This window comes from Cryptomeria japonica, chromosome 4, assembly GCF_030272615.1.
Source record: "Cryptomeria japonica chromosome 4, Sugi_1.0, whole genome shotgun sequence".
In the NCBI taxonomy this organism is placed as follows: Eukaryota; Viridiplantae; Streptophyta; class Pinopsida; order Cupressales; family Cupressaceae; genus Cryptomeria; species Cryptomeria japonica.
In genome coordinates this window covers 535,456,703-535,600,881 of record NC_081408.1, presented here as the reverse complement: position 1 = coordinate 535,600,881, position 144,179 = coordinate 535,456,703, and the positions used below count along the sequence as shown (strand labels likewise).

General features: G+C 37.7%; 1 protein-coding gene across 1 annotated transcript; it reads right to left on the bottom strand.

The window, feature by feature from the left end:
- Positions 1–28,621: 28,621 nt before the first annotated feature.
- On the bottom strand, positions 28,622–127,779 carry LOC131044120 (uncharacterized). The gene is made up of 7 exons (XM_057977374.2): positions 127,212–127,779; positions 88,877–89,050; positions 88,698–88,790; positions 88,502–88,570; positions 88,188–88,394; positions 87,955–88,080; positions 28,622–29,308 (listed from the first exon to the last, which is right to left on the bottom strand). Exons 1-7 carry the CDS (start codon positions 127,518–127,520, stop codon positions 29,111–29,113), a joined length of 1,176 nt encoding a protein of 391 aa, XP_057833357.1. The 5' UTR covers positions 127,521–127,779; the 3' UTR covers positions 28,622–29,110.
- Positions 127,780–144,179: the final 16,400 nt, after the last annotated feature.

Below are 144,179 nucleotides of genomic sequence, written 5' to 3'. Positions count from 1 at the left end.
TGTCTAATCCATTTTTATATTTCCTATTTCAAGATTCCAAACTTTCAAAGGTCATAACTTGTGAACCGGGTGTCCGATTAACAAACCATTTGAAGCGCTAAAAAGCTTGTGAAGTGCTCTATCACCTCCCCGCTATGTTGGTTACGCCCACTTTTCAAGGTATTTTTGAGCCTCTAAAGTCCTCAAAATTAAATTTAAACCTTTCATCGCACCCTTCAAAAATGAAAACTTTAATATCTTCAAAACTACTTATGATCTTGCGATGAAAATTTATTGGCATGCTTATCTAGCCAATCCGAAGCTTTGGGGAAAATTTTGCACCATTTTGTGCTCAAATGAAAACTTACCTTAAATAGTAACCTCATGTAAAAGCAAGTTTGAGACATGATTTTTCCAACAGTATCATTATCTACTGCAAAGACAAAATATATTGCAATAGCATCTTGTTGCAATCAGGTTATGTGGATAAAGAAAACTCTCAAAGATATCAAGGTGATGTATGATGAGGCAATTCCTATTATGTGTGACAATGCTAGTGCAATTAACATTTCAAAGAATCTAGTAATGCATTCAAAGACTAAACACATTTCTATCTGGTATCGTTTCTCAAGAGAGAAGGTTGCAAAGAAAGAAGTCAGATTGGAGTATGTGCCTACTAAGGATCAAATTGCAAACATCTTTACCAAGGCATTGGTGAAGGATATCTTTGTGTATCTCAAGTAGAAGTTAGGGGTCATTGCCCCTCCTTCAAACGAGATGCACAAAAGTTGTGCATCTATTTGGGAAAGTATCAAAGTTTATCTTTTTTCTCCTGCATTGATGTGGTGGTTGCTCTCAAGGTGAGTAATCAGTGTTGCGGTTATTAGAGTTTTACCCAAAAGGGGGAGAGAGTTCTACAGTCGAGGAGGAAGTTATTGTTTGCAATTTCCCTTTGTCCTTGATGTCAAAGTGGAAGAGAGATATTGTTGGGGGAGAGAGAGTTATAGTTAGTGTGGAAAGAATTTATTGTTGATTGGTGGTATAAGTGTTGCCATCAATGAAAAAGGGGAAGATTGTTGGAAACTTGACTTGTGTTACTTATGTCCTCATTGATGTCAACTTGTCTTGTGATGTCATTGATTTCTATCTATGGTGAGGATGTTGTAGATGGTCTGGAACTTAGTGTGCAGATGTTGTTTCTATGTTGTTTGGTAGCGTTGTTGAGTTAGTATGAGGTGTTTCTAGAAGGATGGTGTAATGGAAGTTTCAATATGCAGAAAACAGAATTTATATGCAGGAAAGAGTAAATAATGTTTTCCTCAATTTTTCGATGTTCATGGCCTACAGTTCTAGATATAATGTCTCTGTTTTATGGATGTTGGACTATCATGTTTTCAGGTTCTCAATTTCTCAAACGATTTAGTTGATTGTGGCAATTTGCTAATAGTTAGGTTGTATGTCAAGATTGGTCTATAGAATGCTTTGCATTACTCTACTATGTTGATTCAAGTGTTGCGGTTTGGAGGACATGTTTATATGGTTTGTGCAGTGTTCCAGTTTAGTTTTAGATGTTGGTTTGATCAGCAAATGAAGTTATGTTGTTATGTGTTTAGTGTCGTTAGCTATGTTAGCCTTTGGCTAACCCAAGTGGTGTATTTTATTTGGATCATATTTCTTAGTTCGAATATGTATTGGAGATTGAGTTAATATGTTGATATGGGTCTCATTGTGGCATGGGTAGATCCGCATTGAGCATTTTGCATTGGGTGATGTGTTTGGATCGACTAGTTAACTTGTTTCAGTGTTTATTCATGTATCACGATTGATGTCGACTTTGGTGGATTTTCTAGCATGTGTGATTTGTTGGAATTGACTTTAGAAGGTGTTGTGATATTTTTGGGTCCCCTTTATCTCCTGGAGTTTACCACATTATGTATTTTTCGTTCAGGTGGCCAACTTTATGAAACTCATTTTTACTCTGTTTGTGACCGATCTAGTTGACGGTTTCAATGCATAATCTTGTATAAATAGATGTGCAAAAGTTTGAGTTGATGTAATGGAATGTGTGTGCAATGTTTTGAATTGGATGTGAATGATATACAAGTAGCAGAAGTGCAAATTTTTGTTTATGATGAGTTTTGATTATCATATCTTCAGTGAGACAATATGTTGAGACAATGAATGAATTCAATGATGTTTGTCATGATAGTGTTTGCTTGACATAGTAGTTCAAGGACAGTTTCATGATCAAGAAATCTTGTTCATTACAATTCATTATTCTTTGTACCTGTTGAAAGACAATGAGTCTGTTGGCAACCTTTGCAGCTCTTTGTATCTTGCCTTGAGATTTTGCATCTAAGTTTTGCAAGTCCTTTGTACCTTTCCCTAAGGTTGTGCGCCTTAGCTTTGCAAGTCCAATCAGGTGCAGTGAGCTCCTTGGCCTTGATCCTAAGACATTGTAATCAATTGTTCATATTGTGAGTGTGATTCTCACTATGGTTTTTCCTTTCTTGGATTTTTCACGTAAATCTAGTGTTCTTATGTGTGTTGTGCTTTGTTCTTTCATATTTCATATTTGTAATGATAAGTTAATTGTGGTTTGAAGTTTAAAGGTTTAAAAGTGAAGTGTTTTAAGGTCTGGACTAATTCAGCCACCATCCCCTCTTAGTCATGTGGTATGTTCAACAATTGCCTCAACATACTACAAGGTTTCCTTAATATAACGCAAGGTTGCCCAAGAAGTTACAAGACCACACAAATATGAAATTTTCAGTGACAAGGCCGCCCAAACACAATGCGAGGCTACCGAATTGGAAACAAGATCATATATCCATAATCTTTAAACTCAAAAAAAAAATGACAATGTAAGATTTAGGGACATGGGTCCCACCAAATGTGCAAAAATGTGAATAATGAAAATTGAGAGATTGGAAAGTAGGACCGATCACAATAAAATCACTTAAAGCCTTATGATTCACTCAATCGCTCAATAAATTCATAAGATTAGTGAAAAATAAGATAATAAAATGATAATACATCATAAGACCTTACCATTGCTCTATTATTTTTAATATGCTTCAATATTTTGATATATTGGTTACTCAATTCATCGGCGTGATAGTATCATTCTTTGAATATGGTATTGATACAATCTTGATACTTGATTGATTGATGATACTTGATAATGTGTGTGTGAGAGTTATTGATGATAAATGAGTTGATTCCTAAATTTTACCTAATATCTATCAATGGTGAAGATTGATGAAAATAATTAATGGATGGGAATGATTGAGGGTATAAGAGAACTAAAATTTAGGAGTTAACTTGAGAGTTAACTCAGTGCATGGATTAGTCAAACAATTCTATGGATAAGTGAAGTGGATTTGGCTAATAAGTAGATTGAATGTAAGTGTGAGTGAAGTGAATTTGATTGATGAGTAGACTAAAAGTGAATGTGAGTGAATTGGTCTGTTAGAGGTGCACAAGGATTTATTAATAGAAAAATAATTGAATTATTTAATTCATGTGCATGATGGAAAAAAAATATATAAAAATTTTATTTGTTTATAGAAGAAATAAAACTAGAAAGAGCAATTAAATAAATTGTTTTAATTTATTTATTTGTGGAGGTTCAATATTAGGTAATTAAATAACTATAAATTTTAAATTAGTAAAACTAAAAGAAATTGATGAAATTAATTAAATAATTAAAAATCATTTCATTATTGTGGATGATGAGATATGAATTAATTAACTAAAATTTATTTAATTAATGTGGTTAATAGAACAAAGTAATGGATTAATTAGGAAATTAAAAATCGTCTAATTAAAGAAGATGAAAAAAGATAAATTGATTCTTGGTTTTGTATTGCATTTAGATATATAATTCTATTTTTTTATTTGAAAGTGGTCCCCTGCCCCTCTTCCTATGGTTGTCTTTTGGTCATCTTCTTCTCTCACTTTCTAATTTGTTCTTTAAATTCAATAAAAGTTCAGGCATTTAGCCTTATCAAAAAAAATTATGAATTTAATATTAATTAAATAACTTTAAGAATTATTCAATTAACATGTTAGATATTAGGTGATCAAATGGTGTCATGTATGTACTAGGTGAGGATTAAGACAAAAGTAAGACCTAGGTGATCAAATGGTGTCATGTATGTACTAGGTGAGGATTAAGACAAAAGTAAGACCTAGGTGATGATTACACAACTTAGGTGATATAGTTCAAATGAACATTTGTAGGTGTCTACACTAAGTTACTTGCATGCTATGTTAAGACAACAACTCCATAAAGCACACAAAGAAAAAAAAATTAAAAAATCTATGAGATAAATATTACTATGTTTGTTATGTTGTGTTACATCCCACCTTAGATGGTACTTGATACTTTACTTTATGATGACATTTAATTATTTGATTTTATATTATAGATTGATTATTCTATTGGTCAATAATTTATCATAGATGGTAAAATTAATATGGCATATTAATGCTAATTGAATTATTAATTACTAAAATATGATGAATTAAAAATCCAAGGGTTAATTAGTGGGATAATTACCTAGAATATGCTCAAGTCATTAATAGATTTAATTGTTTTAGTTTCAACTATTTTAAGATTGTTAACATTGTTTCAAAAATATATTTTAGAAACTGAAAAAAGTATTGTCACAACACTATGAGTAAGGATTGTTTCAAAAGTGATGAAGACGAAGACTCCCGCAGTCCCTGTAGTTCCCACCCAGGCATTTTCAAACTACCCTGCGTCTGCGATTGCTAATGGTGCTTCTGCTAGTGTGGGTAGCGATGGGGGCGACTCGGCGCCGTTGACAACTCCCACAGCCCCTGCAGTTCCCGCCCAGACGTTCTGCCTTGCGTCTGCGAATGCTAATGGCACTTCTGCTGGTGTGGGTAGCGGTGGCTCTGTTCCAGTTTTGGACTTGGACACCCTTGTTGCTGCTGCTAATGCTCAGGTCATTGGTGACTCTCCTTGTACTGATGGGGCTCTTGACGACCCTCCTGCGACTGCTAATGGTCTGCCCAGACCTCCTTTTGTTGGGAACCGTAGCTTTGTTCATGTGGCCAGATCTGCCCATCTTTCCAAGGGGGTTCGTCCTCTTCCTTGTGCCAAGACTTCTCCTGTTGTGGTTTGTGGCCAGGAGGTTGTGGAGAATATCGATTTCTACCAACATAGTGCTTTGGTCTGTAGATTTGCTGGGTTTTGGCCTTCCCTTCCTGACCTTTATCATTGGGTGAGTGTTTCTTGGAAGCCTTTAGTTGCTTATGGCATTGAGTTTTTCCCATGTGCTAAAGGTTTTTTCATTGCTTCTTTTACCTCTACTCTTGACCGTGATTTGGTGCTGGGAAAGTTGTGGTCTTGGGGGGATCACTCTCGCTCCATTAAGCCCTGGTCTCCTTCCTTCAACCCCCTTACTGAATCTCTTTCTATTCGTCCGGTTTGGGTTCGCCTCCCCAATCTCCCCCTCCATTTCTGGGAGTCTTCTTGCTTTGAGGCTATCGGTAACTCCATTGGCAATTTTCTGAAGGTTGACGATGCAACGACATCCATGGGTCACTCTACCTTTGCTCGCCTATTGATTGACATTGACACATCTCTATCCCTCCCGAGGGATGTGGTGCTTATGGTTGGGGATAAGCCTTGGGCTCAACTACTGGATTATGAGGGCCTCCCCTTTCACTGTCCACGATGCTTCTCAACGGGACACTTGGCTTCAGCCTGCTCTCTCTCCCGCCGCAAAGGCATTGCTACTTGGTGGAAGGATGCTACTGAAGATCACTTGACAATTAATGCTTCTGACTCTATCTCGGTTGAGTCCTCTCGAGATGAGGTGCCCCTCACTGCTGATGATGCCTTTACTGAGGCTACTACTGTGGTAGACTCTTCCATCCCCTTGGCTCCTACACCTGTTGCTCCTGATCCTCAGCTTCGCTCGTCCACTAGCAATTATGTCCTTCTTCAGCAACAGTTTGTTGTGTCTCTGCAGCATCAGGTTGCCAGTGTTTTGTTGCAGCAGTCTGATAGTGTATCTGCGGGGTCTCCCCCGCCTGATTTGTCTTTGAATATTCCTAATGATAGTGTCGCCTAGACGGTTGTGTGTCGCAAGCGGAACAAAAAATCTTCCCCCCTTCGTCAAGGTGTGGACCCTCCCCACTCTTGAGCTTGGTTGGTTTGTCGATGGTTTGATAGTGGGTTTGTTTGCCATGTCTAACCTTGTTTGTTTGGGGTTTTCACCCTTTCTTGGTTCCTCTTTTTCAGTTTTCCATTCAACTTTGTATTGGGTCAGCGCCCTTGTTATCACTGCTTTTTTAATCAAAAACACTATGAGTAAGGATCATTTTTATAAATTTTTAATTAGATATTTTTTAAAAAACTATATATACAAGTTTGTATTCAAAGAAAGAATATTTATTTATTTATTTATTTTATAAATATTCTATTTCCTTGAATTGATATTTTTAGAGAATTTACATATACATAAAGAATTATTTTAAAGCAAAAATGAAATTTTATTATTTAATTTACTTAGAGAAGAATTATTATGAAATTTGAATGGTAATTATTAGTAAAAGGGTATTGGGAACTTTAGTGTCACTACACAAATTATAGACTTTATCATTACAACTGGAGTATCCAAGCATTCAAGCAAGGATCAAGGGTTTTATCAAATGTTTTCTTTCAAGTTTTAAAACACCAGTGGTGAGGTGTTGCACCCATAAATGTAGTTTGAATTTATAAATGATAATAATTCTAAATTAAATTTTCTATAGGGCCAATACATTTACTTAATTAAATTGAAAGATTAAAGAAGCTATAAAACTCTGCGAATCTTAGGGAATCAGATGAAATCATAGATATGATGATTTGGAAACTTGAATTCATGTTTTGTGACTAATTAAATATTGCTAAACATGAAACCCTAGAACTAAAATTAATAGAAATATGAAAATCTAAATCTTGAATTGAGAAATTAAAACCGAGGTTAATGAAACCCATCAATTTGACAATAGAAAATGGTTATAAATTATTACTAAGATATTGTAGGATGTTGTGTCATCCCAATTGTGTCTTTTTGTACTTCCAATTTTTCAAATTGAATTAGAATCCATGCCTTTGTGCACCTAAAGCTTTGTAGTCATTCATGAAAAGGCTATATCAATTCAAATATATGGGTGTGGGTCATTCTTGCAACACTTGAGATCAACCCTGTAATTCTCAAGCTTAAACCATGTCAATTTTTGCAACAATGAGGATTGATTTTGGAAGTCTAATTTATAACCTTTATTTTTATTTATGTTGTAAAATAATCAGTGCTTCCACTTGTACAAACAACAAGAAAAATGCATAAAAATTAAAGGAAATGTTGTGATCTATCTTTTGTTACAATAAAAAAAAAATCAATATTATGCTCATTTTTTCTATAATGGTGTTTTATGGTTTTCTAGTCTATTTTTAGATTATTATGATTACACAATTGATGAACATGTTTTATAAAATTAACACAAAAAGCAATGAAACATACTAAGAAATTTAACTTCCAAGAGAGAAGATTTTGTGATTACATATATGTAGTTAGACCTATAGAGAAGAAATTCTATAGAGTTAAGTCAATGTGCATAATATCCCTGGGGTCTTCATCTTTATAGAAATTAAGATTTGGAATTAGGATTTGTCAAAGCTTGTGTATAGTTAATGATTATATCTCAATTGAGACAGACATGTTGAGAAATAGAACATGAACTAATAAAGTATTGCTTTCAAAGTGATAGTTTTACTACATTGATTAAAGAATAACTAAATAGACTATGTGACGTTCTCTATTATTTATTCAAATTGAATTGTTATATTATGTATTGTTGTAATGTTTTTGACATGCCAAATAAGAAACCTAATCATAAGCATTGATTGTGATTATTGTTTTGATAAATAATACACTTATAGTACATGTTATATTAACATATAAAATGGGATGACTTAGCTCTTAAAGAAAAAACAATAACATGTTCTTTTCAAGTTTGAGTGTGAAATTTTAATGACCAAGTAGAAGGGTCAAATGTTAAATGTTGAGAATTAAAATAGAAGCATGCAAACTACTTATTTAAACTACAATCAACCTAATGTCATCTACAGGTTTGGAGGTTGCCAAAATTGATCATTTAGAATTTACTAAAATAGCAACAAGACTATGCAAGCAGCAAGTGATCGAAACAAGGCATTTAATGAAATCTTTACTCGGTGAAAAAAGAGGGCTAGGACAAAGGATTTTTACCAAATTTGGAAATGATAATACAATATTTCTTCAAGTTATATGTCAGCAAGGAAAGAGCAGTTGATGTAAAACAACTCACTGAATTTTTCTCAAACTGAGTAAAGTTGCAGCAATACAAAACTCAAATTTCAACACAAAAACTTTTATATCAACACAATTGCTCAAAGAGGAAAGCTTCAAACTTTATTGAATTTGTTAGAGACAATTTACAAGTCTGTGATGGTTTAATTTATTAATCTTCAATTTGTCTTCATCTTCTTACATTGTCCATTTATTATTTGCAACTTTGTAGTTTTCTGTCTGATCTTTCCTTGCCCAACTTTGATAACTCTATCCCTTTATTCCCCTGGCATTGTATTTTCCTTTATCTTGCTTAGCTATGTTTCATACAGCAGCTCAAATTTGGTAAACTCTACAATAATCTTTCACCTCCACACTTTATTTTCATCCACTAGCTCTGTCACTTATTCACAAGCCAAACCATGGTCCTTAAACCTGTCTTATGCATCAAAAACCCTCTCTTCTTTCTGCCCTTATGCAGATTTTTTATCCATTCTATGCAGTTGTATCTATTCCTTTGCTACGCTTTTTCTTCTTTAACTTCTTTTACACTTCACCCAATAAACTGCAATTTGTTTCACACCAACTATAGTCCAGTTGATCAAAGTTTTCCCAAATCTCTCATTGCTCAATCTGTGATTTGATTCCATCATTTTTATTTTCCTTTTCTCTATCGATGCCTTTTCAAATTTGATGGAAGTGTAATCGAACCTTGAGGTCTTTTTTCTTCGCTCCTTCAATTTCTTTCATGTTGAATGGTTTCTTCCTAGAACACCGATAGGGTCTAGGTGATGCTTCATGTTGAATGGTTTCTTCCTAGAACACCGATAGGGTCTAGGTGATGCTTCAAATAAAATGAAGACTTCCATTTTGTCAATTCCCAAATCGTTATCTTACTTGAGATGCATTATATATTGGCTTAAATTATGGGACTGCTAAAGCCATTTACATCGTAGTAGTGCCGTTGCCAATGGCATACATTCGAGTTGTTTTGGAGTTGAATTTGAGAATTCAGCAGCGAGGAAGGTTTTGGCTGTGATTTGGTTCCATTCGGCCAAAAGACCAAATTTGCACCTCATTGCAAACCGTCGCCCAATTTGTCATCAAACTTATAATTTGATTGATCAAATGTTTCATATCCATTTCTTATTTTAAGATTAAAATAGTCATTTTGTCGAATCTGATGAAGCATGGCTAGTGCATGGAAACCAACAATCATTTCAACTTGTTTGTCGTGAGTTGGAGCCGATTGGTGAAAACGACACTCTGCAAATCTGATGGGGAGATGTTAAATAAAACCAAAGCAAACCAAAATTCAAGAAAACAAGCTAGAAATATTTTTGTTGTTGTCGATTACCAATTTGATCGAGTGCTCCTACACCAAACATGTCGAGTAAGTGAAATGTTTCATGACTTAGCAAACTCAGGAACATTTGGAGATACATGGGACGGTAATCCCATGTTTGTATTTTAACCAATTTTTCTCATTGTCCATGAGATCCTTTCCTCTTCTGCTGTTCTATTTCTCATCAGCTTCAACATACAAACTGTCTCCATTGGTGTTGTTCCATAACTCTGAACAATTTCTCATCACATGTCCACCTCTCTGACCACCACACTCTTTTGTGCTACTATTATATTTCCCTTTACTATGCTTCTGCAATAATTCTAAATCCAATATTTCCATTTTTTTTTTAAATCTGCTCTCAAAATGTTTTTGAATCCCTATGTTCAGTCTCTTCCTTTTTGGTTATATGTTGCTTTTCAGCACTACAACAAATAATGGAGCTAGATTTTTTATTTGTAACCATCTTTTTAGATGGTGTACAAATTCTTCCTACAATCATAGATGGCTTCCCTGTCAAATTGACAGGGCCTTTCCAACAACACATGACAAGCAATCATAAGCATTACATCACACAACACTTCATCCTTATAATAGCCAATTTGAAAATTAATCAAACACTACTCACTCGCAATCATCTCATGTTCCTTCTTGCACGACTTCTAGAATTATTTATTTGTTTCCTCATCAATTTCTCCTCGGCCTTCAATGCATATTGATATGCCTCTTCCACCAAGGTAATTTTCAACATGCTCATTTTGTCTTGAATATTAAATCGTAAGCCATTCACATACATTTTCCTTATCAATTTCATGTCTTCTTGATTGAATGGCCAACTTGTAGAATTCCTAAATGTAATCCTTTACACTCATGTCTTTCTATTTTATATTTTGCAATTTCTTGAATAACTCCATTTTGTAATCTTTAAGAATGAATTTGTTCTTCAACCTGGTCACCATTCGATTCCACCTCGTTATTTTGGGGTCTTCGCGTGTTACCCACTCCCTTTGCAATTCCTTCCACCATAATGCAGCATGCCCTTTCAATTTTGTTTGGGCTAACTTTATGCTCTACAGGTCTTGGATTTCCTCCATTTCAAAATACTCCTCCAACCCTCCTATCCAATCAATCAATTATTTTGGATTTAACATTCCAAAAAAAAATTGGTACATCCATTTTGTTGCTCTTCATGATTCTTGAAAGAGCCCTCAAAAATCTTTCTTCTCCAACATCCCCTAGTTGTTCATTTTTTCTTTCTTGCTCTTCCATCTCACTTTCTTCTTCACTCATGCGATCTTCAACATGAAAATTGTTTCTTCCCAACCTAGCAACTAAATTCCTCATTTCATTTCTCATCTTCATTCTAAATTGATCAAACATTTCTTCCAATTTGAGGTTTCTTCTCTTCGAAGGAATCTTGAAAATTTAAAGGTAATATTTCTCTAACAATGTGCTTGCACAAACCTGCAACAATCCTCTTGAACTCCTCACCCACAAGTCCTAGTGTCAACTGCCTCATGTTTGATGCTCTGTCCACACACTCAAGACAACCTACCCTGACCAAATGATGCAAAACAACTCATTGAATTTTTCTCAAACTAAGTAAAGTTGTGATAAAAAACTCAAATTTCAACGCAAAAACTTTTATACCAACACAATTGCGTAAAGAGGAAATGTTCAAACTTTATTGAATTTGCCAGGGACAATTTACAACTCTATGATAATTTCAATTTGTTAATCTTCAATTTGTCTTCATATTCTTCTGACACTGTCCATTTATTCTTTTCATCTTTGTAGTTTTCTTTCAAATATTTATTTGCCCATCTTTGACAACTCTATCCCTTTATTTCCCTACATTATATTTTTCTTTACCATGCTTAGCTCCACTTCACACAACAATTCAGATTTGAAAAACTCTATTATAATCTTTCACCTCCATGCTTTATTTTCATCCACTAGCTTTGTCACTCATTCACGAGCCAAACCATGGTTCTTCAACCTGTCTTATGCATCCAAAACCCTCTCTTCTTTCTACCCTTAGCAAAAATTTCTTCGTTCCTTTCCTAAGCTTCTTCTTCTTCTTCTTCCACCATCAACCCTTTGAGGACAATAACACATTAATCTCAACAATTATCCTCCAAATCCTCTAACTAAATCAATTAATCAATGCTTAATTAATTCATTTGATTAATTAATCTTGATTTAAATCCACATCTTCAATCATTGTCCTAGCCATTAAATCCATCTACATGGATAGAAATTTAAACTTGTCATCACTTGTCAAATGTATTTACCTCTCTTATACTTGCACATGTGTGAGCATGAATTCCTACCTACCCTACTCATTTCTCACACGTGTAGTCACCCTTCCTCTTATACATGTCATAAAGTAACCACCCTACATCTTACACATTTAATGCTCACATGCATAAAGACACCTAACCTTACACCTCATGAAATACTTGTCAAATGACTACAACTTCAATCCAAGTCTCTATCATTCTTAAAATCTTGTCCCTCCATTAACCAATGCATCTTGACCCTTGGTTTCTCTCAAAAAAATTATAAATGAGGTCTCACATTCCATTTGATCATTCACCTTCATTATATCCCGATGCTGCCATTTTCTTATATATCACCATAATCTTAGTATCATGCTACTAATCTATTAAACAACCACATTCCGCCATCAACACATCACAAAAAACATCAAGTGGAGCTTTTGATGAACTTCACTTCTATTCAATTGAAAGAGAAAAGAAAAAACAAGGTAAAAGGTTCCATATATTGCCCTTGAATATTTATGCTCGTCCATGTATATTTTTATTTTCGGTACATCTCACAAATAACAATAAATAAAAACTATCAAAAAAAATGATTTTGAAAGTTAAACATAATAATGATGAATAAGATATTAGCTCCATTGATAAAAAGGTGGATTATGAGGAAACCACACAAAAGTTGGACCATCAAGAAGCTAAGCCTCACACTATATGAGAACTAGATATAGCTTTTGTCCAAAGAAACCTGAATGAGCCAAAAATAATAACAATTGTTCGATTGTCGTTTTTTTTTTACTTTTAAAAATTTGCCTAAAGGGTTGAGCTTAATTGGTTAAAACATTGGGTTTTCATTGTGGAGACAATGTTGTAACATAATCACACATCACCCCCATTGCAAATGGGGACCCCCTCTTTTTTGTTTTGCTTTTAGTTTAGGGTTTTGGTCTCCGATCTCTAAGTCTAAGAAATCAATCAAGTTTTGTGAAATTTGGAGGAGTCATCAGAGTCAAAAGGTGAAGGAATGATCGAAAGAACGCTTTGATGCTATAGATGGTCTTAGACAGATCGAAGGAGTAAAATCGCAATTTCTTGGGGTCAATTTTGACAACTTGTTTTTTTTAGGAATTTTGTTTTTTTTGTTTTTTCTAATTTTAGAAAGTTTTGTTTTTAGCATTTTGGAGCCAATCCAAGAACCTGCTTTTTCGGTCTGCTTTTTTCTAAAAATAGAAAGTTTCTTTTTGCTTTTTTTTGACGTTTTGGATGGTTTCGGATTCAGAAGATGTGTCAGGTCGGAAGAATTCATCCAGAACAAACCAAGTATGAAATAACTTTCAAATGCAAAGGATAATTTCCAGAACGTTGATTGAAGATCACAAGAAATTGACTAATTCTGGAACTTCGTTCGAGAAAAATTCCTTGGAAAAAATTCCTCGTTTCCTTGAAAAAAAAAATCCTTGTTTCCATAGAAGAATTCCAACTTTCCATGGAAAACTTCCTTAAGCAAAAGCAAAGCCCACCTAAGACAAGTGGAAAACTTCCTCATCCATGTTGAAGTCCGCCCAAGAAAGGGTAATAAAAGTGATTAAGTATAGGTGCTTGGAAGATGAAAGGTTGAAAATTTTGGTTTAAGTATAAAAAATTCCTAAGCCAACCTCAAGTATGCCCTACCTTATGATGAATCTTCCTTGCACACTTACAAAATCCGCCCATGCCATGGTCAAAAGTTCCTTGGCTAGCATCAAAGTCTGCCTAGGCAAAAATGTTAAAAAAAAAAATTCAAAAAAAAAGAGTAGAGTACAAAGAGAAATTCGCCCAACTCATGAAAGGAAAAAGTTTGAACTTGAAAAGGAAATAAAGCAAAAGGGTTTCTAGAAGGATGAAAAATAAGGAATTGAAAGAAGCTTTAAAACCAAAAAAGCAATAAAACAAGGAAGTTTCATTTGGAAGCATAATATGTTGGCAATTGACACTCATTGGATTCATTTTGTTGTCATTGATGGCAACAAGATCTGATGTAAGTCACAAACCGACACTAGGAGGTGTATACGGGCAGATACCGGCATTGGAAGCATTTAGGCCTACACAGGCACCGGCACCGGCATCAATACTTCAAAGAAGCCAACATCAAGGAAGATTTATTTAGTAAATCATTTTGTAATTATTGTCGAGGCCGACATTGAATATCTTTTGTAAATACATTGTAAGCCGACATAAGGCATATCATGTGTAATAGGTATATAAGTCAGTCTGTTAGGTCAATTTAATATGATGGTATTGTGATGGAATAGATGATAGACATATATAGGTATAGCAGAACTGTGAGATGTGAAATATACATATGGAGATCATTTTTGTATACGAACATTATATCATGCAATGATCTATAGATAGCTTGGAAAGCATTCTTGTAGGAGAAGTAATACCAGTAATAGTTCAAGTTTGTGAACCGATATAGAGCAGAACCAAAACCGAAACTCTATCTACCATAGCAGATGCATTCTTGAGTTCATTTTCAGTAATTTACTTTGGCAGAAAGCTTGTAGTCAGTGAAGCTCTTTGGTGATGAGCAGTATGCTCTAGGCAGTGTGCCTTCCTGCAAGTGCAGGCCCTTGTTTTATGTAATATTTTTTCATATGGCCAATGAACTGATATTGTGGGTCACAAATCCCACTGTGGTTTTTCCTCATTGAGGTTTTCCACGTATAAATTTTGTGTGTTATGGTGTTCATTTATGTGGATGGTTTATTTGATTCTTGTTATATGCTTATTTGTTTACCGGTACATACATGCATGGTTTAGAAAGTTAAAAACTATTCATTCCGGCAGAACACTGATTCACCGCCCTCCCCCCTCTCAGTGTTCTCAGGCCCCAACATAATAATGACTACATTCATTAATATTCAAAAAAACAAAAACAATGCAAGAAAAGAGTTCGAGTTTTCTATAAGTATAGGCCTAGGCAACTTCACTATTCACACGTTTTCCTTATCTTTGTGAAGTTTGAACTTCTATGAGCTTCTTTTCTAAGTTCTTATGTTTAGAAGTTGATTCAAGAAGGATTCAAGGCATTCAAACACCAATCATCAGCATTCTCTGAGTTTTTCCTCCATTTCTTACAAGTCTAAAGCACTTCTAAGGCAAAATTTTGAGATTTTGGCCTCCAAATTCTCTCCTTTCTTTCTAAATTATCATTATCAGACCAATGCTTGGTTGTTCTACACCTAATTTTCGAATTTCATCAGGGGGATATGGGTGTTTTTTGTGATTTTGATGCAAGGATGACCTAAATCAGACTTAGTTTTTACAAAGTTATGACTCCTAACCCTAAATTTGATTGCCCAATCTAATTCTCGTCTTATTAATTTCCCAAAATCAAGCTTTGTTCTACAAATTTTAGAATTTTCCGAGTCTAAATTTGGAATTCAAGAACACTTTTAAGGTTTGATTTCAAGTTCTGGGACCTTTTTCCAGATTTGATTAGACCTAGAAAATTTAATTTTCTGAGTCTAACTTTGATTTCTAGGATGTTTATGAGATCTGATTTTGAATTTCAAAACCTCCATTAGTCTGATTGCCATCTCTGAGTCTCAAATCAAACTAAATTTCAAGATTTTCATAGTTTACTAAGTCTGATTTCAAGTTACCAAAGCATTCCTAGGCCTAATTTTCAATTTAGAGTTCAAAATTAAACATAAATTTCATAATTCTCAGTCAATTTAGTACTACTATGGCATGTGCAAAGCCTAGCAGCAACAAGGAAGTTGTTGATGGAAGAGAGGAATGGTACTAATGTGGCAGCAAGTAATGAAGGGGCTCATGATGCAGCCTTGAAGGTAAGTGATGACTTGGGATGCCAAGAGGAATGGCATGGAGAAGAGGTTCAGATTGTGAAGTCTGATTTGGTCTGATTTTGAATTTCAAAACCTCCATTAGTCTGATTTCCATCTCTGGAGTCTCAAATCAAACTAAATTTCAAGTTACCAGAGCATTCCTCGCCTAATTTTCAATTTAGAGTTCAAAATTAAACATAAATTTCATAAATTCTCAGTCAATTTAGTTCTAATTTTTGTTTCTCAGACCATGATTCTGAGTCTGATTTTCAAAGTTTACTTAGAAAATTATAGTTATTCTTTCAAAATTTGTCAAGATAACATCAAGCTTTTTTTGTTTAACTTAGAAATTTTTCATATTTCCAAATACTTATGTCAACTCAAGGAAGAGACTTCTAGGAAGGTGTCGATGAAACAAAGAACCAATTGAAAAGATGATGGAAGAACAACATTCACGCTTCAAGCTGGAATCCAAGGACGAATGGGACAAAGAAGGACTCACAGTTCATTAAGATATTCAAGAAAAAATAAGTTATCCAAGGATGAAAGGCTCGACATAGACCTTCCAAGCCCAAGGCAAGGAATTTCAGAAGAGTTAATCATTTTGGAGTATGCTTCATCACATGATGCAATTGGAACAATATTGGGTATTGAGATATCACCTAAGGTATCAACACTTCTTCATGATGAGGAATCAAATCTGCAAGGCAAGCTAAGGTAGCATCTCAATCATCAATCAACCAATCAAGAGGTTTCACGTCAAACATGTCCATGTGCAACGAATCAGACTCAACAAGTGGCTCCTATTTTCTTATTGGTTATCCAGAGTCTTGTAATTTTCCCATTGGTCGAAAGGAGTTTTTTTGCAAGTAACCCTAATTAGGGTTTTATATGTTTATCTCGATCGTTGATCTTACATCAATTTGGATCGTTTCTTTGTAATTGGGTGCCCATATAAACCCTCCTCTCATTTGTAAAGAGATATTTTTGAGAAATTGTTGTAATAATACTTCTTAAATGCTAAGACATAACTCATTGTTCAATTGTTGGTGAATCTTATCTACTTTTACAAGTTAGCATGATTTATTGGCTCTCCAAAGAATAGATTTCATTTCAAGTTGTTAAATTGAATGAAGGATTTGATAGAATTGCTCAATGTGGAATAATGTGTTCATACTTTTGATAACTATATGATTTTCAGTTATTGTGCAAAATTAGCCTGAACCAGTAAAGAAAACTTTTGTAAAGGGTCGGTAGAAATCTATCCAGATGGGGAAAGATGGAAAGTAGGATAGAGAATTACTTGACCGGGTGGGCGAGAGATATTGTCGGGGTGTATTGGGCCTTGGGTGTCGGCATTATGGATGAATTGATTATGTGTTGCATTGATGTTTTGTCATTGATATCAACACTAGATGTTATGGTTGGTTACCGGCAAAAGATCTAATGTTACCGGCAGAAGGGACTATCTGTTGGACACTTTCGGCATGTTTGGATCAATGGAGTATGTTTGATTTTATGTGTTACATGTTCTTGGAGTATGTTTTGGTCAGTTGGTATTGACTTGGTGATCGATGCTATCATACACTCTTGTAAACCCTTACCGGCATGGGTTTAAGGTTTTACCGGCAGAGCTTTTATTGAGAATCTTGAACAGGATGCATAAGTGGTGTTGGTGCGGCTTCTAGATGGATTTCAAGATGTTGAAGATGTTATTCGATCATGCCTCAACTGATTGAAGGCATCGCTTTGGCGTGGTGGACCCAGATTAAGTTTGGTACCTATCTAGGTTATGGACCGGTATCATGTTAACGTGTTCTCTACACGTTACCGGGATGATTTATGAATTGGTTATTGTTGTTTTGGTCTTAAGACGACATGGCATATCATTGTAATATGGATGTATGTAATGATCTTATTGTAATATCTTTTAGGTGGCCAACCTAATTGGTTTAAGCCTTAGGGTTGGTATAAATTGATGTAAGATCTCATTGTAGATCATGGTATGGAATGGAAATGTAAAATCATTTGCGAAGGAGTTTTGGTCAATCATTGAAGATCGAATTAGGGTTAAAGAAGAGGTCAAAGGCCTTCGGTATTGAGCTTAACCGGAACTGTAATCAAGCATGGTAGATGCTATCTCTGGCAGTTCATTCATTTGGATTGTTGTCCAATTATCTCGAGGTGGTTATAACCTCTCTGTAGTCAGTGAGACTCTTTTGTAATGAGCAGTATGCTCTAGGCAGTGTGCCTTCCTGCATGTGCAGGCCCCTCATTGTATCACATATTTTCTGCATAAGTATCATCTGACTATGGGTAGGCTTCCCACCGTGGTTTTTCCCTTTCCGAGTTTTCCACGTACAAATCATGGTGTTATGTGGTATGGTTGCATTGTGTTGATTATCTGTTTTATTGTTAAGTTGTATTGTCTATCAGTATTTGTTTCTGCTATTCTGGTACTTAATGTTTATATGCTCCCGTTAAAGGTTATGAAGTGGTTTGATTGATATAATCTGTTAACAATTGATTCACCCCCCCACCCCCTCCTCTCAGTTGTTCACCGGTTATCCTAACAATTGGTATCAAAGCTTTGGTCCTCTTTTGCAGAAGCTTAACCACTTGAGGAAGATCCTATGGCAACTAACACTTCAAATCCACCAACAACTATTTTCAAAAGAGAAATCCCTAAGCTTGATGGAACAAATTATGGGATATAAAAAATCCGAATGGAGAGTCATCTTAGATGTCTTGGCAAGGATATTTGGGAGATCACTAAGAAAAGATATACACCTTATGATCCGGCATCTGGCAATCCTGCTCTTGCAGACCTGGACAAGAATATTGAAAATGATTGCAAAGCTAGAGAAGCCCTCTTGTGTGCACTTACTGATTAGCAAATCATGGGATTGACTGATAAATCATCGACAAAGGTTATGTGGGATAGATTGCAAACTCTGAATGAAGGTGACCCTACTATCAAAATTGCTAAACTTGATGATTACCGGGTAAGGTATGAAAACTTGAAGATGGATAACAATGAAAGAATTGCTACATTTATGGAAAGAGTAAATGAGATTGTCATGGGAATTCAATGTTGTGGAGGATCTCTGAGTGAAGATGAGATAATTTTCCAAGTCTTGAGAGCCCTTCCATCGGCTTACAAGATGAAGGCAACTGCAATTAATGAATTGAGAACAATGGCAAACATTTCAGTTAACAGAGACATTCTGATTGGGAAATTATCTGGTTTTGAGCTTGAAGAATTTGGACCTTTTGAAGTTGCAAAGTTTGAACCTGCTTTTCATGCATTATCATCATCTACCGGCAAAAATGATTGGAAAACACTATATGCAAAAGAATTGGAAGATATGAGGAAAGAGGATGAAGAATTTGAGCAACTTGAAGCCTTATTTGCTAGAAGAGTACCTAAAGGACAGACAGGAAGTAATTATGAAGGAAAAGCACCTTTTAAATGTTTTGCATGTAATAAGATTGGTCATTTTGCATCTAGATGTCCCAAAAGTAATGCAAGATTTGAAGAGAGAGTTAAGAAATCCTTTAAGCCTAATCAGAACAGATATAGATTCAAGAGAAACAAACAATGTTACATAGCGGATGAGAAAGGAGTAAGTGATGACTGTAAGGATGAACCAGCAACAGACTCTGCTAGTGGATCCGGCAATGGAAAGGAATGGGTGTTCTATGCTTTAAAGGAAGATGAACCGGAACCGGCTATCAAGAATGAAGAAAAGGCCCTAACAGCAAAAGTTGAAGATAAGGATGAATGGGTAATTGATAGTGGATGCTCGCATCATATGACTGGAGATAAAAGGAAATTTATATACCTACAACAATACAATGGTAGTCAAGTCAGACTTGGAGATGACAAAGCATGTATGATCAAAGGTAGAGGTACTATTTCTCTGGATGGTAAGCATAATATTGATAATGTCTATTATGTAGAAGGTTTAAAGCATAATCTTTTGAGTGTTGGTCAATTGGTGGACAAGAGATTCCAACTTCAATTCAAAGATAAAAAATGCAAAATCATTAACAAAACTGGTTTGGAGATTGCAACCGGTATTTAGACTGGAGGCAATATCTTTCACTTGAACACTGGTAATAAGACATGTTTGATTGCTCATATTGATGAGAGTTGGCTATGGCATAAGAGGTTGTGTCATGTTAATTTTGATTGTATTGTTAAGATCAGTTCAATTAAGGCAATTAGAGATATACCTAAGATTATGAAGCCTCATAATCCGGTATGTAAGGAATGTCAATTGAGAAAGCAAGTTAGAACTTCTTTTAAGAGCATACATGATAAATCTAATGATGTGCTTGATTTGATTCATACTAACTTATGTGGTCCAACAAGGACTAGAAGCTTTCAAGGTGATAGGTATTTCATGTTAATAATTGATGATTATTCTAGAATGATGTGGGTGACTTTTCTAAGGGAGAAGTCTGAAGCTTTTGAGAAATTCAAGATATTTAAAGCAAAAGTAGAAACAGAAACTAGATTGAAAATCAAATGTCTAAGATCAGATCAAGGCGGTGAGTTCACTTCTCATGAATTTAACAGTTATTGTGAGACAAATAAAATTAGGAGACAGTTATGATGGAAGCCAAATTGTCTCACATCTACTGGAGAGAAGTAGTGAGTACAACAGTCTACACATTCAACAGAGTTCACATCAAAGGTGAAACCAGTAAGACCCCTTATGAATTATGGTTTGTACATTACACCTATTGTTAAATATTTCAAAATTTCTGGAAGTAAATGTTATATCAAAAAGGATGATTCAATTGGGAAGTTTGATCCTGGATGTGACGAAGGAATATTTCTTGGATTCAAAGCAAAGCATATAGATGTTATAACAAAAAATTGCAGAAAATTGTGGAGAGCGCTAATGTGAAAGTGGATGAGCAATAAAGAAATCAATCTATATCATATGACAGGGAACCGGCAGTGGAAATGATCATAACTGAACCGCCAATGCCTCAACCGGTACAGGAAACTGAGACAGTTACACCAATACAATCAGAAAATTCAATTGTGATTGATGATCAGAACGGTGAACCTGAAGTTCAGAAGACACCAAGGTATGTAAGATTAAATCATTCTGAAGATCAAATCACTGGAGACAGGAACAAGGGAGTTATGACAAGAAGAAGACTGGCAAATGAAGAGGTATGTCTTATTTCTCAAATCGAATCAACGTCTATTATTGAAGCTTGTAAAGATAAACATTGGTTAAAAGCTATGGAAGATGAATTAGATCAGATAGAGAAAAATGACACTTGGACTTTAGTTCCTCGGCCTAAAAATAAGAATGTTATTGGAACTAAATGGGTTTTTAAAAATAAACTGAATGAGGATAGTCAAGTTATAAGAAACAAAGCTAGATTGGTTTGTAAAGGATATTCTCAAATGGAAGAAATTGATTATGGTGAGACATTTGCACCTGTAGCTAGAATTGAAGTTGTTAGACTATTTTTTGCCTATGCAGCTTATAAGAACTATAAGGTCTATCAAATGGATGTTAAATGTGCATTCTTGAATGGTGAACTTGGGGAAGAAGTATACATTGAACAGCCTGATGGATTTTCACTGATAGATGATAAAGATATGGTTTGCAGATTGAGGAAAGTTTTATATGGATTGAAACAAGCTCCTAGAGCTTGGTATGCAAGGTTGGATAAATATCTTTTGAAGCTTGGTTTTACTAAAGGCAGTGTTGATAGTAATTTATATTATAATATCACTGATGATGATATTCTGATTATTGAAGTATTTGTTGATGATATCATTTTTGGAGGAGAAGATAAATTGTGCATGGAATTCTCTAATAATATGAAGAATGAATTTGAAATGTCCATGATTGGTGAGATGAGATTTTTCTTAGGTTTGCAGATTACTCAAACTGACAAAGGCATTTTTATCTGTCAAACTAAGTATCTAAGAGAATTATTGAAGAAGTTTGGTATGGATAATTCGAAACCGGTAAGTACTCCTATGGTGACAAGTGAGAAATTATCTATCAAAGATACATCTGCACCAGTAAATTCAACAAGGTATAAGTCTATGATTGGTGGCTTGTTATATCTGACTCAGACTAAACCAGATATTATGAATGCAGTGAGTATTGTTTCAAGATATCAAAGTAATCCTAAAGAAAATCATGAATGTGCAGTAAAGAGGATATTTCGGTATTTGCAAGGAACAACAGAATATGGCTTATGGTATTCTAGAGATAATGACTTCACTTTATTACATATACTGATTCAGATTGGGCAGGAGATACTGATGACATGAAGAGCACTTCTGGTTGAGCTTTCTTTCTTGGAAAGAAACTGGTTTCATGGATCAGCAAAAAGCACTCATGCATTTCTTTATCTACTGCAGAAGCTGAGTATGTTGCAATAGCAATTAATTGCACTCAAGTCTTGTGGATGAAGCAAATGTTGAAGAATATCAAGGTAAATTGTAGTGAACTGGTAGTTATCTATTGTGATAACTCTGCAGCCATTGACATGTCTAAGAATCTAGTATTTCACTCTAGGACTAAGCACATGTCAATAAAGTATAACTTTCTAAATGACAAGGTGGAAGAAAAGGAAGTCAAATTGGTTTATGTGAACACTAAAGAGCAGATTGCAGATATATTCACTAAACCGTTGTCTAAGGAATCATTTGAGTATTTTGAAAGACAGGTTAGGAGTTTCCGCCCCTCCGGCAGAGACTTGATTGATGCAGTTTGACATCAATCTGGCATGCATTATCAGAGATACTATTCATTTCGGCACCGATGAGTGGTGCTACTACTCAGGGGGAGTAGACAACGTTGAGATTAAGAGGCTTATATCATTGCTTTGATATTTTTGTCAGATTTATGGCATTGATGTCAAAGGGGGAGTGATAGTGATGTGAAAAATAAATTCAGAACTTTACAAAGATATTATTCACAGGGGGGGAGTTATTGATATTCAAGAGATTGTTAGTTGTCTTCCACAGGGGGAGACTTGTTTGGCATTTCTTGGCACTTAGATGTTTTTCACATCTAGTGTTGCCATCAATGCCAAAGGGGGAGATTGTTGGCATTATGGATGAATTGATTATGTGTTGCATTGATGTCAACACTAGCTATTATGGTTGGTTACCGGCAAACAGGTTTTAGTTACCGACAAAAGATCTAGTGTTACCGGTATAAGGGACTATCTGTTGGACACTTTCGGCATGTTTGGATCAATGGAGTATGCTTGATTTTATGTGTTACATGTTCCTGGGGTATGTTTTGGTCAATTAGTATTGACTTGGTGATCAATGCTATCATACACTCTTGTAAACCCTTACCGGCATGGGTTTAAGGTTTTACCGGAAGAGCTTTTATTGAGAATCTTGGACAGGATGCATAAGTGGTGTTGATGCGACTTCTAGACGGGTTTCGGGATGCTAAAGATGTTCTTTGATTGTGTCTCAACTGATTGAAGACATCGCTTTGGCATGGTGGACCTAGATTAGGTCCGATACCTATCTAGGTTATGGACCGGTATTATGGTAACACGTTACCGGGATTATTTATGGATTAGTTATTGTTGTTTTGGTCTCAAGCCAACATGGCATATCATTGTAATATGGATGTATGTAATGATCTTATTGTAATATCTTTAAGGTGGTCGACCTAATTGGTTTAGGCCTTAAGGTTGGTATAAATTGATGTAAGATCTCATTGTAGATCATGGTATGGAATGGAAATGTAGTATCATATGCGAAGGAGTTTTGGTCGATCATTGAGGATCGAACTGGGGTTAAAGAAGAGGTCAAAGGCCTCCGGTATTTAGCTTAACCGGGACTGTAATCAAGCATGGTAGATACTATCTCTGGGAGTTCATTCTTTTGGATTGTTGTCCAATTATCTCAAGGTGGTTATAACTTCTCTGTAGTCAGTGAGACTCTTTTGTAATGAGCAGTACGCTCTAGGCAGTGTGTCTTCCTGCATGTGCACGCCCCTCGTTGTATCACATAATTTCTACAGAAATATCATCTAACTGTGGGTAGGCTTCCCACCGTGGTTTTTCCCTTTCCGAGTTGTCCACATACAAATCATGGTGTTATGTGGTATGGTTGCATTGTGTTGATTATCTATTTTATTGTTAAGTTGTATTGTCTACCGGTATCTGTTTCTGCTATTCCCGTACTTAATGTTTATATGCTCCGGTTAAAAGTTATCAAGTGGTTTAATTGATATAATCTGTTAACAATTGATTCACCCCCTCCCCCCCCTCCTCAGTTGTTCACCGGTTATCCTAACATCAGGAACCATCAATGTAGAGATGAATTATATACGTAACATGACCAAATTGGTTATGTTACGTAAGTGATCATTTGATCAAAAGCCATCGAGCAAACGCGACTCCCAAAGGTCACCCCTAGGGATAGTTCAATGGCGGCCTCCCCTACCAGCTATCATTTGTCGATGGGGCCCAACTCCGAAGGACGGCCCTGGTTATATAGGGGGCCCGCTCCAAGGGAGAGAGCAATTGGATAGAGTTCTCGCCCTTGGGGAGGGGGACCGGCAACCGAAGGAGAGTCGTGAAGGTGAGGGTTGATGGCAAACCGAGGGTTGGGTAGGGGTGCTCCACCTTGTTAGGGGCCCAGGTATTGTAAAAACAGGTTGGTACCCCAACCAAAATAGTGTTGAATAGAGTGAGCAAAGCTCACTGTAGGTCAATCAGTAGCAATTAAGGGTGGATGGAGGCAGTGGGATGGTAGTTAAGGATGGGGGTGGAATGGTCCATGGAAGGTTGGTCTCCTCAATGGGCAGTCAATGGGATGGATTGCAGGGAGAGGAAGTCGGGGGGGTGATAGATGTTAAGGCGTCGTTCTCGAGCGGCACCAATACATTGAGGCGGAGAACAATGGAGTGGAGAAAGATAGTGGAGGGTAGGCTTCAAGCGGTAGATCAAGGTGAAGGATCAATCGCTCTACTCCCGCTAACTATAACTATCGGACCACTACTATCAGAGGACCACTCATTGTGACTCTCTGACTGATGGTGGGATGACACTAACGAAGGTGGGTGGAAAATTGCCTCGGCCTTCTCGATACCCCACTTATTCGAGCGGGGGGTATCGGGTCGAGAGGTTGGCCCCTATAGTTAGTTGCCCCTGGCCTAGCCCTGGATTCACCACCTACCTACCTGGATTATCTTCCTACCGTTGTTCCATAACCTAACCGGAAGAACTGCAAGCGACTTTATACATAAGCAAAGCTACATTGTACCTATCCTACAACAGTCTATGATGTAGTGGATTTTTATCTACCGAAAGTATGTCTTCATGTCCTACTAGGGTATTACCTACCCGACTCGATAGTAGAGAAGCCCACAACAAAGTGGATTCTCACACTATTAGTTTCCAGCGGGTGGATGTTGAATTTTTGATGCTATAATTCAACCCCAAACAATGGGTATCACGAATCTATACCTAACATGATCAAGTTGATGGGAATTCTGCTTTGAAATGCTAAGGCCCAGGAGGGCTAAAATGGGAATTTCGATGTCATCAATGGAGGGTCTCCCCCACCCCAGTCTCGAGTCTCCCCCATCATTGGTGGAAAATGGGAATTCGGTGAGAGGCCACTTGCCCTCCCCCACCCCCAACAAAGGGCCATCCCACCGACCAAGGGTCCCACCTTTTCAAGAGGAAAGGCTCGCCCCACCCAACAATAAAGGAGGTGGGGGGGGGGGGGGGAAGCTACTAACCTATATCCAGGTGGGAGTAATTAATCGGTTCTTTAATGCGCTTGCTAGTATAAGCTAGGATAAGGTGGGGGGATCGGAACGATCTGGTCAAGGCATGTGCACTTCCATCCAAGAATAGGCAGGATCTTCTCTCGGTTCCTCTAGGATGGGTGGTAATGAAGCTGTCGAGGGTTCAATGAATGAAAGGTAGGGGATTTGTTCAAGTATCTTTGCGTTTGATAACAACCGGGGAACAGAATACAATTGGATGGCCCTATATCCTCCCACCCACCTCGGGAGGGGAGCAACCAACAGTAGGAGGCGGCATGGTTTGGACAATCTTGATTTCAGAGGCAAGAGCAACCTCTTTGGATGGAGGGCTGGATGAGAACTAGAATTGTTCTTGAATCCCCCTCTTAGCTGCTTTTGTCCCTTTTCCCTCTGATGAGAAGGGACCTCTAAAGCAGGGAGATAGATATGGGAGTTGGGAGCAAGGCAGTTCTATTCAAGTCCCACCCACCCTGCTGGGGCAAGTGAATGACAGAGACTAAGGAGCCCCCATTCGATCAACTGCATCTTTCTCTCAACTTGGTCAAAGCCCAGTATAGAAGCAGTTAATGCATGAGTAGAAGAGAGCACGGGCCAGGTTGTGTTCATCGGCAAGAGGTTGATTAGAAAGGTTGGACTTCATGTTCGGGATTGGCCAGGTTGAAGTCACCTCGTTTTTTTCGGATGCGATTAAAGTCGTCGGCAAGGATGTTGGACTATCCTCTTCTTTTCCCCGTGAACCAAACAATCAATCTGAGGCCGAGAAAACCAACTTCTCACGAGTTTGGTTTCTCTCAGCCTTTAAAATAGTAGGGTGAGTGGATTTCATCTCCTCAGGCCAATAGGTAGATAGGGCCTCCCACACCAACCCCACCGAGGGGGGTGGTGGGAGGATATAGGGATAGGCCTTGGGTGGGTGGATATAGTCAATCTTCAGCATTCGGTCCCAACTACCTACCTACCTACCATTAGTAGTTCGATCGAGGAAGGAGGAATGGGTGGGTGGAATGGTGCCCCTACTAGCAACAACTAGAATCGGATTCCCTATCATCTATGGTTCTCTTCTCGTGGGATGGGGATTCATCCCAATAGAGGCACATGAGATGTGGTTCGCTTCCGTTGAGCAGCACCTAAATTTCTCAACTTTTGAGTCTAGTGGTTTAGGTTGGAAACTCCTCCTATCCACTGTCAGAGAAACCAAATTTGGAATTACTCAATGATCTGGTAGCTCCCGTGTTTGGTGTTGTCGAGCAGTGCACAAATGCTATACACTGGGTGGAATGGAATAAATAGTAGGGATGAGGGATGCCCAAATCCGAATCCATTCAATCATTCGACCCCCTACCATATCTCTGGCATTTCAAGGAATCGAATATGGAATGGTGGGCAGGCGCGGGACCAACCCAACTTAAAACACCTAGCAGACGTAAAGAGCTTAGCGGTCTTCCATAGAAAGGGAATAATTGAGAAATGCTAGGACACCCTTCTCCCACCCACCCTAGTGCATAGGGATGGGTGATTTCTCAGAAATAGCAAGCATCTCCTTGACAAAGGAGAATGGTAACCCTAGTCATTAACTACGTCATATAATTACATTGACATCAACTTTTGTCACTTTATTCATTGTTCAAGATGTTGGTGAATATGAGTGATAAGAAAATCTTTTGATTTCCTTAAAAGACTGCACCGTCCTTATGTAGTTGAATTTGGCGAAGCAGGGATTAGTTTTGGATTCCACTTTTGCAATTTCTGCCTCCGGAATTTATAGGATTAGATTAGAACTAGAAGTAGCTTCCTAAACCCCAATCCTTTTGCCACTTTTTCTCAAAGTCTTGGTAGAAGTAGGATTGAAAAGAGCTCATTGCAAGAAGAAAGTTACAAGCATCAACAATCAACAAAATCCTTTGATTGATTCACTCCTTGAACAATTGCGTAAGTCCCCTTGAGATTACCAACATATCACAACGAACCGAGACTATCTGCATAAATCTGGAACCTCGAAGTCGTCTTTATGATCACACAATCCATCTGTTTAGCACATAGAAGATTTTAATCAAGGGAGAATAGGATATCTCTGGGTATTTTATTTTGAGTTGTGCGTGCATAAAAAACACACCAACAAGACCTAAGTTCAATTCCCCATAGGATCATCTTAAGTGGAATTCTAAGTTGTGACTCTTGCTCTTCCATAGTTGGCAAATGTGTTTGCTCATAAGGATCTTGTATTGTCTACTCTTCCATAGTTGGCAAATGTGTTTGCTCATAAGGATCTTGTATTGTCTACTGTTGATACTCATGATCAAGATATTTGTAATCAATATTCAATTCAAAAAGTACTTTTTTAAATTTTAATCTTAGTTGAAATTCTTTGTACAAGATCAATGTTGAATTTCATAGACCGAATATTGCATATAATGGCTATCAAGCTGTGTAGACCAGCCTAAAAATGTGGACTTTGCATTTCATAATTCAAACACATCCCTGCAATTAAAAAGCCATCAAATCTACGACCTCAGTGACATATTAACATCGAAGTCTCCAATGAATGAAGTTTGCAAAGTGTAACTGGAAAACGAGAAGTTTCACAAAAGCTAAGCAACATAACCATGCCCTTACGCCACATAGAATTACAGCATAGATGTGAGGAGAAAAGAGCGGAAAACTTTTTAATTCCTGTCCCCTATGTATCCTTTAAAAAGGTTTACTGACTTTCAGGAATAGCAAAACAATGTTATGAATACAGAAGTAATTTATTTTAAATATATCATATACTTCAATTTATTAGTAAAATTGAATGGTTCAAGAAGAATTCATTAAAGATTAAGTTTTATCGAGTACAAATATACGCATTAGAATGAGATCGGAATTGTGTTCCAAATGAGTTTGAAAAAATACATACTGCCAATGTTCTCAAGATTGAACAGTATAACACTGTAAAATCTTTTGAATTCTCCACGTGAAAAAGAGACCAGAATCATACGTCAGACAAATTTGATAAAATAAATACTCATCAGACAGACAAGGTAGTACTGTAAAATCATGAAAAAAAAAACCAATATGGGATTTCTTAAAAAAATAAAATTTCGCCCAAGTGCGAAAGCCCCGTTTTACTATTTTTTTGGTTTGTTTTTGCATACATCACTTTTCTAATTCTCTCTCTTCTGATTATCTTTCTCTTATTGGCAAAGACATTTTTATGGTAACTCATCACAGTACACGGGATCCAAAATAATTTGACCAAGTTTGAAGTTTTCAAGGATTTCCAAATCGAGGATACCATGATTATAAATGACCAATAGAAACATCGAGTCTGTTCTATTCTTCAGATTATACGCTTTATTTAATAGATGACATCTGAAGATTATATGGACTTTAAAAAGGCGTTTATAAACAATTGGCTGTAGCCAATCTTAATATTGTTTCATTGTTCTAAGACGATTAGATCCCCAAGTGAAACGTATGCAAAGATCAAAAGGATACTGATATTTCTCGGAGGCCCTTCTGCTTTTTCTTCTATTTTTAAAGGTGACTAGTCCACCTTTTGTTGCTCACAGCTCCCATCTTCTGGATTTGAAAAGCTATCTTGCTTTTTTTTGAGATTTATGGCTGCAAGTTCTAACTCCACAAAATCCCCAGCACACATGGCAGGATAACATGGAGCAAGAGATGAATCTGCGAAGTGACCCAGTGGTTTTAATATTGCATCGGAAGCAATGTGTCCAAAAACCTGTCGAGTCAAGAGAAAAAATAGATGTTGAAAATAAGTGAGAATTCCATAGAAAACGTTCCTCACCTAAAGGGATAAAGATATATAACAAAGAGTTTTATATACAAATAAATGCAAAGATGCCATAAGAATGGAGCTACAACACAGTGGGAAAGTTGATTATCATTATACTGATGTCAAATTTCCCAAATTATTGTCAAGCTTGTATGCTTTGTCAACAGCCACAATAGCCTTTGACCAGTTTCTCCACTCTATTCGAGTTCGGTATAATAGCTTACTTATGTTGAGAAACAAAACTGAAGGGATCATAATAAAAGGTGCAGATGACCATTTTACAACTTAATCGAAAAAACAACATTTATATATATATGCATATGCAATGCAAAAAAAAATTAACATGGTATTTGCTACACGTTGAAAAAGATAAAGAGGTTACCTGTTAGTGGACTGAGAAAGAGAAATGAACTGAATAAAAGTATTGATTGGTCTAGACCAGTCAAAAGGTGTCAACTTAAATTTTGACGGACCGTGTATGAGGAATCCAGGTACAACAGGAATTGGTTATTTATTGAGGGATAGTAGCAATTCCTTTTTAGTTAAAGGGGCATGATGTCTTGGCTTAAAAACTAAAATGAAGAGGTATGGGAAGCACTCATTGCTAGCTTATCTTTAGCTTTTAAAGGGGTTTAGAGTGAGGTGGAAATCAAGAGACTTCCAAGTAATACAAGGTTTGAAAAAAAGCAAGTAATTCGAATTGGGGGATGAATGCTTATGCAGAGGGAGCTATGATTTGGGTTAAAAAGCTCAAATATGTCAAATTCCTACACTGCTTTCACGAACAACATAGAGCAGCAGATATGTTGGCTAACAAGGGTACAAATAGTCATATACTTTCTACTATTGAGAGTAATGAAAGTGGTGATTGGGAAGGCCTTAATTAAATTCTTATTGATTATAAATTGACGCTTGTGTAACATCGCTTTCCTTTTCCCGATGGTTGAGCTCTTATTATTTGGCAATGAAGGGAATCATGTATATTAATGATGATTGATAGTGTTTGATATTTGGCTTTATATCATATAAGGTTGTGTTAATATTATTTTGCTATCAGTATGCCTGCTATCATAAGAGGGTACTTCTGGTGGTCTCGTGGGTTATTTTTGTTTTTATGGTGTATAGGGTTTATGCAGTTGGCTATCAAGCACTGTTTTCCTTTTTTTTGTGGTAAAATCTTGGCATTTTCTTCCAGGCAGCAGTGGTGTTCCTTCTCCTAGAGACCCATTCAAGCATGGGTATGTATCTGACTTCAGGCTGAAGAAACAGGTCATCACAGGTTATGTGCCACTATTTTGGGGGATTTTCACAATAAGGTAGACAGGGTGATTAAGAATGTTCCGGTCCACCATTGTGTAGATGATCTTGCTTCATTTAGTCACACTGGGGATGAGGTTTCACAGAGCTGGTATCTAAGGACTCTCCTTCTACTCCTTTATGTCCAGTGGTGGTGAGTAATGAGATTACAGCAGAAGATTTCAAGGTGGTTAGCAAAGATGTAGGTATCTTAACAGATTTGTTTCAAGATCTTCACCAAGTAATCAAGCATTTAGTAGTTTCTCAACGTGGTGGGGTATTGGAGGTAACAAGCAGTTTCTCTCTTCCGTCCTTTGCCAATGATGCTCTATTTCATTCACTCAAGCAAGGAGAAATAATTGATGGTGTGCTCATCCTATGTTTGGTAAATGCTCATTTATTGTCTCCCATGGTGGAGGTGGTGCTGATTGCAGAGGATGGTGTAGCTAGTTATGCAAGTGAAGGATGGAATTCTATGAAGAGTAATGCTGCTATTCCACATTGGTGGTGTAATGTCCCCTTTTATAAATGCCTAGTTTTGCCCTAAAATTCTACTAGGGTTAGGAACATTAATTTAATCATAAGATATCTTAAATATAATTGAGGAAGCTCAACCATACGAGAGCTAGGATAAGGTGACTTGATAGGGTATCCAAGAGATCCTCTACCCTAGGCCCAAGAGTGGATATACCATCCCTCTTGTTGTCATGTGACCCATGCCATCCATATGAGGTGGTGTGCCTAGTGAAGTGTCCTATACCCGTTCCCACTTCATCTTGCCATCCATCTCTCACTCTCGATGATTGGACTTCTTGGTGTATTAACTCACCATGATTGAGGGATGAGGTGTATTCACAGTAGGGTGCCCCCAAAAACCCATCTCTTCTAAGCCCAAAAGCAGTACCCCTTGTACGCCCTTGGCCTCATGGGACCTGTTGTGACGTTTTCACACATCATGCCATTGCAAATGGAGACCCCCACTTTTCGCTTGGGGTTTTCTAGTTAGTTGTCTTAGCTTGGCATCAATTTCCTAGTCTTTAACCTTTTAGTGAGAGGTCAGTCCAAACTATCAAGGATATGATGTGTCAAAGTTGCCAAAGTTGTTAAGTAGCAAGAAATGTTGTTAAATGTTCCCAAATTGTCAAATCTTGCTAGGGTTTGATGATATGCCAGCTAGGAGAGGTAAGCATGCTTGTAGTTCTGTCAAGAACTGCAAGCATATTACTTTAAGTTCATTAATGTCAAAATCATGTTGTGAAGTCAAATCTAAGGGAGGCGAATTTTACCTAAGTGTTGGGAATCAACCTCTTGTGAACTAGAAATTTTTGCGCACCTGCATGTGCACTATGTTCCTAAGACTATTGGACCCTAGGTGCACACAAGCTTGAGTAATGAGAACTTTGAGGAGATTGAAATGACTAGTTTGATTGAATGATTGAAAATTTGGGGGAAGAGGGCAAATTTCGATTATGTAAACTTGCAACTTTGTGCACATTTGAATGCACTGTGCACCCTTGACCATGCAAGCTACCTTGCACTATGCGCCCTCACATTGGGCTTGCATTCAGACATTATATTATATGAAGCATGGAGGTTCAGGTCAAAACATAGTTGTGCAACAACATCACCATAGTACACTCCACTAAGGAGAGAAGCAAAATTAGGCTAAGTATGGAGAGAAGATTTCTTTACCACCTTGTGCAAGCACGTGTATGGTGCGCCCAAGTATCTTCAGCCCCAAGCATGCTCAAGTGATCCAAAACCTACCTTAATTGCATCCAAGACAACAAAAATAATCCAACAGATATCAAATTTAATGACAATTTTCTAAAACTTTGCTAAGTATGCACATGAGTGTATAGTGCATATGTGCATGCACTGTGCGCCCATGCTAGTGCAATCAGACATGCACAGTGCACCCACTTTGTGCAAGCACATGTATGGTGCACCCAAGTATCTTCACCCCCAAGCATGCTCAAGTGATCCAAAACCTACCTTAATTGCATCCAAGACAACCAAAATAATCCAAGGGATATCAAATTTAATGACAATGTTCTAAAACTAAGCTAAGTATGCACACGAGCACATAGTGCATATGTGCATGCATTGTGAGCCCATGCTAGTGCAATCAGACATGCACAGTGCGCCCACCTTGTGCAAGCACGTGTATGGTGCGCCCAAGTATCTTCACCCCCAAGCATGCTCAAGTGATCCAAAACCTACCTTAACTGCATCCAAGACAACAAAAATAATCCAAGCGATATCAAATTTAATGACAATGTTCTAAAACTTTGCTAAGTGTGCACATGAGCGCATAGTGCATATGTGCACGCACCGTGCGCCCATGCTAGTGCAATCAGACATGCACAGTGAACCCAGCTCAGTAACCTTTATGCAGAGACACCTGCACTATGCACCCTAACCTCAAGTTCGAAATCAGACCTTCTGAGACAAGAAGATCAGACCTAAAACTCAGACCAGATAAGGAGACATTGCAGATCAGACTTGTAAACAACCAGAAATCATGACCAAAATGTAAAATCAGACCTCAAAAATGTGAGAAATCAGATCTAGGGCATCAAAAAAATTAGACATTAGTCCTAAAACTCAAACCCTAGTTCGCTTATGTCAGAGCAGATGTTACTGATTTGCATTCTGAGTTGTGAGGGTGATGTGGTATCAACGCAAGGTGCTTTTATTTATACCCACCTTTGTAAACAATCAAGCATAGCCAACTTGAAGAAGGAAGTAAAATCAAATTATAATGTCTATAGCCGACCTCACATCATGCATTAATACGAGCTTCCCTATCAAATGCGCTCAAGACAATGCATAACTACCCCTAGCACATAATGCATACCCACATGCACAATGCACTCCCTTTGTGCACACATATCCTTCAAACCCGCTCAGCAAGGGAAAAACTATAAAAAAAAGCCCAAGATCGGCCAGATTGTGGTAAGAGCATTTTTTAGTTTGTTTTGGAGGGAAAGGAAATTATAATGCAAATCAAAATAATTAAACCCAACCAACCTAACTAATTTGGAGCAAATTAAGGGGTGAAGAATCATATAAGGTGAAGACTAATCTCATTTTTAATGCATCAACTTTCAATCCATCTGCAGTCTTTGATGCGAGTTTCTCAGGCCGAAATTCGTAAGCCAGACCTGGAGCAGATTTTAGTGTCCACCAGACCTAGGCCAATTTATAGATGAGACTTTGGGCGAATTGAAGAGGCTAAATTCCAGTCAAAGGCAGGGCTGAGAGCATTCAGATTTTGACATATTATAGTCACAATTTGAGGAGATTTCAAGTTAGCATTAACCTTTCCAGACCAAGGTTGTTCATTCCCAAAAAAATTATTGATGTAGGTTGATGTTGTTTTCAGAGGTGTGTAAGATTCGATTCATTATTACATTCCCCTTGGTATGCGCTCAGACCTGAAGGACATGAACAATCAGTCATAAAGATTGAAGTAAGCGAGGGAGCTTCACATGAAGAGAGCGTGGACTTCTTAGGAATGCATGGGTCATGATGGAGAGCATCACAGCATCAAGTCCACTCAGCTATGGGACCTACAACTACAAGCACTCATGACATGATGATGATGAGGATCTTCACTCAAGAAGGTGAATCAACAAATTCAAAGGCTATTATTGCAACATCAGGAGTTCATCAACACAAGGAAGACATTAAGGATGAAACTCATCAAGAATGGAGAAATTCAACATATGCAAGATGAGGAATCAAGATCAAGGATCAAAATCAAGGGTCAAGAGGGAGGCAAGTAGCAATAGGATGAAAGACTAAAGCAAGGATGTGGAAGTGTCAACTTAGTGCAAGATCAGGACCAAAGGGAGGTATAATCTGGCAATTCATGAAACTATGTCAATTGGACCTTGGAACTCAGACCTGCACACATAAAATTGTGAAATCAGAGCAAGAGGGATATATAAGTAGGCCTTCAACATACAAAACTCAGTAATCCAACCCAAAGATCATAACTTTGAACCTTGAAATTAAGCATGAAAATCAGATCATCAAGGCAAGGAAACCCATTAATTTCAGACTTTCACATGGCAAGATCACAAAGAAGAGCGAATCAAAGTTTCCCTAAGTCAGGCATAGGGCACATTATGCACCTACATGTGCAATATGCACTGTACAGAGTCATAGGTAAAATGCGCAAACATTGTGCAGGACATGATGGGATTTGCGCTCGGGCAGAGAAGTGATCGAGTATAAAATCAGATCAGAACAGAGAATGTGTGATCAGACTTAGATCAGCCTTTAGTTAGACCTAAGACATAGTTTGATCAGACATAAATCAGAGCTCATAGAGATGAAAATTAGTAAATATTATATCTTGTATATTTGATCCTTTCCTCGTTGTCTTGCAGGTGATGAAGGGAGAAAGTAAAAAGAGCAGGTTGCAAACAACATCTCAAGGGAGCAAAGAAAGAAGATTGCAAGATCCATATCATCAAACAAATTCAAGAGGAAGACTTCACCAGCAAGCACTAGGATACCAAGGAGGTTAGTGTCAAGGTTAAGTGATCAACAAGAACTGTATTCTGAGGGTCTCAACATCATGAAGGAATCAAAGACAAGGAGCAATATTGCAGGAGGACAATACCAAGACTTATCAATGAAGATAGAAAGATGTTTTACAATCTTGGATTTCCTCCGAGAATCATTGCTAGTACTCTAAGATGAAAGATTTCAAAACAATTCAATTTAGAATCAAACTTTATCAAGAAGTGAACTAGTTCAGGATTCCCAAACTAGAAGATGGAAATGCAAGTGTGATCAAGTCAGAAGAGTTAATCAAGGTTAGAAGATCCGCTTGATCAAGATGATGCAATTTGGGAATATGCCTTCACCCACATCACACCGAGCTTGGAGATGTTGAGTATCAAGAGATATTGCTCAACCACACACTTCCAATGATCCACAAGGAGTAAGTTGAGGTGGCATCCAGTCATCAATTTACCAATCAGAGGGTTCCAAGTCAAGATGTCTAGATACATTGAACATGATTCATCTCATGGAGGCACAAACTTTGAGATACATAACTTCATATTTCATTGGTTCACATTCAAAGATGGATGTGTCCAATTCTATGCAATTATTTCATTGGTCAAGAAAGAGTTTGTTGTGACAAACCCTAATTAAGGTTTTACTGTTAGATCTTGGCCATTGATTTGTGAGTCAATTTGAGCCTTCAAAATGTAATGAGACCTCTATATAAGGCTCAAATCTCACATTGTAAAGGTTAATAGTTCATAATTAGATAGCAAGTAGCTAGAATAGAGTAGGAGGAAAGGAGATTGTTGCCAAGGCTTGTTGTAATAATCATACTAGTTTCATTGAAGTTATGGTGGATTTTGGTGTGCTATTTCAACTTGTTGCATGGTCTCTACTTCTCATAGCTTAATTAGAGTTCATTGATCATGGTGGATTCCATGAAGATATTGTGACAAATTCCTTGGTTCATACTTTTGTAGTTTTCTAATTGTAAGCTACAGTGTAAAGTTAGCTTGAGCCTAATCATTGTGCTAAGTTCGATTGTGGATACTTGTTCAATTTGCACCAACATTGGGTATTTGAGTGATATATTTGCAATGTGAAAATCTTTCGTTCCCTTAGAGGATTGCATCAAGTTTGTGTGGTTGTTCCTAATGGCAAAGCAAACCTTAAGGCAATTTGTCTGTCTAAATAACATTCATCATCATCATTGATCTTAGGAGTAGTGTAGTCTTTCTAAACCCTTGTCTCTTTTATCTTTATTTTCCAAGCAAGTATGGTTAGAGTCCATGTTCCAGCAGAGTTCAAGCAAAACATAAGTCCCCTTATGATTCCACACTGAGTCTATCCACAGAATTTAAGTCGCACAGTTTGCATTGTAAACCTTGGAGTTGCTTTGATTGATCACTTTGTTTAGCATTCAAAATTTCTTTGTTCAAGAGAGGATAGAATACCTCAGCATTTTATTCTGTGTTCAAGGTGCATAAAAAACACATCAACAAAACCATTCGGTCACCACTATCAGGTGGTGTACCTAGATGAGTACCCCATCGTCATTCCCCTCCTTGTAACCCCTCATTGTCCCTATCATGGCTGAATATAACAATTAAGCAAGATATATAACAAATCCTAAGTAGTCATAAACATACAGCATATTATAAACAGTCATGTATATTATAAACAGCCATAAACAATAGCATATTATTAATCATCAATGTGCAGATAATATTCATCATGTTGTGCATAAAGAACTCCTACCCAAACCCACAAGTATATTCGAACTGTTGTATGTTTAATTATTAATATTCAATTTGGTTTCATTACCTGCTTAAGGTATGCTCCTAAATCTGCTTCTAATGCCTTATATATTTTATTCCCTCTTTCTTTCTGCCCTTCCTTGAAATGATCTCTCCTTTATACTTTATTGGTGGAAGAGTCACCACACTCCATAACAATTAAGCAACTTTTCATTGCTGCTTTTGAGAAGAATACATCATTCTCCAAAGTGATCTCCCTTCCATATCTACTTCAAATGAACCTTCTTCCCTTTATATCTTCCCATGTGAGGGAGAGGTCACATCTCTTCATGATGCCTGCCCCTTGGCAAGAGACACAACCTTTCAAAATTGGTACCCTTTAGAATAGCACAACCCTTCATAATTCTTGCTGAAAGAGACACAACCTTATCTACATCCCATACCTTTCTTCCTCCATTAATCCTTCCTTGATTCCCATGCTTCATTCATTTCTTCCCTCCTTATCCCTTTTCAAATGATCTCTTCCCCCTCTTATATCTCATGTTTGAGGGAGTCACAACTATTCATTACATGCCTTTTGACCATTCATTAACTTAATTATATTTTATTGTATTTTTATTATTTTATGTTTATTATTACAGGTGGTCCTTCCAATCCTAGGGTGGGTTCAAACATAATTAGTGGGGCACAATATATCAAATTTATACCTATGTGGTGTACTACAAATGGCCCAAAGGAGCTTATATTTTAGAGACATGAGAACATTCATTACCATTCCCCAAGAAAGGCAAGGAATGCAACAGGGTACCCTAAGTTACACAGAGCACAGTTGCAAAGTGGTTGTAGTGCATAAGGGTAAAAATTGAGGATTGTAGACTTCAAGAATTATATTATCAAGGTAGCAAAGAGACGCATCTCCGACCTGTTGTGACCTTTTTTCACACATCGCCCCATTGCAAATGGGGACCCTCTCTTTTCCTGCTTTCTAGGGTTTTGTTAGTGTCTTGTGAACTTTTGCTGCAGTTTCCCCAAGCCTTGTCCAGTTCAGAGCATTTTAGGCCCTGACAATTGAAAGTTAGTTTTTGCAAGTTATGTGATTCCGGAATGCGAACACCACTAGAGTGCTTAGAAAGGCCAAAGGACGAAGATCATAATTGATTTGGACGAATTTGAACATAGAAAGTTCGCTTTTTTGCTTTTTTCCTATTTTTTAGGAAGTTTCGTTTTTGGCATTTTTAGCCCAATCCCCGGTATGGCTATTTTTAGAAAGTTTTCCCTATTTTTTAGGGATGTATGATTTTTGCTTTTTCGGGATGCAAACCTAGGGTTTACACTTGCACCACTGACCAACTTCGACCGAAACTCGAAAATTCCAAGTTTTGACCTAAAAAGCTAAATCCCTAGATTTTAGGCTTTTTGCTGCTTCAAACGATCCACCTAAGCATGGATTTGAAAATTTCAAGTTAATCTGGTTATATTTGATTAAGCTGTGAAATTTTGAAATTTCTTTGAAAATTCTTCTAAGTCTGGCTAACAAGGGTTTTGAAGTATTGTTGCAAGTTCAAACTCCACCACGATGCAGGAGACCATGTGTTGAAGACTCTCCAAAGTCCGCCATGCATTGGGAGGTCATGTGGGAGCAGTCTTCAAGGTCCGCCATGCATTGGGAGGTCATGTGGGAGCACTCTCCAAAGTCTGCCCAAGCATGCCAAGTGATGGAGAAGCCAAGTCTAAAGTCCGCCAAAGGTTAGAGAGCCATGAGGAGAGGTGCTTGAAGTCCGCCCAAGGTCTTAAGTGTGGGGAGCAACCTTCAAAGTCCGCCTAGGCCATGAGGAGCCTTGTCTAAAGTCCGCCCAAGCATGCCAAGTGATGGGGAGGCTTGCCAAAAGTCCGCTCTAGGGGATGTTGCTAGAAGTCCGCCCTAGGAGGTGTCTCCAAAGTCCGCCCAAGGTGGGAGCCTTGCCTAAAGTCCGCCATAAGTTGGAGAAACCATCAAAGTCCGCCCAAGGTGGGAGCCTTGCCTAAAGTCCACTCTAGAGGATGTTGCTAGAAGTCCGCCCTAGGAGGTGTCTCCAAAGTCTGCCCAAGGTGGGAGCCATGCCTTGAGCCCTCTTCAAACTCCGCCATGTCTTAGTAGCCCTTGGTGTCCCTAGCAAAACATGTGGAAGACCTTCAAAACTCCGCCCAAGGTCTTCAAATGATGGAGAAGCCACCAAAGTCCACCCAAGAGCACCTTCCAAAGTCCGCCATACACATGGGAAGGCCCTCTAAACTCCGCCATACCTTGGAGAGGTAGGCAAAGTCCGCCAAAACTTGGAGAAGATGAAGATAAACTTCCAAAAGTCCGCCTACACATGGAAGGTCAAACAAAGTCAACATGATGTCACAAAAAAAATCCACAGAGATTTCAAAATTAAATCCAAAATGAAGAAAATATCTAAGGATTATTAAATATCTTCAAAATAAATCCAAAATGGAAAGTTTTTTTTTGGAGGAAAAGAATATTGAAAGATTATTGAGATATTAAATCAAAATAGAAAGTTTTTTTTGAAAGGGAATATTGGAGAATTGATAAATATCTTCAGACTTAAATCAAAATGGAATGTTTTTTTTTTTTTGAGATATTGTCTTAAAACTGGGAAACATGAAGTTCAAATTAGAAGTATGAGTTGGATGATTTTAAGGGTTTCTACTTGAAGATTTAAGCTTGTCTACAAATACTTCATTATCAACTTCATTATTACACCAAGAAGTTCAAAGTTACTAAGGAGAGCTTAGTAAAGTATGTCAGTTTGAAGATCATCTGGAGAAAATTCTAGATATTGCTGAAAGTTGGATAATATTTTTTGCAAAACTTTTACAGATTTTTGGAGAAAGGCAACTAGCACGAGGAAGAATTATCTAAACTTTTCTGAATTTTCTGAGTATTCTGAAGAAAATTCTAGCCTTACTTCTATCCAAGTCAGAGGTGAAATTAAAATTATGAATTTTCTGAATATTTTCCAGAATTTAATAAATGATTTTTTCGAAAATTTTGGAGGAAGAAAATCATTTTTTTTGGCTAAGTATGAAATGTTTTTTGAAAGTTTTGACACTTGGTGGTAACCACAACCAGCCTTAAGACTGAAGGTTTTTAGGTGGAAATTCGATTTTTATGGCTAAGTATGAGAATAAAAAATGGAAAATTTTCCAACACTTGGCCATTTCGCAGCCCCATTATTTTCAAAACTTTGCAAATCATTTTCTAACTTTAAAATTTCATTATTTGCTTGCAGGCCCCAGACATTATGAAATTCCAGGTAGACAAAGATGCTCCTCCAGAGTCGAGAATGACTTCAAAGTGGAAGAACATCAGCGACACCAACCTCGGACACATCAATCTGAGGGAATTTAAGAAGCGAATGTTTGGTCTGGACAACCTTGTGCCTACCACCATTGCGCGAAAGATGATGAAGAGTGGTATCATGCAGGCTGCTGGCTTCCTCCCTACCATGCAGTGCAACGAACTAGTAGTTGAATGTGCCAAACACTACAACCCCATCAATAAGGGCATTGTTGTACCTGATGGAAGAGTGTTGGCAAATGTCAGCGATGAGGCCATCAGAGAGGCCTTCAGGATCCCAGAGTACCACAACGCAGTGTATATGACAAAGGACGAAGCTGACAGTCTGTACCATGACCACCTAGAGGAATATGATGCCATAGTTAACCATTCCTTGCTAGACAAGCCGAGGAAGGGCGCCTCCAAACTCCAAAGAAAGAGCCTAGTGTGAGCATACTTCAAGGAGGACATTGGGGACATGATTGTCCTGCTCAATAGAATAATAGGAAATCCTCAGGAAGCTCCATTCGAACCCTAGATGTACTATTTCATTAATGAAATAATCAATGGAGTAAAAGTGATAGACTGGGCCTGGATGATCAGCGACAACCTAGACAGCCAGCTAAGGAACCTGGAGACGAATAGGACTTTCTTCATGAGTTCTTACTTGTTTTATTCTTTGGCCAAGACCTACAGGTACAGAGGTCTCACTTGTAGAGGAGAAGTTGGGAACAAGGAGAACCAGTTTCCAATATACGATTGCTATCCCCAACTCCACATGGAGGAGAAATTCCATTTCAAAAGGGTGAATGATACCTTCCTGATGCACATCACCCGGACACTTCAAGGTGGCTTGCACCAGAGAATCTCCAATATCCAAAATTCACTTACCTCCAAATTCAGGGATTCTCCGGACCTCCATACAAGCTTCCAACTTACCCTACCAACCGAGTGGTGTTGCTCAAGGTTGTGAAACAATTGGAGGAGTATATAGTGATTCAAAGGGATAAGCAGAAGAAGGCAGGGACGTCCTCACTTACAATTGGTAATGGGCTAGAAACATGTCCATCATCACAGGCTGCTGCAACCACTGAGAAGGAGCTGGCTTGGTATCCCTTCTATCAATACAAGGCAAGAAAAGATTTCGATCCATTCCATAGGATAAAGAAGATCGAAGGAACAACGTTTGAGCACAAACTGGATCTAGAAGACTATTGGGCTAATGCAGCCGATAGCTTCGAGATCAGGAAGAGATTCTGGTCAAGAATTCCGTTGGGTATGGTGAGAGCAACAAAAGTATTCAGAGTTGCCGATCAGGTAGAAGAAAGCCTAGAACTTCAGCAGCCAAGCTTTGAGAAGATGAAAAATGAACCCTTAGTCTTAATAGATTGGACAGAGGAAGAGAAATCAGATCTAGCAGACCTCATGAGGTCGGTGGTTGAGTATTCGAGGTGGTGGGCGTCTAAAAAGACAAAACAGTTGAAGGCCAAAGGTGTGACCTTGACTTATGAATTAATGGGAGTAGATGATACTCTGTCCGTCAATCCTTGTACCTCTGCCGGTGATGCTCAGAATCCAGAAAGTGTTGGATCTCGAAAGAGGAAGGAGTTGGTTGGAAGCTCCACAAAGGTCACAAGGAAAAGGGTTGTAGGTGAGAGAAGAGAATCCAGCGAGAGTCACTCCATCCTAAGTGTTGCTTCCATTGCACCCGATCAAAGTGCAACTGGGGAGCAAGAGATGAACATCTGTGTGATTGATGATGAAGTAAGAGTGCTTTCCCAGCTAGTTGAGGAAGTAGTGGAAAAGGTCTTCCAAAGTCCAGACAGAGAGCAAATTGAAGCACCTACAATCTTCTTGGATGGCATACCAGCAAACCCAAGAGAGGCAGATGATGAGTTTGATCGGAACACTATAGAACAATCAACCATTCCGGATTGGTTGCGAGCAAGGATAAAGGCCAAGGTTCCCAAGGAAGCCCACTCAACCGAGGAGGTCACCGCAGCATTCCTGGAGAAGGTGAATGAACCCGCTATAGCTAAACCACCCAAACCCGCCAGGAAGTTTTCCCTAATTCAGAGAGACAGTGCCAGATTCAGGACAGTCCAGATAGCGGTACCCAAAGAAGGGAAGACTAGAGACAATGTCACCACAGATGATTACAAGGTTACCACCATAGAGCTGGGTAAGCCCACCCAAGACCAAGAGATCCAATATTTTGATGACTCTTGCAACGTTCTAAAGACGAGGCTGGCTCATGAAAAGGAAAAGAGGAAGAAGGTTGAAGAAGAGAACCAACAATGGAAGAAGTATGTTCTCCATCTTACCAGCCCACTCAACCGTGAAGTCCCGGCTACTCTGCCACAGCCTCTTCAGCAAGGATCAATGAAGGACTATGATGATATGAAGGGCTCATACACTCAAGAAAAGGAATGGATTTTAGACGCTTCGATGCGTGCTGACACACTGGTAGAAAACTTAGTATCCAGGATCTAGCCTCCAATTGGGAAGAGGTGGATGAAATTCAAAATGAAATACTCCCTCATCTGAAGGTTATCCGAGGCATGTCGAAGAGAAGCTTAGTGGATGCACGCATCATACAGACAGGAGATAGGTACGACTTCGGCACATGGTACTATACTCTGGTCACTCGGATTGAGGTTCTGAAGAAATCCGGGACCAAGTGCTTTGAGACAAAGGCAAGTGTTAGAGAGATCCTGGGCAAGGTATTTCGTGTGGCGTCAGAGATCTGGAAGAAGGAAAGCCTAAGGGAGAAGCATTTACAAGCAAAGAACCTGAGAGCCAGGATTCAGGCAAGCTTCTTCAGGGATTCAGGGATGATTGACAAAGGCGATCTTTCAAAGATTGCAAACTTCCTCTCCATCGATGATAACTTCCTCACCCAAGCAGTTGAATGGGAAGGCATCCTTGCCACATGTACCGATGATGTGGACCTCGTCGACTTCCAGATTGGTGGTTTGCCAAGTGTCACCATAGAGGAGGTCAAGCTCATTGTGTCCAGATAAATTGAATCTCTAAAAGAAGAAAGTGGCCACTCACCTCAGTGAAATTAGCAGCTACGCCAGGTGTCACTCTTCCATTTGTTTGAACTGATAGTATTTCGGGAAACCCTAATTAGGGTTTAAGACTTTCAATCTTGGCCCTTGATCGCTGTTTGATCTCGGCCATTCATTCATTTTGAAAAACTATATAAGGTTGCCTCCTCTCATTTGGAGGGTGTGAGGTTTTCGATGTATTGTTGCTTAAGGTCATTTCCAGATAATATATTGCATGTGTGCTGCTTTGTAATCTCTATTATTTGAATGATTTGCATGGTTTCAATTGCCTCAACACTTAGTTAGAATTAATTTAGATTTGCTTTCATTGTTGTTAATTTGAATGAAGGATTTGATAAGTGTCAATTGATGGTGTATCTCCGCTCATACTTTTGGTAAATGGATGATTTCCATTCTACCGTGCAAAGTTAGTCTGAGCCCATCCCCTGTGCATCCCAACATCTCGATCATAAGAACAACAAATTGAAGATTGCACTGGCCTTGTGTAGTTGTCCCTAGTGTGGCGAAGCAAGGTTTGGTTTCTCGAGAGCACCCAATTGATAACGTCTCCAAAATTCGTAGGATTAGATTAGCCTTCTCAAACCCTGTCCCTTTTTCCCTTTCTTTTGAAAGCCTAAATCCTAGAAAATTCCCAAAAAAAGAAGAGCCTAAAATTGCTAAATCCATCTAAGTCCAGCAGTTCAAGATACTTGTTAAACGTAAGCCCCCCTTGAAATTTCAGCATACACTACCCAAGAAGCTATTCCACTAAAGTCGCTTGTTCGCACATATAGACCTTGGAATCAGTAGTGATTTTTCAGGAGAGGGTAGAATACCTTCAGGTATCCTATTCTAATGTTTGGTAGATGATAAAACAGACACCAACACAACCCCCATGAGATGTGTCTCAAATATTGCGACATGTTTCCTAAACTAGAGATTAGTTCACAAACATCTCAATCGCTTCTCCAAATGTCTTCATTTTCAAAAACATATATCACATGTGTCTCACCCTAAAAGTTAAAAATGAAAAATAGGCCCTAAAAGCTCTTTAAATGTGTCGGTTGTTGTTCCATTGATAGAAAACACTCAAAAGTTTGAAAGGAGCAACAAAAATTCAGAACAAGCATTTGAAGCTAGCAAGGGGGAAAGTAACATGTTTAAAAGTTTGCAGAGACTTGTAGTTGTTGACAGACTTCATGTAGGTTCTATAATGCTCATAAGTTCTCTATGTTTCCACAATTTGTCCAAGTTTGTCTTCCATCTATACTTTTCCTCCCATACCTATTTTTTCATCCTATGAGGTTTCTTTAATCTTCATTTTGCTTCCCATGAACATTGAACTTTTCAGTTTCAAATTGTTAGTATTAAAAATTCTAAAACTATTGATTATAGTCCATAGTCATAAGCTACCATGTAAATTTTTAATTTAATATTTAAATTTAAAAACTAAGTTTATAGATTAAATTTTATCTTTTTTTCTTGTTGAACTTGATTTCTATTCAAAATTTCAATATTTATTATTTATAATCACAGATTTCATTATTTATAATCACAGATTTCACATTTTTTATTTTGTATTGTAGCAAAGTACGTTATACATGTATATAGAAAAATTGGTATCTCCAAGTACCCATCTTTCCCATACTAACACCAATACTTGTCTCCTAGCAATCTTGTGTGTGTGTGTGTGTCTATATATATATATATATATATATATATATATATATATATATATATATATATATATATATATATATATATATATATATATATATGTAGAGAGAGAGAGAGAGAGAGAGAGAGAGAGAGAGAGAGAGAGAGAGAGAGAATTTTTCATACAATTTTTAAAACCACATTTGAGTTTAAGTGTTGATGAGGGCTGACACCAAGATGGTCTTAGAACATAGCCCAAACCATAGTATTAAAACTCAATGAATACCCTACTCAAGTTTCAAAATCTTGGCCAAGTAAAGAGAAAACTTGCAGCTGATTCAACATGAGTCTAAGCCAGGAACTCGTTGCGAGTTCTTGTAAAGTCCATGACTCACTCAATATTGCATTGCAAATGCAGCCCTCATGTAAAAAAACACCCAAACATAGAAAATACACAAATTTTGTCATTATAAAACCTGCTCAACTTGAATTTCATCTCTCTTTCTTCTCCTTTGAGCTCTTCTTGTGGTGATTTAAAATGATTGTAGAAGTGAAATTTATACAATTTTCAAAGTTTCAAGAATGCGTTTTGGATTTTTTTTACATTTTTAAAGATTTTTCCTTGAATGTTTCACATACATTTGAATTAATCTAGAGTTTTCACATTTAAATTTTTTATCTTTTTTTTCCAAGGCCATAGATCTGCAACTTTTTTTTCAATACTAGTTTGCTTCAATTTTTTTCCTTATTATTCAATGCCAAGGTTTGCAATTTCTATACAATGGCATCAAGAAAAAGAAGTGAAAGCATTGGCAACAAGGATGCCTCCTCGAAGCATGGCTTACCAAGACCAACTGCAATATCAGCCATTCACAACTATTGTAGGTTAAAGATGATAGGACACATTAATCGCCTCAAATACCAACTTGCATAGATTGCTAGCTGCAATGTCAAATTGTATTGGAATGTTGAGTCAAAGGTTGTGCGGGAGATGAGTGTAGTTGTAATATTCCCCTTAATTTTTTTGATTTCTCAATAGCAAAATTACAATCACACCAATCACCCGTTAGGGTTAGAATAATGAAATCCAAACAATTGAAGGGAACCCTACGCCTTTTGATCACCGAGAGCCCAGACTGGGAGGGTGAGAGCATATGGAAGTAGGGGATCGTTAGTAATAATTTGCTGAAGTGCTGAATACAATGATAGGCGGCAAGCCAGCCCCTTCCGCTTATCCAGCGGATGAATCAAGAAACTTGGCAATAAACCAGCCAAGAGAACAACACTCCCAAAAACACGAATCACTCAACCACAATGTTTCAGCGGGAGGACTGAACACACCAAACAAGCTCAACTCAACCGCTTATGCAGCGGGAGAATCATTACAATAAACATCACTCAACTACTTATGCAAGAGGAGGACCATTACAAATAGATATCACTCAACCGCTTATGCAGCGCGAAGACTGAGTAACAAATATCAAAATATAGGCGGCAAGCCAGCCTCTTCCACTTTCCAATGGGAATGCTTACAATCCAAAAATGGTTAGTAGTACTACTACTTAACCTTACAATATAGAAAATAGAGAGATTGAATAGAGAAGTAATGCTGTCCAAGCTGATAAATATTCCCAGGCAAGTGCTAACTCCCCAAAAGCCCTTCAACATGAAATTATGAAATTCTAGGAGCAATGACACAGACCAGCAACTTCAAGAAGCTATGACATACTCATATCTCTCTCCAAACTCACCCAAATCACTCCAAATCACTCCCAAATCAACTAATCTACTCACTCCTAAATGCACACCCAAACACTAACTTCTGGAAATCTGTAATTTTTGACAGCAAGCTGGAAATGCACAACCAACAATACCAAAACACACTAAAATGCATAAAACACTCTCACAACTCGCCCAAATCACTCCAAACCAAACCCAAACTGTTGTTATATCATTAATAACCAAGAACAACCAATAAAATGACCACCAAACATCCCACTTAACTCAACTTACTTCCAAATGCCCATACAAAGAAAAACACCATAGCTGGGAATTTCGATTTGCAATATTAAAATGAATACTCAAAGATTAGTGTTGGAAACTTACAAACTTCTTCGCCTAGGACATAGAAAATCAAAGAGCCAATACCCAGAAGCAGCAAGCAATCACACGGAGACTTATGAATGAAAGTATGCTTCAGCCATGACTTTCCCAGCAGCCTGGAAACACGCAGAAATTTGAACCACAGCAAAACCAGCAATCCCACACTTCAACAAACTCACCAAGAACACTGAGAGAACACAGAAAACAGCTAGGTACTGTCTTGCAAGTACGAAACTGCACTTAGCTAGGAAGGCTCCCTTCGAAGCTCAAACTTCTATTGCCAAACCGGCAACATAATGATGTGATTTTCAAGATATCCAAATGGGAGGCCAAGCACCTGTATTTATACTTTTTTCCCTCTGAAATTCAAATGTAAATGCTCCCAAATTTACATCTCCAATTCGCATTTCATTTCACTATCACATGGCATCCAAATGACATTTCATTTCATTTCCCAAGGTGGGCGTCCAAATGACATTTCATTTCATTTCCCAATGTGGGCGCCCAAGTTGCATTTTATCCAATAATTAAACAAGTTTGAACTTGCCTAAGTCTTCAACAATAACTTAATGCATTCTTCAAATTTCAACGCCTAACTTAGGAAATAATAACATTGATATTAGATATAAATGTCTTTTCCTAAGTCACCCAATATAACATTAATCAGTAATAAAATAATTAAATATTAAACCTTAGGATAAAGAAATAATATTTAATTAAATCATTTATGATTCCAATACTGATTATCAACAAAAACCAGGATGCAGCTGAGCAATGAAGACCATTGAACTGCTACAGGATCAGGACCCTATCCAAATTGCTAAAAATAGAATTGCTCAATACTGCCACTTACTAAAAATAGTAAGTCATGAAATACTTCTCTGAAAAACAAGATCTTCGCACCCGAAGAAAAAGCTTCAAAAGCTCAATAAGATAGCATCATCCAAACAACCAAACCCTAACTTACTAAAAATAGTAAGTTCTCACTTCACCAAAGAATCGAATGCATGTTATGCCACCCTAGAGCTCATGAAAAACCCAGAAGGAAACCATAGACAGAACTGAAGAATTCTCTCCTAGTAAACCCTAAAAAGCTCGTGCAAAACTCCACAAAAGTTGGAAACCCTAATTCTCCTTTCCAAATAGCCTATGGGTCTCCGGAATAGGCCAATGGACCACTGAACTAATCACTGCAGAGAAGGGGACATTACAGTAGCCCTCATGCTGACAAATCAAACAATTGGAGAGGATGAGGACATCTGCAACCATTGCAATAGTGAAAAATGCTAACATGGCATAGGAAGCAGAGGCAAATATGATTGAGATTGTAGGCTCCACTTGTTGTCCATGGTTTTGTAGCACGTCCACTTCATCAAGCTCCAATAGAATCCAAACATGTGGTTTTTGGTTCCACAAAGCATGTCAAGATTGCAGGCTTCAATTTAAACTTTAAGGTACAAATTGGAACAAAGGGAAGCATACCAAAGAAAACATTGCATATGAAAAAATTTGGTGCTACAAAAACCTTTCTTTCAATATGGCAAGAAGACCATATTGGGGGAATTTGGTCACAATGTTGACCATTGCAGGGAAGGGGTACATGATGCAATCAAAGAAAGGGGGTCAACTAAATGACTACCTTGTCCTCACGGCCTAAAAATGTCACCATCATATTTGTATGCCAACTGGAAACAAGAGAAAGATTATTACCTAGAACTATGACCAATGCCTTCAATAGGCTAACACAGACACCTTAAAAAAGCTAAAATCAAACATACAATACTTATTATGAGTCTCCAACAAACCTCCAAACACCTACATACACCCAAAGGAACAATCTCCATTCACCAAGCGATCAACAAAGCATTAATTTTGCAATTCAAGCATTTTCGCAAAAACGGCCTAATTTTTTACAATCAAAGTCTTCTCAACTAGGAGTTATTACAAAAACAAATGTCTAGCGCCCAACATCAAAAACAGGGTTTTTCTTTTTGTGGAAAACACTTCCCTCATATCAACAACCTATCTATCACTGAAAAAATTCACTTTTTTGTTCTCCAACTTGCTTTGGCCATTTTTATTTGCCCTTGGTGGGCATTTTCAGCCTATATAGTTTTATCAATAAGTTCTAAATAATGGCCCTGCCTCTCTTTCAGCATGCACCTTGCTCATGTGGATGCCTAGAAACTAATTCCCATTATTGTATTTTGAGCAAATCTCTTTCCAAACATTTCTAGCTTGTTTCTTGGACATTTTTAACAAGATTAAAAGACTTCAAAAACTTCCAATCTGTCATTTCCGTCTTTCAACAGATCTGTCCATGCCATCTCCATATAAAACCCATAAAATCCATGTAAATTGTTCTGTCTAAGGAGGCCTAAGGGCTTCCAATCATCATCATACATATGCCAAGTGTTTGACAAAATGTCAACAAGAACAAAAGCAAACAAAGCATGAGATAGCTATTTATTAGTTAATTAATATTATTTTCTTTGGGGGTGCAAGATGGCATGTGGACCTAGATGCTCCTACATCAATACAAAGACACATACTCTATGGTGCTCCAAAAATCAATGGCATATGCAGAGACAATTGTGGAAAAGCAAAAAAGCATTGGTTCAGATATGGATGTACCATATAATTAGATGGGTTAATAGAAGGAATAAATCACATTCATCAAGTCTCTAGCAGTTTCACATGGTAAGATGGTGTTTTTGAGTTCCATCAATGCATCAAACGAAGTCAAGAATTCAAAGAATGTGAGTCTAATGTTGGGGGAGGTTGTGTTAGATATTGGTATAGAAAATGTGATCTAGGTTAAGACAAATAATCTCAGTTACCTAGTTCACTAGTTTTGGCCTCCAAACGCGAACCGGGTCCGCGCGGGTCCGGGCTCGTGTTTGGTTCACCCTATGTCCAGCCAGGGTTCACCCTTTGGACTGTGGGTTCTGTTGACGTGTATTTTGTACACTATCAAACACAGAATAAAATACCTAAAGGTACCTTATCCTCTCTTGAATAAAGCCTCTGATTGTTGAAGATATCGCCAAAAAGGATCAGTCAGGATGACTCCAAGGTTCTTCGATGTAAGATCTCTACGTGTGGATAAGCACCAATGGTCGTTGTGAATGCTGTTTCATCAAGGGGCCTTACGTTTCTGATTTGCAGGAACAGAATTTCCTAAAAAACTAACAAGTTCTCAAAAAAGATCAAAATATAGGGTTTGCAAGAGATGAATTCTAATCTAATCCTACGAATGACTCAATGTAGGCTAGACTTGGTAAAATTCTACCAATTTCAGTATTGCCAAGGAATTACAACTCTACTGGAATTGATGCGATCTTCTAAGGTGATTAGTGGTTTTTTAAATCATCAACAATTATAGACACTACCATAAAGGTACATATCAGTAGTTCAATAATGATTGAAGGTTCAAGCAATCCAAATATCTCCAGTTGACCACACAAGGCGTTCTTACAATCAGTAAGAAGCTAGTGGTTTGGAACGTGAATCTCACCAAAGATCAAGCTCAACACTTAGTCCTTCAAACTAAAATGCTACTTCGAGTGAGAATGATTCAAGAAAGTAAACAACCATGAAAATAGCCACAAGAATTCCAATAAAACACCATAACTTCAATATTTTATTGATCTCAAAGCCAAAAATAGACAACAATTGCTTGAAATTCTTTCTTCAATGCTCAATCTTGCTACAAAATAACTTTCTTCTCTCTAATATCTAAAATCTGATTTCTCTATAATATCTCCTCTAATCTCTAATGACAAAATGAAAATGAGTGAGGGTATATATAGCATCCTCAATTACAATAAACGGCCCAGATCAAAAGAAGATCAACGGCTGAGATTCTGACACCTAAACCCTAATTAGGGTTTGTTACAAAAAGTTCCCCTTTTATTGAACAATATTAAATGCATAGCCAAATATTTAATTGGCACAAAAATCTAGGAAACATAGACCAATGATAATTAAGGCGCCACATCATCTACAACAACCTCTCTTCTAGAACCTTATTTCCTTTCCAATGCTCTTTCTTAGCATATGCAATGAATCTGGACACGATTCCTTCAATCTCAGCAATAGGAATCTCAGGAAGATTCCTCATTCGCTCCTCCAAGTGGATAACCTGATCAAAGGCCTTGAGAAGAGCCGCATCCCATCCATGTTCAAGTTCTTTGGTCTTCTCAATCAGGAGCATAGTAGCGAACATTATATCCCGTTGTTCATCTGTGATGACATTCTCATCTTTGCAAAAGATGACCTTGACTCTTTCTTCCAACTCTTGAAGGTCCAGATCTGTCTCAACTTCGATCCTCCTGCCAAGAATGGTACATAACACCTCAAACACCTTATCCTGAATTGGATGGATGACGCCTTCAACTTGATTGCATTTGGTGCTGATGTCCTCAAAAAGAACCTCCTTCATCTGAAGTAGAGTTGACCATTGGAGTAAATTATGAGCTCCTCCATTCATTATCTTTTCTTGTGCTAGGATCTTCCTTGGTGTTTGCCTGATTACTTGTAGAACAGGAATGATAACATCTCTAGTGTGAGCGAAAGCGGCTACCGTTATCATTAGGTTGTGGATGATCTCAAGGACCTGGATAGCTCGATGGATTGTCTGCATCATTCTTGTTGCAAATTCAACGGCAACTGTGTGGGATTTGTCCATCCAAGAGCTCATAAGCTGAACCGAGCTCTTGACTCTCTCTGCCTCGCCAACTGATTCAAGGCATATATGACGTATGAGCTCATGTGAAATGACTTGGTAGGCTATACTCTTCTTAACTGCACGTCTAAGCAATGACTAATAATTCTAGCCCAATGAATTGTTCTTTTTCCTTGAACTATCACTTGGATGAAGTAGAACATCCACTTCTCAAAATAGAAGGCCTGAGGAGCCCCTGTAACTCGATTGAGCAAAGTTATCAAATCTCTGTACTCCTCCTGGAAGTCGATCCTATGTGGTGTGTTGGGAATCTTGCTCAGGCGAGGACGACTTTTGAGTAACCAACTCTTATTGATGATGCTCAAGCAAGAGTCTGGATCATCTTCATACATCGACCTAGCTCCTTCTAGGCTTTTGTAAATCATATCTTTATGCTCTGGAAGATGGAGAGCTTCACTTATAGCCTCCTCTGAAAGGTAAGCCAAAGTGTTCCCTTCCTTGGACACGATTGATCTTGATTGTGGGTCATAATGGCGAGCACATTCGATCATCAGTTCATGGCACCAGACTGCTGGAGGGAAACCGGCCGCCTTGATGATGCCACTTTCAATTATTCTCTTTGCGACAGGTGATGGCTTGCCAATGTAAGGGACCTCCCGAAACTTCTTCACACTGAAGTTTCCTAAGTTGGTATCTCCAATGTTGCTCCACTTGGACACGATCTTGGTCTCCAATTCTTCATTCCTCTGATCTTCCTTCATGAGGGCTGGACGACTAGTGGATGCTCTTGCCTTTGGGGTCGCCATCTTGACACCTACACAACATTTCATAATGAGTAATATATTTTGCAATGTAGAAATATAGAGTAGAAAGGAAGATTTAAGATTTTAATTAGGAAACTTCATGATAAATCTTGAGTTATCATTTCCTAATTAACTACGCAATTTTCAAAAACTTGAAGTTTAAAATTCCAATGTTCACATTGGAACTAGGATGATCTCGCCATACCTCCACTTGAGAATTAATTCTAAAAAAATGATGCAAAAATAAGGTGAATTTTGGCTAGGCGAAATGTAGATCGAAGTCCTTCCTTTAGCAAAATGTGCCTCCTTTAGTCTTCTCAAGCATCAATTCCACCACCTTTAGTCTTCAACACTTAAGATAATTTGCTCCAACTAGACCAGATTTCACGCCTCCTTCCTTGCTCCTCAAATCGCACTTGAAGTAATGAATGAATGATGATTAAAATTGCTCAAAACACCCTTATTATATAGGGCGCTCACCACTTCACCTCCCCATAGGCCGACTTGGCAAAATAGGCCAAAAAATAAATAAATTTGCAAAAACAAGAGGCCGACCTAATAAAATAATAAAACATGATACCTCAAGCGCCCCATTTTCAATTTTAATTTAATAAAAATTAATTTTAAATGCCTTAATAATAAAAATCGATTTTTTGAGGCTAAAAATTAATTTATTAAATGCCATGCGCCTTTATTAAATGCCAATTTAATTTAATTTTTTCAAATATTTCGAAGTTGATGATTTTGGCATTTCATGCGATTTGGAGGATATCAACATTGGGACATGGCAAAAAATAAAGAATGCCAATAACTTCGCTCTGGTCCCTTGGAGAGGGACAGGAGCACTTTTTCATTTTAGGCTAGGATAATCAATTTTTTTTTGAAGTCAAACGTTTGTTCACCATGCTTTAGAGTATCCTTACCATCTCACACAACTTTGCCTTAGCATAATCTCGAAGGGAATTTGTTGTTTTCATAAAAATCGCCCTGGTCCTTCAGTGAGGGACAGGAGCACTTTTGAGTCCATTGCATGAATTCTTGATCATATCAACTTCAAATTATCCTCCAGGCGTAGAATATCACATTTCACTCCATCTTGAGCCTTGGTAATAAAAATATCATTTAAAAATGCAAGGTAAATGGTCATATTTGGAAATTGCGCCCTGGTCCCTTGGTGAGGGACAGGAGCACTTTTGCCAATTGTCGTCAAAATTTGCAACTCTTGCATCTCAATTCCACTTCAAGGCATTTTAAACACTTTTTCAAACTTGCGCCTTGGCCTCAATTTGTCCAAAATTGGCGAGAAAGGCTAGATAACATGTTAAGCGCTCTGGTCCCTTGGTGAGGGACGGGAACACTTTTTCAACTTCAAGCTTATCCGTCCTTTGCTAGCTTCCCAAATTATCTTCAATGGGCTAATCATGTCCTCTTCCATTCATTTCAATCACAAACTTGCCTTGTCTTTGCAAGAGATTTACATTTTTTAGAAAATCGCTCTGGACCCTTGGAGAGGGACAGGAGCACTTTTTGGAAAATCACTCTGGTCCCTTGGAGAGGGACAGGAGCACTTTTTTTCATCTTGGCATACTTCTTTGTTCTTTAAACCTCTCAATTGCGTCCAAGGCATAAAACATCATTTGTCCTTCCCATCCAAGTCAAGTTTTGCCATAAAATATCAAACAAAGAAGAGAAACTTGAAAAAGTGGCATGGTCCTTCAGTGAGGGACAGGAGCACTTTTTGTCACTTGGGTTGATTTACTCCTTTGTGAACCGCTTAAATTATATTCAATGGACAAAACATGCTTCCCTTAACCTCTTCAAATCATAAAATCACCTTAACCTTGCAAAGATAGTGCAAATTTGAAATTCAAGCTCCGGTCCTTCAGTGAGGGACAGGAGCACTTTTTGCCTTCTAAGCCAAATTGTCTCACTTTTCATCTTGAAATTCCTTTGCTAGGGAAGATTTCATCTTACTTCACGCTACGAATAAGAGTTAATGTCCAAAAAAGGTCTAAAATTGTGCATATAAAGAAAAGCGCTCTGGTCCTTCAGTGAGGGACAGGAGCACTTTTGACTTTCTAGGCAAAAAACTTCATCATTTCACCGTTTTCAATCAAGTCTGGATGCTTTATCATGTTCATTTCGTCCTCCACCATGCCTTTGATGTCTCAATTTAACCAAACAAGGCCAAGAATGACTTAAATAAGTCTTTTCGCCTTGGTCCTTGAGTGAGGGACCGGAGCACTTCGCCTTGGTCCCTTGGAGAGGGACAGGAGCACTTCGCCTGGGTCCCTTGGAGAGGGACAGGAGCACTTTTGATGATTCAAACAAAATCCTTCACCTTTCCAAGCTAAAACCTCTTCAGGTGGGTGGAGAAAATCACTTGTTTTCCATTCATATCCAACACTTGGCCTATTTTCACTGCGAGATGAGGGAATTCAAAATTTCGCCCTGGTCCCTTGGTGAGGGACAGGAGCACTTTTTCCTTCAACCTTCAAAATTCACCATTTTTGTGCCTTCAAAATCTTCAAAAACACCAAGTCACGTCCAATTATCATTCCGGAAGACCCTGCACAAAACAAAATAGAAAAGTCAGTGACAAATATGCATTAAATAACATTTGCGCCCTGGTCCCTTGGAGAGGGACAGGAGCGCTTTTGTCTTTTCTGGCTAAAATATTCAAAATTTTAGGTCTCCAATCATTTCACAAGGCAGAATTAGGTCATCTTCAAGGCTAGGAATCAATTAGCAAGCCCTCGCAAAACAAGAAATTGCACTTAGAATGAAATTCGCCCTGGTCCTCCAGTGAAGGACAGGAGCACTTTCTCTGTTTCAGGCATCATCTTGCCTCCGAAAATTGATCAAAATTTACCTAGGCAAGAATATACAATTTCATCTTCAAAATGCTAACACTTAGACAAAATTTGAATTTTACCCCAAAAAACCCTGACTAGACCAAACCTGAGACATATCTGACTTCCCGACAGACTTATCTTACTTCAATAATCAACCCTCGGAAGGATGCTCAATAACTTTCAAAATTTGACTAGACTCAGCTTGAAAAATATCCAAAAGAAACCCCTAAGGTTTAGCCTTAGCCCAGACAGACCATTCACTCAAAACCCTAAAAGCAGAGAGAAGAATAGGCAAAACTAAAAGCGAGAAGAGGGGGTCCCCATTTTAATGGGGCGATGTGTGAAATGGTCACAACAGGTTCTCTCTGGGTTCGCCTTGGCGGAACCCACAGTCCAAAGGGTGAACCCTAGCCAGACCCAGGTGAACCCACGGGCTGGGCCAGTCAAGTCACCAAAAAGTAGCATACTATATTATTGAAATTTTGAACTATCAATTGAAATGGCATTTGGCATTGATCAATGATGAAGTAGCATACTATTAAATGTATTTAGATTTGTAATTTTGTATATTTCTTTAAATTTTTGGATATATATACGGAAGAACCCAACCCATGAACCCTAAAGGCAAAAAAAAATTCCCCAACCCACAAACCGGGTTCGCACTCCCGAACCCAAACCGGTAACTTAGCGAATAATGCAACAGCATATATGACACGAAGGAGAACACAAAGAGTCACTCTAATCCTTTTTGGGACCCCTTGCACTACACATTGAATTAGCTTCTATTGGAAGACAAAGGTAAAATTCAATGCGTTGAATCAATGATGACGGATATTAAAAACATCACCAAATACATCTACAATCACCCGTGGATACTTGGTGAAAGATCAAACCAAGGGGAAAGAGTGTGTGAGTGTGTTCCACACAATTTGCAACTAACTTCCTCAACATTTAGAGCAACTATAGTTTTCTAACACCTATGAAGCAAATGTTTGTCAACCAACAATGGATGGAGAAAAGATCACAAAGACATTTTTTTATGGTGTCTTTGCAAAGACCACTAATGAGGCTTTCTCCAACTTTCTCATGGCTAACGCATTAGTAGGTAACTTCAAAGTTCTCTTTTAATTTTGAATTGTACAGTTTAAGTTCACTTTCTAAACTCTAATTACTTATTTGTAAATGTTCGAGCATTTAGTTACGGTTTTGAACTCAACAGTTGGAGAGCAAAACATATGGGGTGCATTTATAAAGCCATGGATAGGGCCAAGGAGCATCCAAAAAATTCACATGCTGGGAAAAATTTAAACCCATTTGGAACATTATTGGCCAAAGATGAATCAAACAACTCCACCAACCCCATTTTTTTTCTTCGCAGATGACTTTAGGGAGATTATGGAGAGCCTCTCAATTGTATTGAGAGGGTATCACCTAAGGTTAAGGTCAAGGACATGATCATTGAAGAGTCACAGAGAAATAAGTAAGCTAACAAGAAGCTCTTCTATTCACCACTAATTGTCTAAGAGAGAACCACCTAAGCACCAAATAACAAAAAAATTCATCTTCACTTTAATTCAAAAGTTCATATATTTTATGTGTACAATTATTGCATATATGAAAACTTGTGAATCTTATTTGAGGCTACTTGATGAGAAAAATGAAGTAGAAAACCCCCAAATCTTCAATACTTGGCCCTTCAATTTTTTCCTAACCTCATAACGCTTCTAGATTTGAGTGCAATGAAAGCTTGTTTGATGCCATTCACATAAAGGAGCGCAACAAGTGGATGCAAAAGAACCTCAATGATCTCATCTTTACACAATGCATTCATCGCCATCACTCAAAAATGGTGGAGCTTTCAAATGGTCATAAGGTGATTGACTTGGATGGAATTGATCAATATTTGCCTAGGATGAGGACCCCATGTTTGCATAAGGTGAGATTGTTGATTTGAGACGGAAGCGGAGGAGAGCGCAGCAAAAGGAAAAGCAAGAGGCATTTGATTGGACAACATCATAACTGATAATGATGTTGATCTTAAGTAGTCATTACCTTCTAGGTCAAAAGGTGGATTCACAACCAACTACAAGCAAACCCCCAACCATCACCAAGATGCATATGGAGAAGAGAAAATAATAAATAGTTGCAACTTGCATGTAATTGTAATTTTTGACGATGATTTTCAATCATCATAATACACATCAATTAATCAATTGTATTTTTTGTTGATGCCATAATGTACTCTTTTTTATTCAAATCTAATAGAAAATGCTTCCCAACATTCTACAATCTCATTTGATAGTGTAATTGTATTTTACATGAAATTTATGCTGTTTAAGACTTCTAAGTTTTTTATTTAATTTTTGCACTCAACAAATCCAAGTCAAATTAAGTCTCCTAAGTTTTTCTAAGTCATGAGTTTTGAAAATATTAATGTGAACATAGGTATTTCCTATCTGGTTTCCTCTTTGTAGTGTGAACAAGACACATTATTTGACTAGTCGTTAGTAAGGTCCTATTCACACATGTCCACATGTTAAGTTTACTTAGGGCTTCAAGAATCTTTGTAGAAATCATTAGTACACACGTGATCTTATCTTATCTTTAGTTGTCTCATGGCATAAGATTAAGACACTTATCACAATATCGTCTTGTCCTATCTCTCAACCTTTTATATATATAAGAAAGGTCTCATGTGCATTACAACAGTAGTATCACTAATCCATTATTGATAACTGTACCATTATTGCATCCATAATCAAGCAATTATCCTCTTGCTCTACTAATGCAGTCAAGGTAGGGAGATCCAATGAAGGACAGCCCATCCTTGCAGCCTAACACAAACACCATGCAAGATATACCGGTAACCGGTAATACAACACCAGATAGAGCAGAAAGAACAACCGGTAACATCACAGAATACACAACCGGTAAACAATATGAACAATTCTTATAACAAATCAATGAATTACATATGCCACATGCTGGATCGCAGTCCAGGATACAAATAATGCTTACAACACACATATAAGATCCACATATCATCCACATATCAAATCTGCCTCCGGAAACAATTTGCCAGTTCAACCCTAATCCGGACCTCAACCCTTCCGGCTTCAGTCCACCAGACCAGAATCTCACCGGTTCTACATCTTCGCTCGATCTCAAACTTCAGTCTTCTATCTTCTGTGTTCTCAAATGATTCGCAAACTTCAATTTATACCATCCACAAATAATAATAACTTGATCAAGTCGGCCCAAAGACCAACCGGTTCATGAAACGTGTAAACAATAACAAGTCAGCTCAAATCATCAAGAACAAATTCCAATGCACAAAACATCACGCAGTCTTCCGGGAACATCGGACAAGACACAAGAAACATAAATCAACGATCCGCAAGTCACGGGAATCAACCGCAACCTAATCCAACTTCACTCAATACACTGTCAGACTAACCAGTAAGAACATATCAACGAGCCAATACCGGAATCGATAACTCACCGAGATTAAATCCAAACGCCATGAAACTCGAATACGACAAAGACAACGAACACAAGGGAATAAACCCAAAATCACAACGCTAAACTCTCAAACAAGAAGAAATACCACGATCTCCAAGCAATTCCACTGCTAACTGCTCAACCGGTAAGAACTACACCGGTGCTCCTGCATCATCTACTCTCTTATGGAAGGATATTTGTGATTTTGCAAGTGATCCTGGGGTATTAGAGCTCACAATCAGCTCTTATATGGTATCAGAGTTCCAAATCTGCATCTTAGATGTGAGGGTGATTTAGGGATGATATTTCACTAAGTGCATTTTGGGGCCTAAAAGACCTCACCAATAACCCCTATTTCATATGAAACACTTCATATTTTGGTGACAAAATTTTCGACCATTTATTGAGGCTTTTAGAGATTTGGCAAGAAAAATGTCGTGCAATCCATATGGTTGTATGGAATTTGTACGATTTGCATAGTTTGTAGACATTAAAAATGCAATCCTAGTCGCAATTGGCCGAACAAAATATTATGCAAGACATTAGATCCACATCAATGTTGTACAAGTTCTAAGCCACTTCGTGCAAGTGCAACGATTGGCTTTTTAAACTTCAAATTGTTTTTTTAATTTGTGTTTAGTTTAAGGGTTTTAGGGCTTAGTCAACCAATTGCTTGATGCCTACTTAGGCTCAAGCCACGAGGTTTAGACCCCAATGATGTCACTCCCCCGCCATCAACACCGACCACTTCTACCCAACCCATTGCGTTGCTCAACCAAATTGTCCAAACCGCCAACCCTTGGTCCTATGGCTAATCAATGCCTAGGCCAAAGGAGCCCAAACTCTTTTTGCCTAATATACTAGATTTGAGATAACAAGCATAACTTTTCACCCAAGAGTCGAATTTTCGCAAATGAGATATCGTTGGAAAGTTGGTTCCACGTACCATCCAATGATATAGATCTCATTAACAGATTTTGCTATTGGTATATTTTATTGCTTATTGAAGTCCAAATCCCCTTCTTCACCTTTGAGCTCGTAACCTTTTTTCTTATTTATCCATTTTTTGCAATTCTTACGGCATTGGAAAGATATTGGGGAGCTCTTCAAATCGATTCATGCATGTTTTCCAGATTCAAACCCAAATATATTTTATTCAATTTATTGCATATTTGCACTATGATTGATAACTTGGACATCCTAACACCTAGAGGAGTTCCATATTTTTGCAGGGGGGGATTCCATTTTCAATATTTGATCATATTGGGGAGAATATAACTTATGCTAAGGGTTGTTGTCTTTGAAATTTGGATCTTTATCTTAGTTCATTATGAGTTTTGCATTTCATCCTTCCCTAATCATCTTGAAAAGGGAAACTATAAGCAAGGGAGAGATGGCATATTGAAACATCTCTGTTGGCTTCATCTTTTGCCACACTTGTACAAGACTCGCAGAGTCTGGCCCAGACTCAGCGAGTCGTGAGGTGGGTGACCTCTACCGAGTCTAGAGGACCCTGGACTCAGACTCGACCGAGTCTAGCCAAGTCTGCACAAACTTGGACTCAACAGACTCGCCGAGTCCCGAGCCCAAGACTCTACCGCCCAGCAAAAAAAAAAAATTTTAAGTTTGTTTTAAGTGAAACAAAAGGTGAATATATTTTCACTCTTACCCTAAAAAGTCATTTTTCTTGTTTGCAAACACAAGGAGGAGAGAGAGGGTTTTAAGCAAAATAATAGAGGCACTGAAGAGCATACCAGCAGATAGATTGAAGAGGAGATTGCAATTGTTGATTGTTTGTGCAAGTTAGTAGCTTGCATTCAAGCATTTAAAGGAGTTAAAGAAGGATTTGGAAGAGGTTTCTAGCAAATTTATAGAGGTAAGTTAATTTTTTTGTTATTTTTTTATTTTCTTACTTTCATATTTCCATTTTTTTGTACATTTGTTTTGTTTTTGTTTTATTTTATATTGATGGGAAAAAATGAGTGTTGAAACTCTAGTTTTGATTTTTCTTTTTATTATTTATTTTTAAGTTTTAACTTAACTAGAATAAGAGACATTATGCTGATTTATTTCATTTATAATATATTGCAGCATAATGTCTCAGCCTTCCGGTAGTAGAAGTCGTGGCCCAAAGGCAGCCCCAGTTAGAAAGGATAAGGCTTGAAAACATGGTATCCCCGGATCAAAAAAAGGCTACGTTACCCCGAATTTCCGGGACGGGGATGGCGGGACGCATTTCCGGGACAGCAATTTTTTGCCAAATTTGGGGACGACGGGGGATGGCAAAGGGGACGGCTATATAAAATATAGGGAAAAAATATAAAATATATAGGAAAATTCTAAATGTTCATATGAAAACATGGATATAGCATGTGTATGATACTATGAAAAGTTGAAAACATTTTAGAATGTAAATTCTGAACATACAACATTGTTAATACTCAATAGACAATATGCAATTATGCATTCATAAATCAGAATTTCAATTCATTCACATTGTATATGATATAATTGCTACTTGATGACACCACAGGGATTGGTTGGGATTCCATTGGATGAGGTGGACGTAGACCATGACAGTGGGAGAGACTCAAAGGACTCTGATTTTGATGCAATGTTAGGAGATGCAGTTTAGGGGCAGCATTATACCATATAATTAATATGATATAATTAATTATTAAGTTTTTAATTTATAACTTATAAGACGTAACTTTTAACTTACGTCTTTGTTTTAATTTTTAAGTTTTTAATTTTATTTTTTAAACTTGTGCATTAAATTATTAATATTTTATTATTTTCAATTTTGATTCTTATTTATAATTATTAATTTTATAATTTATAAATTATTATTTATTAATTTTAAATTTTTAAATGTTTAACAATTTGTCAATTTAAAATTTTATATTTATAATATGAATTAATTTTAAACGTTTGATATAAAGTTATGAATTAAATTAATAAATTTAAAATTTAATTAATGTTAACTTTTAATTTTTTTTATTTTTAATAACAATTTGAATTAATAAGGGGCCTATATTAGAAAAAAAATTAAAAAATTGAAAATAGAACTTTTTCTATTTTTTTAATATTTTTTAATGGCCTTAGATATGGGGGACATATGGTCGTCCCCGGGAGAGATTGGGGATGTCCCAGTCATCCCCAACCGTCCCCGGGACGTACGGACGTCCCCCAGAGCTAGGGTAGGCATCCCCCCATTTCGGGGACATCCCCTCAAAATGCATGACAATTTGGGGACGGGGGGAAACGTCCCCTGGCCGTCCCCAAGTCCCCAAAACATCCCCTGGCCTAGGACGAGGGTTTTCAAGTCGAGGACGCGTCCCCGGGTAACGTAGAAAAAAGAAGTAACATGTATTCATTGCAAAACAAAATATAATGGGGGAGGTATTAACCGGCTGAAATATCACATTGCACAAATCGAATGCCATGATGCCAAAGCATGCAAACTAGCACCCCCAAAGGCTATACGTGAAGTGCAAGCTCAAATAGAGGAATTTGAAGAGAAAAAATAATTAAAAAGGAAGCAAATGGAAGAAATGGCAGCCATTGGTGGAGAGGCTTCTTCAAATCCTCGACCTCCATTTCCTGCATCTACAAGTAGTGATAGTGCAAGCGTGAGCATTCGACCTCGGATTCATAAAAATAGATCCACATTAGATTCACTTTTTGTTCCATGCATGACTCTGGGTGCCCAACCATCAATTGAGAGCATGGGTTGGAATAAGGAGAAGCATGATACTGCGTGTTGTGACCTTTTCACATATCGCCCCATTGCTAACGGGGACCCCCTCTTTGCCGGCTTTTTGCGTTGTCAAGTTACGGTTTTGGCTGCTTAGTGGGCAATTTTGCGTTTCCCGTACCCGAGTCTCGGAGTTTTTGATCATGCCTAGTGCCATCTAGGGTTTTTGCAATTATAGGATCACATTGCGAACGTTGATATTTTAATGATCCTAAGTTTTGTCCAAGTGTTTGACAATTTGAGCGTTAACGTGTTTTTAAACACGCGCATCAGTGATTTTAAAGTGCCAAGGTATTCACAGACCTTTTGGAGTTGTTTTCTCCTCCTAAGGTATTATTTAAGTTGATTTCGCACTTTATTCCAATATTTTCCTAGCATTTCGCTCATATTTTTGGAAAATTAGCCCAAGTCCAGTTTAAATTTAATGTTTCTAAGTGATTTTGAGTGGTTAAAATGATAAAGTCCTAAGGGAAATCCTTATTCCAAGGGTTAAAAGGTCAAATTCCATGCTAGAGGTGCTTTTCCCCTCACATTCCAGACTACCCAACCCATTCCCCCACTCAAAATCCACTACACATGGGTTTCCCCTGAAATCCATACTGGCTGCTATTTTCCCCCACTGTTTATTCATGCATGGGTCGATTTTCCCCTGGAAGTGCTAAAATTTGGCTGTGTCAGGATTTATCCAGACTGCCATCGATTTTCCACCAGGAGTGCGGACTGGAGTGCGGATGATTCCATGCCTGGGTCGATTTTGTTGGTATTTTGGTATGGTTTTGTCATTGATGTCAACACCTACTGAAAACAAGCACTTTGGAGATCCAGCAACATTCACCGGCAAGCAAGTAAACTGTGCAATAGTTACTGGTATATGGTTCACCGGTAGGATATATTGTTCACCGGTACCTGGAATAATATGGAAGACACTTGAAAATGTCAAAGACATCGTGTGGACACTTTGTTTTGAAGAATTAATCATTGGTATATTCATATTTGCATATTTGCTTTTACCGGCAAATAGGTCCAGGTTATCTAGGGTTACACTGGCAGGTTTATCTTTTCCAGATCAGCATGGCACGCTATGGAAATGATTTAATCAGTTATTGCACATTATTGTTGTAAATGCATTAAGCCGACATGTTTAATCAGTTATTGCATCGGATATTATATTGTTTGTAAAATGTTTTTATTGTAATATCTTGTAGAGCCGACCTACTAAAATTGGTCTTAGGGTATGGTATAAATGTAAGATCTTATTTGTAAGATCAAGTGTGGAATGCGAAAAAGAATTGTGTGAAGGTATATGCGAGATCAAGCAGAGGAATACACGAAGACATCATTTGAAGGTGAAGTTAGGTTTTTGTATAAGCATATCAGCATTACACCGGTACTAAATCCAGCATATGAAGATGCTATTTTGTGCAGTACATTGTTATTGGATTTAACCATCCAACTGTAGTCAGTGTGACTCCCATTTTGTGATTGAGGAGTGAGCTCTAGGCTGTTGGCCTTTCTGCATGTGCAGACCCCATTTATGTACACTTACTATCTGCAGTAGTATCATCTGATTGTGGGTAAAGTTTCCCACCGTGGTTTTTCCCCTTACAGGGTTTCCACGTACAAATATTGGTGTCATGTGTTGTGGATGACTTTATGTTTATGTTTCATGCATTAATCCTTACCGGTATAGCAATTTACTGTTAATATTGTCTACCGGCATACTTAACTGGTTTACCGGTATTAAGCATTAAGTTGGTTAATTAGTTTTTGGTTTGAATTTATTAGACAACTGATTCACCCCCCCTCTCAGTTGTCTCCAGGACCTAACAAATTTTCCACCAGGATTTTTGTGACAACTAAGTGAGCATTTTTGTCCGAATTTCCATCCAGACAGGGATCTATTTTCCCCTGAGAGCATTTGTAAGGATTTTTGTTCGGATTTTCATCCTGACAGAGGTCGATTTTCCACTGGGAATATTTTGAAGAGTTTTGAGTCCGGATTTTCATCCAAACTCAGGTCGAAATTCCACCAGGGAGGTTTTTTCAAGTTAAGTGAGTTTGGAGTGTGGATTTTTCAATCCAGACTGCCATCGAATTTCCCCTGGGGGTGATTTTTTGCAAGTAGAGTGTATTTTTGTCTGTATTTTTGTCCAAGCTCATATCGATTTTCCCCTGGGAGGTTTTTGTGTGCAATTTTGATGAATTTATGCATGGATTTTGTCCAAACTAGGGTCGAATTTCCCTTATGGAGCAAATTTTGACACTTAAATGATTTTTTTAAAGGGATTTTTCAATCCCAACCCAAGTCGATTTTCCCCTGGAGGCTTATTTGGATTTAATTTGCAATATTTTAATAAATAAGCCCCATTTAATAACTTGCAATAATCATTTAATATTTGAACCTTCTAGAAGCAAGTTAGGTTTTCACCAAGCAAGTATAAGAGAGGAGACTTGCATTATTTTATTATTATATCTACCAGGGGTCTCCATGAAAGCGATTTTTCTCCAAGTTGGGTGAATTTTAGCAAGGCGTTTTTGGTAAAGTGTGGGATTGAAGATTTATTTTCATCCATTTTTTTCCCCCTCGCTGATCTATTCCTCTTGGCTGCCATTAAAGACCAGTTTCAAAATTTCGAATTGCTAAGTTTGGCGATTTTTCCAAATTAGGCATTTTTTGGTGAAAGTTGGCGATTTTATGTTTGGAGACTTGGGCGATATTTTCCTCCATCATTTGCTTGTTGTCTAGACCTCCATTGCTGCAAATCAAGGCTGCCATTAATAACATTTTTCAGAATTTCACATTGGCACCATAGCTGGAAAAATTCGATTTTTGCGAAAGAAGGCAATTTTTTGTGTTTGGGATATCCAATCCCAACTTGGGCGATTTTCCAGATTGCTGCCATCCTTGCCACTGCAGATCCGAGCTGCCATTGACAACATTTTCAGATTTTCAATTTGGCGCCATAGTTGGGAAAATTTCGATTTTGCCATGGAGAGGTGTTTTGTGCCACATTTTGGTGGATTTTTATTCGTGCTTGGTGGCTGCCATCATTTCCAGCCTGCTGATTCGCTTCAGATCTGAGGTTTGCTTCAGATTTTGACCTCCATTAATGGCTATCATTAATTTTCAGACTTACGTTTTTATTGTCCAGCCAATTCCAACTTAGCCATTTCGCATTTGGAGGTGTTTTATGGAGTTTTCTGTACATTTTTTAGACCATTTTATCGCTGTTGCAAGTCTGAAAACTCCACTGTTAGACGGTTGTCTTCAAAAATTTTCATTTCCAGCCACCTAACCATTTTGGCGATTTTGCTTGGAGATGATTTCTTAGCCATTTTTCATCATTTTCAGGGATTTTTGACTAGTTTGCAAGGTGTTGGTAAGTCTGAAGTATTCAATTTTCAGACTTGTCCTCAGAAATTAATTTTTTACCAGCCACACATTCCTGAACATGATTGTTTTCATCATTAGAACTGATTTCTACCAAGATTATGCACATTTTAAAGATTACAACATGTTTTAAAAGTCTGATTTTCAGGTTGTCTTCAGAATTGTTGACCTCCATTGTTGACTGCGGAAGGTGTCTTCAGACATTCTTTGTGTGAAAACACAAACCTTTCACACCTTTCCTAAGTCATCATTTATCCGGTATACTCCTTTGCATTTTAGCTTGCATATTTTCTAAGCATAAGGAAGTATTCAATGAATTTTATGGAAGGCTTCCATGCCTTAGTGTTGTCACACTTTGAACTTAATTGCTAAAATTTACCAAGTGTATGGATTATTTTCCTGACTCCATGCTCTAAATTAGCTAAATCTTTAGAAAGTCAAGAACTTTATTAAGAAAATTATTTATTTTCCTAAGTCTAACTTCGAGCTTCGTACAGGTGCGATGTCAAAGTCGGGATATAAGGAAAGGAAAGAACTATTGAAGATGTTGGAGACTGGATTTTATCCAAAGCTTAAGATTTCATCCAGATGGAAGGAAATCGCTGATACAAATATGCATTTCCTAGACTTCGACCAGATGCAGCGTCGGATGTTCGGAGTCAAAGATCAGGTTCCTTCCCCAGCATATGCGAATATTATGAAGAGTGGCATTTTCCATGCCGCTGGATTTCCACAGTCCATACAATGCAGTGAGCTTATCCTGGAATGTGCACGATGTTACGATGCGTTCACAAGAATGATTGAGACTCCTAAGGGCGTTGTCATCGCCTACCTTGTTGAGGATGCTATTGCAGAGGTGTTCAGAATTCCACACGGAACAAACATGAAAGATGTGACCAAGGAGGATTATGCAAAAAAGATACACCAAGAAGATGGGTGTATGCAAGAATTTAATTAACAAAGAGTGGATGATTGAGCCTAGGTCTCATCATTCCAAGGCTCCCAAGACACTTATGTGCATAGATTTTAAGGAGGAATATAGTGATTTGATATTCCTACTCAACAGAGTGATGGGGATGCCACACGGAGCAATATTTGATGGATGGATGTTCTACTTCATCCAGGATTGTCTTAGAGGAACGCCAGTGAATTGGTCCAAAATTATAAGTGACAATCTGGATTTTCAGCTGAGGAATGTAGAGCGGTCCAAGTCATTCGCCATGACTTCTTACCTGATGTACCTGCTTGCACGGTTTGTTTCATACAGAGGATTAATATGCAACGGTGAAGTCGGGAATGGGCAAGGACAATTCAAGAGTTATGAATGCTACCCCCAACTAAGCATGCATAGAATTGAAGACTATAAGAGAGTGAATGATGCATTCACTATGTACATCACACGGATGCTGCAAGGCGGAATCCACAAAAGATTGTCCAAGGAGGCAACAAAGTTAATAGAAAAATATGGATTGTGGTCTATGCAGTTTCCCACATTCACATATCTCAAGATTCATGGGTTTCAATCTGAACCCTACAAACTTCCTAGGTATCCAACCGACAGAATGATATTGTTGGAAGTGGTGAGACAGCTTCTAGAGTTCGATGTTATCCAGAGAGAGAAGCACAGGACAGGAATGACATTCCCTATTTCAGTTGGAAAGACGTCGGAGGTTTGCCAATCCGCCATAGCCACTAGCACTACGAGTGAGGAGTTTGCATTCTATCGATTTGCTACAAGAAGAGAGAAAGATTTGATCCAGACAAGAAGGTCGGAAGGATCAGAGGAGAGAAGTTCACTCACAAGGTTGACATAGAAGATTATTGGGCTAACCTGATGGACGAGCAAGCAGTGAAGAGAAGAATGTGGTCCAGAATGTCAGTGGATTTCATGAGGAAGTGTGGACTTTTCCTCATTCCTGATTAGGTATTAGATGATAGAGATCATACACATCCACAATATGAGAGTGAAATGAAGAAGGCAATCGTATTGCCTAATTGGTCAGAGTCAGAAGAGATTGACATGAATATATTGATGAGAGAGGTCTTGAATTTCTCCCGCCTATGGGTGGATATACAGATGAATAAGTTAGTTGACATGGGTGTTCCCTTCACTTATGAAAGGATGAAGCCGGAAGAGTCTACTTCCGAGGATGATCAGAGGACTGTCAATGATATCGGGATTCATGTAGATGAAGAGAGTCAAGCTCCCAAGAGAAGGAAGAACATGCCTGGAGAAATCAAGGCCAGAGGGAAGAAGATTGAGGAGGTGAAGAAGAAACAGAAGACTATCATTCCTCCACTTATCATTCCTTCACCCCCTCCCAGTGTCTCATCAATCGAAGTGATTGAAGTAACAGAACAGAATAAGGAGACTCAGCAGTGTTTCAACACAGTGATACTACCAAAGAATATTCAAGAATTCCATGCCACGGCGACATCTGCACCTCCGAATGAGAATAATGATCAGTCGGAATCCCCTATTGTCCTTTTGGAAGTTAGTTTGGGAAATGAGGTATATGATTGGACCAGGTATAATCCTGATGATAATGATGATGTTATTTCAGCATTGGAAGGACTTGATCGAGAAATGTCTCGATGATGGTATGGAGATGGTCACTATTCCTGAATGGCTGATGAGAAGTATGGAGAAAAGTAAACAAATGATAGAGGTGCAACCTATTGATGACTAACTAGCTAAAAGTGCTAAGGGGAAGGAGCCCAAGAGAGCAGAGATTTTGTCGCACATAGCTAGAGATGAGACAGGAATGCGGATTGCACAGATTGTTGTTCCTATTGCAGGCATGACAGCGAACATTGCTACTCCTATGGATTTCCAGATCACTTCAGTTGCCCTTGGTCGTACATCCAGAATACAGAAATTCCAGGAGATTGGTGAAAACCTCCAAGGAATCGATGCAAGGTTAGTGGTGCAGGAGCACCTGAGCACCTGAATGCTCAAATCCTAGCAGGTATAGCATTTTATTGCAAATTAAGCATGTGTGTTTATTTTAAGCTTCTAGTAGGTTTAATAGGTTTGTTTTGTGGTGTAATAAGGCTTGGAACTCATTGTTGTTTAAGAGTTTCCAAGATTTTTGTTTTTTTGCTCAGTGGGCCAAAAACTGTCAATTTTGGGTCCAAATGAGCATTTTTGAATATTTGATGTTGTAAAGCCTTGAAAGGCATTGGAGCATGTTTATTTAGTGTTTCTAATGATGTTGAGTCATTGGTTTGAGTGCCAAGTCACCGGGAGTCAAAATGTAACTTTTTGAGCAACAATAGTTGTCAAAAGTTGTCAAAAAGCTGTCAAAAAGTGCCAAAAAGTGACTCTTGGTGGTTTTGGTTAGTTCCAGCCTGTACTTGTCCGTACAAAGGCTTCAATAAGTTGGCACATGTATAAAAACCATGTTCCCATCATTGTATGTGTGGTTCATGTTGGAAAAGTAAGAGAAATACTTGTTTTGCTCTTGTTTTTTGTGAGTTTTAACTAGTTTCCTGCACTTTTGTGAGTACAGTCCGTACCATGGCTTCATGAGTCCGTACTACTCCTGTTTTTAATTGGTGTGATCTCCTTTGATGTTTGAGTAGTGATTTGGAACAGGTTTTGTTTGAAGTGCTCTTGAGAAAGGCATTGTTTTGTGGTTCCAATGGAAGAACATTCATGGTCCAACTAATTTCTTCAAAGTCTCTTCATCCATGGCTTTGAGGAAATTTTTTGGATCCTTTGTACATAATGTATCATACAACTATTTTCCTTTTCTAGCAATGCACAAGTGTTTGTAAGCCCATGGCAAGTATGTGAAGTGAACAACTTGGCTTGGGTATTCTTAAATTTGTTTGAATGGTACTTTGCTGTTCATAGCACTGTACTTTTGAAATGTTGAAGAAGAATTAAGTTGGCAAGAGTTATCATTGCCTTTTACCATCCTTGTCTCTCTCATGACTTGGTTGGATGCAAGAAGCAAAGGTGTAATCAGACTGTAAAACAGTGTGTCACTGTTTCACTGTTAAAACCTCATTGCCAACCTTCCTAAAGGACAGTATGGAATGATGGATTCCTTTTTTTTTCTGCATCATGGGAATGTATTTACAAGTGTTTTCAATGCTAAGAAGACAAGATGCACAATTTGATTGTAAAGGACCTAAATAAGGATCCTAGAAAAGTGTATTCTCTGTCACAGTTTTATATTGCTGTCATGTTTTGTGGCATCTTTTAAGTGTTCAAACTTACAAGACCTTGAAGGGGCTATATGTACTGTTTTACCTTGCCATTAACACCTTTTTGCAGGCAAGGGATAGAGTGAAAAAGTAAATTAAACAAGAAAGAAAGTTGTAATCAGTTTTAAGACTGTCAAAATGCAGTGATGGCGGGTGTATGAGCAACAGTCATCAAAAATCATTTCCTATTTGCTTTGCAGGATGTTCCAACTTATGTCAAGTCGTTGTGGCATCTATAATTGATAGACTTTCATTGTATTTGGTTTACAAATGTTGAAAATGCATGCAAAACATTAAAAACATTGCTGTCTCAGTCCTCTAGACTGTTTTTCCTGTGTAAAAGCAGTCACATGGCATTTGTTTGATATAATGACAACATTCTAAGATAAGGTTTGAATCCTTGGGAGTGTTGTGTAGATGTCATAGCAAGGTTTGAACTTTTAAATTGGGTCTAGCATCATGGAGAAGACCTTTAATTTGCAAACCCTCACTAAAACCTTCAAAAACCCTTGAAAAGTGCCTATTTTGTGGGACAGTCCTCAAACAGTCCGTACAGTACTTGCCATAGCAAAAATCCTTGAGTTTTCATCATCAATTGGCCACATCTCCAAGGGTTTTCCATGAAGTTTAGCAGGTTGAGCAGGGTGAACAAATTTCACTAAAAACTAGGGCTAATTCTAGTAGCCTTTCTGGGGTCAATTTGACAATTTCATGAAATCGGTAAGGAAGGAGAAGTAAATGATCGTTTCAAATCATCAAAACTGATAAGATAAGACCTGAGACACCCTACTACAAGCTTCACAGCATTGCATTAAGTCATTTGATCAAAATGACCATTTGAACCTAGAAGTTGCCTTGAGTAGAACAACACTCTTTGCACCCAACTTGAAAATTTTCATTCTTGAAAGGTGAAGGACAGTCATCATACTTTGCAGACCTGTCCAGATGCTCAATCAACACATTAATATGATTGAAATCCTTAAAGGTGCAAACAAGGTTAGGTAAACCATGGTTCTCCAACAGTTGCCCATTCCTGGAAGAGAGGAGATTCAGCCAGTTGGACAACCAAACTTGTTCATTTTTGGTGACACACAAGAGGACCTCAGTTCAGATTTGAATGCCTTAGCATGGAAGGTAAGGAGGAGTGATGTACAATACAATAGGGTGCAAGCAGTGTTGAATAGAGAGGAGGAGATAGGAGAAAGGTTTAGAAGAATCCCATTTGTGCCTAGGGATTGATTTGGGAAGCTCATTGAGAACAAAAGCCCACCAACCTCAAAGAAAGACCAACTTCTATCATACCTCCTGATCATAGTGGTATCAGAGCCAATTCAGATTTGGGTTGAGAGATTAGCACATGTCAGGTAGTGAGTCAGTGGGAGACAACACCAACAACATGGTGACCAATGCAGAGTTAGCAAAGAGGATGGAGGATCAGGTTGAAGAAAATAAACTCCTTAGGGAAAGATTACAACAACTTGAAAAAAAGTTGAACCAAGTAGAAGTCAAGACTGAAGAAGTCAGTGAGAGAGTAGAAAATGCTGAAGATAAGAAGGAAACCTTAGAGGAAGAAGTCCCAGAACCAGATCCAATCTTGGATAGAGAACAAGAAACCTTTTTACAAGCTTTGAAAGCTTTGACTGGAAAGGCCCTAGATGGAGTGTCCCTTTTCAGTGGCAAGATGGAACCAGAAGCACTAATGGAGTGGATAGAGGGTCTAGAGAATCACTTTGAATGTGATGGAATCACTGAAGCACAAAAAGTGAAGGTAGCCAAATCCAGAATGAGAGGGGCAGCCTTAACTTGGTGGAAGTTCATCCAAGAGGAAAGGGTGAAAGAGGGAAAGAAACCCATAGCCACCTGGAAGACAATGGTAACTAAAATCAAAGACACCTACATTCCTGAAGATTATGAAATCCAGTTACATAAGAAGAGACAAAACTTGAGACAAAAAGACCTAGATCTCAGTAGTTACACTGAAGAATTCCAAAAACTATGCCTTAGATCTAAGGTACAAGAAGATGAAAATGTTAGAGTAGCTAGGTATCTCAATGGGTTAAGATGGAATATTCAGGAAGAGTTAAGCTTATGATGTCCCAACACATTACAGAAGTGTTATCAATTAGCACTGAAGGTAGAAGAGAGAAACAAGAAGAAACAAGAACAGAATGGTAGAGGCAGAGGCAGAGGAAACAGAGGCAGTCATAGAGGCAGTTTTGGGGGAAGATACACAGATCATAGGTCCTAGGGAGAGTCTAAGCTTATTGAGCAAAGCGGGGATTCTCAAAGAAAACCCAACTATAGGGGTAGGGGATCAGGCAACCCAGGAAGGGGTAGATCTAATGGACCTGGAAGAGGTTCATACTTCTCCACCATGAAGTGTTATAACTGTTAGAAACTAGGCCATCCAGCATATAGATGCCCAGAGAAGCCAAGTTCATCTCAAGGAGGTGATAAGAGAGTCCATTTTGTGCAAGAGGAAACCACACCAATTCAAAGGTGTCTACCATCAGAAGAAGGGGAAAACCTCATGATCAGGAGGATCCTCATGAAAGAGCCATCTCAGAAAGATATGTCTCAAAGGAAAGCTCTTTTCAGGATCAAATGTAAGATCCAAAGAAAAATGTGCAAAGTTATCATTGACTCAGGATCAACTGATAACATCATATCAGAAGAAGCTGCTACAAAACTTCATCTACCTAGAATACAGCACAATGAGCCCTACAAGGTCACATGGTTGGAAAAAGGGCAGCATGTATTGGTGAGTGAACAAACATGGGTAGAGTTTAACATTGGTGAGTACCAAGATAAGATTTTGTGTGATATACTACCTATGGATGCTTGTCATTTGCTTTTAGGAAGACCTTGGCAATTTGACAGGAAAGCACAATATGATGGTGAAAAGAACTCATACTCATTTTTCAAGAATGGTATCAACTATAAAATTCAGTCCCTTAATGAAGAAAGAGAGGGCAGCAAACCACAAGTTCCTCACACTTTGTTAGTTGGTGAAAAGGAGTTCATTCATAAGTTCCCACCAACTTCTATCATACCTCCTCATCAGTTAGGCAGAGAGGTTGCGGAGAAAGAAAGGTACAGAGAAGAAAATATTAGACTCAGAGAGTATTGCAAGGACAAGGCATGAAAATCCCACCCTTATTTCCCCTATTACAGTTGACCATGGAATACATTCATACTGTGAGGTAGCGAGAGGTACACACTCGGAGGTGGAAAAGTGGATTGAGAGCACAAGAAAGCAGGCAGATGATTTCCTTACTCAGTTTGTTCATGCATATGATAGGACAACAAGGCTTGTATTCAAAATCCAGTATTTGGAGGGAGTTTGGAAAGAATTCCGACCTATCCAAGAGATGACTATTCCATGCCTCCAGGCTTTGAAGAAGATTCCTGATTCCACCTTGGTCAACGAGAACATTGTGCACAGTGGAGACAGATATGATTTCCATGGCTGGTATTGTTCACTAGCCGTGAAGAAATCAACTTATGAGAACGCCCAGTCGAGTTGTATGGAGATGGAAGGATTAATTCAGGACATTCAAATGAAGATCCTTGCCTCGACTGAGGAATTATTGGGTGTTGATGTTAGTGATGCTAGTGGTTCACACTTAGCCGAATTAAGAGACGATGAAATTTATGTATTTTTGCCAGTTGGACTCTTTGAAGAAGAGTCAGATAGATGACTTGGTCTCTTTGTTGATTCATGTTCATAGTTCGCAGAAGCTCATCCCAGAATGGGAGAACACTTTGAATGCTTGCTCGGATTCACTGGACGTGATTGATTTACAACAAGATACCTTGCCTAGCATTTCCTTGGAGGAGTTAGATTCAGTATTGGCTAGATTCTTGGAGTATGCTAGGAGAGAGAGATGCAGGGAGGAATCTTCTAGAAGATTCCCTATTTGATGACTAGGTATCTTTTCATTGGGCCATATGTTGGTGGCGCCATTTTTTATGTAACCCTAATTAGGGCAATTCTAGGGTTTTGTTGGCATGATCTCGATCGTTGATCTTAGATCAATCTGAGCCATCCATTTTGTAAGAGACTCTATATATGCCTCCTTGTCTCTCATTTGTAAGAGAGAGTTTTTGTAGAATTGTTGGTATATGCTACAGCTATTTGAATCCTAATCATTGTTCAATTGTTGGTGATTTTGCTCTTCAAGTGTTGTATTTGCATTCATGGTTCTCAATTCCTCCAAGTTAGATTAGAATTTAGATTAGAATTTATTTTCATGTATGTTAGATTGAGTGGAAGATTTGTTGAATTTATTTGTGTGGAATCCTTAGTCCATACCACTAGCCTCTTGCCGCTAGTAAGTGCGCCTTGTGTGGTCAACTGGAATTTGAGTAAGCTTAACTTCAGCTATTACACGTCCCTTGACAAGCATCAACTTGGATGGTGTCAACGTTTGATGGTGATAGCCTGAAATCTTTAAGTATACCTTAGACGATTGCACTAAGCTTGTGTCAATACCTGATTGTGAGACCTTGCCTGGTTTGATTCCACTAGATCCATTCATCATTTCCTACATTCCTAGGCTTAGAATAGATTTCCTGAACCCTATTATTTTTCCCCCTTTTTTAGTAAGAAGTAAATCTAGAGCCATATTAATAAATCTTAAGTTGTCAGCACACCTATTCCGCATCATTCATGATAATCCAAACATTTGCGTAAGTTCCCAAGTGAAACACAGCAATTCACATCAACCACTGAACTTACCCACTCGTCAAGACCTGACATGTAGAAACCTTGGAATCATTTTAGTTGATCTCATTCTTAGCATCTAAGGTGATTTTGTTCAAGAGAGGGTAAATTATCTTGGCAATTTATTTTGTATTGTTATGTGCATAAAAAACACATCAACACTGCGAAAATAGCAATTGGAGACTTTTGGTTCTACAACAACGTTCCATTTCATTCAATGAGGTATCCATTAGTATTTTGATTTCTACGTCTTAATTTTTTTGCTTTTAAGAAATTGAGAATTTAAGAGTATGCAATATTCATTATTTTAATATTTAAAGTTACAAGTAAAGCTAAATCCTTAATAGTAAATACTTATTCCGTTTATTTAATTTGTTTTAGGTCTCCATATTGGCAAAACATGGTAGATGCCATTACTGTTTGTGGTCAAGGATTCAAAGCCCCTAATGATGAGGAGATAAAAGGCCCTATTTTGAGTCAAAAGGTGGCTGATGTTAAAGCCAAAATTGTTAAGTAACATGACATATGGAGGAAGGGTTGCACCATCATGACTAATGGTTGGACTGACAGAAGAAATAGAACATTGCTGAATTTTCTTGTCTCCTCATCACGTAATTGTACTTTGTATTTTGTAAAGTATATTTATTATTGATTTAGTGATTAAGTTTTTTAATTTTTATTTTACTAAATTTATTTTTTTGCTTAAGTAGCACAGTGTTCTTGAAGTCAATTGATGCTTCAGGGAATATAAAAAATGTTGAGTATCTTTGTGGGGTGTTGGAGGAAGTATTGGAGGACGTGGGTGAGGAGAATGTGGTGCAAATAGTGACAGATAATGCAGCAAATTATGTTTCTGGAGGTAAACTTCTTATGGAAAGGCACTCCACCTTGTTTTAGACCCCTTGTGTTGCTCATTGCATTGACCTCATATTGAAGGATCTTGGCAAAATTCCATGGATTAAAACCTGTGTAGAGACTGGAAGGAATATTTGTAAATACATATATAATCATGCTTGGGTCCTCAACCTTATGAGAAATTCCACAAATAAGAAAGAGTTGGCTCGTCCAGGAATTACCCAATTTGCAACAAATTTTATCACGTTGCAATCCTTGCTTCAGTCCAAGGCCGGATTGAAACGCATGTTTGTAAGTGAGTGGACGGCATCATCATATGCAAAGACCACTGCAAGGATTGAGAGATTGGGTCTTTTATGAGCATAGCTTTTGGCAACTGGCCAAGAAGATTGTGCGGGTGATTATCTATTATATTTTTGTTCTCATTTCCATTTCATTTCCTTATTTTTATTCACACCTATTTATGTAAAACTTAAAACTTAAAGCTTAATGTTTCAACTTGTGATCACAATTCATAGAGCCTCTTATTGTGCCATTAGAGCCATTTATTCAGGGAATCATGCTAAGTATGGTCCCAAATGGGAGGTGTTGATGTGTTGTTTAGGCACATGCGAACACAGAATAAATAACCATAAGTATCTTATCCTCTCTTGAATAAAATCTCTTGGATGCTGAAGATTTAGCTTAAGGATCACCCAAAAAGACTCCAAGGTTCATATATGTAGGATCACTACGTGTGGATAAGCTTAGTTGGTCGTTGTGTTTGTTGTTTCATCGAGGGGCATTTATGGTTCGAAAAGATCTCATGAAGTGATTGGCAGATGGTATGAAATGGGATTTTCTCCTAAGACTACTAAATGATTACCCAAAAAATGGCAAAAGATGAGGGTTTAGAGGAATCCTAAGCTATTCTAAAATGAATGAATGAAGAGATGACACAAGTGAAACCCAACTAGTAATAGCTCTGCCATACACAAACAACTTCACTAAAACTAGTGCAATCTTCTAAGGATGTTTGAAGATTTTCAAATCACTACTAACCATAGACACCATCAATTGAATGCATATCAATGATTAGGCAATAATCGAACTTAACACTTTCAAATGTTCCAGTTGACCACACAAGGCTCGCTTACAATCAACAAGAAAGCTAGTGGTATGGATAACGAGCTTCACAATATATCAAATGCAACATTCCATAGTGTAATCTAAACACTAAAACTAGCATAAAAGATTGAATTGAGATGACAAAAGAACCATGCAATAAGCTTCAAGGATTGAACAAATACACCATAACTTCAATGTTTTATAGATCCAAAAGCCAAACAACAACAATTCTTTGAGTCTTTCTCTTGCCAATATTCTAGCACTATTACTCTCTCTTCTACTCTATTGCTATTACTAACATCATTAACATTGCTATCCTTATTATTATTACTAACCTATTCAAATGAAATGAGTGGAGCTTATATAGGACTCCCAACTACAATGAAGGGTCGAGATTGAATGAAGATCAAGGGCCAAACCCTAATTAGGGTTTAATACAAATGAAAACCCTATCAAGGTAATCATCATCATGAATCAACCAATAAGAAAACATGTGCTGACACGGAAATCGAGGAAGCATCCTCCAATAGGGAAATGAAATGCCAAGTGGGCTCATAACAAACTTTCTTCTAGAATTTTGTTTCCTTTTTCATTCACCTTTCTAGCATATTCAATGAATCTAGACGTCATGCTTTCAACATCAGAAATTGGAATCTCAGGTAGATTCTTCATACGTTCTTCTAGGTGGATTACTTCATCAAAGGCTGCAAGAAGTGTGACCTCCCATCCATGCTCAAGTTCTTTTGTCTTATCAATGAGGAACATAGTGGTATGCATAAGATCTAACTGTTTCTCTATGATCAGTCCACCTTCTCCCCGAAAGATAACTTTTATCCTCCCCTCCAGTTCATGAATGTCCACATCTGTTTCAAATTCCGCCCTTTAGTCAAGAATGATGCATATCACCTCAATTATCTTGTCATGAATAGGATGAATTGTATCTTCGACTGGACTACATCTGTTACTCACATCTTCAAAAAGGATTTTCTTCATTTGAAGCAAGGTCAACCACTGTAACAAATTAGGAGTTGATTCTTTTCTAATTACCCCTTCTTGTGCCTATATCTATCTAGATGCTTCCTTATTGCTTGCAATACTGAAATGGTGACGTCCTTAGCATGAGTGAAGGCATCAACTATCACCATGAGGTTATGAACTATCTCAAGAACTCGAATGGCTCTACCAAATATTTTCATCATATTTCTTATAAACTCATTAGCCATTGTGAAGGATTTGTTGATCCATGCCTCTAGAAGTTGTGCTGAGTTCCTCATTTTCTCTATGTGATCAACTGACTCTGCGGGAAGCAAGGGAGGTGGTGTGGTCGTCAGACTTCGATGTGTCAATGGTTGCTGAAATTGTTGAACATAGTTCCTCCATGCATTCACCTCCTTTTCTAACCTTTTGTTCTTCTCTATTTCGGCTTTTAACTTTTCATTGACCGCCTTGACTGAGTCGGTTGCTTCCTCCATGGCTTGCTCAGAAGTGAGTGGACCTAAGTCAAATGTCTCCAAATCATATTCTTCTTCCATAATCTCATCTTCATATTTATCTACCGCTGGAGTGGTAATCTGTATCTTTCTAGAACCTACGTCATCCTTTATTATCTTAGACATCTTTGGAGCTTTCTTTCTCTCAATGACTTCTTGGGGTCCCTTTAGAAGACTTTCTAAATCAAATGCTTGTTCTTCTTCTTCCTCTATCACTTATTTGGTAAGCCTCTCTTTGAGCCATTCGGGAATAGAGGATCTTCCTTCTCTTACTTGCACTTCTTCAAGCAATAGTTCAATCCTGGGAGGGGAAGTTACTTCATTATTGTCTCCTTGTTCCTCATCATCACAAATCTGGATATGAAGGGCTAGATTTGATGATTCTTGTAGCATTTTTCTTTTATCTTGCCCATCATTCTTGTCCTTTTGTATTGTAGATTCTATTGATTCATCTACTTCGTGGACCATGCCTTCATCTATTCTTTGATCTTTACCTTGATTTTCTTTCTCATGTCTAGAAGAAGCACTAGAACGTTGATCAGAATTTGTCTTTTGCTTCTTCTTGGAAGTCTCCTTCTTTCCTTGATCATTCTTCCTTTTTGAACCTTTGGAATGAGAAGTGTTTTCACTGACACTTGCCCTTTCTTCTTCTTTTGTCCTTGTCTCCAAATTAAATGTCATTGTCACATCTTGCTCCTTCAATTTCTGATGTTGAGTATCTACCCATCTCTATGTGCAAGTTAAAACTTGATTCATCAATTCTCTCAAATCTATGACTTCCTTCTCATTCCAATCAATCTTTATTTCTTTATCTTCCTTCTCATAGGTAGATTGGATATATCGACCACTATCATGTGCTTGATTGGCCACTCTATAGATTTTGCATTTCCTGATGAGATCAAGGGACAGCCGGGAGTACATCTTCTTCTTTATCTTGAAGTCATCTTGTGCATTCATCCAAAAATCTTCTACTTGAAACACATGCCTATACTTCCTTCCGGCCATTTCTTCTACATTACCATAGGGATCAAAGTTATCTCTAGAAGCAAATGGTGTAAACAAATAAAGAGATAACTCTGGCTCGACACTTTCAGCTATTTGAAGGGAAGGGCAAACTTCTATTGATTTCCCAAGTGAAATGGAATTAGTGATGACAGCTCCATGTTTGTATCTCAAGGATCGGGTGCATGCTAACAATTGTCTTGTCACTTCGAGAAGTACTATCCTATCTGTGGGATAAAGTGGCAACATATAAGGAGGAGGACATCCTTGGATCCTTATATATGTGAATTTGGGAAACTGAATAAACCACGCACCATATTGTTTGACAAGTTCTTGTGCCTCCGGAGACAATCTTTGATGGATCCCACCTTGTAGAGTCCTGGTGATGTGCATCGTGAAAGTATCATTGACCAATCTATAGTGTTGTTTAGGTGGGTGGTGCAATATTTCATAAGAATCACAAACCCTTATCTCTTCGGGCCCTCTTCCAACTCTACCTTTGTGTGGTAGCCCCTCATATTCATAACTCCTTGCTAGAGAATATATGATATATGAGCTCATGTGGAATGACTTTGTAGGAATTAACCTTCTCAATTGTACATCTAGGCAATTACTAATGATTCTTGCCCAATTAATCATTCCTTTCCCTTGAATAATTATTTGAATGAAAAAGAACATCCACTTGTCAAAACAAAAGGCTTGAGGAGCACCTACAACTCGGCCAAGCAGGGTGATTAAATCCCTAAACTCCTTTTGAAAGTCAATTCGGTGTGGCCCATTAGGTATCTTGTTCAGGCGAGGTCTACTCTTTTGCAACCAATCCCTATTGATGATTGATAGGCATGCATCAGGATCATCTTTATAAATCGATTTTGCTCCTTCTAGGCTTCTATAGATCATGTCCCTCTATTCTAGTAGATGGAAGGCTTCACTTATGGCCCTTTCTAATAGGTAGGCAAGAACAGTTCCATCCTCGGCCATAATTGTCCTTGAGTGTGAATCATAGTGCTTGGCGCATTCAATCATCAATTCATCACATCTAACTGCAGGAGGAAAGTTGGCTTCCCTGATGATGTCGCTCTCTATTATCCTCTTGGCTATAGGTGATGGTTTGCCAATGTATGGTGCCTCACGAAACTTCTTCACATTGAAATTTCCAAGATTTGTATCTCCAATGTTGCTCCACCGGGATGTAATCTTGGTCTCCAAATCATCGCTCTTCTGATCTTCTTTGATGAGGGCCTGCCTTGAGGATGATCCACTTGTCTTAGGTGCTGCCATGATTTACCTCTGATTTTAGAACTTTAACCTTAAAATCTGATTAATGGTGTGACTGCTAATGCTCAAGAATTCACTGTCTCCTTAGTCTTTTTCTGCTCAAATGATGAATTTTGCCTTCCAATCTGCTAGAGTTCGCCCTTGTGAGAATGATGTTGCTGCTTCTTAGTGTAAATTTGCCTTGCTAATGATTGAATTCTCCTTCCTTAATGTACTTCGCTGTCTTTGAAATTTGAAATTTGCTGATTGCTGGAGAAGTTCGCTCAACCTGCTAACAAAATTCGCTAATAGAAAAAGATAATGTTTTGGTTTGATGTAAAAATGATCTTTTGAGCTCCCTTATATATGCGACCTAGGGTAAGGATGTGTCTTTTGGGATACAAGGCCGACTTGATCTAGTGTAAACAAAAATATAAATTATCCTTCTTTGATGCTGGCCGACTTGATAATTCATTGTTCTCCCTTCTACCAATTCGAATTTTTGAATTAGTTTAGGCGCCCAAATGCTTGCCTTATTGAATTTCGTTCTAGGTCTCATGCAAGGTATATACAATTCGCTCTAGATGGTGATTTCGCTCTATGTCCTTGCTAGGGACAGGACCTATACGACAAATTCACCCTTTGTCCTTCCCAAGGACAGGACCTATATCAACAAAGTCACTTGCTGACCATTGCAAGGTATGCTCTCATCAATTCGCTTTATATCCTTTGGAAGGACAAGGTCAAGACAAGTGTTTCGCTCCATGTCCTTTCTAAGGACAGGCCCTATATGATAAATTCGCTCTTTGTCCTTGGTAAAGACAAGACTTATAGTGCAGTTCGCTTTGTTTCCTTGGCAAGGACAGGAACAATAATGTAGATTTCGCTCTATGACACTTCTTAGGACAAGCTTCAAATATCAAGTTCGCTCTTGAATCACGATAAGGCAACAAAGTTCGCTCTAGACCATCAACAAGGACAAGCCAAGCAGTTCACTCTGGACCCTCAGCAACGACAAAGTAAGCAGTTGGTTTCACCCAATGCCCTTTGGAAGGACAGGACCTATATAGCATTTTTCGCTCTAAGACCTCCCTAAGGACAAGCTTCAAAAGTGGAACTCGCTCTATGTCCTTTGGAAGGACAGGCCCTATATCAAAATTCGCTTCATGCTCTATCCAAGGACAAGGTCTAAGTCAATGCAAGATACATGATTAGGTGAAGAAGCTCGCTCAATGTCCTTGATGGAATTTCGCTCTATGTCCTTGGTAAGGACAAGACCCAAAGCATTATTCGTTCACCGTCCTTTGGAAGGACAAGGTCAAGATATGAGAAGACTTGGCAGTTCACCTTAGGACTTTTTTACAAGGACGTGACTTGAAACTCGCTACTTCCTTTTACCTCATCGGTTTGAGTCTTAAGCTTTCCAATCTCTTCACATGAAAGCATCATCAATTCGGCCCCTAAGAACACCTATATAGGAAATTCGCTCTGTGACCTTCGGAAGGACGAGACCAAAAACAAAAATCTCGCTCTAGGGCCTAAGCAAGGTACGGGTCAAGGCATTTAAACCAATTTCAGTCCAATGACGGTTTTTGATGAAACTTTTGCTCTCAAATTGGGGCAAGGTAGGCGACCTTATGGATGATTCTTCTTTATTTCTTTCACCTAACTTTTCTTAGCTTACTCAATCTTTGAATCCTGATGCTTGATAATCTATTCTACTCCACTCACTAGAAAAGAGCATAGAGAGAGAGAGACTACTCCTAGAGAGGGCAAAACCTAAAAAAATGGGGGTCCCCATCTTGATGGGGCGATGTCATAACCCCTCTTTAGACATTGGATTATTATGATTAAATAAATACGATAATTAAAACATTTATTAAATAACATCTAATAATATTAGAAAATCGTCTCATTTATGAGACTTCACGATTTTCCTCTAAGGTTGAAAGATGACTAGTAGGGACTTACGCAATATCGGTTTGAGTGGAGATGATGGGTAGTTTGATAATAGTCATCAGTTATGGTTAGTAGCGATTAAGGAATAATATCGATTATCATAAGGAAGGAGTTAACAATATCACCAATGTAAATTTATTAAATAATAATATACTAAGAGGAAATAAATCATTAAATATGGATTAATTAAATAAGGTTAACATTAATAAATAATTAAAATATTAATAGATTTAATACATATAAAATAATAAAGGAAAAGTATTATCAAACAAATGATTAAATTGGTAATACATTTGATATATTAAATAATAATGGAAAGTATTATAAAGTAAATGGTTAAAATGTTAATGGGTCTAATAAAGTAAATGATATTATAAGTGAATGGTATTATAAAGTAAACGATTAAAATATCATAAAGAATATAAAAAACAAAGAAATATATTTAATACTAAAGACTACCCCCCCTACCCCGCACGAAGTGATGCTAAAGACTATCCTTGCATCCCTTCGCGTGGAAAGGGACCCATGGAGGGATGCAACCTTTCCCCTCCACGGGATATATAAAAAGGGGAGTTCATTTGCGGCACTGGAAGTAGGAGAATAGACGAGAATAGGCAGTGATCTTTACGAGGAAGAAGACACCGTACATAATAATCAATATACTTGGCGATAAGGAATTAGAAGCTCCCCTCAATACAAATCCTCACCCCAATAATCGAAGGAACCGCAGAATGTAACCCATGAATTGGCGCACTTCAATATACTAGAAAACTACAAATTATCTTATATACAAGCCAAACATTTTCCAGCGCCCACTATTCGTAGTGAAGTTGCGATAAGCACAGACGAAGGCACATTACAAGTGAAATACTTGGAGTATCATTTGTCCAATATCGAGCAAGGGGGGACTCAGCCAATATGATTCCCATAAGAAATATAATGGATTTTGGGAATTACCGTTTATTTATTTCTAATAAAGTGCTCAGGCAGGCAAAGTGGGTGATTCCACCCATCCATAAGATCCTCCGTGCATGTTAAGAAAGAAAAATAGACAGACACAATATCCACACTAATTACAAGAACCAACCAAGTAAAATCTAAAACGGCATTAGCCTATTATAGCAATCATTAGATCACCGCCATTACGAGCCTCGTATCAAATAAGGGGATCAAGTCAGGTCGATCAAAAACAGTGAAACTTACATATACTCTAAAACAATATATCAAGAATATTATATAGTCTCAGTTAGTAGCAAATATCATGTGTACATACGTGAAGTAATATCAGGAACACAGTCAACATATACATACTGTGAAAGTTAAGATCACATTCATAATAAGATCATAGACGGGCCCAAGGGATTCAATCAGAAAAAGAATAATAGCTCAATTAAGCCTCAGCAAGGAGAATGGATATTCCTCTATATAATATCATATAAAAGAATAGTTTTTGTGGTGACATTAAGAATAGAATTAAGGATCAATTAGCAGATATATGGAAAAAGACTTGGAGAAGACCAAATAGCAGATTTATAATCTTAACAAGGATAGAATAAACAAATGAAGATGATTTATGGTCAAATGATAGCAAGTTGAAAGGGAGAACCTTTGCACAAGATAAGTCCTATCCTTGAACTATTCAAATTATTAAGTTAAATATCATAATTAAATGTCATCAATTTAGATAAATTTTATATTACAATTCTCATATTAAGTTGGAATTATTGTCTCAGGACTAAATTACGGCAAATCCTAAAAGGGGACATTACAGGCGATGTGTGATGTGGTCACAACAGGAGGTCATTGATCAACGATGGCACAATCTACTTCACAAGCCTATACATGCAACTGCCTACTACCTTAATTTGGCATTCCAATTTCACTCGGATTTCAAGGCCGATGACAAAGTGTAAAGAGGGCTCTACGAAGTTGTAGAGCGAATGTCACTCGATTCATCAGTTAAAGCACACATAGTCCGTGAGTTAGAGATGTTTAGGAATGCACAAGGAGACTTCTTCTCACAAGACATATGCAAACATAACCAAACACAGATGATGCTAGGTAATAATCTATTCAAGGCATAGTTTAAAATTTAAATCGTAAACTTTTCTATCTATGATTCTATTATCATTATCGTAAACTCAAAGTTATAGAATAGAAATGATTTTTATTATTTTTTGTTTCAGATGCATGGTGGGAGATGTTATAGAATAGAAATGATTTTTATTATTTTTTGTTTCAGATGCATGGTGGGAGATGTTTGGCAATAAGGTGTTAGATCTACAGAAGATTGCAGTTCATATCTTGAGCCATCCATGTAGTGCTTCAAGATGTGAGCGCAATTGGAGCATGTTCGAGCATATTCACTCCAAAAAGGACAATAGGTTGCCGGTGCAAAGGTTGAATAATCTTGTGTATGTTCATTACAACCTTCGCCTCTGTCACGAACAGATCTTGGGCACTGACACATCTCCTATCACTTTAGAGGAGGTTGATCCATAGGCAAAGTGGAACACTGAGGTTGATGATCCTATTTTCAGCGATAAAGACTTGGAATGGGTTGATCAAGTGGATCAAGAGGCAGAGGCAGTAGCAATGGCAAAGGAGGAGGCTAGAGCACGAGGAGACCCATTGGAGGACCTCGAGTCCAAGGATGATGTGGATGAGGATGTTGATGTCACTAAGGCTGAGCCTAAGCCTGAGACACAAGCAGATATCATGGCTGCCGAATGTTCTAGGACCTATCTTAGGTGCACACGTAGGACAATTGCGGGTCGAGTGATCACTAATATTGGCTCCTCTAAGCCTTAGGCTTCTAGGCTCTAGCTTTTATGTTGATATATGTTTTGAACTTTTGATGCCATGGATTTCATATTCCATGAATTTTGCATACATTTGACACTTTATATTTATAATGTGTTATTTAGTTTAGTTTATTTCCTTCAGCTCAAGCCTAAAATTTGCATTTATACTCGTGATGAATGTAAACTTGTGTATGTGTTCAAAGTAGCTTCTATTTGATGAGATAATTGTGTCTTTGAGGTTTATTTATTAAAAAATGCATGAAAAAAGTTTAAAATCGTTAAAAGTCTTTGAATTTATTGGGTTTTTCAATTTGTCAAGTCTTGGCCGAGTTTTTATCGAGTCTGGGCGCTGAGTCCAAGTCCAAGTCAAAAATCAGCTTGCCGAGTCCGAATCGAGTCTGAGTCTTGTAACTATGGTCTTATTCCTCAACAAAGTACACCTTGCAAAAATTTGAACAATCAAAAATGAACATATTAAGTGATTGATTGGTTTCCATGTTGATGATGACACTTTGAATGCCATTATACACATTGAGTGTTCTCGTGATCTTTGGAACAAAGTTTTGGGAGATATATGGACATTGTGATATGCAGTCATTCCAAAATAATCATGTTTCAGATTGTCTAATACCTCTTGATGATTCAGCTAATATTCCATATGACTATAATGATATTAAGGAGTTTGATATTTTGGAGCACTATGCATCTTTATATGATAAGGATTATAAGGTTTCTTCATATTCTCCTTCTCCTACAGAGACAATTGTTGATCCTTCACCTTCACTGATTCCTTGTGCAAAATCATTCATTGAGACTCCCCTCTTTCCTGCTTCTTCAGAGTTTACTTCAGTTCAGCAAGATTATCATAGGCTTTCAGATTTAGTTTTGTGGGATGCTTGTTTGACAGGTATATCAGATTTCTTTTGTAAGTCTCATATTGCAGATTTGGAGGAAACACTTGAGGATGATCATTTCCTCCGATGACAATTATTGCACTATTTTGTCAAATCATCAATGTCTTTGGACATTGTTGTTCATGAGTTTCCACAGTCTTGATTTTCCATCTTCATTGACTGGGGTAGCACTTGGGTTTGTTGTGGCATACTCTAACATGGAGACACTTGATCTGTTTCTAAAGACACCTAATATGAGACTTCTTCCCTCATCTCTCTTCTTGAATTGGAGTTTCTTTTACACCCACCATTGGACTTGTTTCTTCGCAAGGGGAGGAATTTTGTTTGCAAGCATTGGATTATCTTTTACCTTCAAGCACTCACCATTGGCATGGGAGCTACTTCGTTATGGGGAGGAATCTATAGTTCCACTCTCTCTTATGGGGAGAATATTATTATATATTTGTGATGGATGTAGTCCTTGGGGGTTCATGTTGGGTCCTCCATTCATCACTTATCTCATCACTTGCACATGATTGTTTTCTAGCATTCTCTCTTTGGGGGTAGGGCTTTTTTGCACAGGGGTTTTATTCTTTTCTCTATTTGTGAAAAATCTTTTGTACATAGGATCCCAGGATGTTCTTGTTATATCTTTGGGCATCATTTCTTGGTCTGGTACTTGAGTCAACACCTCGGGTGATGTATAGTCTTTTTTGTGAACTATCTTTAATATTAAAAAAAAAAAACTTTTGTACATTGGTACCTAATATGGCCTAATAGTCGAGACCCATCCTCACATCATATTTGAATTATTGCATTTGTTTGCTTCTCCCTAATTTTCACTTAAGGAGTGTGCTGATGTGAACAGGGGTATTTCCTATCTGGTTTCCCTTTTGCGGTGTGAACAAGGCACATTATCTAGCTAGTCATTAGTTAAGTCCTATTCACATGTCTACTTAGGGTTTTAGAAATCTTTCTAGAAGTCACTAGTACACATTTGATCTTATCTTATCTCTAGTTGTCTCATGACATAAGATTAAGACAATTATCACAATCTTGTCTTATCTCTCAACCTTGCCTATCAAGGCCTCATCCATTAAAGATCATTGTAAACATTATTGCATCCATAATCAAGCAATTATCCTCTTTCTCTACTCTCTTGTGGTATCTTTGGTTTTCCAAGTGAATCTAAGGCATTAGAGCTCACTATCAGCTCTTACAAAGAAAAAATACCTACGTGCTTAGTAGACATTTCCATGTGAAAAATGTTTCACAGTCATTTCTAGTTTAGGTTTTAGATCATTCCTCCATTTTTCAACAAGAAAGTTGTACAAACAGTAGCAAAGAATAGGAAATCTGTGACATCTAACTTAAGTAACTTTTTTAAATGGAACCCTATTTACAAATCATTATAAGAAACTCTGTACACTGCTAAGCTCTTCTACTCTCTAAATATTGAAATGGCATCCCCATGTAATCATAATAACTTAACATAGGCAGCCTTGGATAGTAGTTATCACTGCACTTGCTGTATACTTAAAGTCAGCTTAAAATTATCATTTGTCAATGCACTCACAGTAGAAGAAACCCTCCACAAGCTGCGTCCAGCCTGATGTGCTGCTTCAATAGCTGAAAGAGTCTTTTTACTGACAACAACTTCATGCATTCCAGCCAGGCAATGGCCTCCCGTGAGCCACTCAAGCTGATTGGCAAGAAAAATGCCAAATCAATATGATATAACCAGTATCTTGAGTTCCCAGAAGCCAAAATTGATGGTTGAAAGGAAAAGTGCAAATTGAGCTCTAATACCTGCTTGCCAGCTTGGATCAAAAGACACCCTACAGGAACACTAACTTCAACCTTCTGACCATTTCGCAACCAAATGTGAAGACCAGGGAATCTGCTTCGACCATGGATTGTCAGAAAATTGAGATCATAATGATAACCTGCAAATACAGTTCCTTCTTTTCCATGCCTCAAAAGATCACTACCTGTAGGAGCAAGTAAATGAGGTCCCTGAAATTGTCAGGGAATTAAATCAGGGCGAAACAATCAGGAGTATTAATACCCAAAAGATAGCACACTTCAGAGATCTAACAAAGTGATAATACCCTGGACTATACCTCTACCATAAGCGATGTAAAAGAATCTTTTGAAAGCCCAAATCCAATAGCTGCCATCTCTGCAACAACCTGCATAGAAATTTGACAAATTGCAAAGAAGGTTGGGAAGAATTTAAGAATCAAATAAAAATACGAAAAAATTTACAGAAAACATACTACTAATGTAGGAAGAAATAATAAAGGATCTCTGGACAACCTCCACAGCAGAGATCATCTTATAGCCCCATCCATTCATTGTATCAACCCATTCTGGAAAACCCTCTGGTACAACAGGCTCCGAATTTAGTTCCTACACAATGAAGCCAAATATAAGTGATAATGCAGATGATGCAATTAAAAAATAAACACCAACCATATGTACTGTGAAGATTAAACCTGAAAGCGTGTCTTCAATGGTCGAGGCCCCACCCTCCACATGTATCTCCATTTAGGATCAGGTCCAACAGGAATGTTGGGTCGATATTCCTCTGCTATATTTTTTATTTTTAATTGCATCTCTATATCTACGGCAGACCTAGGCAACTCAACTCCTTCTGGTGTCACTCCTACCTGCTCTACGATGTCATCCAAAAGAGAACATGTTACAAACCATGACCTTTTATTTGTATCAGATTAGGGTGAATATTGTGATTATGATACAGATAAACATATCACTTAATCAGATTTTATTGTTAACTACAAGGAATGAATTCTATATAGGAACATAGCCATACACATAACAAACATTTATAGCATATACCCTCAAAAGGAAAGACACATCAAACCTTTACTTTGTCTCGTGCAATAATTAACAGAACAATAGGCATCAACAAGTTCAACCAAAGCTCCTATAATATTAAGAAAAAATAGAAATCACAACAAAGAGTCACATATATAGGATGCTGCTATTCCAGTCGTGAGGAATCACAAAATCATTTGAGTTGTGAAAAAAAAAAGTTTTGTAATGTTGGCTATACAGAGATGTGATTGGCCAACCTATAATTTGGTCAATTGTACCATATATGTGACATATTGGAGGCATGAAAAAGGATAATGAAAGTGGGAGGGTCAATCAACCAACAGTTAAGCTAATCATTCTGCCTCAAGCACACCAAATAGATAAAGATCTAGATATACACAGCAAAGCAAGGGTGACCTAGTCCATGATTTCATTGCCTAAAATATTAATAATAGAGAACCAAGGAAATATTAGTGACTTGTAAGTGCACACACGACAAAGAAAAAACAGCAGGTGACAAATTGGCATGGTTGGTCAGCTGCTATTAGACAAACTGTGCATAAACTTGGCAACTCCAAAAAAACTAAGTTCCTTATAAATTTTATGCAAAATGGATAAGGTTTTGATCTGTATTACAGATAGGGTTGCCATTATAAGTTGTAAGTCACAAATCTGAAAATATCTATCAAAAATGTCTGTAAACAACTGTGAAAAAAGGCCAGAAATATCTGTTAAAAATGTCAGGAGGGCATCATGGGAACTTGGGAAGTCTGCAAAAATGTAAGAGCACACACAGGCCAAAAAAATTCAGGATTTTAGGCACATTTTTTTCATTCTTGCAACACTCAGGAATGGCTTTTTACATGCAAGCTTTTCATCCACCGGTAGGTCAGCTGCTATTAGGCAAACTGTTCAGTCAGTATGACACAGAAAGGAGAAAATATAGTCAACTGGTTGTTGTGCCATCAATCAGCTGCTATTAGACATATTTCACAAGCTATGAGGTACAGAAATTCAAGTCAGATGGCCAACTTTGGGCTGTACAATGCCACTGGATAAAAAACATGACCAATTAATATCGTAGACCACGTGAAGGAAGAAAAAGATAAAGAATTTTCGGCAAGAATGAGCATTAGCTTTTAAATGCAGTCTTTTATCCATTCCATTCACTCCATGTTTATTCCATCAATCTTTTAATGACTTTTCACAGATACTTTATTGAAATGTATCCATCAAGATCTTTGAAGAATTTTCTAGTACCTCCTACAAGGACTACGCAGAAAATTTTTACAGACAAAGTCAAATAACGTGTATTTTGAAAGAAGAGAAATTTTTCAGTCAGAAAACAATGCATAAAATGAAAGAACTAAACAAATGTTGTATCTCAATGTATAAACATTGAGCAACACTCTAATTTGGTTGAGGGTAGAAGAAAGCAAATCTTGATTCAATATATGTCGCTTATACTTTTTGTGTTTGTCCCAATATATGATAATATTAAAAAATTCTTCCATGCAAATTACCTTTATATTGGACATATATCCCATTCTTTTTGGGTAGTGTTGATGTGTGTTTTATGCACATACGAACACAGAATAAAATACCAAAGTATTTTACCCTCTCTTGAACAAAATCACCTTAGATGCTAAATACCTAATCAACTAAGACGATTCCAAGGTTTCTACGATCAGTTCTTGACATGTGGGTAACTCAATGGCTTGATGTGATGTTGCTATTTTCACTTGGGGACTTATACAATTGTTCGGATCAATTTTTCTTATCATGGATTTGGAATAGGTTATGCCAATAACTTGAGACTTTGCAATTGAGCTCTTGATCTAATCTAACAAGGATTTCTAAAAAGGACAAAAGGAATAGGGTTTAGGAATTTCTATAATAAAGCCTAGAATGCAAGAAATGATGAAATGATTCAATGGAATCCTACTAGGCAAGGTCTCACCATCAAATGAACAATTTGACACAGGCTTAGTGCAATCATCTAAGGTAGATTTCATAGATGTTCAAATCATTACCATCAAACATTGGTACCATCAAGACAATGCATAACAATGGAAGTGCAATAATTAAAGTTGAGTTCACATAAAATTCCAGTTGACCACACAAGGCTAACTTACAATCAGCAAGAAGCTAGTGGTATGGATTAAATGAGCTCCACACAATTGCATTCAACAAATTCCTTCATTCAATCTAAATACTTGAAAGCAAGTTCTAATCTAACTTGGAGGCAACAAGAACCACAAATGCATACAACACTTAAACAAAAATCACCAAACTTCAATGATTGTTATTCAAATCTACAGCATGTACAAAAAAATTCTCAAAAATCTCTCTTACAAATGAGAGGCAATGGGATTTATATAGAGCCTCAAAAGAAATGAATGGCCAAGATTCATTTTGAATCAAGGGCCAAAATCATACCAACACAGCCCCAAAGTTGCCCTAATTAGGGTTTACATCAAAAGGTGAACCACCAACATGTGATCCAATAGGATGACACCTAGTCATCAAGTAGGGAATCTTCTAGAAGATTCCGGCCTGCATCCCTCTCTCTAGCAGCATATTCCAAGAATCTGGTCAAAACTGAATCTAGCTCCTCCATGGTAATACTAAGCAAAGCCTCCTATTGAGCATCAATCAAATCCAACGAATCGGAACAAACATCCAAAGTATTCTCCCAATCTAGCATAAGTTTCTGTGAACTATGGACATGGATCAGAAAGGAAACCAAATTATCAATTTGATTCTTCTTCAAAGAATCTAACTGCCTAAAGTACATGAACTTCATCTTATCTCTCCATTCTTCTAAGTGAAGACCCCTGGAAGCACTGAAATCTACCCCTCTTCGTGCATGCTCATAAGTAGATTTCCACATGGCAAATGAGAAATACCAACCCTGGAAATCATATATATCACCCTCATGCACAACTCCTTCATGGATCAATTTGGACATAGGAACTTTCTTCAACACTCTGAGGTGGGGAATGGTCTTTTCCTAAATCAACTGGAACTCATCCCAAACTCCCTCCAAATCTTGTATCCTATATGCGAGCATATTCATCTTGTCAAATGCTTGGACAAATTGAGTTAGGAAATCATCCGCTTGCTTTGTTACATCTTCAATCCATTTACCAAACTCTGCATGTGTATTCTTCGCTACCTCATGATCAAAATGAAGTCCTGTTGTGATGTATTCACACATCGCCCCATTGCAAATGGGGACCCCTGCTTTTTGCTTTCTAGGTTAGTTTTTTTTGCTTGGTTGTCTGGCTTTGTGCTATTGATCTTTGCATTGGAGGATTTCTGGAGAGCTCTTTGGGATAAGATGGTCTCTTTGGGCTAAAGTAGTAAAATGGGTAGCACAGGACGGGTGAATTTAGATTTCCTTTTTGAAAACCCCCCATTGGTTAGGCCTGGGACTCGTTTATAGGGTTGAGTCTTGATTGGGTTTGAGGAAGATCAACTTGAATTCACTTTTGAAAGCGAATTGAGACACATTTGAACTTGAAGTTTTAAGTAAGGAAGGACAAAGAATTTGAGCATGAGGGCCAAATTCGCTCCTGACCCTTCCAAAGGGACATGAGCGAATTCTCCTAGGATCCTCCCTTGGTCTTAGCTTAGACCATTACCCTTGCTTCTCAGCCCTAATCGAAGAAGGCGTGACCTATCCATACCTTGTGAAAGAGATGAAACAAGATTGAGTGACAAAAGGTTAGCAATTTGAGCCCTAAAGTCAAATTTGCTCCTGACCCTTCCAAGGGTACAGGAGCGAATTCCTTATAATCCTCTTTTATGGCTAAGTTTAGATCACAAACCTTGCATGAGTGAGAGAGGAAAGGAATGCCAAGGCCTTGTGGATGAGTTGAAACAAGTTTGAATCGCAAAGCATTGAGAATTTGAGTAAAAACATCAAATTCACTCGACCCTTCCAAAGGTACAGGAGCGAATTTTCCTAAAGCACCTATTTGCTATTTGTTTGGGTCAAAGTCTTTGTTCCCATGGCGTGAGTGAGAGAGGATTAATGAATTGATGCCTTGAAAAGTGCCTTGAAAGCGAATTGCATGCACTTGGATCATGGAGAAGTTTGAAATTTGAGCTTAAAAAATGAATTTCGCTCCTGGCCCTTCCAAAGGGATAGGAGCGAATTCTCCTAATACCCTCCCTTGGTCCTAACTTTGGACCATAAACCTTACTCCTGCGCCTTGATTGAATGAAGATTGATCTATCAATGCCCTTGGAATGAGTTGCAACAATATTGGATGAGGAATTTGAGTGAAAATTACCAATTTCGCTCCTGACCCTTCCAAAGGGTCAAGAGCAAATTTCATTAGAAGGTCATGTACCTCTCTGGGGTACACAAGCGAATTTCTAAAACTTGATGTTTAACCTCAACTTTTGAGAAAACGCGCCTCCTTAAGGTGACTTCTTAGCATGATCTTAGGCCAAGGCAATTTGGATGAAGATGAAGATAGAGTGTTTGAGTGAGATCCAAGCTATATCCCCCAAATTCGCTCCTGACTCTTCCAAGGGTACAAGAGCGAAATCCTTAGAAAGGCCTAATTTCTCACCAAAAGCATTGAGTGGACATCACTTTGAGGGCAAATGGACTTGATTGAGATGGAGGAAGGACCCAAAAGCTAAGTCTACGAGCAAAGTTGAAGGAAATGATGAGTTTGAGTGCAAACAGCTATTTCGCTCCTGACCCTTCCAAAGGGTCCAGAGCAAATTCTCTTGAAACCTCCTTTTGCTCCCAATTTACATCAAGCCTAGCGTTGATTGAGGTTGATTGAACTTAGAGGCATCCTTAGACATGCATTTGAGTGAATTGTGGTCACAAAGTGTGAAGAATTTGTGCAAAAATGCAAAATTCACTCCTGACCCTTCCAAACGATCCAGAGCGAAATCCTTAGAAGGACTCCCTATTTCACCTTGTTTTAAGCTAAGATAGAGGCAAGTTGCATAATCATGATAAGAGGGTTGGAAAAGTTAAGTTCAAGGCAAAGTAATGACGAATGGAAGATGAATGGCATCAAAGGAAGAATTTCACTCCTGACCCTTCCAAAGGGTCCAGAGCGAATTTTCCTAAACACCTATTTGCTCCTTGTTTGGGGTCAAAAATATGTGTTCCTACGGCGTGGTTGAGAGAGGATTGATGTATACTTGCCTTGAGTAGTGAATTGAAGCAAAGGAAACGATGAATTTGAGACTAAATGACAAAATTCGCTCCTGACCCTCTCGAGGGTACCAAAGCGAATTTTCCTAAGACCCTCCCTTTTGCTTCAAATATGGACTAATTTCATGCCTTGGAACCTCAACTAGGACGTTATCATGCCTTGGAAACAATTGAAGTAAAGAAAAATGATGAGAAAGTAAAGGATTTGGGCTTAAAGGAGCAAATTCACTCCTGACCCTCTCAAAGGGTCCAGAGCGAAATTCTTAGAGGGACATGTACCTTCCAAAGGTACCAAGGCGAAATTCTTGAAAAAACTAATTCTTCACCTCAAACAATTGAATGAATCCCCCTTTGAGTAGATTTGAAGGCAAATTAACATGATCTTGATGTGAGAAGGATTCAAAGGTCAAATCTAAGACAAGATCATGAGAAATGTGAGGATTTTTTAGCATCTACCAATTTCGCTCCTGACCCTTCCAAAGGGTCCAGAGCGAAATTCCTAAGAGGTTTTGTGCCTTGCCTAGGCCCTTGAGCAAAACCTATTCTTAAGCATTTTTAAGGCAAATGATTTGATCTTGATAAGGTAAGGGTGAGAGATGAAGTTCTATGAAGGAAGAATTGAGCAAAATTCCAAATTCGCTCTTGACCCTTCCAGAGGGCCCAGAGCAAATTTCATTATACGTCTTGTCCTTCCAAAGGGTCCAAAGCGAAATTTCATTATAGGTCTTGTCCTTCCAAAGGGTCCAGAGCGAATTTTCATTATAGGTCATGTCCTTCCAAAGGGTCCAAAGCGAAATTGATCCTAGTGTCTTCTTGTTGATGGTTTGAAGTGAGAAATGCCATGTTAGAATGAATATATTATGTGTACTTAACACCTTTTTTGTTGTTTTGCATATCAACAAAATTAAGTCGAAGGAGGATCAACCAAGGTCATCACAAAGCAAGTACCAGACAAGGTGGCGTCCCAATCACTATTCCTCCAATCAGAAGTCTCCACCTCAACATGTCCAGATTCAGTGAACCATGCTTACGCACGAAGGCACAAACTTCAATGTACCTACTCCTAGCATCTATTGGTTCTCATGTATTGAATGTAATTTTCTCATTGGCTAAGCAAAGTTTGTTGTAACAAACCCTAATTAGGGTTTTCATCTTGAAATCCTAGCCATTGATTGTAAATCAATCAGAGCCATTGAAATATAAAGAGCTCTCTATATAAAGCTCTGGCTCTTCATTTGTGAAGGTTAATAGTTAGTTAATAGTGGTTAGAATAATGAATAGTTTGTGAATAGGATAGAAGAATAGAAACTTAGATAGCAATTAGAGTAGAGCAGGAAGAGAAGGCAAGAAAATGTTGTCTAGGTTGTAAAAGACTCCATTTTCATTGAAGATATGGTGAAATATGTCGTTTATTTGCAATGTGCATGGTTTCTTGTTGAATCTTCATATTAGATGGTAAATAATGAGATTCAATGGAGAAAATTGTTGAATGTACTCGTGTGGAATCCACCTAGTCCATACCACTAGCCTCTTACTGATTGTAAGTGCGCCCTGCGTGGTCAACTAGCATTGAATGAGCTTAATCTCGAATTGTTATGCGTCTATTGTTCATGCATTAACTTGAATGGTGATCAGTGCCTGATGGTGTAACGATTTGAACATCTTCAGGACTACCCTAGAAGATTGCACTGAGCTAGTGTCAAATTATTCAGTTTGATGGTCAGACCTAGCCCAATAGGACTCCACCTAGTATTTCATCTATATTCCTACATTCTAGGTCCTAGAATAGATTCTCTAAACCCTATGCTTTTGATATTTCTTTATCCTCCCTAGTGAGTAGATAGGACTTGAATTCCAACAAATCAAACATTCAGGCATACAAACGTAAGTCCCCTTGTGATTCCAGCATAATCCCATCATACCACAAGAGCTTATCCACACGTAGAGACCCTACATACCAAAACTTTGGAGTTATTTCGATTGATCCTTGGGCAAATCTTCAGCATTCGGATAACTTTGTTCAAGAGAGGATAAGATACCTTGGTATTTTATTCTGTGTTCGCATGTGCATAAAAAACACATCAACAAGTCCACAGTCAACTGCGATAGGCGAGACAAAGGTGGGATCTTCATGCCTCATCCTTTCAATATACTCCTTAAGCTTCTTGTTTTCTTCCTTATACATATCTTTCTTCTCTATCTCACTATCTAACCTTGCACTGATTACCCAGATTGTATCACCAAGTTCTTGGAATTCTTGTTCTTTTGTAGTCATGTTGGTTGAAAATTTTGTACACTTGGGGAAATATACAAAATTGTGGTTTCAACCACAGTGTGTGAGTAAAACTCTCCTAGTTAAGGGAAGGCTCCCCCTATCTATCTAAAACTAAAACTAAAATAGGATGGAACAGTAGTCTTTCTTCTTTTTTCAAGAAAGCCAATATTCTTTTCTCTTCACAGAAAAATGATAGCAATTTAACATAAAACAGCAGTAACAACTTTTTGAAATGAAATCAGAGAAAGGAAATGAAGTTTCCTGAAAGTTCAAAGACTTCCGTCACTTCCCTCGGGACGGGACAGCAATATCAAGATCAAAGTCTTGACTATGTGAAGTCCTATCTACCCTTTTCTATTCTAATGATATTAAGAACAAATTATAACAACACAAAGTATGAAATAACTTATTTCTTTCTACACAAGACAGCAAGAACTAGTGTGAGCTCAAAGTTTCACAGCTATTTCTTATTTTAAAATTTACTTCTAATCTCTCTTAAGAACGAGTGTAAGCACAAAGTCTTACAACTTTTCTAAATAGAACTTCTACTTTAACTAAATTAATCCCCAATACTTGCAACACAAAGTCTGCAAATCAAATTTGATTAAGCCCTTTAAGAAATACTTGCAAGAAAGGTAATATTGAACATAAACTCAAGAATATAGCACAAAGTCTCAACACTTGAGTAATTTCCTTCTATTCCTTTCAATTCTTCAATTTACACATAAAAGCTCAAAGACTTCTTTGCTGCAAATTTGGCAGAGTTTTTTGCTTGCTTTTCAAAAGATAAAGATTACAATAGACCCCTCAAGTATTTATAGGAGAGGAGTATTGAGAAAAAGGTGGGAGGATCCTAACTAACTTGAGAAATTATCTCAACCACCAAGACTTATTCAATAACTAACTATGACTTATTCAAAGTTACAAGTCCCGTTCTAAATTGACTTGTTACTCGTCTACTTGTAATTACAAAAGTGCAAGTAATGACTTGACTTGCAATTTACAAAATGTTTTTACAAGTAAACATGTCAAAGAAAAACTACAACTAAGAGATTACAATTCTGAAAAATGCAACTAAGTGTTGAAAAACACTTAAGTTGCAGCATGTGAAGAAATGAATCCTTCGAACTTCTGGATGATCGTTCGTAGCTCAGCAAGATTCGGCTTGTGGGTGTTCTTGGGAACAACCATGCTCTTCACAATGGTATCATGGCATTGAAGAAGCATAGAGTTGTTCTTCTCCAAAGTGGACTGGATTTCGTGCAAGAAAATTTGACATTTCATCAAAACCTGAATTGAGGCAGCTGAAAATTGTTCGCTCCTCCACTCATTATGAATCTTCATTTGCTGATCTGCGAGCACTTGCTTTGTTCTCTAGAAGTTCTTCAAATTCCAGATACATGACCCTGGAAGGAATAATGGCATGCTCCTGAAGAACACTCAACTGTTGTCAAGGCATCTTGTGCCAAACTGTCAAGCTACCTTCAACCCTTTCCAAATTCTGTTTGAAAGTCTCAGAGGTATCATTCAATTTTTCTACAATGGTCTCCAACTTAGCCATCATTTGGAATATGTCTTTCAACACTTGCACACACAGATCATGAAGTTGATCCACCCAAGAATCCAATGCTTGTACCTTGTGAGCTGCTCTTTCAACTCCCCGAATCCATTTTTGTGAACCGGAAGAACTTGAAGGATTACTCCCTTCACCAACAGGTTTCGTGATTTTATGAACAGCTGCAACAAGCTGCCTATTCTCCTCTTCTAGCTTGTCTTTCTTCGTTAGAAGTTCATCATATCGTTGTACTAGTGAAGCTACGGATTGTTGGGCATCATGCTTGACCTGTTTACCCAATTCTATCCTTGTAACCCTATAATCAGCAGCTTGCATTTCCTCACGTGGCTTATCTGCAAGAGGCTCAACAATTTCTGCCACTTTCATCTTGTTGCTGTCAACAGTTACCCTTGAGATTGTCTTGGCTTTTTTAGCAACCTTGGGCCTAGATTGCTTAAGATGTTGATAATCAAAGACATCAAGAGAGATTTCCTACTTCTTCCTCTTGGAGGTGAAAGAACTAATCCATAGAGGTAAAATGACTAATTCTCCTCTAATAGCTACCGAAGACAAAGGAGAAGCAGTTTTTGTTTGAACAGTCGTGGTCACCCTGAGAGGAGTATCTGTCTGGATGGCAACCATGGTTTGTTCGGTAACCAAAGGGCATGAAGATTGTCTCATAAACTCTTCAAAGTCGGAAGTAGAGGTATCAATCTCTGACAAATGAATACATGCAGGAGTATTCTCGAAGATTTCCAGCAAACTCTCTTGTTGATGATCAAGAGGTGGCTCAACTGCTGAAATAGGAACGGCATTCTGAGGAGACTCCTCCACTACTGTGCCAGGAGGAGATATAGGTAGCTCCATGGAAACTGAGGAGGGAATCTCATGAGGTGACTCCGAAGCCAATGACTTAGGAGCATCATCAGATTGTTGTCCTTCCTCCAGATTATCGGGATCAATCACATGAATGTGAATCTGGGACTTTTCTTTTCCACAAATTGTCGCCTCCTTAGGAGGAAGCATTTTTGCCCGACTAACCCGCAGTTTGATCCTGGTGCTTGAAGATGATGCACCTTCCTTCTTGTCAATCTGAATCTCAGACTTACGTCCAAGAGGCCCCGTAGAGTCATCTTCTTTTCCAACCTTAATCTTGATGAGTCTAACACCATTACCTTTGAGCCAAGTGTTGGTGTTAGCTAGGATAGGCTGAAATCTTTCCAGAATGGAAGAGCATTCTTTATGTGACCATTGGATTAAAGGAAGTGGGGCTTCATCAACCCTTCATGAGACATACTCTGGATCAAGCACATTCCCATCATCAATCATCCCTTGCGGAATGTCCACCAAGTTCAAATCAATAACCTGCTCAAGGGTGAGCCTGCAGTAGTCCATCTTGACAACCTCCATTTCTGTACGGAGATCCACCCAGATATCCTCAATGCGATGCACATGTATGAAGGACTTTTTGATCTTTTACTTCATATCTCAATAGTCAAAATTTGCCCTCGACTTAAACCTTTTGAGTTTAATCTCCTGCATCTCAATCTCCATAGCTTTAGCTTTGGTGGATGTGATAAGGGAGTACCAGCCAATCTTTAATGGGTTGGTTGTAGAAATCCCCATCCCAACCTTATGTTTGACAGATTGATGTGCATGTACAGCCATGATCTGTCTTTCCAACTCCATAAGAATAATCTTATCAGTCGAGTATCTAGGAAGCATGCATGGCTGCCCACTGTAGCATCCAACTCTTATATAAGTGAAAGTTGGGAATTGAAGGAACAAGCAACCATACTCATTCACTCTTTCCCATGCTTCATCTGACACCCTTCTATTCTTTAGAGTCTTGTCAAATTGGCACATGAAGTAACCATAGAATGCATCTTGAACCCTCCTGAAATGTAATCCGTTGGGTCTTAAGGGCAGCTAATCATAGTATTCCTACACAAGTATAAGCGAGCGATCACCCTTGGTAGAAAGACCAGGGAAATGTCTAAGTGATGCTGCCAAATACACTAAGTATGAATTCATGTAGAATGTCATGGTAGTAGGGACTGCTGCAAGTTGTTCGCACAAAGCATCACTGATAATCTCTCCCCATGATATATGATGGGACTGCCTTATGAACATGGTAAACTGATACATCCAGGCCTCAAAAACATTAGAGTACTCAAGACCCATCATCTTGCTGAGGAGAGTAATGATGTCTCCAATTTCCCACTTGAAGTCACAACGGTACAACTTAGCACACCTTGTGAAAGCGGCTCGTGGTTCATGAATCCACCTGTTAATGTGGCATTTGCAATCCTTTTCCCTCTTGACATAGTACTCAGTTGCACTATCCTTTGAAATCTCCATATACACAGGTGTTGATGGTATTCTGAAGACTTTCTCAATAGTATCCGCATCAAGGCGGATTATTGCATCGCCATCATCATTTCTAAAGGTTCTTGTCTCCTTGTCGAAGTGGTGAGTGCAAGCGAGAACAAATTCAAGTTCTAGGGCAGCCACTAGAAAAGAAGATGCATGATGAATGTGGTTGTCCAACAACCGCTGCATATTACTATCATGCGGATCCTCCACCCTTTTAATGAATTCTGACATGTCAACATGCCCTATCTTTGTATCCTTGATATGATCCAAAGGAGAGGAAACTTGTGAAGGGGAAACTTCATTCTAGTACTTGTCATATTTATACTTCATCTTCTTTGGAATGGGAGATGATGGTAAATCTGACATTGAAGAACAACCTGGTATGCTGTGATGAAGACTTAAAAGTGTTAAAGCAACATCATAATCAGCTGCAACTAACATTTTTCCTTCTTCAAATGGGAAGAACTCCAGCCCTTGCACTTCGCAACTTTGTGAGAGAAAGATGGGAAATAAATGGGAATGTTGGAAACTTGACTTTGACCAATTTCAGATCTTGGGGAATGTTTTACAAGTATACAAGTGGGGAAGAACAAACATGCAATCGGATTTTTGAAACCTGAATGCATGTATACTTGCAAAAGGAATTTGGAGAAATGAGTGAAAAATGAGATTTTGACATGTGGGAAATGGCGTGAATGGAATGTACGGATAATGACAATGAAAATGGAAGGATTTTGAGAATGTCATCTTCAAGAAAATGGGAAGAACTTTCAACATGTACTCTGGTTCTAAAAACCCGATTTTGAAAGAATGGGTATTTTTCCACTTAGAGAATTGGAATTTCACCAAAAGATGATTAAAATATTCTAATCACATGGGAAGATCAATTATTTTCATCCTACTTGTAATCGGGATTTAAAATCCCGAATACAAGTAAAGCGGGAAAATGGGGAAGATCAATGCAATTCACAAATTGCTTTGCAAAGGGGAAAATCTCTCTCACAAAACCGTTTTTAGGCAAGAACTATCAAAATAAACATATATACAACTAGGAAGATCAAACAAGAAGAGAAAATAAACAAAACAAGAAAGAAAAATGAAAGCAAAACCAAAAGAAATCTTACCTTGCTTAACCAAGATGCCAAATCTTCAAGGAAATACCATGTAGGAGAGACCCAAAGCTAAACGCCCAACGATGGAGTGAAATCGTGTCAAGCCAAGCAAAAACGGCTTTGAAGAGGTTAAAACGCAGCATTAAAATATGAAACGGCTATCAAATCAATTGCAACGTGTTCACGAACTCACAAAATCCGCCTTGCTATGATATCGCCTCCTTGATCCATGAATTTCTCCACAAAAATTGGGAAGAATTTGTGGCAAAATCGGTTTAGAAGAGGAAAAATACTTGGTCGGGTTCTTGGAAGTGAACAACAAGTTTCAATTTTTGCATGTCATAGTGAAAATCGGGTTTCTTTCTTCATATTACAAGTTTAAAATGTCACTTTTCATTGCACAAGGCAAAATCGGGTTTCTAAAACCCTTTAGCAAGTTTAAAATGCCTTTATTTTCATTCATAAGGCAAATCGGGTTTTTGAGAGAGAAATACAAGTTATAATAACTTGTAAGAGGAAAATAAAATCCCCTCAACAAGTTTTAATAACTTAACTTTAAAAAAGAACTTGTAATGGGGATTTAAAATTCCCTTAACAAGTGACTTAGAAAATAAAACATGTAATAGGGAAATAAAATCCCTATTACAAGTAAAATCATTTAAGTAGGAACTTTAAAAAAGAATTACAAGTGACTTTTAAATTTATAATTTAAATTAACTTGTAACTTATCCAAAAAGTTCCTATTACGACTTAAAAAGCCAAAAAGCATCAAGGGGGAAATAAAAAGTAAGTTACAAGTTCTAATTTCATAAAGTGCACTTGTAATTAACTAGAAATTTCCCTGCAAAGACTAAAACAAAGGAAAACATAAAACTTGCAACTTAAGGAAAATTTCCCACCTGCAGTTAGGGAGAAAAAACCCGAAATTGAAGGAAAAACATAGCAAACGAACCCAAAATGCGATGAAATTCGAAACGTGGTTCGAAGATAGACTAAGGATTAGTCCAGTCTAAAAGATAAGGCGAAATTATGCCTCGGGAAGCATGCCATAGAGTAAAATTTTCATTTTTTGACAAAAATTTTATGTAATGGTCCATTTTTTAAAACAAAAATGAGGACAACAAGTCTGTCCAAAGGCAACCGAAGTGATTTGGAAATCCATGGGACTAGCCACATCTCTAGTCACATCACCAATCGAGATAGCCACCTGTGCAATCCACATTCCTGTTTCATCTCTAGCTATATTGGAAAGTATCTTAGTCACCTTAAGTGCTTTCTCCTTATTACTCCTGACTAAGTAGTCATCAATGTCATCAATTGGTTGGGCCTCTACCATTTTCTTACTTTTCTCCATGCTTTGCAATAGCCAATCAAGAATAGTGGAAATTTTCATACCATCGTCAAGACACATTTCCCGATCAAGTCCCCTCGATGCTGAGATAACATCATCATCAACCTCCTTATCCTAGGTAAAATCATAACCATTGTCGCCCAAACTTACCTCCAACTAGACAATGGGAGATCCCGGTTGTTCATCGTCTTCATGCCGCAATGTTGATGTTGCCTTAGCTTGTAGCTCCTGAATATTCTCTTGCAAAATTATTGTATTGGAGGATTGTTCAAATTCTTTGCTCTTCTCCGACAGATCTACCTTCTTCACTGATGGGGAACTAAGGGGAGACAAAGGAGCACTAGGTTTTTGCTTCTTCTTCTTTATTTGTTGGCCAACTATCTCCTTCCCCTTTGTCTTCGATTATCCAGGCATACTCTTCCTCCATTTAGGAGCATGACTCTCCTCATCTGCATGAATCCTCACATCACTAATTGTTCTTTGATCATCTTCAAGAGAAAAATCCTCTTGCTTCATATTCTCATAAGTGAAGACAACACCCATATCTATCAATCTGTTCATTTGCTTGTCTACCCACTCTCTGGAGAAATCAATGACATCTCTCATAAGCACATTCAAACCTGTTACTTCTGGTTGTGACCAATTAAGCAAAAGGATGGATTTCTTCTTTCCATTATCATACTGTAGATGAGTATGATTACTATCATCCACAATTTGATCCAGAATGAGAAAGAGTTCACATTTTCTTATGAAATCCACTAACATCCTGGACCACATCCTCTTCTTCGTTGCTTGTTCATCCATTAGATTCGCCCAGTAATCCTCAATGTCAACCTTGTCTATGAATCTTTCTCCTCTGATTCTTTCAACATTCTTATGCAAATCAAATCTGTCTCTACTCTTGTAAGTTCCAAGGCGATAGAATGCAATCTCATCAATCACTATACTAGTTGCAACGGCAGTGTGGCACACCTCCAAAGTTTTCTCTATCGCAATAGGAAAAGTCATCCCTATTCTATGCTTCTCCTTTTGGATGAAATCAAATTCCAAAAGTTGTCTCACCACCTCAAGTAGGATCATTCTATCTATAGGATACCTAGGAAGCTTGTATGGTTCAGATCTAAATCCCTAAATCCTTAAGTATGTGAAGGTGGGAAACTGTACGTACCACAATCCATATTGTTCAACTAATTTCGTTGCCACCTTGGACAACCTCTTTTGGATTCCGCCTTGCAACATCCTTGTAATATACATGGTGAAAGCATCATTCACCCTTCTGTAGTCTTCAATTTTATGCATATCAAGTTGTGGACAACATTCATAACTTCTATATTGTCTCGATCCATTCCTAACTTTGCCCTTGCATATGAGTCCTTTATATGTGACAAATCTTGCAAGCATGTATACAAGATAGGAAGTCGTGCTGAATGACTTAGTCTTCTCCACATTCCTCAATTGAAAATCCAGATTGTCGCTAATAATCTTTTCCCAATTGATCATTGTTCCTCTTGAACAATCTTGGGTAAAGTAGAACATCCATCCTCCAAACAAGGCACCCTGCGGCATCCCCATCACTCTATTGGGCAAGAATATCAAGTCACTATATTCCTCCGTGAAATTTGTACACATAAGTGTCTTTGGTGCCTTGGAATGATAAGGCCTTGGCTCAATCATCCACTCCTTGTTCACAATAGCTTTGCATCCATCTGCCTTCAATTTGTACTTTGCTTCATATTCATCCTTCGTCCTTTCTTTCACATCTACACTATGAGGAATTCCAAACATTTTTGTAATTGCATCTTCAGTGAGGTAGGCAATGGTTATCCCCTTGGGAGTCCGGATCATCCTGGAAATTGGATCATAATGCCTTGCACATTCCAAAACAAGCTCGCTGCACTGTATAGACTGAGGAAACCCAACAGCGTGATTTATGCCACTCTTCATGATGTTGGCGTATGTAGAAAAAGGAAGTTGGTTCTTCATTCCAAACATTCTCTACCACATCCGCTCCATATTCAGGTACTCCATGTTCGTATCTGTGATTCCTTTCCATCGGGAAGACAATTGGGAATCCGGATATAATTCCTCTTGAACTATCTTTAACTTCTCCTTCCGAGCTCCAATCCCAGTTTTAGACATAGTCCTTGTATGAAACTCGAAGTCAATAACTTGGAAAATTATCCTGATAACCTATTCTCAGAATTGAATAAGTTGTTGATTTTTATGATCTAGACAAATTTAGGTATTAGAATCAAGAAGTGCATTCATATTCATCGCAAATTCTGAAAATGGAATGGAAATTAGATAGAAATAAGGTGTGAAACCATTAGAAAACCTTCACTTTCAGACTTATATGAGGCCTGATACAAAAATTAAGTCTGAAGACACTTTGTATACTCAGAAAATTATCAAAATTAGGGACGAAGGACTATACCAAAGATCAAATTTCACTTGTCAAAGGTGAACAAAGCTTTGATTTTCAGTTTTCAAAGTCTGAAGACACCTCAACAATGGTTGCCCAAAGTCTGAACACAACCTGCAATATTCATAAATCAGTCACTTAGTGAGGTTGCAGCCATGTAGAATGTTCATATTTGAGAGTTTTACCTTCCAAAATGAAAATGGTCAAATCTGGGCAAGGACAAGTGGCTGGTAAAAAATAAATAAGTCTGAAGACAGGTCTGAAAATGGAGTTTCAGATTTATACCAGCGATGGCACACTCAGAAAATGGCCCCAAATCACTCCAAAAATTATCTCCTAACAAGATCGCCCAAGTATGGAGGGTTGGAAATGAAGATCCAAGTCTGAAGACAACCTGAAAATGAAGTTTCGGACCTGCAACAACAATGAACTCTGAAAAGTGTCTCCAAACCGCTCCAAAATGGTCTCCCAATGAATCGCCTAAGTGGGAGTTGGCTGGGAAGTGAAAATGAAGTCTGAAAACTAAGTCTCCAGCCAACAATGAAGTTGAGATAGCTCCAGCAATGGCGCCCAGCTCAGGTCTGATAACAATGGCAGCCCCTTAGCATTGATCAAACTCAAAAATGTCACCCAAAATCGCCTCCAAAGTGAAGCAATCGGCCTCACAACAAAATCGCAGCCTCCCCAAGGTTGGCGCCACTTCACCAAAATCACCCAATGTGGCTAGATCAGCAACCTAGCTTGCTGTAATCTCCTCTTCAATGGCAGAGCTTGGGTGTAGTTGGGCAAAATCGCCCTCTAGCTTGCAACTCCAGCTCACAAATGGTGTCCAATGGACACTTAACCAAAATTGCCTAGCTGGGAAAACTCTCCAATCAGCCACTCAAATGCATTCAATAAATCACATCAGCAAATATAATAATATTGTATTGCTAGCTAGGCTCCCTTTTAAACATGTTTTTACCTTGATATTTCACCACACAAGCAATGTGGGATAAAACATTACCTTTATAGCCTGCCTGGGAAAATCGATTTGCATCTAGAAAAATATTAATTATTAAATGATCATTGCAAATCATTAAATAATTGTTTTTGATAATTAAATAAGCATTGTCAAATGCAAAACAATAAAAATTTGGGCCCACTTGCATCAAATTTATTTCACTTTCATCAAAACTGAGCCAATTCGGAAAAATCGCCCCATGTCTGGACAAAAATCCAGATGATAAATCATCATTAATCGTCATATTTGCCTCCTAGGGGAAAAATCGACCCCCTATCTGGATAAAAATTCCAGATCAAAATCATCAGAACTCATCAAAAAAATCACTGGGGGAAAATTGATTCCCATTTGGACTCCAAAAATCACTTCATTTTTCTCATCAAGTCCAAAAATCCACTTTTGGGGAAAATTGATCCCCATCTAGATGATTATCTAGATCAAAAATTCATCAAAAATCACACTTGGGGGAATTCACCACTCATCAGGACAATCATCCGCATAAAAAATCCACCAAACTTGTCCAAAAACTGACTTGGGGGAAAATTGACCTTCATCAGGATAGGAAATTTCATCCGGATAAAATTCATTTACATTCCAAGGGGGAAAACGTGGTTCATCAAGAATATTTCCAACACTTGGTCAAAAGTTTAGCCTCCTAGTGGAAAATTGCCCTCCATCAGCATTTTGAGTCGGGGAAAAACATGGGTCATCGGAAATTTGGGGGGAAAAGCACCCCTTATCAAGATTTTGACCCTTAGACCTTAAATTAATGGATTTCCATCAAGAATTTAATAATTTCCCCACTCAAAAACATTTGGACACCATAAATTTCATCATTATGCATCGGGACTTAGCCAAATTTATCCAAATTCGAGCGAGAAAATATGGATTCCATCAAGATAAAGTGCAAATTTGACTTAAATTACCTCCTAGGAGCAAGAAAATAACCCCTAAAGGACCTCTTAACACTTAGGCACAAAAATATCTCCGACTTGGACTCATTAAACTCAATCACGCTCAAAAGTCTACACTTAGACAAAAATAGGTTCACCTAGACATTTGACATTTTACACGCACTTGATCCTATTCAAAACTCAAAAAACCCTAATAGCACTTAGGAATGATCAGACTTCAAACTCGAGACTCGGACACCTAAAAGCTCAAAATTGCCATCTATTGCCAAAACCCTAAACTAACAAGACGTGGAAAGCAAGAAAGAGGGGGTCCCCGTTTGCAATAGGGCAATGTGTGAAAAGGTCACAGCAAGTAGTTACATATTTTCACGAAACTACTCCATTTCACCATGTATATCCTCTGCCTATGGTACATGTTCCATTCCTCTTCTTTCTACCTGTGCTATACCAAGATGTTATAATCTAGTGTTATCTTTGTTTTCCACTAGTATTATACCTCTAAACGACATACTTAGACTTTTGAGATTCTATTTATTTTCAAAACATCAGTGTTAATGTTAAGTGGATCTACCACAGTAATGCCCACATGGATTTTTGATATCAGGAAAAGAATGTGGTCAAGATTACCTGTGAATTTGATCAGGACAACCAAACTTTTCCATGTGCCTGACCAATTGGAAGAATGCAATAAGATGGTCCAATCCTAAACTCGCAGATTTGGCCATCCTGATGAGGCCAATTGTTAAATATACAGAATGGTGGGCTGATCAACAAATCCAAGGGCTGAAAGGAAAAAATATACCTCTTACTTACAATTTGATGGGCATTATGGAATCATATTCTTCCAATAATGATGAAGCATCTCAAAATGTTGAGCCACCAGAAAGTATAAGTTCAAGGAAGAGAAAGGAAACAGCTAAAGGATCTACAAAGGCAAAAGGAAAGAAAATTGCAAATGAAGGAGCTGTTGGAAAGAAGCAAAAGTCAAGTCAAGCTCATTCCTCTATCAGCGCCTCATCCAAAAATTTGAACAATATATTAATTCCTAAAAACGAACCACTAGGTGAGATGAAAATCCCTTCCCCAATGCGTGAAGAAAAAAATGTGGAATCTATTCAACAGGAAGTTCATGAGCAACCATCTGCTTCAAACATAGAAATAATAGAATTGGCAAATGATGAGATGGATATCTTAGATGGAGAATTATAGGAGGGAATGATTTTCGTTCTTTGAAGAGTTGAGGATAATCCAGATGATGAAAACAATCAAGAGGATGAAAATATTGAGCGCCCCACGATTCCTGATTGGCTAAAGGAGAGGATGAAAGTGAGCATATGTGGAAATTCAACAAGAAGATGATACAGTGGATTTCTTGGCTGGATTAGAAAAGATTACAATAAAGAAATCAGCAAAGAAATATTCCTTGATCCAAATGGACGATGCAGGATTTCGTTCAATTCAAGTAGTTGTCCCAAGAGTTGATAAGGCAAAAGAAGATATTACTCCCAAAGAGTATGAAATAAAAAATATCACTCCCGAAGAGTATGAAATAATTAATGTCAACTTAGGCCCAACCACTAAAGAGCAAGAAGTTTAGGAACCGGATGATTTAGTCACAACAATCAAGGAAAGATTGAAGAAAGAAGTAGAAAAGAAAGAGGAATTAAAGATGGAGAATGAGCAGCTTAGAAATTATCTTCAACACTTGATCAATCCTATTGCTCAAGGAGATGCATCAGTCCCTCCGCCTTTGGCTCTTCCACAAGAAACAATTGAAGACTTTCAAGAGATGAAGGTGACAACTAGAGAAACTAAGGAATGGATGGCAAACATCAATAATGAAATTGTCACATTTGTGGAAGAATTGATATTAGCATATGGGCAAACTTCTTCATTATTATCTAGAATTCAAAACATGGCAGAAATGTGGGAAGATCTTCAAAATATTCAAGATAAAGTAATCCCATGCTTGAAGGTGTTGAAAGGAATTCCCAAGCAAGAATTAATAGATAGACAAGTAATTGCAGTTGGGGACATCTATGACTTGAACACATGGTATTAAGCATTGATAGCAAGAAATGAACTTTTGGAGAAGGTAAAGGTTGATGGTGTCAAAATTGAAGAGTTGATTAAAGAAATTCCAAATAAGATTTTCCTTATAGTCGCCAATGTGCTTGGAAAGGAAGGAATTCAAGAAAATGAAATGAACATGGAAAATCAAAGATGCCTTTCATAAATAGGAATTAGATTGGGAGAATGCTTTTGCCACCTACGTTGATGACTTGGACGTGTTCAAATTCAAGATAAACATGCTGCCACATGTCACAATGGAAAAGGTTAATCCTCGTGTCCAGGTTCATCAAGTATGCTGCCACGGAAAGGGGATAAGGGATGCATTCTTCTAGAAGAAAGCTCCATGTGACATGTGTCTTTCTTTTATTTGCTCTTATTGAATAACTATTGTAAACCCTAGTTAGGGTATCTATGTTTTGATCTCAGCCATTGATCTAGGCCTTTCATTCATCGTAATGCTCTATATAAACCCCTCTTCTCTCATTTCTATGGGAGAGATTGGTGAAATTGTTGCTTAAGACTATTAAGATAATAAAGTTCATTTGCATTGTTTGAATCTCTATGTTATCCCATAGTTGCATGGTTTCATATTTTCTTCAACATAGAATAGAATTTGTTTTATGAAAGTTATTAAATGAATGCAAGATTTGATAGTATTGGTTGGTGAAATTGTTGCCCATACTTTTGATGAATAGATGATTTTTGTTCATTGCGCAAAGTTAGCCTGAGCATATTTTGTGGATGTTTAACTTCTACCTTCGGATAAATATTGTTCATTCTGATGGTACTAATACTATTCATGGTATGAAAATTTTAAGCACAACCCTTGAAGATTGCACCCACTTTGTTTAGTTGTTTAAATTGGCAAACCAAAACGTGGTTTAGTTTCACCCAATCACTACCGTTCCTTAAATTCTTAGGAATATTATAGAATTCCTAAATCCTTTTCCTTTTTACCATTTTTGAAATCCAAATTAAGAGAAAATCTCCCCCCCCAAAAAAAAATAGAGAGTTTTTGTAGCTGAAAGTCTTCATTGTGAATGAAATTTGCAAGTCCCCCTTGGATTACCAGCAAACATCACCAAACAAGCTATATCCAACATTAAAGTTGCTAGTTCGCAATGTAAACATTGGAATCACCATATGATCTTTGAAATCTTAGCATACGCAGTGATTTTATTCAAGAGAGGATAGAGTGTCTTTTGGGCATTTTTATTTTGTGTTTGAAGTGTCATAAAACATGCACCAACAAGTGGGAACTTCAAACTAGAGCGCTTGAGTTTTGATGGTCACTTCTCTCTCATTGGAAGCACCTAGCATGTCTTTAAAGGCTTCCAAAATGTTGTTGACTAAAGAAGTCACTGCATTGTGAGAAATATGAAGATGTGTACCTATTGTGCCTATAATAATGGCAATACTGAAGGTTGTTTCTGTAGGAGCTGAATATTACCTCAACACTCCAAGACCACCTACAAAAACAAAAGACAACCTTCCACAAGAGAGTATACAAGAAATGAGCTTGCTTGATATTAAGATCTATGAGATATGACCTTATAATCTATGATCTATAATACAAAGTGTACAATGGCCTTGATTATAAAGGAAAGGTGAAGGATAGGATTAGACAAGATGATGGCATGTGTCTTAATCCTATAACATAATAGTTAATACAACTAACTCAAATAAATTTAAATGACCTAGGACACAAGAAGTAAATGCCAAGAGATAAGATAAGATCTAGTTGACAACTAAGACTTCTAGAATATTCCTAGGATCTAGGTTAACTTAACATGTGAATAGGACATACTAGTAAATTAGTCAAGAAAAATACCTTATTCACACCAACACTCACCCTTAAGTGCAATTTAAGGAGGAACAAACCAACACAAATGATGGAAAGATAATGCATGATAGGTCCCAACGAGGTCATTTTAGGTACCCATGTACAAAAGACATCTCACAAATGGAGTAAAGGAGAAAAATTACATGGGAGAAAACTCCTCTCCAAAAAGAGAGAATGTAAAAGACAACAATGTACAAATGATGAATGGAGGACTCATCAATACCCCCAAGGATTACATCCATCATGAAGATACAATCGATATCACCCCCATAAGAGGAAAAGAGGGAGACTATGTAGACCCCCATAATAAATAATCTCTTGCAAAATGGTAAGTGCCTGATGACAAAAGAAGATCTGATGTCTACAAACAACTTATCTCCCTTTCGGAAGAAACAAAATCAAATACAAATGCAGGTATGCTTCCCATTCTAGATTGGAATTGAAAGATAGAAGCATGAAGACGTATGATAATGTCTCTAAAAATTTCTCATGTTTTACCTTGTCCAAGGAAGATAGAGATACCACTAACAAATCAAGTATGTGCCTAATCAACAAAGAAGATGAAAATCCGAGACAATATAGAAACTGATGTAGAAAATCTCCAAAGACAATGATGGTTTGACAACAATAGTGTAATTGACTATCCTCAAAGAGGAGAGATAAACCCTCGAATGTGTCCTTCAAATCTGAAAGACAATGATGATCTTGCAGAACAAGAATGATGTAAGTCTCAATCAATGACTTTGCACAAGGAACCACTGAAGGTGAAGGATGTACAAATTTCTCTAAAGGAGAAGTAGGAGCCTCTAAAGAGTCATCATCCTCATCTATTGAAGATTCAAAGTACCCCAAAGAATCAAACTCCTAAATAGTATCACAATCATAGGGTATCCTTTCTAAAAAATGAAGAGGCACGAGACAGTCTAAAACAAGACCATCTGAGAATGGCCAAGTATCAAGGTCTCCATATATCTCCCAAATTTTATTCCAAAGAGCGTGAGGACACTCAAAATCAAGAATAGACGTCAAGATATCATCATCATCATGCATTGCAATAACTCCTAAGCCATGATCTCTTTTACAATTCCAAGCGAATTTCTTACTAGTTGTACCTAGAGGGGAAACAAGGCTATACAAATGTGGCGACAAATGAAGCCAACAAAAATGTTTTATTATACCATCTCCCCATTGTTTTATAGTTTCCGCTTTTTGAGATGATCAAAGAAGGAAGAAATGAAAAACCCATAATAGACTATGAGAATTCTCCAAAATTATAAAGACAAAACCCGTCAACAATATATAGAAAATCCCAAATATAATCGATACTAAATATGATGCCTTCCCAAAAAGACAGAACCCCTCCAAAAGATAGGATATCCAAGTAATCAATCACAATGCCAAATGTGCCAAAAACTGGATAAATGTACATCGGGCTGAATCTGGAAAAAGTACATGTGCACGATGATAGAGTTCCTCAATACCTTTCCAATGCTGCAAAAATCACACATATTGGAGATTGCGGCAAAAAATTATGAGCTCGAAGGTCCAAAAGGGAAAATTTGACTTCAACTGGCAATAAAATTCACCTACAACAAAATCTAGCAAAACCACTTGCACCACTACAAAGTACACAAAACCAGCTTTTCGACATCGTGGCAACAAGTTACAATCAAAATAAAAATTAAAAAAACTGCCCTATTAGGGCTCATGGGGGGTCAATTTTGGCACTTGGGAGCTAATTGAACGGTTCTCCATGTGACCAAGCTAGTCGATGGGCAAATAAAAAATGTGTCGCTCGAGGCAGTAGTGGATGCCAGGTGATGAGGTGGCGATTGGCACATGCCCCTAGCTTAAGCACCTGACACTTTTTATAAAATTGTGGCTGCAACCAAGGGCTTAAAACAATTTAAAATCGTCGAAAATAAAAAAATTTAAATTGAATTTAGTTAAACCCAATTTGTACCATCTATTGACAATCAAGGAATATTCTTTGTCTAGAAAATTGTACCGAGTCTTCAGACATACTAGGTGACATAGGAGTGATGCGACAAGAAGATAATGTTATATGAAGAGCAATCCTAGACCATAAAAAGGAGGACGTTTCAAGGGAGATGCGTGAAGAAATTTCCAATGGCCATAATTCAAAAGAAAAAATAGGCAAAACAGTATTATTAGCTAGTTTATGATGTCTAACACTCTAAGAATGCACACAAGTAGGCTCAAAAGTGCAATGTATCTCAAAGGGTAGAGAAACCTACCACAGGGGGTGAAATGCCCTTGCAACCAATACTTAAATCCCATTTGAGAAATAGGAAACTGATTTTATTGATCCTATAGACCCATGTGCTTGTAAGCCCATGCAAAATCCATAATAACAAGTATCGAATATCTTGGCAAATGGGAGGAAGTAGAGCCTACAAAAGATTGCACAACCGAAACTGCTGCAAAGTTCACATATGAAAATATTACATGATGGTTTGGATGTCCCTTGAGTATTACAAGTGACCATGGCAAACATTTTGTAAATAAGACAATTGCGAAGCTTTTGGAGAACTTCATGATAACCCAAAACAAGAGTAACCCCAACCATCCACAAGCTAATGGAACCAATGAAGCAGTTAACAATATTTTGGGCATTGCACTAACAAATTTGTGCAATGAATATACCACATGTTGGAATGTTAAAATAACAACAATTTAATGGGCTTATAGAACAACATACAAAAGACTCAAAAATTTGTCCATTTCAACTGAAGTATGGGTTAGATGTCGCATTACCTATACAATACATGATACCGAATCTTAGATTGGCTAGTGCATTAAGGCTACATGATGATGATTTAATCAAAAAAAGATTGGTTGAATAGGAGAAACTAAATGAGAAAAGGCTTATAGCTGCATATAAACCAAGCACAAGAGAAAAGGCACCAAAAATAATGACATGACAGAAATATCAACAATAAAACTCTCTAAATTGGCAACAAAGTTCTACTATATGACAATAAATTTAAAAAGCCCAAGAAATCGAAGATGTAATTGCTTGGACCATATAAAATTGAAGATATTTTGCCCTTAAAAGCAATAAAATTGAAGACCTTGCAAAATGATTGTTGGATAGTTGTGTTGACAATGCCAAACTAAAGCCCTATTATGTAAGTGATTGAGTGTAATATCCTCCTCAATTTTTTCAGATTTTTAACACAACAATGTTCACCTGTTAAGGTTAGGATAATCAAAACTTGCACTGAAAGGAAATTCTGAAAGTAAAGCAATCACTCGACCACTTGTTCAACGGGAGGACTGAATTAAGCAAATGATAATCACTCAACCACTTTTCAGCAGGAGGACTAGAAATAACAAAACTATCACTCAACCACTTATTCAGCGGGACGACAGGAGTACAATATAAAATAGAAATAGGCGGCAAAGCCAGCCTCTATGACAAGACTATCACTCGACCACTTATTCAGTAGGAAGACAGGAATACAATATGAAATAGAGATAGGCGGCGAAACCAGCCTCTTCCACTTATGCAGTGGGCAATACAAGAAAGTAAAATGCAGAATGAAATGGATTGTTCTAGTACCACTGAGCACAGGTTTACAATGAGCAATTCTGTAAGATACTGTCAATACAATAAAGCTCCAATCTCCAATGGATATAAGAAGTTACTCCAAGAAGCTACAAACAAGAGACTGAAAATCACAAGCCCAAATGAACAATTTACTAAATCTCATATAGCATTTCAACATCACCAAAAATCAGACCAGCAGCACTGTGAAGTCCTTATCTCAAATCAAAACACCTCCAAATGGCTCCAAATTAGTGGCAAGGAAGAGCTAAGATAAGGACACCCAAGTACCAATCAACGAACTAAGCCAAACAGCCCTTACACTTTTATGCACGCTTCCCAATGTCACTGCAGCATGGTACGTCCTACCTGGAGAGGGGCGATCGGCATTAAAAATCAGGTCCTTCGCTATAAAATCGGAAACTCAGCAAGGAGGGGCGCCTAGCAAAGAGAAATCCAACAAACCATTACCTAGAACAATCAGACGATCAAGCAGTGAAATATGAATGATTAACTGCTACAACCATGGACCAACCAGTAACATGAAAAACACTCCAAAATTCAGAAAACTGAAAATGCATCAACAAAATCCATCTTCAATCAGCTCAATCTATCCCTCAGAATGAGAAATAGTCTCTCCAATCAGCTAGGTGCTATCTCTCAAGCACGAAACTGTCACAAGGCTAGGAAGCTCTCAACTTTGAAGTACCAATCTGGCACAAATTCGGCAACAATTCATTACAAAATATTCATGGATACCAAAACAAGAGCCCAGCACTCTTATTTATAACCTTGGTGCCTCCAAATTCAAATTCACATTCCCCCCAAATGGATGCCAAACCCAGATGCAAGATCATTTTGCATTAATTTGAAATTTGCATTTTCGACCTTCATAAGGTAGCAAATATACTTTATAAAAACGTCAATAAAATATAATGGGGCATCCAAGATGAATAAGCGAAATATATCACAAAAATTTACTTATTTCTTCCTAAGGCATCCATCATGCCTTAACTAATATTTCAATTTATAAAACATTTCATGAGCACATAAGGAGGGGCGTACCACTTACAGAGGTCCAATAATAGTATAAAATGCATTAAGTGAAAATACAACTTAGGCGCCCAAACCTTATGACTTAAAATAATACTTTATCACCTCAAGTCGTCCCCTTAAGTCATAACCAAAAATACAAGTCACACGCCTAGGCCAAGGGGCATTAAAATATATTGAAAATACTTTTCCCATGTGCTGAACAACTGCCAGAGTGAACTGAAGGGTAAAAGTACTGAAAACTGCACTGCCAGAAAAAGCCTCTGAACTGGACCATTGAAACCTGCCAAAAATAGTACTTACTATAAATAGCATACTACTAAAAATAGTGTCTCCAAAGTAATTTTAACCACATTTTGAGCAATTGTAGCAACTTACTAAAAATAGTAAGTCCAGAAAAGTCCTCAGATTCAATTGCATGTCACACCATCGCGTAGCTCTCTGAAAACCCAAAAAAATAAGATGTCCTTGCTCCCACTTACTAAAAATAGTAAGTATGCCAAACTCCACTGATTGCTACACATGTACCATCATTGCGAAACTTTCTAAAAACCCAGCAGGAATCCAAAATCAAATCCTCCTAGAAAAATAGGAAACCCAAATTTTGCCTTTGATTGACCAGTGGGTCTCGAGATTGGCCAACAATCCCCAAAACAAACTAGAGCGGAAAAGGGGACATTACATTGAGGGATGACTCGATCTAAATCAAGATTGAGTATAGATGGAGAACCTTGTACCATATGTAATATAGTTGTATATTAAAGTATACATTAGATAAGTTTAGGTATCTCAATCACAAACAATTTTTTACTCAGTAAACTGAGATCAAAAAGTAATGACGAATTGCAAGGAAAAGGGATAGTTGGCAACATTGATTCAAACAAAAAAGTCATTTGAAACCAGAGAAACGAAAATCGCCAGAAATCGCCCAAACTCGGCGAGTCCGAGTCCGAGTCACCCCCCCGAGTCCAACAAACTCGAACTCGGACTCGGCTGAGTCTGGGGTCCAAACTCGCTTGGACTCGGCCAGACATAGACTGAGGTCCAAAATCTTTAAAAATCTCTAAATTTCTTGAGTTTTTCACTTTCCAGAGTCCAGTCGAGTCTAAAGCCGAGTTCGAGTCTGAGTCGGCCGAGCTGAGTCCGAGTCCCGTTTCTTTGTTTGAAACCTATATCTAGACCATTATCCAACAAATTGAATCCCTAAAAGTTTACTATGTTGAACAAAGTTGACCTAAAAAGAAGTAGCAAGATTAAGAAATAAGCAAGAAGAATTGAAGAGTGGAAAAAGAAATTCAAGCTATCAAAAGTATAAAGTAGTGAGTTAAAGTTGAATCTTAAAAAGGTAATTGGGTGAGCTAAGAGAAATAGGGCAAGAAGCAAACCTAGGGTGTTACTCAAATGGAAAACAATGGTGGAACCCACTTTGGTGCAAGCTAAAGGCAACCCATGGCCAAAGTATAAGGAAAAGGCAATGGAGAAAGATAAAGATGGAGCTTTGTCTAACATCTCAACATGCATCCTATATGTAGAGGAGATTCACAGATATATCCATGCTACACTCACAAAAATAGATCATACCCAATTCAAGAAAGAGTAAGTTCCCCTAGCCACCACATATCCAAACACAAGGTTACAAGTATACTTGTATCCATATAAGACAATTGGAAAGCTCAGATTAGACGTGCAAGAGGATTTCCCAAAGTTTTGCAGGTCACATGCATGCATTACACTAGTTCTAAGCAAAATTCACTCAAATTTCATGTATCTAGACAAACCCTACCATATCATGAAAGGACCTATTGATGTAGTCATAGGACTATAAGATAAGGGTGCACCCACAATTAAGAAGGTGAAGAATGAGCAAGTGATGGCATTAACTAGTGAAATCTTTGATTGGAGAAATCTGTTAGTTGAAGAAATAATAAACCATGTGATGAGATATGCTCCACAAAGAATAGCCTACAAAATTCACTACAACAATACAGAAAAATCAGCTACATGCATTGCAACTAAGATCACATACAAGATGGTGGTGAACAGTAAGGAGCTTTACCTAAGCGACTTTGAGGAGTAATTGTCAAACAATGTCAACAAAACAAAGAAGAGTGCATACACATTCTAGTATGGTACTTCAATGCATTGTCTTGTATTGTATTTCATGATAACATTGCCAAAAATTCATGGATATAGTTGCGCCAATAGTAGACCAATTGAGGGTCAGATCATGGCACACATAATATCCTTCCAACAAAAAATTCAATATAAAAAGACATGATGAAATTTTCAAGCAACTTCTATTACAAATGCAAGCAAGAAAAAGGATATCATTTGCTATAGTCAAGAAATTACCAAAATGACATCATTTTTATGATGGACACAGACTTTGTACATATGGAAGCAATAGAACCTAGGATATTGTAGGTACCCAGGCCACCATATGTGGTCTCCAATGACTTAATTGATGCAAACCCCCATGCCTTGTAGGCCCTACCTAGAGACCCCAAGGTGGAAAGGTTTGGAACTTATGATGAGTTCTGTGATAAAAGGAGTAAACAGGAGGGCACAAGAAAAATTCCCAAAAAAAGAAGGCAAGAGTTCTTGAACAAGCTAGCAAACACAAAGACACAGAACCCCCTACAATAACAGAAAATTCCAATTCATTCCTAACAATAGAGGGAATAGCCCAAGAGCCAACAAGATGGCAAAGATCAAACAGGTTGAAAACAGGGATTCCAGAAACAAAATAGACATTGGAAGAACTAAGAAGAACTACAGAAAAAGAAATCGCTAATACATAGTAAAGAGAAACTATCCATAACACTACTGCAAAAGTAGAAAACAAGGGAAAATACTCCAAAATCACCTCCAAATCCTGCCACCAAGTACTAATACAAATGAGTGCAGAAAAGATGGGAAAAGTTGGCTCATTACAAGGAAAATCCAAACAAAAACAAAAAGCCAATGCCCATTAGTAAAGTTATCAAAGGAAGAGGAGAAAGAAGAAGAAGAGCAAGCACAATTCAACCTTAGTAAGAAAAGGAAATTAAAAATACTGCAAAGGTTCACAAAGAGTCAACCAGGTAAGGAGAAGAAAGAATGAACTCACATATCACAAAATTAGAATCTTAACAAGGTATGGAGCTACAATAACAAAGGGTTGACACTCTTATCTCAAACAAAAAAGGCAAAAGAGCGCTTAAAGGAAGAAACCATACAAGCCACCAGAAAAGCTTATGAAATTCTAATGGTAGAAAAAAAACAATAGACTATTCCATCATTGGAAGCATCTATAGAATAAGAAAAGACACTAAAGAAGCAAACGGAAACAAAATCTAGCACGGCAAATGAAATGTCTCTATGTGTATATTATTTGACAAACGAAATGTCTATATTCTTAGATTAAGATATTATCTCATTTTGATTGTTAAAATTTTTGCTTTAAATTCATTACAATAAAAATCTTTATTACAATTCACGAATATTATATACTTTCAAATTTAATATCTCTCGGTATATTTTACATAGATTTTGCAAAATATAGGTATGCTAGTTTTAAGTGATGTAATAGGGTAACCAGCCCTTCTAGAAATCCACTCCTTTTAAAGGTCACCCACAGCCTTGGAGTGCTTCCATTGTTGTAGTTGGAAGGAAAATTTCCACACAAATCCTCCAAAGGGTGCATTCTAATGTGACAACAATGCCTTTACATCCTCTTAAATTACAGCTCTTTCCTCTCTTCTCATAGAGTTGAATGCAAAAAAGCAAAACAAAAAATCATGGGTAAAGAAAGAAGGGCATATAGTAGTTGAGATGGCGAATCCTCTTGAGCATAAAGCCATACTTGAGGTTAAGGCTTCTAATTTACAAATCATACAAACAGACATAGGCCCACAATCCAAACAGGGGGATGTAAACTTCTTCCAAATTGCTTCAAAGAGTGGAATTTTTTAAATTTGCAATCCAATCCAAATCGGATCACCAACCAATACGAACCATGATAACTCATGGTTTTTTCAAATATTTGCTACTACTATACAAATTGTTACACCCCTCTTTTCAATAATGGTTTTATTTTGGATAATGCAATTGTGATTGGTGTAACACCAATATTTTATTACTTTCATATGTGGATGAGTAGTCTTTAATGAGCTGGTTTATGGTCATGAATGATTAATATTGACAATGTTTATCTCATATATTTTTGAATAATGAGGAGATAAGATTAGACTAGCCATTTTCATGTAACCAAGTGGATGCAAGATTAGCAACACCTCAGAAGGGAGGGAGAATATCATCAAGGAGAGGAATGCAGACTTCAGAAGAGATCAAACTTGCGATCCTTGAGTCTTGAGATAAGTTGTTTTAGGAGTTGGCCGTCACCTTGGTACTTTGGGTGGTCATCTCATCCTATCAATCAATAGGCAATTGGTCTTTTCCTTTTATCGTCTTTGGAGCTTTAAAGTAATCTTATAATTTTAATATTGAAAATGTTTATCTCATATGTTTTTGAATAATGAGGAGATAAGATTAGACTAGCCATTTTCATGTAACCAAGTGGATGCAAGATTAGCAATGCCTCGGAAGGGAGGGAGAGTATCATCAAGGAGAGGAATGCAGATTTCAGAAGAGATCAAACTTGCGATCCTTGAGTCTTGAGATAAGTTGTTTTAGGAGTTGGTCGTCACCTTGGTACTTTGGGTGGTCATCTCATCCTGTCAATCAATAGGCAATTGGTCTTTTCCTTTTATCGTCTTTGGAGCTTTAAAGTAATCTTATAATTTTAATAAAAAATATAAATTGGATCAAAATTAATCTTCAATCAACTAATATCACTAATTTAATATATAAATATATACCCTGATAAGAGGGTATATATGTGTGTGTGTGTGTATAACTATAAACATATACCTCAATTGGAATGAGGAAGATTGGATGGTTTGGAAGTGCTCCTCCTTGGGGGAATTTTCAGTTGCTTCAGCCCTGGCTTCCCGATTTGAGAATCATCATCCCCCCCCCTTTAGGCTGGGGTTTGGTCTAAAGCTCTCATTCCAAAGATTAGTATATTTTTTTGGATTCTGTTGTAGAACAAAATTTTGACTATTGATAATTTGTGTAAAAGAGGCTTCTACCTAACTAACAAATGCTTTTTGTGTTTGTGTATGAGGGAGGCAGAGTCTATCTCTCACTTGTTCCTGCACTGTGATTATGCTTTTGAAGTTTGGGGGTCCCTAATGCAGTTATGGAATGTGGATTGGGCTATCCCTTCTTCCCTTGTGGAGTCCTTTGCCCAATGGAGAGTATCGACTGCTAATCATTCCCTAAAGCTGCTTTGGTCCTTGTTTTTCCCCATATGGTCTGGGGTCTTTGGAAAGAATGTAACAACAGAATCTTCAAGAACATTGCTTCACCTCCTGCAGTAGTCTTCAATAAAATCCGAAGGGCCATCTCTGAGAACTTTCTCTCTGCCCGGGTTAACCATAAGTTCCAAGTGAATTGTGTCTCTTCATATGATGTTGAAGTTGCCTCTAGATGGAACATAAAGGCCATCTCTAAGAACTTTCTCTCTGCCCAAGTTAACCATAAGTTCCAGGTGAATTGCATCTCTTCATATGATGTTGAAGTTGCCTCTAGATGGAACATAAAGTTGGATTCTCCTGGGGGTCGCAAACTTGCTAATTCCCCCAGGGATAATGCTCATTGGATCCTTCCTCAGACTAGATGGGTCAAAGTTGACTTTGATGGGGCAGCTAAGGGAAATCCGAGGCTGGCTGGGTGTGGGGGAGTGATTAGAGATGAATATGGTAGGATTTTATCAGCGGTGGCACTCCCCTTGGGATGTCAAACCTACCACCTTGTTGAAGTTGTGGCAGCCTACCATGGGTTAATGTTGGCTAAAAATATTAAGGCCAATTCAATCTGGCTTGAGGGGGATTCTAAAAACATTATCCAATGCCTAGTGGGAAAACAAAAACCTTCTTGGAACATCAAAATTTGGATCAAGAAATTTAGGGATATATTAAAGTCATTCCAAAATTTTAATATTTCCCATGCATGTCGCGAAGCTAATGGGTTGGCTGACCACTTTTCTAATATGGGTGTTAGGAGTAATGATGAAAAAGTTTGGGGGCTTGGTGATTGTTTATTGGCTGAAGTTAAGGCCTTGTTGTTATATGATTTAGCCCAGGCGAGACAAGCCACTTCAATAAATACCAATGTCACACCTTAATATGATGGTTCGGATTTTTATGTGTAAGCATGTCATTCTATTGCTATTTCTATTTGCTTTGCACACTTTCTAGGCATTTTGTGGCCATTTTGGACTTTTCTTGCCCTGCGCACTACAGCCTTTGTTGAAGCCATGGGAGGAGAAAGGAAAAGGGTTGAACCCTTAAACTGCGATGAGCTCGGGAAGAATAAAACTATATGCCGCATATTGGATCGTGGTGGGCTTACCCCATTCATTGAAAGATTGCATGGAGCTGATGCCAATGTCACGAAGAAATTCCCCAAGGGTTTGAAGGATGGTAAAATCCATATTGGGGGCAAGAAGGTGGAGATTGATGAGAAGCTAATTGTTGAGGTCACTGGCATGTCAATGGAAGGCATGAAATTCTACAGAGACAAGAAAATGTCAGATATTGCTGTCAAAAGATTTCCCAAAAATGAACAGAGGGCAAAGCTGGCCAAAGTGGATAAAAGCAGCTACAACATGGGTAAAATCAAATCCATTTGGCACCCTGTTCTTGTTGTTTTAATGAAATATGTTACCCTTGATGGCAGATACACTAGGGCCTTTAGCCATCATTTTGTTTTGCTAAATCACTTTAGGCACAAAGTGCAGATTTATTTCCCCTTCTTTCTACTGGCGTCCATAAATGCCAGCATTAAGGACCATAGAAAGAACAAAAAAATTCCTATCCTTCATGCGGGTTTGCTTTTCTTGATCCATGAACATATTAAAACCCTGCCCTCTCCTTTGTCTAGGGTTCCTGAAGGTTTTAGTGAGTCTGAGGAAGACAATCATGTGAGCCTTCCCTCTAATGAGGAGGAATGGGATACTGAGATGGAAGAGTCTGTTTCTGGGTTGGAGTCTTCCTTGAAGATTGGTCACAAAGTTAAGAGACGCAGAGCATCCCCTACGTCTACTTCTAATTCTGATTCTCTGCCCTCCCACAACTCTATCGCAGATAAGTCTGTTTCGGCCCCCACCAGGAGTGATAGACCCCCCTTCTTGAAGGACCTCAACGCTAATTCCTCTTTTCTCAGCTTGGATAGGGAGAATCCAGATGATGTCCTGACTCCTAACCATTACCCGTGATGCAGTGGTGGATAACTTTAGGATGTTTAAATGGGCTTTCCATGAGATCAAGGACATCAACATCAAACTCGAGGCAATCAATAGCAAACAAGAAAATCAAGTTGCGGAACAGTGGACAATGGACCAAAGAAAATCAATTGTGGACTCCATGCAAAAAACGATGAGTACAGCAAGTGATATGAAGAAAGACTATGCTAGCATAATCTCCTATTTGGAAGATAAACTCAAGAAAGAGTATGAAAGCAGATTAAGTCAGATGGAGAATAAATTCCAAAGGTTAATGATAACCTAATATTTGCAACTCATTCACCAATCAGCAATGGGAACACAAGGGCACAGCTAGGTACTATATTGCAAGTACGAAACTGAGACTCGGCTAGGAAGCCAACTTCGAAGCTCAGATTTTCAGTAGCCAAACCGGCAGCATAATGATGCAATTTTCAAAGATATGGAAATGGGAGCCCAAGTCTCATACTTATAACTCCACACACCTCAAACCCAAATGCCATTTCCTTCAATTTCAGCGTTTTTCCTTTGCATTTCGCTCCACTACATGTGGACCCCAAGAGTGGCGCCATTCCCCACAAGTCAACTCCCACGCTAAGGCAAGGACCCAGGTACACTTTGGCAAATATTAGAGATAAATAATAAAAAATATAATATCTTTCTCAATATTTCGATATCTCTTTAATAAACATGAATTCGCCAAGAGCTTAGGAAAAATATGCATTAATCCCAATTTTTAATAAATCAGTCGTCAATAATTAGATTAATTAAATATTAAACCTTAGGATAAGGAATTAATATTCAATTATTTCGCATATGGCTCTAGTATTGATTATTAACACTGCTAAGATGAAACTGAGTTAGGACAACCACCAAAACTGTTGCAGAATCCGAACCCTGTCTACTGCCAAAAATAGAATTGTGCCACACTGCCACTTACTAAAAATAGTAAGTCAAAAACTAATGCTCAGAAAAGCATGATCATCACATCCAGAGGCAAAACATGGAGAGCTCAGTAGTATAGTAACACCAGAATGGCCATTCACTAACTTACTAAAAATAGTAAGTCCTCGTTTCATCAATGCTAGACCCTCATTCTTCATCCCACCTAGCCTACGAGTCTCAGGAATAGGCTAATGGACCACTGAAAGAGCATCAATGAGAAGGGGACATTACAGTACCATTATAAGGGAGTAATCATTTTCGAAGGAGCGCTCTAGCTCTCATTTTTCACAATACTCTTAGCAGAATTCAACCGCATTCTCTGCAAAGCTTTCATTTCTGCAATTTAAGAAGGGGAGTCATATTATTAGAAACCACTCTTAAGGACAGCAAGGAAGGGTTGTACGCTCTCATTAGCAGCATATACCCTCGAACATCATAGTAATCACAAGCATGTATATGTTCTAATATGCTTTGAGAAATGCTGAGTTATCTCATTATTCATATACAATCAAGCTTGCATTCATGAATGAGAAATCTGTACACAAATTTGTATCATTAAGTACTTCTGTAGTAACTCTTTGAGTAATCTACCTTTCCTTGGTTAGAGGGAATACAGAACACTATACATCAGTCTGCTTGCATACCTCAATTATGGTATTGTCGAGTGGCAATCTCTGAGTTTTCATTAAGTAAATTAATGTTAGTCTATGAGGGCATATTAGCTAATAATGGCAAACAAACTATGTTTGTATTAGATATCAATACTTCGCATAGTCGAACCAGTTATGGTTCATCTTGAAATCATTGCAAACCAATATAAACTGATCATAACCAGTTAATAGGGTCGCAAGACCTGAAGAAGGAAACTCATCCTCTTTTAGATGCATATTGAAATAAGTAAAGACATAGAAGTAATTAAATCAAAGATATCAGAACTATCTTTTTCTGTTGAGTCATAACAAGATGTCTCAGTTCAATTGAAAAGGAAACCAAAGTTATTATTTATTGAATTAAACCCTTGATGTCAATTGAAGTCTGTTAGAGTCAGAAGTTATAAGAGTCCGCTGGTTTGAATAGGTCATCATCCCAAGAAGGTCATTGTAAACCGTTATGTCAGTAGACATGAGTTAAGCTATGTGACTAGATGGTTAGAGAACCTATGGGTTAGTTGTACTCAAGAAGGCTTTTGAACAAGTTGAGTAAGGGTGGTGAATACTGACAACACGTTTAATGTGTTTGCAACTTTTAAACCTTGGCCAAGGTGGCGTTGCTCTATGCATGCGATCGTCACTTCACATTAACTAGATACACCTTCTAGTCAGAAGGTCATACTAGTTAGGATGTACCTATAGCCTATGACCGACTAGATATGTGTAGGTCCTAAACACCAAGCTTAGATGGCAAGATGGCAAGATGGCAAATAGATCTAGTCCTTAGTCTGCACCCTCGCGAAGGGTAGGGCCACTTCCAGTTGGAAGGTGAGCGGAGGACTACCGAGTTTGTGGTTGGAGGTATAGCCCTTGATGATGCTCTCCCTCTTCCTGACCATGCTGAGACTTATAACAGAAAGTTCCAGTTGGAAAGCTAAATGAATTGCAATTTCTGAACTTTTATCTCTTCCTTTGAAATGAAGGTTATCATATTGAATAGCATAATGATATATGTTCCATGTCATTGTTCATTAGATGATTAACTTCCTTTCAAATTAATTAGTTAGATTCTTAATTTGATGAATAACAGTTAGTTAATTTTCATTTTCAGCTGAAGTAGTTAAAAGTTAATTTGAAAGCTCAAAATTTAGATTTTGTTATAGATAGCAAACTCCTTTTCTTCAAGTATTGAATTAGTGGCTTGTTACACAAATAATCCTTCCTTTTTTTGGATTAACAAAATATCATCAACATAAACCAAAATAAAACCTTTGTGGAAGATATCTTTCTGGCAACATGAAACGTAATCTAAAGCTTTAATTATCCCAACGTTACTCCATATTCAGTGATCGTGATGAATGTGGAAGGTTGAATTGTAATTTTCAGTTTCCCCAGGCCCTTCGATATCATTCAGAAACTGTTCCAGTAGTTTTCTTTCAAACAGCAATTCAATATTGGAACTGAAAATTGAAAATAGGAAATTAGAAAATCTTCCCTGGTCACTCAGGCTGTAAACTGGCATGTAAATAATTCTTGATCAACATACAAATAAGCCTATGTTTCAGTTGTAAGTAAATGACACCTACCATAAGGACATCAGGTTCAACCCCACAAACATATTGCCCGCCAAATCAGAACATAAAGTCTTCAGTGTCTTCATTTTAGGAAAAACTCCGATTGCTCGATACTGGCTAATTTTGAAAATTTTAAAAGAAAAACAAATAAAGAAAATTGAGTAGTCTTTAAGGCCCGTTCACTCCAATACAATCGGGAGGGGAAAAAAGATTGAACCCTTGACAATTCAAACAAAAAACCAGAAATCAGAAAGCAGACGGTTTCAATATGACCATTCGGTGAAAGAATAATAAAATCAATCCTCAATAATTCAAAACTGAAAACTAAATATCAGAAACTAGAGAGCCTTCTCAGAACATTGTAAGTGCAAAACTGTGGGCTTAAAAAGACACTATTCAAATAAAAACAGTGAAACTCAACATAAAAAATAGTAAACTATAAGTCTTCAAAACTAATCAGCCATAGAAGCAAGAGACTGTGGTGTAATGAAAATGAGATCACTCATAATAGCTTGGTCTGTAACTCCAGCTTAAGTGTGGTAGAGTGGGGATTACAGGGTGCGTTTCAGCGTGATCCATTGTCCACAAATCTTGGAGTATGAGGACCAAGCTCATCATATTCAAACTTGCCAAAAAAAATGGTAAAATAATTGTTTAATCAGAAAACTTGGTAAGTAAGATCGCTCAACCATAAATCTCAACACTATAAGGGGGGAAATTACAAGCATTTGGAAACCTAATTTAACAGAAAACTAACCTGATAGTGGAGATATGGGCGCTCTTGCTTGCGCTTGAATTCATCTGATTTTTCAAAATACATTTCCATCATGTCCAGAAATCTATCGTTTTCCTGAGCTGGGCATCTGGGATCTCGGATTAGTAATGCTCCTGTTTCCTTCAGAGATTCGCCCACCTGCTCACATAAACTCTTCAGCTCCGGACTGAGTTCAAAATCTCCAGCTGGTTGAAGAGCAAAGTCATCTGACTCACATTTAAGATTAGACCCACAACCGGATCTACTTGTCAATTTCAAGTATGGCTCCAAATCTATCACAGGCAGCTCCATTTTAAACAGTACAAATATGTTCCAAGGTAAGCTGTAATTGTTTTTCCTTAGGAAGTTCAATCTGGCGGGAACAGCTGAAGAATTGAACAGAGATTTGGTGATTAAGACTCGTATGGAGGGAATTTGAGGATCAACACGTATGAACAAATTTGGCCTAGAATAGGAACTTTAAATTGAGGATTTTGAAGCATAAGCAACTCCTAAGTTGATGAGGAGGGCCAACAACTATCTTCGTGGCTAAAGCTGTAGGCAGAATATGTGCCCAATGGAATAAGTTAAAGTCGACTCACGTATGTACTGTTGGGAATATTTTATTTTTATTTTTTCAATTAGTGAAACATGCCGTGTACCATGGGTCTCAAACTTCTCCATGTAGAATGTCAAACTAGGTTGGTAGATCTTATTGTCTATTTATATAATTGGATATATAAGTCGATATTATAGTCTATATAATTGTATATGTAAGTTGGTAGATCTTATTGTCTATATATATAATTGGATATATAAATTGGTAAATCTTATTGTCTATCTATATAATTGGATATATAGGTCGGAATATCTTATTGTCTATCTAAATAATTGGATATGTAGATTGGAAGATTTTATGTATATAGTAAGTAGAAGATTTGAACTCAACATCATCTAGATCTAGATGCTTACAACATTGACTTTGTCATTAAACCAGTAGAAGATTTGAACTCAACACCATCTAGATCTAGATGCTTACAACATTGACTTTGTCATTAAACCAATTGTCTTTTGAATTATTGTTTTCAAAAGACAATTGGTTTAATGACATATAAACAACGGTATGCATTTTAATTCAAAATAGAATTAGTTTAAATTAAAATGCACACCGTTGTTTTTATATATATATAGTCCAAGGGGTTGAGCTTAATTGGTTTAAATATTGGGTTCTCACTGTGGAGACCCAAGTTCAATTCCCAATAAGGACATCTAAAATGAATTCTAAGTTGTGACTCTTGGCCTTCCATAAAAATGGGGAAGGTCTAGGGTCAATCTAATCAAACATAATAATAATAATAATAATTCAAAGTATTGCGGCTTCGGCCTATTGCCTACCAAATATATATATAAACAACGGTATGCATTTTAATTCAAAAGACAATTGATTTAATGACAAAGTCGATTTATATATAAACAACGATATGCATTTTAATTCAAAAGACAATTGGTTTAATGACAAAGTCAATATTGTAAGCATCTAGATGGTGTTGAGTTCAAATCTTGACAATTGACACACATATTGTTGGCAATTGACACTCATCTGGTGATCTTCGATTCTTGATTTATGGTTTAGGGTTGTCATTGATGGCAACTCTTATCGGTACACACACACACACACACACACACACACACACACACACACACACACGTTGTTGGCAATTGACACTCATCTAGTGATCTATGATTCTTGATTTATGGTTTAGGGTTGTCATTGATGGCAACTCTTCTTGGTGATTCGATATGGCGGTTGTGATTCATCTTATCCGGAAGATGGAGTTAACCGGTAATACAAGGCTATTTCGGTAATGTTTTGGTCCAGAATGATTTCTGATGATTGCGGTAATTTTGGTGGTTGATTTCGTGTTCTTGGTGAACGGGAAGATCCTTATGAAGCGTGTGAATATACTCTTTTGGTCTGGAGCTATATTTTTTATGGAGATTGAAGCCGACTTGAAGCTACACGTTACACTTCTTGAAGCTGACTTGAAGGAGATTGTTTTTGTGATAAGACCGGATATATAAAATCAAATTGGCGATTGATTTTTGTGGTATCAGTGGTGTGGAGATTAGTTTTGGTGCGACTGAGCGCAGTTTCATGTGCACATTTGATTTATAGATAATCTGGTAGTTGACTGAGACAGAAACAAAGTATTTAGCAGAGCGAAGACAGTCAAAGATTTTGTACTTAACTGGAAGTCATTCTTGCATTATTAGATGCTACTTGAGAGTTCATTTCATTGTATTTCCTCATTGTAATCAAACTTAAGTCAATGAGACTTCTCTGAAGGTTGTAGCCTTTTAGGGAAATGTAATTGAGCAGTGAGCTCTAGATAATGAGCTTGAATGCAAGTGCATTCCTCTCCTATGTAATATTTATGTAATCCTGGCCATAGTTTATGACTATTGTGGGTTCCAGCCCCACCATGGTTTTTCCCTTTTCGGGTTTCCACGTAAAAATTCTGGTGTTGTGGATTTGTGGATTCTTTGTTGCATATTTATGTTTTTTTTCTATTATCCATTGCTAACCGGTGGATAAAGAATAATTTTGTGGATTTGATTTTCGATAGATCACTGATTCACCCAAACACCCCTCTCAGTGATCCCTAATTCTAACAATTGGTATCAAAACCTAGTTCCTCTAAGGAAGCTTAACCGCTCGAGGAAGAATTGGGAGATTGATTCAATGGATTCTGATTTTCGAAGACAACTCAATGTGGCACTTAAGGATCTTGATGCAGCTAGAAATGAGATTTGTACCTTGAAGAAGAACCTGATGAACTCATTAGTGAGCTGAAGGATCAAGCAAGTGTCTGTAGGGAGAAGAGGAAGGAATTAATGGGCAAGTTGAAGGAGAAAGAAGATCGGATCATGGAATTCTAGGACAAAGTTGATGAAGTTAACAAGCTTGAGAGAGAGAATGTTGCTTTGAAGAATGAGATGCAATCCATTGTGATGAGGCTGCCTAAGGAGATTGAGGACCGAAAGAAGAATGAAGAGAATTTGACATAATCATTAAAGGAAAGAGTTGATGAATGCTTCAGGCTTACCTATGAGAATGATCAGTTGAAGTTTGAGCTGACATAATCAAGGAATGATGGCCAAGAACTTGAATGACAAATTGCTACCTTGAGGGATGAACTTGCTACTGCCAATGAATACAAAGACAAATTCAAAGCTAGTTCAACAAGGCTTAATGAGATGTTGGAAAGTCAGAGACATGGAAAGGATATGCGAGGCCTAGGATTTGAGAAAGGTGAATCCTCCGGATCTGGACAAGGCAATGCAAAATCTGATCAAAAGAAGAGCAAGAATCCTCTGGTAAGACAACCTAATGTTCATAAACTCAATGGTAGATGCTTTGCATGCAATAAGTTTGGTCACATGGCGAGTCAATGCAAAAGTAAGATGATGAATAGTAACAATATGGTGAACAATAATGTTCCTACTTTTACCGGTCAATGTTTCATATGCAATAATTTTGGACACAAGTCAAATATGTGTAGAGTAGTAATGAATAGCTTTCAAACCAAGAGATGTTGTGCTCGTGGAATGTTTGGACATATCTCTAATCAATATAGGACAAGACCAAATCAGATGAACTTCAGACCTATGCAGAATAATGTTGTTTGCAGAGCATGTAACAGAACCAGTCACATTGCAAAATACTACAGAAGCAAAAACAATGCTCCGGTTGACACGAACAAATTAGATAAAAAGGGAAAGACAAAGGTTGATGAAATCAAAGATCAGCATAAGAAGATGTGGGTAAAGAAGGATAAATCTAAGGCAGATGGTGGATCTGTACCTAAATCTAGTGTAGAACCTTCATCCGGTAACTAGGGATTTTGGCCTTAGGGGGAGGCAAACTCATGCAAATCTTGCAGTACCCCTTGATGAGATCTATAGTCGATGGATTACAGATGGTAGGAATTAAGTTTCAAATGATATCCGGGATTCAAATGGCAAATTTTGGCATCCAATACTGGAACAGGGCATCTGGTTGAATATCTAAGGTGCATTTATTTCAAAGTGAAATTAGGGTTTGAAAAGTTAAAAGGGAAAATACGAGAGTCATTCTTCACTTTGTGAATAGTGTTTTTGAGCTGCAGAACAAGGCGATCAGAGAGCTATAAGCGATTCGGCGTGTGATCTAGGGCATCTGTCAGTTTGTTAAGGTATTTTTTTAAGAGCATTTCTGAATTAAGTTTTTTTGAGAATTTGAAATGACATCCATGTTGAAGAGGGGAAAATGGGATGAAGGGTCAAATGATCAAAATGACAATGAAATGAGCAAGAAAACCTTAAAACATCAAAAGATCATTTATACCTTTTTGTTATTTTACCTCCCTCAGATTGAGCCTTCGGTGAAGTTGAATAGTGCCTCTCTTCGACTTTATTAGATGGGCTCCTTCTTGATGGATGTGGAATGCTCTCCAAATGCTCGACAAGGTAAGTGGATTGTTGGATTGGATTGAAAGATTAAGGATGGATGGATTTGATATAGGATTATGAAGAGAGAGGAGAAAAAACAACATGACAATGCATGAGAAGTGGATGATTTGTGAGGAGAATAGGCTCCAATTTATAGATTGGATGAGGCCAATGGAGGGCCAAGATTGATTTGATTATGAAGGGTTGAGATTGATTTTAGATAGAAGGCATGGATCAAGGGTGCCTTAGGAAAATAAACAGGAATATAAAATTCCTTGGAAAAAGGGGGGAGAAATTTGAATTTCAAATATGAGGAATTAAAAATTCCAAAATAAGGATGAATTGAGGGATTCAAAGAAATTTGAATTTTTTTGAGAGACTCAATGTTGATGTGACATGAGTGAAAATTAAAAATTGAGGGATAATGATAAGCATGATTATGAGAGATTCTAGAAGGATTAATTAGGTTGAGTGGGATTAGGAAAAAGTGATTTGTAGGAATCACATGACTAGGTTAATTAATTAGAATTAATCAACTGGGTGGGTTTAGAGGAAATGATTATTGGAGGGGACTTTAGAGGAATAGGGGAATAATTAATTTATTTGATAAAATAATTATTGGACAATAGTGACAAGATTGATTAAATTAGATTTTATTGATTCTGAGAGGAATAAGGATAACACAATTAACTCAATTAATTATGTTGACAAGCTTAAATTAATTGAATATTAATTTTAGGTGTCTACATTTTTTCCCTCTTTGTTATAGCGTCGTGAAATGATGTTATATCAAAGAAGAATAAACATAGTCTTTATCTCTTCACTGCTTCTCTGCTTCAGTCTTACCGGTTCACACTATCAATTTAACATACTGCTATCTTCTATGACAATTTACTGGTAGCTTAAACCCTTGTCGGTTACACCTCTCTTACTGGTTCTTTTGCAACACTCAGTCACTTCTGTACTTCTTTCTTGCACTCAGACTGATCACTCTTTTTCTCTCAACAATCACCTTCTCTTCTTCGACATTAACAACATCACTAACTTAGATCTTCAATCTGCATATTTATATTTAGGCTTTCCCACCAAAATGGATTTCAAACTTCACACTCCTAGGGTTTTCTTCACCAACCCAATCCATAACAAATCAAATCGGATCTCATCTTTGAGATTGACAACCTGCAATGAAATCAAACAACACCGCCATATTTGATTCTTCCAATACACGTTTACTATCTTTAGCAAACTGAAAACTAATCACCGGCCCTGCTTTTTGTCAATCACAATAAATGATCCAGTTGTTTCCTTCTCTGGGTCAACAAGATGATCAGATGTCTTGCTTTGATCAACTCACCAAAAATATCGTCTTTCGATCTGCTTCAAGCTGCAATCCTCTGCAATTGATATGTGATTTCCACAGTCTTCATTAAATGTCGACCCAATCAACAACTACTTCGACGATACACTATTCATTTTCCACTGCATGTTTTCCACCTAGAGACCACGTGTTATCTTCGTCGACATCCACCTTAGTACACTGTGTCGGTTCAGGATTAGGCACCGACTTAGCCACCAACCAAAAACACACTACCAATATTCACCTTATACTACCGGTTCATCTACCTTACCAGTTATACAATAATTGGTTAACCTTCGTGCCATGCTCTTCTTTGTTATGTCGGTTAGGTCATGTTATCCCGAACCAAACTTGCCAAACCACAACACATGCCCAAAGTGAGTCACTATGCACATCTCCGTCTAATGATATTCCTTCACATTGTCTCTTTGTTATCTTATCAGTTGCCTTACCTATTGGTTGACACAACACATCAACAAACTCCAATGCAGACCTTCTAGCATACGGGTAGATATGTTTACCGGTTGACAAAACTCCCGCCTGTATACCGGTAATACCCATGAGAACACTGTGCCAACAATCTTCAACTGTCTCCAACCGTGGTAACACCAATCTCCATTTGCATCTCGGATGACATCAACATCCCAGAATGAAACCATGTCAACTATTGCTAAGCCTTTCCTTTCTTCTACGTTATCCTAGACATTATCTCAACTGGTTTTGTCAAAGTGGCAACCTCATCACTTCTTATCCTTCCTTTTATGTCCCGGTAGCTCATCATGCCTTCTCTTGTTGATCCAGTGCATGTCTTTGGTTTCATATACCAGAGGCTTCCTCATGTTTCACTTTGGTCGCTCAGTATGAGCCTTCAACCACCTGCCTTTAACTTCTTTGACTATCTTATCTCAGAGGGTTATGATGTATTTCATGCATGTTGTGAAATAATCTAAGTATTACCATCAACTGGTAGGAGTAGATAGACCGTTGCACTCAACCTGCCAACAACCAGTGGGAATGGATCTTTGTCACCTGCCAGCCAACAACTGTTGGGAACCTATTGACATTATGTTTCTCTCTTTGCTTCCGACATTGCACTAATATGACTTTGTTGGCATTTGCATGAAGATTGCATTAATGATTTGTTATATTATCATCGATGTCAATTAACCGGTAATGATGTTGTTGTAACCGGTAGGAAGAGCCAGTGAAAGGAAACTGTAACCGGTAAGTTAGTTTGTGGAGTGAACCGGTATTGCTAAGTATTGGGGAGTTGAACTAGTAAACCCTACCTGTTGTTTTGATAAACCCTAACCGATTAAGTTTGGTGAATTGGTTATATTGGTTTATGATCTGATGATGAGTGGTAATGATTATCACACATATGCATATTGTATGAAGAGAGTTTCAAAGTGATTTTGATGCGTTGAGGTAATGGTTTTTTGTCTTGGGAATGAGCAAGTATACTGCATGTAATGCAAAGCACGTGATGAGTTACTAAGTTCGATGAAGCGGTGATCAAGGAGCGGTCAAGTCTTTCTTGAATGATGTGTAGAGATTGTTATATAATCCAACGATCATACTTGAACCAACTTTTTTGTAATCTCTATGAGAATTAGGTTTTTGTTGTGTTACTGACCTAGTTAATTTGTTTATAAGGTCGATGAGTTGTTTTAGTTTGAGTGTGTTGGCAAAGTTGAATTGAGTGTGTGGTTGTCGAACCAGATGTTGTATCTGCAGTTTGAGTAAAGGCAGATAGGAGCATGAAAAGGATCTGAACAAGCAAGTGAAGTGCTATTCAAACAGATCAGCAAACTTCTATTGTTTTCTAACAATTACAACAGTTAAATCCCCTAACCGTGTAAGCTGTAACAAGCTTGGTGTTATTCAAATCCTCTAACAAGCTTGGATTCTAAATCCTTTACAAAGGTTACTCCTCACAGGGTATTGCTTCTAACAAGGCATTATAGTCAATCCCTTAACTGGGTGGTTCCTAACAAGATCAGTTCTTAACAGGACTTTTTGTAAAAGCTTTAATAGGATTGGCTCCTAACAGGGTGAACTTTAGAATAGTTTAGATAGTTATCTTGTGAGTCTCATCTCACCGTGGTTTTTTCCATTTGGGTTTCCACGTCAAAAATATTGTGTCAAGTGGTGAATGTTTTTGTGGTTATGTTTTATTATGGTTGATTTGCTTAACTATTTATTCCACTTTGATAAGCAACAACATGAAGTTTTACTTACATCAGTAAAAGTATTTGGATGTTTCTAAGTTACAAGTTGATCGTTGTTATTTGTTATAACAGTCAACCGGTTTAGCTCGACAGTTTTTATCTTGACAGAGATATTACATTGATAGTTCTAAGTTTCTTTGAGAGATTGATTTTGAGATTGGTGAAATTTTATCAGTTTTTCTATCGACTGATTCACCCCCCCTCTTAGAAGTTGACCGGATCCTTGTTCTTTCATCATACCATCAGACTTTCTTGAAATTGAGCAGATACATCTTCAACCAGACATATGACCCAGTAGACTTCCCATTTGTCTTCCTTGTTATCTTGAGGCAGTACAATTTATGTCAGTCTTCTCTTCATTCAATGACAACATCTTCATTCGGTGGGAGTCTTGCTAGTTGACATCAAACTTGCATACCGGTTGCCTGCACATTCTTCATTAGTTCAACCTTGCTTGCTTACCAGTTACATGCTTACCGGTTGACAACAACACAATGCCAACACATTACTCACTGGTTGACATTTCTATAATGCCAACAATCTCCAATACCTATGCATCGGTTAACACCAACTTGTATACCGGGGATACCAATTTACATACTGGTTGACATCAGTGACAATACAATGCCAACAATATGCCTAGCACTTTACCTCATGAATCGTATCCCTAGAACCGACAGAGTACAGTGGGATTTTGACAAACCGGTGGCCCAAAAAATAAAACAGGGGCTTGACAGACTTGGCAACAAGGACAATAAGAATGCTACATTGTGGGAATTTTTCAAAACATTTCAAGACAAGATGAAACAGAGAGTCATAATCCCCAAAGAAATTGTGAAGAAATATGAGGGGACAATATCCTTTATGGTGAACAAAGATGGATGTCTTATGGAAGCAATTCAACCCAAACAGTATGGATAATGCCTATGGGGTATGAGGTTGATGAGCCACTTTGGATGCCTACGCACAACACTTGTTAAAAGCTCCGATAGACACCAAAGAAGAAAGGTTCATAACCTGCCAAAAGAAATCAATGTAGTTACACACTAAATTCACCGAACCAGCAAGAAAGAGAAAAGTTGAAAAGATTGTGGAGGACATTCTTGTTGAAGAAGGTCATCCCCAGGAGAAAGTTAGAGTTGCTAGAGCTATGAGGGATGCAGTGTAAAAGGCAAAGAAACAAAAGACTGCAACTGCTCCAATTAAAGTAAAGGTGACAAGACCTTCTCCCGCTCTAGTGAAGACACCTTCTGCTGAAGCAGAACCCTCTGGTTTATTAGCAAAGGGTAAAGGTGTTCTGAGGAAGAAACAAAAATCACAAAGAGAATGTGTAGCAGTTTCTCCAGTGCAATCTAAAACTGAGTCAAATGCAGACATCCCTAAGGCACCGAAGAAAGGAGAATTTGCTAGAGTGATCCAAAAACCCCAATCCGGTGCTGAGAAGAAAGGGGAGAAGGAGAAGAACGACAAATCATACCCCGTCCCTACCAGGAGGCCTATAAGAGGGAATAAAGTTAAGACTCAACCTGAGTCTGGTGCTCTAAAAGGTAAAATTGAATCTATTCCCTCAATGACAGCTGGACAGTTAATAGATGAGATAATAGTAGATGGAAATTCGAAGAATGTGATAGTTTGTTATGAAAATTTTGATGAAGGTGACAAAAGAAAAGTTGAGGAAGAAATTGTACTTTATTTACATGATTTTAGTAAAACATTGATTGAATTAGAAAATTCCATTCCAAAGGACTTGTACAGTTTAATAGATGCTAGAAGAATGTATGCGAGTAAAACTGACAAATAAATGAAGGAGAGAGAACCTATAAATACATGTACTTGTATCACTCATGGTGAAGTTAAGAGGCTGATAGAAGAGGCAAATAAAAAAGAATTCAAGAGTAAAAACCGGATCAACAGATTAATGATCGGGAATGTAGAGGAGGTAAGAAAAGAGACTGAAGAAATACGGAGAAAAATTATTATGAATGATCCTCTATACAAAGATGCATTGAAGCCATCTCAGTCGGAAGATAAGCAAGGTGATTCCAGAAGTCAGAAGGTTGATGCTGAGACCAGTAACAATCCTTCGATAAATGATCCTCAGGATGTTGTGGAGCAACAAGTTTTGGATTTTGTGGAGGATGAGCTTGTTGAGGAAAAAGGTAAATCAATTGAGGTAGAGATCAGTGCACCAAGTGGTGACACCTATGCACAGGAGGCACCTAAAGAAGACCAATCCGGTCAAGTTGAGGCTGAGAAAAAGAAAGAAGATAAATAAGAGGAACCAAATAAAGGAAAGAGTAAGGCAACGAAGACTCTGATTCTTATGACAATTGACACATCAAAAATCCAAAGCCAAGGGAGTTTTCCATAGTTTAACATCAGTTTTGATAAACCATTCAATCATATGTCCCTGACAGAGAGGATGATTGTTGCTGCTCTCCAAGCGCAAGCTAGTCAAGAGCTAGCACAATCAGAATCTGAAGAGAACATACTTATTGAAAAACTAGTTAAAGTTTTGCAATAGGTGGTATCGAAACTACAACTTGATGTTAATGCCAGTTCATCTTAATGCCAGTTCATCTGGTAAGCTTCAGAACTTGATTGATCATATATCCACCCAGTTTGATTCTTTGTCCAAGGCATCAACGAGGCAAGCTACAAAAAAATTTAAATATGCCAAAGCTCAAACATTTTTGTAGGTGATTAATAATGATAAGACCCAACAAGATAAGGAATTAAAACTAATTGATGAGGCCTTAGCGGAAGGTGGAAAATTTTATAAGTTTTGTCTAATTTTGACCAATTTTACTACTGAGATAAACAAGCAAATAAATAATTGTAGAGGATAGCTAGTTCAAATTTCTCAGGCTTATGATCGTACTGTTAACTTAACCGACAATATTGAAGGCCAAATTTTGGGTATTACTGAGCAAATTAAGAATTTTGAGTAGGAGAAGGAGAGAATAATTAGGTGGACAGGTGAACTCCGAAACCTAATTGGTCCCTGGTTGGACACCTTAGTGTATCATAAGATGGACTGCATTCAGAACATGTCTCAGGAGACTCCTACAGATATTGCGGCTATAGAATTTCATGTTTATGTTTTGAATGGTTTCGTTTCAATTATGGAGAAGTTGCGAGCAGGATGGAACACATATCTTGGGCTCCTTAAGTTGGAATATGCAGATATATTGAAGCATGTATAGATTTGATTCTCTGGTGAATATGTATATATGCACAGACAATTTTGATGCACACCCCATCTTTGGCATTGCTATCAAAGGGGGAGAGATGAGGTGAAAATGTATAGGTTGATTGTATGTATGGAGGGTGCAGTTCGGTGATGCAGGTTTTTGGATTGTTGATCTAAGGGGGAGCCTTAGAATTATTTAATTATGTCATCTGGTGTACAAGTTTCAACACTTAGGCATTTTTCATAGGTGTTGCCATCAATGCCAAAAGGGGAGATTGTTGGCAATTGACACTCATCCGGTGATCTTCGATTCTTGATTTATGGTTTAGGGTTGTCATTGATGGAAAATCTTCTTGATGATTCGATCTGATGGTCGTGATTCATCTTATCCGGAAGATGGAGTTAACCGATAAAACAAGGCTATTTCGGTAATGTTTTGGTCTGGAATGATTTTTGATGATTGCAATAATTTTAGTGTTGATTTCATGTTCTTGGTGAATGGGAAGATCCTTAGGAAGTGTGTGAATATACTTTTTGGGTCTGGTGCTATATTTTTAATGGAGATTGAAGCTGACTTGAAGCTACACGTTACACTTCTTGAAGCTGACTTGAAGGAGATTGTTTTTGTGATAAGACCGGATATATAAGATCGAATGGGTGATTGATTTTTGTGGTATTAGTGGTGTGGAGGTCAGTTTTGGTGCGATTGATCACAATTTCACATATGCATTTGATTTACAGACAATCTAGTAGTTGACTAAGACAGAAACAAAGTATTTAGCAGAGCGAAGACAGTAAGAGATTCTGTATAACCGAAACTCGTTCTTGCATTATTAGACGCTACTTGAGAGTTCATTTCATTGTATTTCCTCATTGTAATCAAACTGTAAGTCAATGAGACTTCCCTAAAGGTTGTAATCTTCAAGGCAAATGTAATTGAGTAGTGAGCTCTAGGTAGTGAGCCTAAATGCAAGTGCATTCCCCACCTATGTAATATTTATGTACTCCTGGCCATAGTATATGAATATTGTGGGTTCCAGCCCCACCATGGTTTTTCCCTTTCTAGGTTTCCACGTAAAAATTATGGTGTTGTGGATTATTTGTTGCATGTTTATGTTCTTTTCTATTATGCATTGCTAACCGGTGGATAAAGAATAATTTTGTGGATTTGATTTCTGGTAGATCACTGATTCACCCCCCTCTCAGTGATCCCTAATTCTAACACATACACATACATATACATATATACATGCACATGCACATGCACATGCACATGCACATGCACATACACATGTACATATACATATACGTATAAATGTACATGTACATGTACATGTATATGTATATGTATATGTATATGTATATGTATATGTATATGTATATGTGTATGTATATATATACATATAATCATACTTACTTACATACATACATATATATATATATATATATACATATATATATACATACATACATACATACATACATACATACATACATACATACATACATACATACATATATATATATATATATATATATAGACACACACACACATATACATATACATAAGGTGGATCAGGTGGCAAACCAGAGATTGACATGTGGCACAGATGCTTAGAGAGACTAAAGACCGAGCAGATCAGGAAAGATCAATGATAGTCCAAAAGATCTAACGATCATCACTATACCACTATAGAAAGAAGCTCGCGAGTTATCATAGCGAATTGGTGACAAAGAACGTGCGGAAAAGGTGAGTGGCTAAGAGGTTAAAGATCAAGCAGTTTGAGGATAGATCAACGACCGTCGCTATATGACACGATGAAGATGCTCGATGGTTATCTCATGCGACTGGTGAGGTGGAAGTTGAGGTGGCCATCCAAGTGGGCTTAGAATGAATGAGGATGCGCCACGTGGTAGAGAGAAGATGAAGAACCAAGTCAGACTAAGTCCAAATGGCAGTCGAGATGGCAAACAAAGTGGACCCACGAGCAAATCAGAGGCCGACACATGGAAAAAGTCTACAGACTAGCGAATGTCTATATATTTTTTTTAAAATCAACTTTGAACTGGTTCAAAGCATTATCATCGCTCATTCTCGTGGGCCTAGGATGAAGAGAGAAATAGGAGAGATAAAAGAAAAAAGCAAAGTGGTTAAAAGTTGAACATGTTCTTGAAGATCTGAGGGTTGTCGCTATACTGCAATAAAAAGGTGAAAAAAAGGTTAATCCTTGCGACATAGTGACAAGCCGTCAGTAGTCCCGGCGGTTTTTGTTATGTGTTGACGGTTAATGCAAGCGGTTAAATCAAATGGTTAGGTAATGGGTAGCGTCCAGGTGAACTCAATGCGAAATGACGTGAAGTTGTGTTCAATTTGGCTACTCTTTTTTGTAGTTTTGGAAGAGTTTCTCTCTCAGTTAAGCCCCTTGATTTTGAGGAAAAGCTTATAATTGATGACAAATGATCCATCTTGGAGCCAAAATTTCAATTTTTTGAATTTATTGCAAGCTTTGGTATAAGTATTTGTTTTTCACTCTTTTGGGAGGAGTTCAAGAGTTTTGAGATTGGGTAGCGGAAGATACTCAGGCTCCTGTAACTCATTTTTAGGAGTTTTTCCAGATTTGTAATGCAAAAAGTTCCTTGTTTCCAATAAAGAAGTTGAGTTCCTCTTTAAATTATTTGGTCTAAGTGTTATGATTGTAAGCATTTTGATTAAAATTCTATGATTCTTTGTAGAATCCTTCATTTTATCTTAGTTTCTTTGGATGCTTAGGGCTGAGGTACATGTTATAGTGCAGGTCTCTGATTGTGTATGTGATTCTGTTGCATCAAAATTGTGAGAACGTTATTATTCTCCTTTCTGTGAACATTAGTAAGCTAGCCTTTCAAGAGAATAGTTTATGCAAACATGTATGTTTGAGCTATGAGTTTAAGCAGTTTCATTAGTTGGTTATCTTGTGGATTTGTAAGCAGTTTGCAGGTCTTTTATCATTGGCAGATCACCTAGTAGTAGTTAATTTTCAGTTTTATGCATATCCTTCTTCCCTTTTCTTAGAAATTCATTTAAGTTCTTTAGGTGATCAAATAGGAAGCCGGCCTTTAATCCGGAGGTTTGCTCTCATAATAGGATACCCACAACCTGAGAGTAGTCCAATGTGTCATTGGATTGCAGGAATTTCAAGCTTGCATCGAGTGCAAATCCATGTGACAACACTTCTTTCAATTTTGTATATACCGGTATACCGATTGGTGTATGCATGTTTTAATAACTCTAAAATTGTTCTGGCCCCCCCCCCTCAGTGTTATTGGATTCCAACAATTGGTATCAGAGCCTTGTGCCTTGGAGGAAGTTTATCAACTTGAGGAGAATCCTGAATCTAGAATCCATGGACATGGGCGTAGAAAAGCAACTTGAGATGGCACTTGAAGATTACGATGCTGAAAGGTTGAAGAACTTAAAGCTACAAGATGAATTGAATTCTGCTAAGGAATTCATTCTTGTCCTACAGGAGAGGCTATCATCTATTCAAGCTAGGAGGAAGGAACTTTTGCAAAATCAGGATGATGAAGAGAAAGATGCACTTAAGGGACAATATCAAAAATTGAGTCAGGAGAACATGGCCATGATAAATAAAATGCAAGCTATAACTATGAGAATGCCTAAGGAGATTGAAGACCAGAAGAAGAAGGAAGAAAATCTTGTTGTATCCCTGAAGAACAAATTTGAAGAATGTGGTAGGTTGGTTCATGAAAATGATATGTTGATGATTGATTTAGTACAATCCCAAGGTAATGAACAAGAGCTTGAGAGACAAATGATAATTCTGAGAGATGATCTAACTACTGCAAGCGAGTACAAAGAGAAATTCAAGATTAGTTTAGCACAACTAGATGAGTTATTGAAAAGACAAAGGCAGATTGGAGATTCTAGTGGACTTGGATTTGAGCAAGGACAGAGTTTCGGTACTGCTAATGAAGATCAAAATCATAAGGCACTGGTAAGGCAATTCAATGCTTATAAATTTAATGGTAGATGTTTTGTTTGCAATAGATTTGGTCACATGGCTAGGCAATGTAGAAACAGAGCAAATCAGAACCCTGATTCTACTCCCGGTAAATGTTCTAAATGTAATAAGTATGGTCATAAGATAGAAGATTGCAGAATGAATGTTAAATGCTATGCATGTGGAAAGTTTGGACATATGGCTAATTAGTGCAGGTCAAGCAATTATATCAGTTTTAGCAAAGCAATTCAAAAGAACAATGTTACATGTTATGCATGTAATGAGGTTGGACATGTTGCTAAATTTTATAGAAGCAAAAATCCACCGATTGGTAGTGGAAGATCAAATGAGAAAGGGAAAGAAAAGGTTAGTGAAATCCGACAAGATCATATTCAAAGATGGCTCAGGAAGACTGAAGAACAAACAACAGATGGGAATGCACTAGTTACTTATCCAACAGAGGAGGTTTCTCCTGCACTGGCAGGTAGCTCATCCGGTAACTAAGGCAGATGCCTTAAGGGTAGGCAAAATTCATGAAGATACTACATATGCCCTAGGAAGAGGTTTTGGAAGATGTTCCAGACATTGGAGATGCTTATCCGACATGGATATGTTCTGTTCGAGATACGGTATCTTTCATTGGAAGTCATTGATGTAAATGAAAGATTAGGGTTTTTATTGGAGGATAAAAGGTAGAATTCACTTTATTTTTTATCACCCTGCGTTCAAAGTGATTTTAGTGTGATTAAGAGTGATTAAGAGCGATCAAAGGCTATTCAGTGTGATCCGATATCTTCTTGAGCGATTTCACCAGTGACTAGAAGAGTTTGTTAAGGGTTTCATTGGAAGTGATCATCAGGTACTTATCTTTAATCATGGAAGCGGGATCATCATCTATTCCTATCTTTGTTGCAAAACCCAACTATTGTAGAGGTCACAGACCGTCCCAGGCCAATTTTCAAGTGGTATTCGCATGTGTCTACCTTGGAAGATTCGGTTGGAGCATTTTCCCATGTTTTGGAGGGAGTTGTTTATGTTGAAGATGTTAGGGCATACATACACTGTCACATTGAGGATTTGGGGACATATGATATAAAGAGCATGTACATGAGCGATCTTATGGGAGATTCTGGAAAGATCAAACCAGCATACAAGCACATTGAAGACTTAGGGTTTATCGACATTCTGGATATTCCTGAATTCAAAGATGAAATCATTAGGTATGTTTTGAGTAGAGTACATGGGCAGTTTATCTGGTTGGATAGACCTTAGAAGATCACCAAGGAAGCCATCAGGGAAATCACTAGTTTACCGTAGGTTTCGCAACGTCCAGACAAGAAGGTTTTGAATGATTATGTCAACAAAATCATCGTCGCTACATTTGACAGGAGATCCATGAGAATAAGCACTATTACCGACACAAACATCAGATTTGGTAGCATGATCATCAGTTATAAGGTAACTTAGTCAAATGGACTGGATTCTGTTTCTAGCTCGTACATTTTTGCAGCTTACAAAATGATGAGAGAAAATGAGAAATTGGATCTATATGGTTGGATTTTAGACGAGTCATTCATAAACCTAGGAAAGATTAAAGGTGAAAAGAAAGGGACTTTCTGGTATGGAAACTTAATTGTTTGCTTAATGTTATTTTTCATGAATGACACTCCCAGTTTTGGGAAGAGACAATGAGCATTT

Coding starts and splice junctions, on each gene's coding strand:
- LOC131044120 (XM_057977374.2), bottom strand. CDS start 127,520: ATGGAGCTGCCTGTGATAGATTTGGAGCCATACTTGAAATTGACAAGT. Junction 89,051..127,211: donor GCCCATATCTCCACTATCAG/GTTAGTTTTCTG, acceptor ATCGTAGAGCAG/GTAGGAGTGACACCAGAAGG. Junction 29,309..87,954: donor TGTGGAGGGTTTCTTCTACT/GTGAGTGCATTG, acceptor TTGACTCGACAG/GTTTTTGGACACATTGCTTC.